General features: G+C 46.6%; 6 protein-coding genes and 1 long non-coding RNA gene across 13 annotated transcripts; 4 read left to right on the top strand and 3 right to left on the bottom strand.

Annotated features, from left to right (window-relative positions):
• Positions 1-43,796: 43,796 nt before the first annotated feature.
• LOC135373373 (zinc finger protein 883-like) lies at positions 43,797-52,005 on the bottom strand. Of its 4 annotated transcripts, none has more exons than XM_064606591.1 (3): positions 51,822-52,005; positions 50,301-50,453; positions 43,797-46,857 (listed from the first exon to the last, which is right to left on the bottom strand). In XM_064606591.1, exons 2-3 carry the CDS (start codon positions 50,449-50,451, stop codon positions 45,128-45,130), a joined length of 1,881 nt encoding a protein of 626 aa, XP_064462661.1. In that variant the 5' UTR covers positions 50,452-50,453; positions 51,822-52,005; the 3' UTR covers positions 43,797-45,127. The 4 variants fall into 4 exon arrangements, with proteins under 4 accessions (XP_064462661.1, XP_064462666.1, XP_064462664.1 ...); XM_064606596.1 differs by having other exon boundaries at positions 51,843-52,005; XM_064606594.1 differs by lacking the exon at positions 51,822-52,005 and adding an exon at positions 51,061-51,539.
• A 526-nt stretch (positions 52,006-52,531) lies between these two features.
• Positions 52,532-69,232, top strand: LOC135378819 (zinc finger protein 883-like). The gene is made up of 5 exons (XM_064611924.1): positions 52,532-52,648; positions 52,753-52,914; positions 53,153-53,485; positions 64,822-64,974; positions 67,085-69,232. The coding sequence occupies exons 2-5, from the start codon at positions 52,770-52,772 to the stop codon at positions 68,386-68,388; spliced, it is 1,935 nt and encodes a 644-aa protein (XP_064467994.1). The 5' UTR covers positions 52,532-52,648; positions 52,753-52,769; the 3' UTR covers positions 68,389-69,232.
• LOC135390975 (zinc finger protein 319-like) lies at positions 68,426-68,974 on the top strand. The gene has a single exon (XM_064621009.1). The coding sequence runs from the start codon at positions 68,426-68,428 to the stop codon at positions 68,972-68,974; it is 549 nt and encodes a 182-aa protein (XP_064477079.1).
• A 3,991-nt stretch (positions 69,233-73,223) lies between the features above and the next one.
• On the bottom strand, positions 73,224-74,768 carry LOC135373371 (uncharacterized). Its single transcript, XR_010416427.1, has 2 exons — positions 74,208-74,768; positions 73,224-74,032 (listed from the first exon to the last, which is right to left on the bottom strand). It is a non-coding gene; the product is annotated as an uncharacterized LOC135373371 (long non-coding RNA).
• A 146-nt stretch (positions 74,769-74,914) lies between these two features.
• LOC135378818 (zinc finger protein 501-like) lies at positions 74,915-93,651 on the top strand. Of its 4 annotated transcripts, none has more exons than XM_064611919.1 (5): positions 74,915-75,012; positions 76,608-76,817; positions 77,926-78,021; positions 84,180-84,329; positions 90,131-93,651. In XM_064611919.1, the coding sequence occupies exons 3-5, from the start codon at positions 77,934-77,936 to the stop codon at positions 91,303-91,305; spliced, it is 1,413 nt and encodes a 470-aa protein (XP_064467989.1). In that variant the 5' UTR covers positions 74,915-75,012; positions 76,608-76,817; positions 77,926-77,933; the 3' UTR covers positions 91,306-93,651. The 4 variants fall into 4 exon arrangements, with proteins under 4 accessions (XP_064467989.1, XP_064467991.1, XP_064467990.1 ...); XM_064611920.1 differs by lacking the exon at positions 74,915-75,012 and adding an exon at positions 75,379-75,938; XM_064611921.1 differs by lacking the exon at positions 77,926-78,021.
• A 2,813-nt stretch (positions 93,652-96,464) lies between these two features.
• Positions 96,465-100,673, top strand: LOC135390971 (zinc finger protein 888-like). Its single transcript, XM_064620994.1, has 13 exons — positions 96,465-96,560; positions 96,604-96,720; positions 97,321-97,437; positions 97,561-97,677; positions 97,801-97,917; positions 97,961-98,077; positions 98,586-98,774; positions 98,977-99,093; positions 99,164-99,253; positions 99,297-99,413; positions 99,457-99,575; positions 100,147-100,429; positions 100,473-100,673. The coding sequence occupies exons 1-13, from the start codon at positions 96,465-96,467 to the stop codon at positions 100,671-100,673; spliced, it is 1,797 nt and encodes a 598-aa protein (XP_064477064.1).
• Positions 100,674-102,766: 2,093 nt separating this feature from the next.
• LOC135390964 (uncharacterized protein K02A2.6-like) lies at positions 102,767-106,798 on the bottom strand. Its single transcript, XM_064620982.1, has one exon. The coding sequence runs from the start codon at positions 106,796-106,798 to the stop codon at positions 102,767-102,769; it is 4,032 nt and encodes a 1,343-aa protein (XP_064477052.1).
• Between the last annotated feature and the right edge of the window lie 7,543 nt (positions 106,799-114,341).

The following is a 114,341-nucleotide window of genomic DNA, read 5'->3' as shown; positions in this document are numbered from 1 at the left end:
TGGAAGTTCTTGTCTGAATGGAGAACACACATCACAACATCACTCAACACAACACGAACGATATACGGTCTGATTATGTCAACCAATTAGGCTCATTGGCATAAACGAAGACAGACAGAATCCACGGAGTAGCTTATTTTGTGACGCATACGTTTGACGGCCGACATTCATCTTCTCCTCATGTCCACTTCGTGTGGATTTGGCGGGGAACTCTAGAGTGTGGAAACTCTAGTATGTCTCCCGATTTGTTAAAATTGGGAGACATAGGTTTTTTTAAATTAACATATTGATGTTAATGAACAATACAAGCTGCACGCCATTCAATGAGGAACATAAAAGCGATTACATTCGCTGCACCGGTTGTACTGAGCGCAATGCGTCTGTTCCTACTGTTCCTCTCTCTCTCTCTTTTTTGTGCAGTACAGACAAAGCGATGTCTTACAGATATGTCGGGAAAATGGTACCCGCATTCTCTTATAACAGGACGGATTACAGAGGAGTAAGCAAAGAGGCACGTTACCTTCTGTATTCGTACCAATAAAATAAAGCACACATAAACGCTTTCCACCGTGAGCTCACTAGCCTGGCTCCGCGACCTCACACTCTCTGTACGGGGGGGTCGTTGGGTGCAGTTCCCAATTCAACCTGGATGCTAGTGTTTTCCTATTGTTGGTCACATAGGTTTTACAGTTGTTCTGTCATACTTTCTATGTCGATGAACCGTATCTCTAGCAGAAGCGGAGTTGTAAAGCCAATGAAACAACGAATGAGAAGACGACAGCTTTTATTGTCCATAAATATCACCATGAAAAAGATGCAGGGTTACTGTAAAGCTCGTGTCTCATTTTTCTTTTTACATTCAAGCACGCGTGTCTGACCACCAGTAGAAAAATACTAGCATCTAGCGAACGATATCGCTAGCGATCTAGTGCAGCGTATGATGTCGCTTTTATGTTACTCATTGAATGTCGTGCAGATTTTATTATCTACTAACAGATGAAAAAGGTCTATGCCTCATTTTTCAACAAATGGGGAGAGCGAATGGTAACACTCGGTCGGCTGTGACGTGTTTCGTCAGTTACCCCATCCGCACCCCTGTATTTTTGGGCGCGCAGGAGCCTGGGGGACCATTTTTCTGCCTACACAACCAGGCACCTTTTTTTTTTTTCATACCCCGCATTATCATACGTTTTTGTGCACCCAACGACGCAACAGTTTGTGCGGTACGTACGGCATTACCTTTAGCAGCTATCAATTCAGGCGCGGCGTCACCGAAGCAAGGTGACGATTGAAAGCGTACGAATGGCCCTCGAAAACGGAGCGGACTCACACAACAAGTTCCTATGGCTGCCGCCAGGATTTTCCGTGGCGCGGCGGACGCTTTGCACGAAGCGTATATGTATATGCTTAAGTGCTTTTCCGTTGTGCACCACTTAGAAATATTACTTCCACTAGAACCTCTTCTCTTTGTTCCGCGTCACATTCCTGGCACCTGCAAGTGCATGCCGTTTTACGAGTAACAGCAACTTTTTTCATTCATGTTTTTGTTTTTTTTTTGTTTTTTTTTTCGTTCATTCTCGTGTTTTAGATCCTTCACACCACGGATGTTGTCGAACTAGCGTAGTGCGCCAGAGTAGTACTCATTGCCCCCGAAAGCCGGCGAATCTCTTAGTTGAAAGGTCCAACTACTGCACAACGAAAATGTTGAGAGATTCGCGTACTTTCCGGGGCCACGACCGCTCAAATTGAGTGACTGTCCAGGCACACACTACAATTACATGTTGTAATTGAATGCATATTCACTTGTGCCTTTTCAACTTTCCAGAAACCTTAAGCTTCTGGGGCTCAAAGGAAAATATCGATCCATCGTGTGCTATTAAGAACATCTCAGATACTTTGTTGAATGATTCAAGATGTCCACAAGGCAGTCAAGCAAGGGACCAATCAACCATGAAGTATTATCTATTCCATGTAACTCTGTAGTTCATCTACTGCTATAATTTAATTACGTAATAGTTACGCTACATGTACATTATAATATGTGTAATGTTTGACTACAAATAAAATAAAATTTTGCACTGCAGTTCTTTGGATCTGCTGTTGCTGAGAACAGCGATCCTGCAAAGGGGCACCGGTTACATACAAGCTAACCTCTGTCCGTACAGGCCGCTCAAAGTGAAGCCACTTCAACCGGTCCCAGCTCAACAATAACATTTGCAACCAGTTCCAGTCGAGACTGCGAAAAAAATTAGGTGAGCATCATAACGAACACGAACCCCTCCCCAATACCAAATACAGCATTCGTGTTCATTTTGCGCCAGTAAGTAATTCGTAAATGACGACAATAGCAAACTGAAACTGTAAAGCTAAGAGCAGAAAACAGCACTCCATACTACGGCGGTTCGTCCGGAGGAGGAGGATTCCGTGACGTCACCCAAGACTGTCGTCTGTTTCCAAGCCTGCAGTCTTTCTTCCTTGCCGGATGATGCCAGCAGTGTATTGCTTTCAGGCCCCTCTCATTCACTGAGGCAAAGCGCTCGTGCCGTAATAATTCGTTTGAGTAAAATCTGCGCAGTTTTGGAACTAGATATTTCGTACACATGTTCCTGACATCCCAAATATTACAAATGTCACCACAACCTTTGTGGTGACTTTGTTGCAGAGTCCCACTTGAAAGGCACCCTGCATTCTTTTGGTAAAAAGGGCAGATGCAGGAGTTTGGAGAGCCGCGCAGTAATGCAGTGTTTTCGAAAGCAAGCACATGCGACAAACCATCTCAGACAGCGAGTCTTTCACTGTTGTTGCGGACAACGTTTAGGACTACCTTGTTGTACGAAGCATCTTCGCAAATTTCACACAAGCCATTGTTTGTCAGCACCTGTAGAGAGGCGTTCTCCTTTGCGAACCTGATGCTACAACCGAACAGAAGTTACCCAGGAGATGCAGTTCTCAAGAAACTTCCACATAATGAAGTCGCCACGATAATCTAACAAATACAGTCGACCCCCGTTTATCCGGACGGTGCCATTCCCGGCGGAATCGTCCGGATACCGCGGCATCCGGATAAATGAAACGACCGAATAGAAACGTCCTACAGAGCAAGGTTTAATTAAAACACAGAAATCTCGTCAATGACAGCTGTTACATAGTAGTGCAGGCACTCGATTCCTGCAAACTTTTGCTAATTGCATAGAGTTGAGCCACGCTGTTGCGCTGCTCGAAGGATGTCAGTGCGGACGCAAAGTGTCAATGTCGGAGCCTTGTTTCTCACTGGCGTCATCGGCACCGTCTTGCTGCACATCATCGGAGGCAACAGCAGCAATCGCACAGTCATCAGTCATAGCTGCACACGCGTCATCATCCTTATCAATGTCAACGTAGTCAGAAACCGCAGCATCATCTACGGCAGTCGCAGTGAGCCTCTGCATCAGGGATCGCAGCTCAGCTAGGAGAATGTCTTCATCGGCCAACGGGCCGTAAGCAGCAGGCCCTCGGGTTGGAGTTTTCCCCTCTAGAACCGGACAGTTGCTCGAGATATTTCCAAATTACTCGACTGGTCAACGTGACCCAACGCACACAAATAGAAAAGGGGGTCATCGTGCACGGTTGTCTCCCCTACGGAGGAATGTAGGTCCCTGACATGTGACGGGAATAACCCCAACACAGCGAAGAGGGTGACGAAGCGGGGTCAGCGTCTACTCTTACTCACGGTAGTCCGGATAACTGAAGCTGGATTACAAGAATTTTCGACTTTCGTTCCCTGGAATTCTTGTCCGAGTCGCTGAAGCTGAAGTCCGGATAAACGAGAACAAAATACATGGAGGAAAATCCGTTCCCGTGCCTTTTGTCCGGATACCGCGGGATCCGGATAAATGAAGTCCGGATAAACGGGGTCGACTGTAAATGCTATTGTTCCTTGCTGATTTGCTGTTATGTATGATCATCAGTAAGATTATTTCAGGAATTCCAGGTGACATCTTCCTGGCAGTATTTATGGTAGTAGTTACGGTATTTAAATGCTGTATTTCTATTTTGTATTTAAATACTCATATTGAAAAGTATTCATGCGGAGTATTTAAATACCTTTTTCAACAAAGTATTTTGTTGTTTATTTGGATACTTAAAAAATGTATTTATGCCCATCCCTGGTTAGCTGTAATGACTTCGGATCCCATTGGTCCAGCAGTTTCTGGGAACTACTGTTAAACCCTGTTTCTGCCGATTCGAATCGGATTTGAATGGGGGGTGGGTGATTTCACGCCGGACCAGGCAGGGTGGTCCGGTCGACCTCTCCAATTTTTTTCTTTCAAACATACATTAAACCCTTGTCCCTAGGAGGCATATTGGCGCTGAAAGTAGTTGAAAATAATTGGTAGTTATTTTTTAATGAATTATCATTCAGATGTGGGCACTTCCACCATTGCGTTTCCTGCGCAGTTTGACGCCACGTATCTTCATAACTATTTGACATATTCAGCTGAATTTTTTTCCACGTATGGTTGGGTAGCATTGCATCCTAAGTTCTGAAGATCCTAAGGTTTGCCTTTGAGGAGATAAACAATCGCAAAGTTGCCTCATTTGTAAAATATGGTACCTTTTGGGAACCTCACAACTCATCCCCCAGCTGCGATACCCGAAAGTAATCTACATCATTGTGTTCGCCTGGAAATGCCCTGTCTTCTCATAGCGAGTACATCGTATTGTGAATTAGTGCAACGCCCCCAACAGTCTTTTTGTGAGGGGTGTCTACGGAAAATGTGTAAATTCGACAGCGCGCATCCCATATACGCCCACTCGTGACATCGTTCATTTTACTCACAAACGTTCTTCATGATGACTCGAAACAGCATATTAAAAAAATTTTTGCTTCAGAGATGGTTGAAGTTACGTTAGTAACTCGACGCCGTTCGCAACCTAAATTCGACCATCTCTGAAGCAAAATTTTTTTTGAAAAGAGCAATCCCAAAGAATGTGTGTGTCGATTTTGTCCACCTTGAGATTCTTAAGAACAGCAGGGCCTGAGTGGAAAACTGATACATGCGTACATAACAGAAAACTAAAAAGGATTTCTGTTGCATAGTTTTCTCTCTTTATGTGGAATCAACAAAGTATTGTTTATCACCTTCTGAGGACGAGCTACAGCTGTATCCAGTGTGGCCTGGTCCTTCTGAAATGGTAGCATCATACGGCTCTGTCTTCACAACTATGACCAGATGCTCAGTTGAAGAACCGTCGTGGGGTTCTTCTTTAATGCGGCCCAACGAAGCCATCGCCACTGAAGTAAAACAAAACAGGAAAAGTAAGCTACACCGCATATCTTCAAGTAAAGTGAAAGGCAACTCTGTCCTCTTTCTCAGTCTAGTTACGTTCAATTGTAGCTGATGAATGCTCTCTACATATGGCATGCGAAAACTGCACAAAACCTTCAATGGTGTCTTGTGTTAATGCCGAAAGACGCCACACTACACTGCATATCTTGAAGTAAAGTGAAAGGCAACTCTGTCCTCTTTCTGAGTCTAGTTACGTTCAATTGTAGCTGATGAATGCTGTCTACATATGGCATGCGAAAACTGCACAAAACCTTCCATTGTGTCTTGTGTTAACCCCGAGAGACGCCACACTACACTGCATATCTACGCTACACTGCATATCTTGAAGTAAAGTGAAAGGCAACTCTGTCCTCTTTCTGAGTCTAGTTACGTTCAATTGTAGCTGATGAATGCTCTCTACATATGGCATGCGAAAACGGCACAAAACCTTCCATGGCGTCTTGTGTTAACGCCGAGAGACGCCACACTACACTGCATATCTACGCTACACTGCATATCTTCAAGTAAAGTGAAAGGCAACTCTGTCCTCTTTCTGGGTCTAGTTACGTTCAATTGTAGCTGATGAATGCTCTCTACATATGGCATGCGAAAACTGCACAAAACCTTCCATGGTGTCTTGTGTTAACGCCGAGAGACGCCACACTACACTGCATATCTACGCTACACTGCATATCTTCAAGTAAAGTGAAAGGCAACTCTGTCCTCTTTCTGGGTCTAGTTACGCTCAATTGTAGCTGATGAATGCTCTCTACATATGGCATGCGAAAACTGCACAAAACCTTCCATGGTGTCTTGTGTTAACGCCGAGAGACGCCACACTACACTGCATATCTACGCTACACTGCATATCTTCAAGTAAAGTGAAAGGCAACTCTGTCCTCTTTCTGGGTCTAGTTACGCTCAATTGTAGCTGATGAATGCTCTCTACATATGGCATGCGAAAACTGCACAAAACCTTCCATGGTGTCTTGTGTTAACGCCGAGAGACGCCACACTACACTGCATATCTACGCTACACTGCATATCTTCAAGTAAAGTGAAAGGCAACTCTGTCCTCTTTCTGGGTCTAGTTACGTTCAATTGTAGCTGATGAATGCTCTCTACATATGGCATGCGAAAACTGCACAAAACCTTCCATGGTGTCTTGTGTTAACGCCGAGAGACGCCACACTACACTGCATATCTACGCTACACTGCATATCTTCAAGTAAAGTGAAAGGCAACTCTGTCCTCTTTCTGGGTCTAGTTACGTTCAATTGTAGCTGATGAATGCTCTCTACATATGGCATGCGAAAACTGCACAAAACCTTCCATGGCGTCTTGTGTTAACGCCAAGAGACGCCACACTACACTGCATATCTTCAAGTAAAGTGAAAGGCAGCTCTGTCCTCTTTCTGAGTCTAGTTACGTTCAATTGTAGTTGATTAATGCTCTCTACATATGGCATGCGAAAACTGCACAAAACCTTCCATGGCGTCTTGTGTTAACGCCGAGAGACGCCACACTACACTGCATATCTTCAAGTAAAGTGAAAGGCAACTCTGTCCTCTTTCTGAGTCTAGTTACGTTCAATTGTAGCTGATGAATGCTCTCTACATATGGCATGCGAAAACTGCACAAAACCTTCCATGGTGTCTTGTGTTAACGCCGAGAGACGCCACACTACACTGCATATCTACGCTACACTGCATATCTTGAAGTAAAGTGAAAGGCAACTCTGTCCTCTTTCTGGGTCTAGTTACGTTCAATTGTAGCTGATGAATGCTCTCTACATATGGCATGCGAAAACTGCACAAAACCTTCCATGGTGTCTTGTGTTAACGCCGAGAGACGCCACACTACACTGCATATCTACGCTACACTGCATATCTTCAAGTAAAGTGAAAGGCAACTCTGTCCTCTTTCTGGGTCTAGTTACGTTCAATTGTAGCTGATGAATGCTCTCTACATATGGCATGCGAAAACTGCACAAAACCTTCCATGGCGTCTTGTGTTAACGCCGAGAGACGCCACACTACACTGCATATCTACGCTACACTGCATATCTTCAAGTAAAGTGAAAGGCAACTCTGTCCTCTTTCTGGGTCTAGTTACGCTCAATTGTAGCTGATGAATGCTCTCTACATATGGCATGCGAAAACTGCACAAAACCTTCCATGGCGTCTTGTGTTAACGCCGAGAGACGCCACACTACACTGCATATCTACGCTACACTGCATATCTTCAAGTAAAGTGAAAGGCAACTCTGTCCTCTTTCTGGGTCTAGTTACGTTCAATTGTAGCTGATGAATGCTCTCTACATATGGCATGCGAAAACTGCACAAAACCTTCCATGGTGTCTTGTGTTAACGCCGAGAGACGCCACACTACACTGCATATCTACGCTACACTGCATATCTTCAAGTAAAGTGAAAGGCAACTCTGTCCTCTTTCTGGGTCTAGTTACGCTCAATTGTAGCTGATGAATGCTCTCTACATATGGCATGCGAAAACTGCACAAAACCTTCCATGGTGTCTTGTGTTAACGCCGAGAGACGCCACACTACACTGCATATCTACGCTACACTGCATATCTTCAAGTAAAGTGAAAGGCAACTCTGTCCTCTTTCTGGGTCTAGTTACGCTCAATTGTAGCTGATGAATGCTCCCTACATATGGCATGCGAAAACTGCACAAAACCTTCCATGGTGTCTTGTGTTAACGCCGAGAGACGCCACACTACACTGCATATCTACGCTACACTGCATATCTTCAAGTAAAGTGAAAGGCAACTCTGTCCTCTTTCTGGGTCTAGTTACGCTCAATTGTAGCTGATGAATGCTCCCTACATATGGCATGCGAAAACTGCACAAAACCTTCCATGGTGTCTTGTGTTAACGCCGAGAGACGCCACACTACACTGCATATCTACGCTACACTGCATATCTTCAAGTAAAGTGAAAGGCAACTCTGTCCTCTTTCTGGGTCTAGTTACGTTCAATTGTAGCTGATGAATGCTCTCTACATATGGCATGCGAAAACTGCACAAAATCTTCCATGGTGTCTTGTGTTAACGCCGAGAGACGCCACACTACACTGCATATCTACGCTACACTGCATATCTTGAAGTAAAGTGAAAGGCAACTCTGTCCTCTTTCTGGGTCTAGTTACGTTCAATTGTAGCTGATGAATGCTCTCTACATATGGCATGCGAAAACTGCACAAAACCTTCCATGGCGTCTTGTGTTAACGCCGAGAGACGCCACACTACACTGCATATCTTCAAGTAAAGTGAAAGGCAACTCTGTCCTCTTTCTGAGTCTAGTTACGTTCAATTGTAGCTGATGAATGCTCTCTACATATGGCATGCGAAAACGGCACAAAACCTTCCATGGCGTCTTGTGTTAACGCCGAGAGACGCCACACTACACTGCATATCTACGCTACAGTGCATATCTTCAAGTAAAGTGAAAGGCAACTCTGTCCTCTTTCTGAGTCTAGTTACGTTCAATTGTAGTTGATTAATGCCCTCTACACATGGCATGCAAAAACAAAAAATTTACAAAAGTGGCAGCTCAGGCTTCCGCAGCTGCGCTTTCAGATGTCGCATATTATTTTCAAATGGGAAAGCGCTCAAGTCATCAAGCAGTCCATGAAATCTCGCATCTTCTGACAAGTGTAGCAAGCAATGCACGTTATATGAAATTTGGCTTGGCCCATAGATGCTTGCAAACTGCTTCACAAATTGCTCTAACAAAGACCGTGCATAGTCATTTTGAGTGACATGGAGTTCTTCCTTCATTAAGATCAAAACAGCACAGTGGAGCATGAGGAAATGATTGTAATGCTCTTGTGAAAGGATGCCGTTCAAAACTACTGGACCTATGTACAAAAGGAATGTCCTAAACTCCTCCGCCTTCCAACGGTCAATGTCATCAAGGGACCGGGGTTTCCGGCTCAACTCCCGTGGGGTATGCGGTGCCAAGCTCTCTATTTCCTGGGAGAGTAGATTACATTTCTGAGGACCTAGGCGTACAGTGAGAGGTCCAGCTAACCACAGGTGGAGCATCTTCCTCATTACCCCTAGGCACACTAAATGCATGTAATCCAGAGGCACACTCTGTTAAGATTGAAATCCCATTATGGTGCTCTGGATTACTCTGCTGACGGAAGCTGTGATCTGTCCGCGGACGTCCTGATGAAGTCGGAAAGCATACACGGTTGTTTATGAAGTCGCCTTCTGCATTGCACTTTGGGCAACCAAAATAGCCTGTGTGGCCCTTGGTAGCCAATATAAAACTTCGGGATCACAAATGAAGCTGATCACCTTGATCCTAACCACGCAATCCGAACTCCCTCTCGAAGAAGATGCTGCAGTTCTGATACAAAAGGTTTGGCATTCCCAGCATAAACACCAACCAGAAATGGTTTCTGTAGGCCACAGCTCTTTACGAGGCATTGAATTGGCCACAATTGGTTGCGAGTGCTTTTTGCGATAGGTAGCCCATCAATACTGAAACTAAGGTTTAGAACTGGAGGAATAACGGTGACACGTCTCAACTGTGACACAAGCCCCGCAGCTAGCCCTAGGTGACAGTACTGGCCAGGGGGCACGTCAGTGAGTTTGCTACACTTTAAGCTTGCCCGTGGTGTGTGCAGGAGTGTCCTTGCATACCCTGGCAAATCTGAAAGGCAGGAGTGAGTCTTAAGCAACTTCAGCAGGGCAGTTACAGTGGACTGTGGAATATTGTGGTGAACTGCAAGAGCCCGGAACCTTTCTCTAAAACTTGCTGAATCGTCATTTGTGGCATCTTCTGTACTTAAATAGCCTGCCGTAGTAGCGGGGGGAACGTTTAAGTCGTCGTGTTCGTACGTTTCTGTAATGAGGATATGTGAAGAGCTTGTAGGACCACTATCCCGTGTTCAAGTTACTGAGGTGTCACTGGTTTCTCCATCTGTTGGACTAGTAGAAACTGGTGGCAATGCATCACTGCATCCAGGTACTGCGGAGACATCGTCCTGGCTCTGTATGACAACACTGTGCTGACAAGGTGTTTTAGAAGGTGAAGGCCCACTGAGTAGCTCAAGAACCCTATTTGTGGCCCTGGTAGCACTCCGACTATCAGCTGTCGTGCGTTTCGGCATTTGTGAAAAAGTTCATATGGGAAGCACAGACGGCAATGCTTACGCTTATTACCGCCAGCCGCCACTTGTTCCAGTGAGGACCAGTGGCGTAGCCACGGGGGGGCTAGGGGGGCCTCGAGCCCCCCCTACCTGCCGTGGACCGACCCACGCCAATCGTGAAAATCCGACGGGAACATAATATATGGAGGGTGAGACCAGTGTGACGATCGTGAAAGTTCTTGCAGTTCATGACGTCTATCTAAGCAGCACTCTTGAATTGTTTTCAAACTATGAGCTTTTCAAAATACTTCCAATCTCGTGACATGCAATCGTATTGTGAATGTCCAAATCAATTATTTTCATTCCTTCTTTTTCTTTTTCATCCGTATTTTGTAGGGTGCATAAGTATGTGTGTGTTGTTGCACCCATGATCAGTTGGGGGGGGGGGGAGGCGAAGTGAGGCGAGTTTTGGTATCGAGCCCCCCCTACCTTGGAGGTCTGGCTACGCCACTGGTGAGGACCGCACCCAGAAACGCCTACAAGAGAGGTATATTTGATAAAATTACTTCCTGTTGTAGCCACACAAACCACAACAAGCGTTAGTGTGTACTGGAGATCTGAAAACGAAACAGCGCTTGCGATCATGCATATATATGTGTGTGCCTTCATATTAATGCGTCTCCATTTCACACCAATCGCGTTCAATCGCATAAAGGACCGCACCCAGAAACGCCTACAAGAGATGTATATTTGAGAATTAATTTGCTGTTGTACGTCACGTGTGTATCTCTAGGCGAAACCGCGCTTGCGTTCATAGTGCGTCTCCAATTCACACCCATTGCCTTGAATCGCGGAACGCAATATCACTGTGTTAGTTACTACGTTATTACCCAGCAGTAAACCCGCACTGATTCTACCTCATAATGACACAGTATTTCTTTCACTAGCATTCCTATATAGCGGCAGAAGATTGTTTAAAAATTAGCACTCTGAACATTAATGTGGTTACGCCATGTAAACAAACACTGCATTTGCTTTCTAAGGCTCTGTATCCGTGCGTCATGTATACGATATAGTATGGAATACTTACTTTCCCTTTGCGTCGCAGTCCAACAGCCGCGTCGCCGCGTCCACTCCCGCGCTTCACATCAAGCGCATTTCAACTGACTGAGGGTGCGTTCCAAAACAAACCCTCGAGTCGAGTAGGTCACATGACCGAGTTGTACCATGTGACCACAGAGTACGCACCCGGTCGAGTAGCTTTGGGAACGCATGGGGGACACCGACCGAGTTAATATGGAGGCCGGTGTCATCACCGCTCTCATCTCGCGCGCGTCAGGTTTATTTTACAGACACGACGATAACGACGACTGGGAATGTATTGTGAGCTGTTTACGGGAGTCACCATGCCCCGTCAGACATAGTTGCACTCTGTCTTGTCGGCCCAGTGGGCATTTGGCTTTTTCAGCACTTTGTGTATGTATAGTTACTTGTTGCAGTTACATTCAGAGATTCCTTGTCTGGTACTATTTCTTCCAAGACACTGCAGAATTATTCTTAAGCCCCTCTATTGGAGAATGAAAGGGAAAAGCAACTGACATTGTCGTGATTTATTTGTTAATTTTTTGTGGGATGGGAGTTTTCACGTGCCATTAGCTACCCCAAATGCATAAAGTGGATACATCCCGTTGCATTTCGTAGTCAAAAGAAATAAAAAAAGAGAAATGGTAACACCATGACGACAGAAGATGAAAAATACAAAAGGTGGAAGCTGCTGGTTGGAATCCTGGAACTGAGGTAGTGGTGCGGACGTGGTTTGGGTCACGGAAAGGTCAGCGGCGTCGGAGTCGAATGTGAGCTGAACGGCTGAAACAAAACATCCCAGGCAGCACAATGTACTGAAAGTCAAGTGCAATAGGGGTGGAGGGGTAGGTGGAAGGCCTTGAACAGACTCGTGAAACTAAATAAAGTTGATAAGACACATACCGTCCACCCCCATTGCACTCGACTTTCAGTACATCGTGCTGCTTGGGATGTAATCAGAGCGCGATGAAGCGGTTCTGATAGCACACGTATCGCGGAGCGCGCAAACGCCTCATGCTTCATTTAGAAGTCTGAGCTTAGGCGAAAAGACGGGAAATTCGTGACAGAGTTCTGTCGTGTTGTCTCTTCCTTCCACAGCTCAGAATTTAGCCAAGTTCCACTCAAGCATTTATCCACCAGCTAGCCTGCGCCTATGGTAGTACATATTTTATCTGAAACCTGTTCACACGAACGTACCGACAAACCATCTTACAACTGTGAAGGTAAAGGAAGAAAAGTAAGATTTCATTTAAAATCCCATTTCCAACACACGCACACAAAAGTAATGATAATAATAATGCTGGACAGTAATAGCCCTTGCTCCTAATATAGTTTTGAACGTTTCACATAGAGCTCCGCCTTTACAAGGACCACGTGACTACAAGGCAGTGAAAGAAATAAACATTGCAGGGCAGCTGTTAGTGAACATATGCTAAATAGGTAATAAAAAAGCAACGTACATGGAGACAAAATAGAAAAGCGCACCAGCGAGACTCACTTTTTCCTGAGAAATGTATCCGGCTGGCATGTCTTTGGGCGTTCGCCTGGTCCTCAAAAACCATGTCGCACAATCCGCATTGGAAGAGTGTTGCCATTTCGGTGTCCAGTTGTGTATTGATAACCCGTCGTGGAGGTCGAGGCTTTTTGACAACCACACGTTCAGCTGGTTTCGATGCCGCGCTTTCGCGGAAAACAGCAGACGACAAAAGCATGACGTCATTACTCGGGCGAACCTTCACTGACCGGCCTTCGGAGGAGAGTTGAATCGAGTTAACTCTCTCCTTACTCTACCTTGTTTTGGAACGCGGGTAGTGACGTCATCGAGTTACTCGACCCGGTTTTGGAACGGCGCTTGAGGTAGAGCGCTACTCCCGAGTTGACTCGAGTAGGTTTTGGAACGCACCCTGAACCAGAGGAGGCACAGTAAGCGGGTTTCGCCGCCGCGAAAATAGTGTCGCCGCTGGCATTTCCCGCCAAATTCCGGCTATGTACTTTCCATTGGCTCCGGTCCCCCACGTGACCTTTCTCGATCATGATTGGCTGAGGCTCATTTAACCGGTGGATTCGCCCGCGTTCGTTTCTCCGAGGCACCGACCCGTCTGACCGTTGTGTAGCTGTAGCATCTATGTATGTGTGAGCAGACGGTGATTTCGTTTCGTGGATTTCGAAGATGTTCGAGCCATGGGCGAACGCCTGAATGAAAGGTAAGCAGACAAATGCATGATGCATGTCAGTGATCAGACGTTTAATACTGTTGCCTAACTGTGTGCATGGAGGTACGCCTTGTCCCGTATCACTTTCTGCCGGTTATCAGTCATGATCTGGTTGATGATTCTGCGTGGCGTTAGTTGTTGCGTTTTGTTGCACTATTTGAATGTGTCTGATGTTTAATACACTGGTGTGCATGAGGAAAACAGCGTGCATCGCGTACGCAGGGCTCCTCGAATTTTGTCATTAGTCGACACTAGACGCGTAACGATAGCATGTCTTACAGAGCGTATTCAGCCAATTAACGTTGCCTATGCTCGGGTTTACCATATCATTAACAGGTTCCTTTTTTTTTTCATTCAGACACCGACAGCTGTTCGTGGCCCTGCGATCCGCGAGCATGTGGCCCCTGTCACCAGAAAATTCGACAGTTGTGCTGGGATGAAGCGGATGGCTTCTGCGACTCATCACGTGCTATATATGTGTATAATAATATCTACTTTCTCCAAACCGAATAGGTTCCCTTAAGAATTGTATAATATGATAGTCACGCTTTCTGTTGCTCGGCACTATTTATTCTGCAGTATTCTGTAATAATCGTGCATTCAAATGTTGCTTCTTGTTTATATGTTTACCGTGTTAATAAATTTGTACATGTGAATTCCTTCGTTTTCTGGATTTTCATTTTATGCTTCTCGATAGTATTAGCAGATGGCCTGGCCAGGCCAAGGAGATGAAACTCGCGAGTTCAGGTTCAGGTTCGCCTAATCCCTTTTACAACAGGGCAGACATCCATAAAAAGAGTCACAGGCGAGTCTCCAAGCTCTCACAAGAGGAGCGAGGAATTTGAGTCAATGCTGGTGGGTTCGTCTTGCGGAGGCGCCACTTGATGGCTCTGGCTTCGGATGGCCGTCCGCTGTGTTTGGCCGGTTTCGGTTTCGAGACGGGGTCTGCCGGCTGTCTCGTGGAGAGCCTTTGATTTTATTTTGGAGGCCTTTTCCCACTTGAGGAGGACTTTCTTCGTGTCGTTGATCTGGGGTTGGGGGCTGGGTGATGCCTCGAAGCCGAACATGATGGCGATAGGGACTGGTGTCTTGGGCACTCCGTCTTCGCGTAGGGCCGTGCAAGTTTGCAGGATGTGTTGTATGTCCTCTTCTTCTCCGGTGTTACATAGGGTACATGCTGGGTTTGCGTTTCCAAAGAGTTCGCAGAGTCGCTTTTGTGTTGGGAGGGAGCCTGTACGGGCTTGAAACAAGAGGCCACTTGCTCTGTCTCCGTTGTAGAAAGTTTCGGGTGCCGGAGTTGTCTTGTTTTCAGAGTAGATTGTCATGCTTCTTTTCTTCGCTGTTTCCGAGTGCCACCGTTCCTCTTCAGTCCGGGTTAGTTCCTTCTTGGTTGTCTTGTTCCACTCGCGTTCGTTCCTCGCTTTGTGTCTGGTGGTGTCCTTGCTATATGTGCGGTCAATTTGGCTGATTTTTTTTATCCAGTGCGTTCGGGTGCCCCTGTAACGGAGGTGTCGGAAGACTCGTGTTATTAGGGTGTCGTTTGGTCTGTGAATGAGACGTCCAAGGTGTTTGTCTTTGCCCGGGTTTCTCGGAAAGAGTAGGTAGACCAGGCCATTTCTCCTTGAATGGCGGGATTTGGCGTGGCGAATGATCCCCCGAGAATCCATCTTCCGATCTCGCGTTGTTGCCGTTCGAGCTGATCCGTTGCTTGCTTGCTGAGGCAAATGACGTCGTTCGCGTATGTGGCAGTAGGTACGGCGTAAGCTTTCCATATCAGTCTTCCCACGTCGTATGGCTGGTAGGAATGGCGTGCTATATTCCACACCTGGCCTTTTTTCATGTTTGTTTTCAGGATGAGGTTCTGTTCATGTTTCTGGAGGTATTCCTTGCAATTTTCGATCGTAATACCGAGGTACTTGTACGTGTCTGTATACTGAATATCAAATTCTTGCAGGCGCAGCGTGGGTTTGTCATCGGACGGTCCAAAGTACATGATATTTGTCTTTTCCCGGCTGAACCGCATGCCCTCATTTGTGGCATGGTGCGTGCAAATGTCCAGGAGTTTTTGCATGTCGTTTGCATTGGTAGTTAGTATCAAAATATCGTCCGCAAAGGCAAGAGCTGTAATGCACGTATCTTCAGTCGTTCCGTTTGTTTGTTGTGTGTGCATATGGATCCCTTTTCCTGACGAGTGCAGTGCCGCAAGGAGGTCGTCGATGAAGATGTTGAAGAGAGTGGGTGATAGAGGGCAACCCTGCCTCAGGCCGACTTCTTGTTGAATCGTTTTTGATGTAAAGTTCCCGATGTGATATTTGTTCGTGCAGTCCCTGTATAGTTCCTGGATAATGTCTATGATGTCTTTTGGTAATCCCATTGATCTCATCTTTGCAGTGAGCATGCTATGGGGAATAGCGTCATATGCTTTCTCCAGGTCGAGGGAGGCAAGGAACAGATCTTTGTTTTCCATTTGCGCTATTTCTATGATTTGAGTGAGTATGAATATGTTGTCGCTTGTTCGCCTATTCCTCCGAAACCCGTTTTGTACGTCGGATAGTTTTGGGTCGCATTGGTATTGTAGTCTTTCCGTCAGAATCGACGCGAACAGTTTGTACACGTTACTCTGCAGCGCAATTGGCCGATATGAGTTGAATTCCTCTTTTGGCTTGCCTTTCTCTTTGTGAATTAGCTGGATATTTGCCACTCTCCATTGCTTCGGTATGCTTTTGGTCTGTAGGATATGGTTGAAGCACATAGTCAGTGTTTCGAGTGCATTGGGTTTTAGGACCTTTAGGAGTTCATTTGGGAGATTGTCTGGTCCCGTTGCCTTTCCTAGTGCGAGGCGCTTTATGTGGCGCTCTACCTCAGGTATGGTGATTGGTGGTGTTGGGATGGTGGAGTGCGCGACACGATTATTGTCTTCGTGAGCTGCTGGACTGGCATGTGGCAGTCTTTGTTGGAGTTGTTTCTGTTGGTCGCCGAAGAAAGCCGTCATAGCGGTTACGATATCGGTGGTGCTTGACAACCTATTTCCCTCTTTGTCGTGGAAGATGTATCCGGGTTCTGTCTGTTCGCGTCCTGATAAACTCTCGAGGTATCTCCACAAGGCTACTCCGCTTCCCTTCTTTCCTTTGATTTGGGCTGCAACTTGTTTGTGGAATTGATGGACCTTCTTCGCCACGATCTGTTTTACTTTATTTTTCTGTTCCACATATCGTCGCTCTTCTACTGCGGAGTCCGTGTTTAGTTTCACTGCTCTCCGGAATTCCTTGTTTAGCTTCTTACGGTGGGTGATTTCCGTCTTCACTTCGTCGTCGAACCACGGTTGGTTAGGCTTTTTCTTTATGGTGGTATGTTTCGACGAGGTCTTCCCGATCGTCTTCGCAGCCGCGTCTTCAAGTTGTTCAATCAGTGTGTCGTAGTCACCGCACGGGGCAGTACACAGGCTCTTTTCGAGAGCGTCTGCAAATTCTTGTAGTGTTTCTTCGTTTTGGGTCTTCCAGCGTTGAATTTCCTTTTTTGGCTTTGGTTTAATTTGAATTGACGCAGTTCGGTGCTCTATTGCAATCGATAGTTTTATCAAGTTATGGTCGCTGTCACGGCTGAGTTCTCCTTCTTCGTCGATTTCAAGTGCCAACTTTGTCTGTTCACTATAGCACTTTTCATTTGCTAGCATATAGTCGATGGCGGATGTTTGGGATCCTCTTGACCATGTGACTGTACCCACGCAGAAAGGCTCCAGGTTTAGTATCGACATATTATTGTTTTCCGCGTATGTACGTAAGTCATGGGTAGATTCGCGGCCGTCTAACTCTAAGCAATGGCAGTTGAAATCCCCCATTATGAGGAGGTGGTCTTGTGTGCTGTCCATCTCATTTAGGTCCCGCTGCATACAGTCGTATATGGAGCTATTCCAGCGTCGGGCTTCATTGTCGGTTCCGGTGGCCATATAGACTACGCACATTGTTATTGTTGTTCCTCTTTCTGTTTCGAAGGAACTCCACATGTGTTCCTCACAACTCTTCGTCTTTTTATGTTTGATGGCGTGCTGTCGGTAAAGGAAGCCCACGCCACCGCCTCGCTTGGCATTCATATTTCGGTTTGTGCCGATCCAGTTCCAGTCGTCGTTTAGCAATGGGCGGTCTTGATCTCGAAGATGGGTTTCGGTTAGGCCGTACACGTGTATGTTTTCCCTGAGTCCATTTATTTGTAGTTCTTCCCATTTGATTTTGTTTGATCCTTGTATGTTGAGGCTAGCGACGGCGATCTTTTCAGTGCTGGTAGTACCTTTTTTTTCTGGCTGGGTATTTCTTCGTTGGGTCCTGCGTCGTCTACCTTTTCGCTTGCTGAAGTTGTGTTCTTCTGCAGGTAGTGCGTGTGATGATGGTGGGACGGTTGTTAGTAAAAGCGTGGTCTCTGGGGGGGCCAATCCCTGTACGGCCTCCGGAATACCGCGGGGTGGGTCCGCTTCACGAACCTGTGGTGGTTCAGGGGCTGTGTCCGGCAGGGCCACAGGTCTGGCATTGATCGCTGGTTGTTGTAGTACGGGTCTTCGCAGTGGTTGGCATTGATACATAAAAAATCCCTTATCCTTACAGACAGTTGATCTGCTACCCTGTCGCCCCCTTCAGGTGTGAAATGGATGTCGACCAGTCCGGAGCCTCTCACTCCTCGTAGAGCGTGGTAGTTATTGATGAATATCACCCTTGTCAGTTTTTGACAAGCTGATATTAGTTGCATGTTGGTTTCTCGGATTTTGTCGCGCAGCTCAGGTCCCCTATCTTTAACAAAGGGGATCGAACAGACTGCAAAAGTGGTGTGTGGCTCTTCGCTTTGTTGTGCTATGAAGTCTGTGATCTTTGTTACAACTTGGTTGGGTTGGTCTCCGTTCAGGATGTCGTTCAGACCTGCCATAATTATGACCATTCGTTCTTCATCTTGCGTTCGGGGCGTTTCTATAGCCTTGTCAATTATATCCGCGGTTTTTGCGCCTGGTATGCTGGTGACAGTTAGCCGTGTGTCTCTGTAGAAATTTCTCAGTAGCGGCCTTTTCACCCTGTTCACGTTTGAGTCGCCAAACAGCCACACCCTCTGCCTTCGTGTGCCTGGTCGCGCGGATGCGTCGTCCGCTCCTTTTTCCTCTTGACCCCTTTTCGCGTGGGGATTACGGGGCTCGTTGTCTCCGCTTGTTGGCCGGTTCTTCTCACTTGCGGCTTCCTGACCTGATTGTGCTGCTACGGAGTAGGTTTTCCGATGTCCGCCATCATGCGTCGCCTCGTTTGCGACTTCGTCGTCTGATCGAGGTTCAGTGGCGCTCTTTTCCATGTCGGGACGGGTGTTTTGGATTTCTTGCAGTGTCTCACGTAGAAGCGAAGTTCACTTGCGGACTAAAGTGAGGCGCTGCGAGCTTTTCGCGTCATCAAACGTCATGAAACGTCAGAATTTTTACGTCGAAGCGCGAGTTCTCAACCGTCACGAGCCCATTGGCTCCTGAGGCCGCTCCCCCGGTATGCGAGCGCTCATTGGTTGGTTTGAAGTTATAAACTTTCCTTGGCGCGCTCAAGCCGGCGACCGTGTCGGCGGTGCCGGAGCAACTCCAGCAACTCGCCGCAAAGTTTCGAAATGTGTTGGGAGCAGCAGGGACGCAAGCAAAGCATCTACGCCGGTACCGCTTTGGATGGTTTTTAGTGTCCTTCCCTAACATGTTGTCGATACCCACTCTGAAAAACTCGGTGCCTCATGGATACTTCTGCAAGTCAATTGAGTGGTAGATAAGTGGAAGGCAGGTGTGCTTCGCTTGCTTGGTGCGACAACGATTCAAGGAGGACGAATACTGTGTTTTTCCGCTACTCACTCGATGACAGGTAAGTCAGTTCCTATTCTATTTTGCCGCTTAGAATAACATAGCGCCGCACCTGTGGCAGGTAGAATTTTTGGTTTTCACACTTCTGATCCCTATCTTTCTTGTTCAGGTATAAGCACTCAACTCATATATCTGCTTCAGAATAACATCTGCATGGATACAGTAGAATGGATATGACACGATGACACTCAGAGTGGTTGGATCATCATCTTTCGGCGTAGCAGCTTCACAATTTCCTTTGTGATGGATTAACCAGGCACCTACACCAGGGTGTCGAACCGAAACGTTTTTCGTTCCGGTTTTCGTTTCGGTTACATCATAAACGATCCGGTACCGGTTCTGCTCCGGAGTAAAAAATTAACGGTTCATACCGGTTTTTAACCGGTTCCGCTTCTGCTGGGAATATTCATCCCCACAAAAAACAAACAAACTATGATACAAAATGTAAACCCGTTTATTCCGCATACACGGTATTTAATATCAATAGACAGCTGTGAAATTGGTAGCTCCTGGTTCCTGTAGGTTACTATCTGTTCAAATGGGCTTTCTCCTTTATTGAAGCGCATGCTATAAACGGACTTGTTTGTCGTGATGTCATACGTAAAGTACTTTCTTGCTGGGTTGGAGCGATTGCGTCCCATACGAATGTCTGTTACTACTGTCTAGCCAGCAAGCACCACGACGGAAATCGAGGAACAGGAGTACGACGCAAATCGAGGAACACCTTCATTCACAAACGCGCTCGACGGCTCCGTTTTATTTTCTTCGTGTCCTGTCCACAAAAGAGTTGCCACTTTGCACGGGCTTGCCCTCCCGTATACGTAAATGTATTCAACTTAGCTACTCTCAAACAAGTGACGCGTCGCGCGACATTACCGATAAAGAAGTCGTTATGCAGCCCCCTTGGGTCGCTGTTTAGTTGAGGAGAGTTTGGGGGATCAAATTAAAACGAACACTACGGCACATTGCTAGAGAGTCACATGTACCTCGAAGTCTGTGTGCGTGCGCGAACTATAAACCATTACAAAGGGAGCCATACAGCCATAAAGGGGGTCATACAATACCGACATACATTCCACCATAACCGTAACCCTCGTATAGTATCCATGACATGACTTCAGAGCACACGACTACTGTTTCGTTCGCCTATCCGTAGTCAAAACCGGCGAAGTTTTTTCTTGGACCGAAAACCGCTAAATATATTTTTCGGTTTCCCTCCTGAGCGAAAAAAACGTATACGGTTTCGATTCCGTTCCGGTTCGCATCAAAATAGCGTTTTTTTTCGGTTTTCGGTTCCGGTTTTCGGTTCGCTCCGACACCCTGGCCTACACAAGCAGCAATTTGGACACGTTCTCTGTCATGCCTGAGTGACACGATCTCTCTCATGTCTGTCATGGGTGAGAATTCGAGTGAGAGGGTGTGGAGAGTAGTGATGTGTCGTTCGTGGACGAACCCTTCAAACTGAACTAGTCATTCGGGTGAACTGAACGAACTAGTTCAACAACAACCAAAACATTAGTTCCTCAATTCAGTTCATTGGGCCAAGACACCCACAACGCATACGCTTTGATACGCTTCCAAGTGTGACATCTGCGCCATCTAACGAACGTTTTGAAAAGCTAACAAAGCACATGCGCGCATGAAGAAGGGCGGGAGACCACAGCGCATACGCTGTGGCCTTGAGTGGCTGTGACGCTGCGCTGAAGTGGACTGTGTGAAGGAAGAGAACTGGATGAACTAAAGAACTAAACGACGTCGCGAGTCGTTTTGAAGGACTCGCAGAGCCTGCCGTTGCCTGTCAGAACTGCTGCTCGTCCACAGCGCATGCGCTTAAGGAAGAGCGCGGGCGGTGCGGCGAGGCAGAGCTTCAAGTGGACTTAGTGAAGGTGTGAAGGAAGAGAACTGGATGAACTAAAGAACTAAACGATGCCGCGGGACGTTTTGAAGCACTCGCAGGGTCTGCCGTTGGCCGTCAGAGAAGGTGCTAGTCCACAGCGCATGCGCTTAAGAAAAAGCGCGGGGAGGGAGAGCTTCGAGTGGACTGTGTGAAGGTGTGAAAGAAGAGAACTGGATGAACTGAAGAACTAAACGATGCCGCGGGACGTTTTGAAGCACTCGCAGGGTCTGCCGTTGGCCGTCAGAGAAGGTGCTAGTGGGGATACCACCTCCGGCGGCCCCATGTATTTTCTATGGGACAAACTTTGCAGTCTCTTTCGGTAAATATTGAACCGATTTTCACGAGACTGGTCTTGTTTGATAGTATTCGGAAATGCGCTTTGTCGCTTCAGGAAAAATATTGCTTTTCTCAAGACATTTTTCTAAACGCGTTATTGAAGTACAAAAAATTACCAAAATTGGATACACAAGCTTTGACACGCTCTGATAAAAAAACTAAGAGACCTATGCGGAAATTTTCCTGGAGCGGCAAAGCAAAAATCTTTCTAGAGCATTTTAACACGGGGATCATCCACATCCGATTATCTGTTCTCTCGATATATGATAAAATGTGAAGGTTGGTAACGCGCTGCATTTTGCGCCTTCCTGTGGCGCCATATCGCGGGCTAAAGGGGTACAAAGAATCCCTCCGCCACACAGCAGCGTAAATCCAACACCCTATCCTAGATTCCCTTTCCTGAAAGGTTCCATTCCCTCTTATGAAGTCTTTGAAACAGCTCTTTATGGGAGATTAGGTAAGGAAATGACAAAAGCGTCTGCTGTTTGGGATTGTTGGAGATAGTATGTGTGTCGCAATCTCCCAGTCTGTTCCCTGCCTAGGGTTTTTCCGACCTGATCGGCAACTCTGCTAAGTACACGGTGTGCTGTTTGGCATAGCCACACAGTACTTCGTACGGCTGGGATATGCTTCGGCTCTCTTACTCGTTCTCTGAAGTGCGCGGGATTGACGTTTTTTTCTAGTTTTTTTTCTCTAGTGAACATGTGGATAGTGTATGGCGAACTTGCGAGTAGAGCACCTGAGAAGTAGTTTTTGGGGGTGGGGTGGGGTGAGAATTTTGTTAGGAGTAGCAGAACAAATCGGGAGAAGAGTTCAATTTCTCCTTGTTTTTTTTTTCTTTTTCTTGCAGACAAACAAACAAACAAAACGTTTTTTTTTTTCTCTCCAGCAAATGTCAAGAAAGGGACGCTACTCGTCAAGCAATACGCAACATAGGAAGGGTTTTGTAATGTGAATGTGCAGGATGCAGCGGGATTAGCGGCATGATAGCAGTCTTGCCCCGCGGGTGGTTTTATAGGCTTAGCGCCCTATGAGGCAATAGGAAATGTTAAAAGAGCCGCGGTTTTTCCTTTTTTCGAATTATCCACGGCAAATTAAACAAAAGCAAGGGTATGAGATGAAATTCTAGAGCATTATTCATCCTCTGATATGCGATTTGGCTCTGAGTGTTCCGCATAATTCATTTTATCAGCACTACAAACCCGGGAGTTTATCTTGGCGGACCCTGTATATGTCACAAGTCAGTATGTTCTCAATGTTTTATTTCACGTCTCTCGGCACCCCACTTCCATGGAAGTTTAGCAGGCCTTGGTAACATTTGCAGAGCAGTAGGACATTTAACATAGCTACGATTTTATGATCGGTGCCTGGAGGTTGACAATAGGGCCCCACACACTTTCATTACTTTACCCATGTGGGGAATTAGGGCAAGCGGTACGCCGTTGTTCAAGACATTATACAGTTTCAACCTCTGAATTACACGCTCTACATGGATTCTTACTTGTGCTATGACAAGTGTAGAGTTCATGTCCTCTACAGAAAGCTGACCTCCCCCAGTGTTGAATGGTGGCATCAGGAGAACAGCTCCCTGTTCCCCCATTATAGTTTTTATCGCGGGGAAACCCTTGTCGCTCATTACCAGGCAGAACATGTGTGAGAAAACCAGACTGCCTTGTTATGAGGGAATCTGAGTGCCGTCCCCCATAGGGCTCAGAAACAAACGCAATCATGCCATTGGGAATGATACCCACAAGCCACTTAATAGTGTATCCCCCCTTATAGTGAGAATAAAGGTACTAATGTTGTTCCTACGAACGCTTGTGGGACGAACGGTAGTGATTAAGCGAAAAACTTGAACCAACACGTGCGACTGTAGCCGAAGCGAATACGAGTGTACTTAGCAGAGTTGCGAGACTGGCCCACCAGGGGAGAAAAGCAGCGCTGCCGTCGCCCCCCGAAACTCCAGCCGAACATGCCTATGCAAGTTTTCCGGCAGGCAAGTCTGCAGCTATGTCGATCACTCTTGTTTGTTTTCTGTGCACAGTGGCCGCCAATTTTTCGGTGAAAGGACCATGTATCCTACTTTTATATGGTGCTGTCTTTGAAAGCATACAGGTTTTTAATTGCACTGAGCATGAAAATCGGCACTGCTTTTGTTATTAGTTGCTCCGGTGCAGGGTTTTAGGAAAAAATGCCCCCACCCCCCAAATAATCAAAATGCCACTGAAAAAATTATCAGCTGGAAGAAATGTGCACACAAAAAATGTCCCCTGAGGGACATCCAATATTGATGCGCCTGGGATTGTTCACTTTGGACGTCGGCTTTTTGCTACAGTGTGAATAAACACAGGGGGGGGGGATATGAAGATGAATTAAAGAAAAAGGGAAAAAAGGAAAGGTCAACCGAAGCGAGTAGTCGTATATTCTGTTTGAATTCCGAATCAAACATGCAATTCAACGTTCGAATTCCTAATCGCATCGATGTTTCTTCCAAACACATTTCAATAATTGATTGATTGATTATTTAAAAGAAAACCAGGGAGAAACATTTCAATAATGTCGAAGCTGCACACGTTAGACTAGAGGGCATAAAATAATGTGAGCGCTGCTCCAGCATGGAAAGCAACGGAGGACACGAAACGTCTAGGTAAATTGTAGCAAGATAAGCTAAGTTGATAAGGAAATTTAAAGATTACGTCCGTTTCATGCTGAATAATGATTTCGCATGTGGTGGATACCATGCGTACGGGTGTAGAAAAAAATGGTCGACAAAAAATGGCCCCTCAAGCAGTCTTGTGCCCGTTACTCGACAAAAGTAATTGATTACCGTTACCGTTACTTCTACGCAAAAGCTAATTGATTACCGTTACCAATTACTCGACTCCAAATGTGATTGAGTAACGAGTAGAAAAGTAATGCGTTACTCCGGTCGTTACTCTACATTCACGCAAATTATACCCGTCCTTGTGTGCCTCAAGAAAAAAAAAGAAAAAGAAGAAAAGAAAGAAAAGAAAAAGCTGTTGAACAGCGGAACAGCTGAAGAACAGCAAAAAACGCAAACGCGTGGAAGAGGTAGATCTGTACCGTGTCTTCCCATTTCGCCTATTCCCATTTTGCCTAATGCTTCTTAGCAGATTATCTCGCCATCCCTTAGCAGGTTCACCGACCTCGAACTGAGGGGGTCCCATTTGGCCTAATGTATGCTGCAGACAGTCCCACTTCGTCTACTAATCCGTGTTACGTAAGAAAGAAGGTGGTCCTCTGGCATGCTGCCAAAAGTCAATTTCGGATCTTCATATAACTTTACATGCAACCTTGTTGGTTTCACTGAAGCATGAGGTCTGTATTTATAATTCATATTACACTAGGGTTTCTTCCCTCATCTGTTGGTTCACAAATATAGACTGTGCAAGAGTGAAAACATAGTTTTTATTTACATTTTTTTAAATTAAAATGGCAGCTTTGTTTTCTGTACTTCAAAATTCTTCCAAATTTGCAGCTCTACTCAATATGCATTAGATGTCCCACGGCATCGAGGTACGATATCATGTCCCGTTCGCCATTCTGAATTATTGACTGCTCAATGACATTCTTAAGTAGCATCACAACTTTTTATTAATTCCAACGCCCTACGCCGGCTTTTTCAACTGACCCTAAGTGATTTGGGAGAAATTCACAGCACACCCTGGAGGAGACTAGAATTTGTACGACACCGACCAGAAAAGAAATTCCTGTGGGAAAATATTTCCGTGTATAACTCCCACCGTTAGATAATGCGCAGGCCCTCTTCAGAGCACCTTTTTACCGAATAACGCGCCCGTTATACACCGGAAAATACGGTAGTTAGGTTGAACGTGGGTTAAGGCGTCTCGCTCGGTGGTGTCGTGCCAACTGGGAGGCGGTGGGTTCGAATCCTACCATCGGTTGTGCTGTCTGAGGTTTTCCCTGGGTTTTCCGAAGACACTCGAGACGAATACCGGCACAGTTCCCCCTGAAGTCTGCCCAAGACGCATATCAACCCCCTATCCCCCCACTGCTTCCTGCTGTCCTCTCTCCATCTGTCCTCATCTGTACGTCGCTCATAGCCACCTCTCCTCTCCACATAGCCACATCTCGCTCATAGCCACCTCGCCGTCGCTCATAGCTTCGCGGCGCTAACACGAAAGTAAAAAAAAAAAAGAGTTAAATTAAACACGACTATAGTGACACCAGTTTCCATATTTAACATCGCTTAGGTGACGCTGAACATGGCTCGAAGCCTTGTTTCATTCGTCATGCTGTCCATCAGGAGTCACTATGTAAAATGTTTGTAAAATGTTTTTGTTATATTTGTACATTATATTTACACCTTATATTTGCAAATGTAAAGGGTCTGTTTCGGACGACGTAAGGTAGTTGTCCGACGAGCACATTCATTTCTTGCACACGTGATCATCGGGTCGGAGCGTGTAAGTAACGCCCACTTGCCGACAGTTCCGTTTTGCCTAATGAGATTGCACGGCAGTCCCATTTCGCCTAACGGCTGTTACCCCTCCCGCCTCTTTAATCCGATAATCCGGGTTAGGCAAAATGGGAATAGGCGAAATGGGATGTAACCATCTGTACGGCTACTGTATTTATGGCCCCGGAAGCCATTGACCCGATTGTGGGAGAACATTGCGTGGAACTTCCCCATGACTCACTAAACCCCAAAAGCTTCATGTACCACACCTCTGGTGTAGGAAGGGATTTGGGAGAGCGACCCTGAGATTCCAGAACGTTATTACAATGACCTCCGCTTGCTAGTAGAACTAGAGTCACTAAAAAAGAAGAACGGCCCAACTAAGGCTGAATGAACGTCGAATGAACGTTTCATCAAACGCAGATTCACCGAAACCGAAAATCGAAAAAGTCATTATTTTTCGTTGTACCATGGCGAAATTATCTTCGTAGCACCCGCAGATTTCTGGTAGCTTACGCGCACATATCGCTATCCCATTTCAGATCTTTCCCTACCAATGAAAAAGGTGCCCAGAAAATGTAGAGGTTGCTCCCAGCTTGGGGTCTTTTTTTTTTTTTTTTTTCAATATGTGTCCTACTGGTATGCGTGATTGTTCCGCACTGTTCTATTCCGCTGTGCTGTTCGTGAATGACAAAGATATGAAAATAACCAGTGGTCTCCCCTCTTCAGCTGAAAAACCAACCAAACAAACAAAAAAAAAGAAGAAAAATTTCGCATATTCGTTTCGAATACAGCTATTTACAATTCGTTTCGCATGTAGTGCCCCTGCGAATTAACTTCTATCGGAATGAAGTTCACCAGGGCGCCGACAATCGCTCATCGGACAAGAGCTCACCCAACGATATCGCTCACATATTTACCGACTGCGGCTCTTTTACTGCCATGGCCTTTTCTTTTTCTTCTGTGGGTTCAAATGTCCCCGGACAAAATGTCCCCGGACGAAACGTCCCTGGACAAAATGTCCCCGGACAAAATGTCCCCAGCTGCCGTCACTCAGCCGTCTGCCAGTCCTCAACTGCATTCTTGTTCGGCGGATTAAAAAATCAAATTATTCAGATTTTTTTCATTTAAATATGATGAATATTGATTAAATCACTGAGTTGATTTTTGTCTTCTAAGACAGAGCTTCACCTCATGGCTTCCGTGTGCCACCTCGTAGTAGCGAAATCACTTTTTGAGCACATACAAAGAAGGGCGTCTAGACTTCTAACAGTGCGGCTAACAGTTACTAGCTAATGCAAATGGAGATCTATTTGAAAACTATATATTATGAATTACACCGAATAGTAATAGGAAAAAGAAATAACTGGAAAAGTTCTACGCTCGTAGAATGACCACCCGCCATGTGTAACCAAATTGATTGCCAGTGTGCCAGAGAGCCACTGAAGGGGTCACGTGACGCTGTTTGTGCTAAAAGTCACTGAAGTATAATATATTTCAGGCTGTGGTTCATTTCCAGGCTCAGTCTCATCTTCCCCAGCGTCTCCAGTTTTATGTTACTATTCGAATTCAAACATAACATAAGGGAGGTGATTTAAATCTTGATTAATATTCATGACTTAAATCGCGATTAAAATCGGTGATTTAAATCAATCAACCCTGCACATGGTAGCATGAAAAACATTGGTCACATTTGAGGTACCAACGGCTGTGCAACCGGACGGCATCTGGGGACATTTCGTCCGGGGACCATTTCGTCCGGGGACATTTCGTCCGGGGACGTTTTGTCCGGATCCCGAGACTCGTAAACATCAAGCATAGACATGAAAGAACTAAGATGTGGGTTCGAGTCCTACAGCTGGCTAACCTCTTCAGTGACTTTCTCCTTTCATCGTTAATCAAGCATAGGTTCGCTTGCGTGTGTGTTTTGCAGATTGGAGAAATTCTATATGGTAATGTAATCAATCAATCAATCAATGCACCACATTTTTTCTGTGAATACACAGCACTTGGCTTTACGAAAGCCTAGCTTCTATCTGCGAAATGTTTTGCAACTCCCAGCCAAAGAAACATCAGCAGGTCAATATAATTTTAAAGAAATAAGCGCGGCGAACGAAACGTAACACTTCGACTTTGCGTGCTGGTGTGGGATGACGCCGAAATAAATCATGTAAAAATAAAACGTTCAAAAATAAATCTCTTAAATATCAAATTTGCAAAATAAACTCTTCAATATAAATCCCGAGAAAATCCACGCTGTCGAAATGAACTCCGAAAAATAAACTTTGAAGAATAAACGCTTCGAAATAAATCTTTGAACATCCATCGACCCTGATTGGTGGACAGCCGACGGCTCTACGTCCGCCGCGGAAAATAGTACCCTCCTCGCGCTTGGGGCTAGCCAGGGCCAGTGATGGGCAGTACTTGAAGTACCAAGTACTCAAGTAGTACTTTAAGTACATTTCTGTGTACTTGTACTTTACATTAAGTACATTTGGAATTGGGTACTTTGTACTGTACTTCAAGTACTTTTTTCCGAGTACTTTCCCATCAAGTACTCAAGTACCCAAACTTGGACTGCAGACAAAAAATCACAAAAGAGTATAAAAAATGCACCCTACTAAAAGCGCTATAATGACAGCAAGAAGACGAAAACACACAGATAGGGCTATCTCTGAGTTTTCGTCTTCTTGTCGTCATTTTTGCGCTTTTAGTGGGATGCAGTACCAAGAGTCCCACTCTGACATTTTACCACAAATGATTTTTCTGCTTTCAAAGAGCATATTTCTTGAAGCAAATCTATTGTTGAAAGGCTTGAAATGTTGAAAAAGTATCAACGCTTCCATGATTATGTAAAACGAATGGAATAGACACTGTAACCAGCAGCACAATGACTTGGTCCATTGTCATTTCAGTTCTCCCAGTGGAGGGTTCTATGCTTTTTTATATTGTTTCCTTCATTGGCAATTAATTATCATTTTATATCACTTGATATGTGTGATTGCGTTACATGATGAACATTCTAAAAGACACACATGCTTTCATTTTTACGTTTTACGTTTTTTAATTGGTCACATGCATTACATTACTGCAGATCACAGTCGTATAAAAATGAAGGCTTACATTGTGCTTCATCCTTTTTTACTTTCCTCATATTCTTTTTTTTAACATGTTGTACTTCAAAAAGCATCAAGGAATGCCCAGAAATATATAATCTATATTTGCTTGTATTTTTCCCTTGAAATTTCCTAGCCTGTTATAGCAGAAGATTAGTACCGGAACACCACGCTAGGCGGGTGATCTTGGATCAGTCAGGACATAATACTATTTTGCATAATCACAGCACAGCTGACTGATTACCTCTCTAGACGTTACTGCAAATTATGACATCTGATGAAGTTCATATTCACGGGTTAGCACTTAACCTAGGACTTTATGGCTTCAGAGCATTTGTCAAGAATACTCGCTAAAGTTTTGACAAAAAGGCAAGACACAGATACTGAACAGTGAAATGCAAAGTGATACAAATTAAATTGGCAATGTACTTGATGAGTACTTTTCTTGCAGACAAACAAACAAACAAAACGTTTTTTTTTTTCTCTCCAGCAAATGTCAAGAAAGGGACGCTACTCGTCAAGCAATACGCAACATAGGAAGGGTTTTGTAATGTGAATGTGCAGGATGCAGCGGGATTAGCGGCATGATAGCAGTCTTGCCCCGCGGGTGGTTTTATAGGCTTAGCGCCCTATGAGGCAATAGGAAATGTTAAAAGAGCCGCGGTTTTTCCTTTTTTCGAATTATCCACGGCAAATTAAACAAAAGCAAGGGTATGAGATGAAATTCTAGAGCATTATTCATCCTCTGATATGCGATTTGGCTCTGAGTGTTCCGCATAATTCATTTTATCAGCACTACAAACCCGGGAGTTTATCTTGGCGGACCCTGTATATGTCACAAGTCAGTATGTTCTCAATGTTTTATTTCACGTCTCTCGGCACCCCACTTCCATGGAAGTTTAGCAGGCCTTGGTAACATTTGCAGAGCAGTAGGACATTTAACATAGCTACGATTTTATGATCGGTGCCTGGAGGTTGACAATAGGGCCCCACACACTTTCATTACTTTACCCATGTGGGGAATTAGGGCAAGCGGTACGCCGTTGTTCAAGACATTATACAGTTTCAACCTCTGAATTACACGCTCTACATGGATTCTTACTTGTGCTATGACAAGTGTAGAGTTCATGTCCTCTACAGAAAGCTGACCTCCCCCAGTGTTGAATGGTGGCATCAGGAGAACAGCTCCCTGTTCCCCCATTATAGTTTTTATCGCGGGGAAACCCTTGTCGCTCATTACCAGGCAGAACATGTGTGAGAAAACCAGACTGCCTTGTTATGAGGGAATCTGAGTGCCGTCCCCCATAGGGCTCAGAAACAAACGCAATCATGCCATTGGGAATGATACCCACAAGCCACTTAATAGTGTATCCCCCCTTATAGTGAGAATAAAGGTACTAATGTTGTTCCTACGAACGCTTGTGGGACGAACGGTAGTGATTAAGCGAAAAACTTGAACCAACACGTGCGACTGTAGCCGAAGCGAATACGAGTGTACTTAGCAGAGTTGCGAGACTGGCCCACCAGGGGAGAAAAGCAGCGCTGCCGTCGCCCCCCGAAACTCCAGCCGAACATGCCTATGCAAGTTTTCCGGCAGGCAAGTCTGCAGCTATGTCGATCACTCTTGTTTGTTTTCTGTGCACAGTGGCCGCCAATTTTTCGGTGAAAGGACCATGTATCCTACTTTTATATGGTGCTGTCTTTGAAAGCATACAGGTTTTTAATTGCACTGAGCATGAAAATCGGCACTGCTTTTGTTATTAGTTGCTCCGGTGCAGGGTTTTAGGAAAAAATGCCCCCACCCCCCAAATAATCAAAATGCCACTGAAAAAATTATCAGCTGGAAGAAATGTGCACACAAAAAATGTCCCCTGAGGGACATCCAATATTGATGCGCCTGGGATTGTTCACTTTGGACGTCGGCTTTTTGCTACAGTGTGAATAAACACAGGGGGGGGGGGGGATATGAAGATGAATTAAAGAAAAAGGGAAAAAAGGAAAGGTCAACCGAAGCGAGTAGTCGTATATTCTGTTTGAATTCCGAATCAAACATGCAATTCAACGTTCGAATTCCTAATCGCATCGATGTTTCTTCCAAACACATTTCAATAATTGATTGATTGATTATTTAAAAGAAAACCAGGGAGAAACATTTCAATAATGTCGAAGCTGCACACGTTAGACTAGAGGGCATAAAATAATGTGAGCGCTGCTCCAGCATGGAAAGCAACGGAGGACACGAAACGTCTAGGTAAATTGTAGCAAGATAAGCTAAGTTGATAAGGAAATTTAAAGATTACGTCCGTTTCATGCTGAATAATGATTTCGCATGTGGTGGATACCATGCGTACGGGTGTAGAAAAAAATGGTCGACAAAAAATGGCCCCTCAAGCAGTCTTGTGCCCGTTACTCGACAAAAGTAATTGATTACCGTTACCGTTACTTCTACGCAAAAGCTAATTGATTACCGTTACCAATTACTCGACTCCAAATGTGATTGAGTAACGAGTAGAAAAGTAATGCGTTACTCCGGTCGTTACTCTACATTCACGCAAATTATACCCGTCCTTGTGTGCCTCAAGAAAAAAAAAAGAAAAAGAAGAAAAGAAAGAAAAGAAAAAGCTGTTGAACAGCGGAACAGCTGAAGAACAGCAAAAAACGCAAACGCGTGGAAGAGGTAGATCTGTACCGTGTCTTCCCATTTCGCCTATTCCCATTTTGCCTAATGCTTCTTAGCAGATTATCTCGCCATCCCTTAGCAGGTTCACCGACCTCGAACTGAGGGGGTCCCATTTGGCCTAATGTATGCTGCAGACAGTCCCACTTCGTCTACTAATCCGTGTTACGTAAGAAAGAAGGTGGTCCTCTGGCATGCTGCCAAAAGTCAATTTCGGATCTTCATATAACTTTACATGCAACCTTGTTGGTTTCACTGAAGCATGAGGTCTGTATTTATAATTCATATTACACTAGGGTTTCTTCCCTCATCTGTTGGTTCACAAATATAGACTGTGCAAGAGTGAAAACATAGTTTTTATTTACATTTTTTTAAATTAAAATGGCAGCTTTGTTTTCTGTACTTCAAAATTCTTCCAAATTTGCAGCTCTACTCAATATGCATTAGATGTCCCACGGCATCGAGGTACGATATCATGTCCCGTTCGCCATTCTGAATTATTGACTGCTCAATGACATTCTTAAGTAGCATCACAACTTTTTATTAATTCCAACGCCCTACGCCGGCTTTTTCAACTGACCCTAAGTGATTTGGGAGAAATTCACAGCACACCCTGGAGGAGACTAGAATTTGTACGACACCGACCAGAAAAGAAATTCCTGTGGGAAAATATTTCCGTGTATAACTCCCACCGTTAGATAATGCGCAGGCCCTCTTCAGAGCACCTTTTTACCGAATAACGCGCCCGTTATACACCGGAAAATACGGTAGTTAGGTTGAACGTGGGTTAAGGCGTCTCGCTCGGTGGTGTCGTGCCAACTGGGAGGCGGTGGGTTCGAATCCTACCATCGGTTGTGCTGTCTGAGGTTTTCCCTGGGTTTTCCGAAGACACTCGAGACGAATACCGGCACAGTTCCCCCTGAAGTCTGCCCAAGACGCATATCAACCCCCTATCCCCCCACTGCTTCCTGCTGTCCTCTCTCCATCTGTCCTCATCTGTACGTCGCTCATAGCCACCTCTCCTCTCCACATAGCCACATCTCGCTCATAGCCACCTCGCCGTCGCTCATAGCTTCGCGGCGCTAACACGAAAGTAAAAAAAAAAAAGAGTTAAATTAAACACGACTATAGTGACACCAGTTTCCATATTTAACATCGCTTAGGTGACGCTGAACATGGCTCGAAGCCTTGTTTCATTCGTCATGCTGTCCATCAGGAGTCACTATGTAAAATGTTTGTAAAATGTTTTTGTTATATTTGTACATTATATTTACACCTTATATTTGCAAATGTAAAGGGTCTGTTTCGGACGACGTAAGGTAGTTGTCCGACGAGCACATTCATTTCTTGCACACGTGATCATCGGGTCGGAGCGTGTAAGTAACGCCCACTTGCCGACAGTTCCGTTTTGCCTAATGAGATTGCACGGCAGTCCCATTTCGCCTAACGGCTGTTACCCCTCCCGCCTCTTTAATCCGATAATCCGGGTTAGGCAAAATGGGAATAGGCGAAATGGGATGTAACCATCTGTACGGCTACTGTATTTATGGCCCCGGAAGCCATTGACCCGATTGTGGGAGAACATTGCGTGGAACTTCCCCATGACTCACTAAACCCCAAAAGCTTCATGTACCACACCTCTGGTGTAGGAAGGGATTTGGGAGAGCGACCCTGAGATTCCAGAACGTTATTACAATGACCTCCGCTTGCTAGTAGAACTAGAGTCACTAAAAAAGAAGAACGGCCCAACTAAGGCTGAATGAACGTCGAATGAACGTTTCATCAAACGCAGATTCACCGAAACCGAAAATCGAAAAAGTCATTATTTTTCGTTGTACCATGGCGAAATTATCTTCGTAGCACCCGCAGATTACTGGTAGCTTACGCGCACATATCGCTATCCCATTTCAGATCTTTCCCTACCAATGAAAAAGGTGCCCAGAAAATGTAGAGGTTGCTCCCAGCTTGGGGTCTTTTTTTTTTTTTTTTTTCAATATGTGTCCTACTGGTATGCGTGATTGTTCCGCACTGTTCTATTCCGCTGTGCTGTTCGTGAATGACAAAGATATGAAAATAACCAGTGGTCTCCCCTCTTCAGCTGAAAAACCAACCAAACAAACAAAAAAAAAGAAGAAAAATTTCGCATATTCGTTTCGAATACAGCTATTTACAATTCGTTTCGCATGTAGTGCCCCTGCGAATTAACTTCTATCGGAATGAAGTTCACCAGGGCGCCGACAATCGCTCATCGGACAAGAGCTCACCCAACGATATCGCTCACATATTTACCGACTGCGGCTCTTTTACTGCCATGGCCTTTTCTTTTTCTTCTGTGGGTTCAAATGTCCCCGGACAAAATGTCCCCGGACGAAACGTCCCTGGACAAAATGTCCCCGGACAAAATGTCCCCAGCTGCCGTCACTCAGCCGTCTGCCAGTCCTCAACTGCATTCTTGTTCGGCGGATTAAAAAATCAAATTATTCAGATTTTTTTCATTTAAATATGATGAATATTGATTAAATCACTGAGTTGATTTTTGTCTTCTAAGACAGAGCTTCACCTCATGGCTTCCGTGTGCCACCTCGTAGTAGCGAAATCACTTTTTGAGCACATACAAAGAAGGGCGTCTAGACTTCTAACAGTGCGGCTAACAGTTACTAGCTAATGCAAATGGAGATCTATTTGAAAACTATATATTATGAATTACACCGAATAGTAATAGGAAAAAGAAATAACTGGAAAAGTTCTACGCTCGTAGAATGACCACCCGCCATGTGTAACCAAATTGATTGCCAGTGTGCCAGAGAGCCACTGAAGGGGTCACGTGACGCTGTTTGTGCTAAAAGTCACTGAAGTATAATATATTTCAGGCTGTGGTTCATTTCCAGGCTCAGTCTCATCTTCCCCAGCGTCTCCAGTTTTATGTTACTATTCGAATTCAAACATAACATAAGGGAGGTGATTTAAATCTTGATTAATATTCATGACTTAAATCGCGATTAAAATCGGTGATTTAAATCAATCAACCCTGCACATGGTAGCATGAAAAACATTGGTCACATTTGAGGTACCAACGGCTGTGCAACCGGACGGCATCTGGGGACATTTCGTCCGGGGACCATTTCGTCCGGGGACATTTCGTCCGGGGACGTTTTGTCCGGATCCCGAGACTCGTAAACATCAAGCATAGACATGAAAGAACTAAGATGTGGGTTCGAGTCCTACAGCTGGCTAACCTCTTCAGTGACTTTCTCCTTTCATCGTTAATCAAGCATAGGTTCGCTTGCGTGTGTGTTTTGCAGATTGGAGAAATTCTATATGGTAATGTAATCAATCAATCAATCAATGCACCACATTTTTTCTGTGAATACACAGCACTTGGCTTTACGAAAGCCTAGCTTCTATCTGCGAAATGTTTTGCAACTCCCAGCCAAAGAAACATCAGCAGGTCAATATAATTTTAAAGAAATAAGCGCGGCGAACGAAACGTAACACTTCGACTTTGCGTGCTGGTGTGGGATGACGCCGAAATAAATCATGTAAAAATAAAACGTTCAAAAATAAATCTCTTAAATATCAAATTTGCAAAATAAACTCTTCAATATAAATCCCGAGAAAATCCACGCTGTCGAAATGAACTCCGAAAAATAAACTTTGAAGAATAAACGCTTCGAAATAAATCTTTGAACATCCATCGACCCTGATTGGTGGACAGCCGACGGCTCTACGTCCGCCGCGGAAAATAGTACCCTCCTCGCGCTTGGGGCTAGCCAGGGCCAGTGATGGGCAGTACTTGAAGTACCAAGTACTCAAGTAGTACTTTAAGTACATTTCTGTGTACTTGTACTTTACATTAAGTACATTTGGAATTGGGTACTTTGTACTGTACTTCAAGTACTTTTTTCCGAGTACTTTCCCATCAAGTACTCAAGTACCCAAACTTGGACTGCAGACAAAAAATCACAAAAGAGTATAAAAAATGCACCCTACTAAAAGCGCTATAATGACAGCAAGAAGACGAAAACACACAGATAGGGCTATCTCTGAGTTTTCGTCTTCTTGTCGTCATTTTTGCGCTTTTAGTGGGATGCAGTACCAAGAGTCCCACTCTGACATTTTACCACAAATGATTTTTCTGGTTTCAAAGAGCATATTTCTTGAAGCAAATCTATTGTTGAAAGGCTTGAAATGTTGAAAAAGTATCAACGCTTCCATGATTATGTAAAACGAATGGAATAGACACTGTAACCAGCAGCACAATGACTTGGTCCATTGTCATTTCAGTTCTCCCAGTGGAGGGTTCTATGCTTTTTTATATTGTTTCCTTCATTGGCAATTAATTATCATTTTATATCACTTGATATGTGTGATTGCGTTACATGATGAACATTCTAAAAGACACACATGCTTTCATTTTTACGTTTTACGTTTTTTAATTGGTCACATGCATTACATTACTGCAGATCACAGTCGTATAAAAATGAAGGCTTACATTGTGCTTCATCCTTTTTTACTTTCCTCATATTCTTTTTTTTAACATGTTGTACTTCAAAAAGCATCAAGGAATGCCCAGAAATATATAATCTATATTTGCTTGTATTTTTCCCTTGAAATTTCCTAGCCTGTTATAGCAGAAGATTAGTACCGGAACACCACGCTAGGCGGGTGATCTTGGATCAGTCAGGACATAATACTATTTTGCATAATCACAGCACAGCTGACTGATTACCTCTCTAGACGTTACTGCAAATTATGACATCTGATGAAGTTCATATTCACGGGTTAGCACTTAACCTAGGACTTTATGGCTTCAGAGCATTTGTCAAGAATACTCGCTAAAGTTTTGACAAAAAGGCAAGACACAGATACTGAACAGTGAAATGCAAAGTGATACAAATTAAATTGGCAATGTACTTGATGAGTACTTGAAGTACTTTGCCTAGTACTTTGTACTTTACTTGAAGTACATTTGGAATTGGGTACTTTGTACTGTACTTGAAGTACTGATGATGCCAGGTACTTGGTACTTTACTTTAAGTATAATTTTGAGGTACTTTGCCCATCACTGGCCAGGGCTATAACTGTGAACGAGGATTTCGGTACACCGGAAGTAGTTGTCTGTCTGTATGTGATCCGTGACAAGTTTTGTCAACTTAGTAGGGGGGCGGGGGGCTGATATCATTCGGAATGACGGATGCCCGGGAGCGTATTATTCGGTGAAGTTCTGTTTTAGCAGTGCAAGTAACGCGCGACATCGGTGTAATATAGACTTACATAGTCTAATATAGAGCCGACTATCAGGAGAGTTTTGCCATTCTTTGGTATGTTTTCTGATTTTGCGTTTCTCTTTTTCGTGTGCGTGCGCGTTTTCTTGGCCTTTCTTCTACCAGCGCGAATGACCGTCGCCGCGCAATCCGTCCACAGCGCTCAGCTGGCTCAAGGATCAAGAGCATACCTGGGTAAATTACTTCTAAAATGTAATTAAATTACATTACTCCAGTTAGGATTTAATTAAATTACATTACTCCAGTTAGAATTTAATTAAATGACATTACTCATTACTGCAATTGAAACGTAATAAAATTACATTACAATTACTACGAAAAAGTAATGACATTACAGAGTCATTACTTTACCATTATTGGCATACATGTTCCCGAGTTTGTGGAAGGCACAAGGGACACACAAGTTGACGAAACTTGCCTTCCCCGAAATTCGAGGGAAAAAATGTATGCTTACAATGTATCAACAGTTAGCATGTACACTTCTATTTGTCTCTTCTACACTACATGTCATGCTAGTGTGCCACGTATGAGGTATCGTTCCACAATGTAGAGACGAAGGAGACACAATGTATCACGACAACAGGAAGATTGTCAGGAGGATGGGGCCCGCAAACAATGATTCTCCAGGGCTACAAACCGTTGACCTAACAACGTTTGTTTGTGAGTGCCCTGCCTAAGGCAACTGGCTCGTAGAAGGGAATTGACGTTCCACGTGCCGATTCAGTGCGTCGATCACCGTTCATAGTGCCGTTGGAATTCTTTTCACTTGCCAGTCCCCCAACTCTCTTTCTGCCAAGTGCCAACACAGAACACACACTCGATTCTTTTGTAAAAAGTAATGAGTATAATGTCATTAAAATTACAGCCCAAATGTAATTAAATTACATTACAAATTACCAGAAAAAGTAATTCATTACTGTAATTTCATTACAGTAATGCTATTACTACCCGGGTATGATCAAGTGTGCGTGTCCTGTATTCATACGCGCATCGTCGTCATCACTTTTAAGTTGGATATTTCGAAATCCTAAGTTGTTATGTAATTGATAGCAATACAAACATGAGTAAGAAACATCATAGTAGCATGTTTCGCCGAAAAGAACATCGTGTCGCCCACACGGCTATCACTGCTATGGTACGGAGCATTACCTTCCTAAGCCTAACCGTGATTTATTTTAACAACGTTTATTTTGAGGACGTGTATTTTTAAACGGTTTATTTCAGAAAATGGATTTCGAAGGGTGGAATTTTAAGCGTGGATTTTTTAATGTTTTATTTTAAAAGATTTATTTCGGCGTACAGCCGCTGGTGTCGAAGAACTCAGACATGGAAAGCTTAGGAAAGCTAAGATAACATCAACCCGAGAAGTCAGGAGATGCTGTCCACAAAGAGACAATGAAGAAGAATTCGCCTTGGTCGGACCTGTCTTTTTTCCTTTAGCTCAGTTGACCTTGGCAAGCCACACAAGACGGGAGATCCCTGCACCTCAATAGTCAAGGAGGTCACACGTGTTTATGGAACTACACAATCCCGCGGAGGAGAAACTCGTAACAGGGGTATTCATTAGAGCTTTCACCTTGATGAGACCCGGATGTTTCTGTGGCGCCATCTGCATGCGACAAAGTCGTGAATCGGAGATGGCTCCTCGGTGATATCCCCTCTTAAGAAAAAGCGCGGGGAGGGAGAGCTTCGAGTGGACTGTGTGAAGGTGTGAAGGAAGAGAACTGGATGAACTAAAGAACTAAACGATGCCGCAGGTCGTTTGGAAGTACTCGCAGCGCCTGTCAGAACTGTTACTCGTCCACGGGGGAGGGAGAGCCAGCGGAGCGGCTTTGAACGCCGTATGGATTGAAGTACTGTGGGCAAGTGAACTATATGAACGGCGAACGCTGAACAAGAGTAAATCATTTAGAACTGATTGCGCTTAGATCGCTCTGAGCTCCTTCTCGCAATTGTGGACTGCTAGTGGCGCCGTTATGTTCTGACTTCTGGCTGACTGCTTGTGTGACTGGCACACCCTGGAGCGGGCACGCTATTTTTGCGGCAATACACTGCAAGCTTCCCAATTTTTCCTCCACGACGCTACGTTGTACTTTTCTTCAAGCTCTCTCATGCATTTGAGTGAAATGAGTTGAAACTGCGGTTACTCTATCACACTTCTGTGTTCTCAAATTCGCAGCAAGCAGACGTAAGTGATCAGAAATACACGATTGTAACATTGAACGACGACGGCACCTTGCATATTGATCTGTGCATTACTTTTCTCGTTAAAAATATACGTAGAAAATTAAAGCAAAATAAAAAAGCGACCTAAAAGATTACGTTTGCTATGTTGATGTTCTCGAACCTTTGGAAAACTGAATTGCAAGATCATTTTGTTGTATCTCTCTTGGTCGAGACACTTTAAAGTTTGGGACTATATTACTTGATTGTGTTTAATTGCGAACAGGTGAACGAAAGAACTATTCTTTTAGGCAGTTCAGTGGAGTGAACTGAACTAAATGAATTAGTTCACAAAAATGAACTGACTTGCCCATCACTAGTGGAGAGGGCACGCAGCGCATATGCGCAGTTCGATCAGCCAGGGCGCGCTTTTTGGCGCCGTTTTTCGGCTACTTTGTCGTGATTCGTTACGGATGATCACGTGGTCAAGGGGGCGGTGGTTTTCGTGGCGAAACTGTGGAAGCTACAGCTGCACTCCACTGGACTGAACTGCGTCTTGACTTGGCCAGACTTGGCTTCGTCGCCGAACAGGTGGAACAGGCAACCGCCGTTCGTCTTCCGGCTCGAAAAGTGTCATGTGACTACCGCTACCGCCAGTGCGAACCCCACTTGCCTCTCGACGTTTCCTTCCCCACAGGAGTGAAAGGCCTGACCGCGGCCAGGCGCCCACAGCTCCCCATAGAGCCCATAGTTTGAGATAATTCAGGCAACACTGGACATACGACCAATGAAAATGCGTCGTGATGCCTAGCAGCCAACCAATCAGCAACCTCTCAGTTTGGCTCGGCTTTCGGCCGGCCCTGGCTGCCATCGACTTCTACTGGTTTTCATACCTGGCGCCCGTTATTCCAAAATAACTAAGACATTTTTGATAGGCGAAATACATATTTATTGATGCAACGTATAAACTCAAATGCTTGACTCATATATTCACCGTGCGTACAGGACGTTTCGTTCCTTGAATAGACAGCAACCAAACCAATTAAGTTCGAACTTGCAAAGCATACATCTACTTCTGGACGCGAGCGAAGTCCACGAGTGCGTGCGTTTCACAGATGAGCATCTTCTTCTCATTCTGGCGATGCACCGTAGGTCACACAGTCACGGGAAATACTTTTGTCGTTACGAACACTCTCTTCTTAGTCACTGTATTTGAAAATGCGACAGCGCTCGAAAGTGTTCCTCAGGCGTCAGCTCACCAAGCATTCCAGTTCCGACCCGGCAAGAATGTCCTTAGGTTGACACTTTATCGGAGATCAGTACATGGCCAGAATCACTATAGCTCACGAACAAACCCGCGCGTACACTTCCTCTTTGGACGTTGTGGTCAACCGACATCGGCGAGCCGCGGAGACGCAGCGACCTTACTTGGAGCTGCCCGCCTGGCCGACTGCCCAGACCTAGACTGCCCGCGAAAAGTGAGCCAGTGAGCTGTCAGATATTTCGAAACTTTATCAACCAATCCCGGAGCGCGCATCCTCCTTTGGGCAATGGGCATCCGTCATGGTGCCTGACGATGTAATACCACGTGACTGTGACGGTGCCGGCTGTGCTGTCTGGGGTTTTTCCTGGGTTTTCCTCAGACGCTTTCAGACATATGTCGGCACAGTTCCCTTAGAAGTCGGCCCAGGACGCACATTCCCCCAGGGCGTCAGTCGTGACGTTGCCCACCTACGTGAGGCCGACAACGGCAAGCCCTTTCGCCACCCACCACCACGACTGTGACGTAATTTTATTTTTCTACTGCCGCAGTTGCGGGGAGCTGTAGAGGCCTGCCGCGGCGTTCTCGGTGCATTTTTTTGGACATATCTTTGTGGATGCCACCGGAAATGCCATCTTCGGCAATCTTCGAACATTCTTTGGATATATCTTTGCGGGCCTTCACATGGAATGCCGGCTTCGGCAATCTCTGGATATTGTTTGGACATATAAATTTTGTCGTGGTTGTCTGGGTACTTGTCATAGTGATCGAAAGAAGTGACAGGGCGCTGACAAGCTGGTGCATGATGAGAGAGGCGGTACCCGAGACGGGGAGGAAGAGGGACGAGTCTTGTTGTGTCGTCCCTCTTCCTCCCCGTCTCGGGTACCGCCTCTCTTGTCATAGTGCCTCCAGTGACGGAGCACCCTTTTCATTATGCTTCAAAGTTAATAGTAAAGACTGCGGTTGTATTTTTCCATATTTGTGTTGTGCTTGCAAGCAAAACCTGCTGCTGCTCCCATTGCTGGAGATCGGAAAGTTTGTGTCTGTAACAACTTTGATTACACCATCATAATGAGCCGGATGGTGACGATGTCGTTGGATACAGCTAAGTGTGACTATATGTTTAAAAGTAATAAAATTGCGATTTATGACACATATTTCAAAGAGTGATCTCCCAGTTATAACTGAACTTATACGAATTTTCACACGCGCAACAAAAGTCAGCTTGCGCAACTTGGACCGTCTGCTAGGATGCCACACATGGTTAGGGCATGTGTCGTCTTCTGCCGACGCAGCATGCCATTGACTTCGAGCACTTACTTCGTTTTCTACGTCAAAGCTCAATGGTTATAATGGTTGTAACGTTGACTCCAGATACAGAGCCGGTGGCAACGAATAAAGCATGAGGAATGCACGCACCACGTGAAACGACATGATACGAGGCAGCTCTGATACGCGATTTCAAACATTATGTACTTACTATCTGTTACCATGCGTGTATTCCAGTATTCGCCGTTGTTGAATTTTTATACAGAATGCAAACTGGAACTGGTGTGTAATTTAAATGCTGGACGTCGGTTGGCACTTTCTGAGCAAGCAGACGACGCGCGCGTATGCGTATCTTGCGTCAAAATGCACAAAAGTTGTCGCAGCAGCCGCTGGACATTATCTTGCGGCACATTAGGCGCGCGTATAGTTCCATATCGGAACGTACCACTGGATTTTAGAAGTTAGTAAAGCCGTTTGAAATATAAAATGAAACAAGGTCACATTCCAAATTTAAAAAAATATAAAATTGCGTTGTTTCGAACACTTAATTCTGGAGGCGCCGTCTTGTGAAACGTAGATATTAATTGGATTATTACATCAGGGTAGGATCACGACCTACTAGATTATAACGACCATGTCAGGCGCACCCCTTCAGTTCTATGCGCCGCATTTTTGGAAGGTAGCGGTGGCGCTTCTGATTGTCCCAGTTATTGCTTCCTCAACTTCTACAATACTTTGTACTTCAGCTTACCTTAGTATTTCTGTACAAGCGGTGGATGTTCCACAGATGTTTCATTCTGAGGTTGATTATCATCATCATTCTACGCGTTCTATCGCTGTCGTCTGCTACGGTAGTCGTACACACGCTTCTGCGCGTTCAGAATTCAAATTTCCATCGTCCAGTCGTGTTGTGCCGATCAGTAGCGCCCCTGGCGGATCGTGCGGACAGGCTCCTCATAGGGTTTTCTTATTGTGACATGGTCGTTATAATCTAGTAGGTCGTGGGTAGGATACGCGGCCGTCCGGAAGTCTGCCATACAACGGCATGCTCATCCCAGCTGTAGCGGTGCTGGCATCGCCTGAATATCGCGCAGCATCGTTAAGCTGTCCTTGGTCGTGCCACGAGCGGCGACGATGTTGCGATTTTCAGGCAATGCCAGCAACGCGAAAAATCCCTTCACAGCGCCGCATTTGGAGGCTAGCGGTGGCGCTACTCATCGACACGGTCATACCTTCAATCTCTACAGTACTTTGTACTATTTGCATTGTCCAATCATGACGTACATCTCGCGGGCGGATGAGTAGCGCCCCTAGCGGATCGTGCGGACGGGCGCCGTTGAGGACGGGGACGACAGTGACAATGGACTCTTAAAGGAGGAATGCACTTGATAGACCTCTCCCTGTTTGTAAACAATTGACATCATAGTGTTCAACAACGCCACCAATTTGGTAGACTCGAACTAGGCTGGAAGCTAGGGGGTAAACAAGGTTGTGCCCAAAAGCCACGGTCTTGAGGGGATTACAATGGTCCCTGAAATGGACGCGGCCTACGGTCCTACTTTCCTTACAATAGGAGGCAGCGAACAAGAGCCCATTCGTGGAACCCAGCCCTCCCCTTCAGATTTGTTTGGGTATTCGGTCTGTCTACCAAAAGTCACGATGATGTTTCTCGGGTAGAGGTCTATTGCTTAGTTTGGCGTTTGCCTGTTGATAGTTCAGCAGTCGATCCAAGGGGTTGGAACTCCAGGGGCAATGCGAAGACTGACCCACTCTCGACAGCGTTTATTTGACAATTAAAGAAACAGGAATTTCACCTGCGAGTCCAGGGACTGATACACAAACTTATGAGTTCAATGACCCTGTCTTCCCCAAACCATAGGGAGCCATCGGGAGTGTCGGGTAAATCCTTGGAGAGGTGTCATTTTTTTCTTCCTTGTTGGTCTGCAGTTGGAGTTGTCCCGTCCGTATTGTGAAGCGGTCACAACCCATACATACCTGTATGTCTGAACCCAACCTGTTAAGGTTTTTTTGGTATGACAGTCTGCTCTGCAACCATACCATCAATCACTGCAACTAGTGGGATGTTTCAGTCCAATCCCGTAATGAGCATCGGATCAAATACAACATAGTTTCACATGAGGTCACAATCACGAACACCTCTGTCTGTCCATGAACGTGAGTTTTGAACAACTGACGGGAATGAGATGCAGTGCGACACAGTGGGATCTGTGACGCCTTTCCTCGCCATGCGCTACCATGAGCTGCTCACGGTCTCCGAGTCGAGGACGTGCAACAGAACAGAGTCGACACACTTGTAGCTGCCTTCCTCTCTAATGTATGTATCAGCTGGTGATGCCACAGGTGTGCTCTCTCTGGTTGAACGCTGCAGGACAGACATCGCACTGGTGCGGCTTCTCTCACGTATGTGTCTGCTTGTGATGTCGTAGGTGCACACTCTGACTGAACTTTGCACGGCAGAGATCAGACTCGTATGGCTTCTTGCCTGTGTGTGTGTGTGCTGGTAACGTGGAAGGTCTGTGCTTACAACGTAAACGTTTGATTTCAAGGTCTGTACTGTGGCAGAACTCTGCAGGGCAGAAACTGCACTTGTATGGCTTCTAACCCATGTGTGTCTGCCTGTGATGGCACAGGTGTGCCCTCTGGCTGAGCTCCGAAGTAGTACAGTGATTGCACTTGCACGGCTTCTCACTTGTGTGTGTCTGCTTGTGGCACCGCAGGTTTGCAATGTGCCTGCAGACAAAGGTCGCACATGTAAGGCTTCTCACCCGTGTGTGTCTGCTTATACCGTCGCAAGCTTGTGGTGCGGCTGAGTTCTGCAGGACACATATCACACTTCTCGTCTGCGTGCATCTGCATGTGGCACCGCAGGTCTCTGCTGCGGCTGAATTTCGCATGACAGGTGTCACACTTGTACGGCTTCTCTTACATGTGTGTCAGCTTGTGACGCCGCAGGTTTGGGAAGCGGAACTCTGCAGAACAGAGGTTGCACTTGTATGGCTTCTTGCCGGGGAGTGCAAGATTGCGATGCCGAAGGTTTGGGCAGCGAAACTCTGCAGAACAGAGATTGCACTTCTATGGCTTCTTGCCTGTGTGTGTCAACTCGTGACGCCGCAGGTTTGTGCTCTGGCTGAACTCTGCAGGACAGAGGTTGCACTTGTATGGCTTCTCACCCGTGTGTGTCTGCTTGTGGCGCCATAGGTTTGCGCTGTGGCTGAACTCTGCAGGACAGACATTGCACTTGTACGGTTTTTCACCCGTGTGCATGTGAGTGTGAGCCTGAAGGTCTGTGCTACGCCTGAACTCTGCAGGACAGAGATTGCACTTGTGTGGCTTCTCACCTGTATGTGTCAGCATATGACGCCGCAGGTCTGTGTTACGGCTGAATTTTGCATGACAGGTGTCACACTTGTGTGGCTTCTTGCCCGTGTGCGTCTGCTTGTGATTCCGCAGGTGCATGCTCTGAACGAATTCTGCAGGACACAGATTGCACTTGTATGACTTTTCGCCTGTGTGTTTGTGTATGTGACGCTGAAGGTCTGTGCTCCGGCTGAATTCTGCAGGACAGAGATTGCACTTGTACGGCTTCTCACCTGTGTGCGTCTGTTTGTGGCGCCATAGGTTTGTACTCTGGCTGAACTCTGCAGGACAGAGGTTGCACTTGCACGGCTTCTCACCCGTGTGTGTCTGCTTGTGGCGCCATAGGTTTGTGCTGTGACTGAACTCTGCAGGACAGACATCGCACTTGTACAGCTTCTCGCCCTTGTGCTTCTGCTTGTGATACCGCAGGTTTGAGCTGCGGCTGAACTCTGCAGAACATATATCGCACCTGTATGGCTTTTCACCTGTGTGCATGTGTGTGTGAGCCTGAAGGTCTGTGCTCCGGCTGAACTCTGCAGGACAGCGACTGCACTTGTGCGGCTTCTCACCTGTGTGTGTCAGCATGTGACGCCGCAGGTCCGTGCTGCGGCTGAATTTTGCATGACAGGTGTCACACTTGTATGGCTTCTCGCCCGTGTGCGTCTGCTTGTGATGCCGCAGATGCATGCGCTGAATGAACTCCGCAGGACAAAGATCGCACTGGTATGGCTTTTTGCCCGTGTGTGTGTGCGTGTGACGCTGAAGGTCTGTGCTCCGGCTGAACTCTGCTGGACAGAGATTGCACTTGTATGGCTTCTCGCCCGTGTGTGTCAGCTTGTGTCGCTGCAGATTTGTGATATGGCTGAACTTTGCATGACAGGCGTCACACTTGTACGGCTTCTCACCCGTGTGCGTTTGCTTGTGGCACCGCAGGTTTGTGCTGCGGCTAAACTCTGCAGGACAGAGGTCACACTTGAAGGGCTTCTCTCCCGTGTGTGTCTGCTTGTGACGCCGCATGTTCGAGCTGCTGCTGAACTCTGCGGAACAGAGATCACACTTGTGTGACTTCATTCCTGTGGCTTGTGTTGGTTTGTGTCGGCATGTGTCGCAGGTGAATCTGTTCACTTTGTTCGTTCTGAGGTGAACTTCCAAGTGGTCTATGTCAATGCATGTAGCTGAACAAACACTGCACTTGTACATCCTGTCCTTCTCGTGGTCAGTGATTGATGATTCACTTGGCTGTTGGGTCTCTTTCTGGTCTGGAGCATAGTCTCCGGGCCTGAAATCAGTGGGTCGAACATCCACAGTGACTGGGACAGTGTTGTCGAACGGACACTGAGCTGTTGTTTTGATGCTGAACTGTGCATTTGAAGAGTTGAAAGCTGAATCACAAATGTCTTTGGGCTCATCCTTGATATGAAGTAGACCAGTGCTTGCTACTGCTTCTGAAATTGTAAAAATTGAAAAGTGAGAGCACGGACAAGTTGGTAGTACAACAGCAAAATTGTGTTCTTTACTCACATAATTAACACACATTTTTACATAAAAATAGAGTGCATTAATTACTGAAGTTTAAAACTCAACACCACCAGCTATTTTGCTCTGACACACATGGTACTGATGTGTTCACTACCGTTGCAATGGCTAGCGGATGGTGGATGGAATAGACAGTGTATATGAATGGTGTTATAGATCTAGTTCACACGTGCCTCTGTCACAGTCTCGCGAGTCGTTCCAAGATGGAAAGGCGAGGACTAATTTATGCGCAGAGATCATACCAATTCTCTTCTAGAAGGGGATACACTGACACTGACATGTTTTGGCATCTTTGTCGATGGTGCGAGGCTGCAAAGGTACATTGAGTGGGCTGAGAGGAAGTCCGTGCATTTATGGTTATGGCATTAGCCGCAGCATGGTTGCGCATTCAGGCACAGTCAGGCATTCATTGCAGGCACCACGGCACGGTTAGGAATCAGGTTACGTTCGGTTAGGTTAGGCTAGGTCATCAGAGGTTATTTGAATAATTAGGTTAGGTCACTAGGTTATTTAAATAATTAGCCTAGGTCACTAGGTTGGATTAAAAACAATTAAAAACCCCCAGTGCTGGGTAGGACGAGGACAGAGGATAAAAGGACAAGGACCAGCACTGATCTTCTGTCCTCGTCCTACCCAGCACTGGGGGTTTTTAATTGTTTTTAATCCAATATGAACCAACCAGCCCAAACTCTTGCTCTGTCACTAGTTTATTAGGCATTAGGCACAGTTACGCATTCATTGTAGGCATCATTCATCAGACATTTAGGCACAGAGCATGGTTAGGCGTTTATGTTCGGGGCATTCCTCTGATGAACAGAACAAGGAGCACTATTCTGACCCCAATGGTACTTCCACCTTAGCTGCTCAAAATTTCCAGAAACACGAGAGTTCCAAGCAGACACGAAGACTGTCCTCTCGTAGTCTTTACCGTAGATAAGAGTCCCATTCACTGTGACGAGGTGATTGATTTCATTTCGGTGAAGTTGACACGCGTTCCTCGTCATGCAGAGCATCATTTTTTTTGGCTGACCAGGTGATGTGACTCGTAAACAAATACTACAAGAATGTATTGGAGCACGCATATTTTTTCCTCGTGGCCAGAGTGATGAGGATTACAAATTTTCCAATTCGATATTGGAATGACTATTTTGCAGATACTCATATTTGGAAATGTCAGTGCCTGCACAGCTGTACTGTATGTATGTCTAATTTTTAACCATCCTGCAGGAAGTATTCCTTGGCCCATTCCTTCTGCTTAACAGACATATACATGCAATTTCATCGCTATTCAATGTCATGCATTGCACCTTTCCTCAACTTGATCTGAACCACTTTGTCAGGTATTATGTAGTGTTCTAACGAAGTAACCAGATACACACTATACATAGGGAGTGACTTTTTCGGGTTGAACCCGATTTCTCCCCGAATTCCAGTCACTATGAAATCCTCAAGTGACGTTTCCACTAAAGATGAACAAGTGTCGCCACGTGTAACATATGTAAGAATGGGTCACTTAAGTTCCCAGCAATACACCCATGTGTGTCAACACTGTCTATGCCTTCAGGGATTACTGCCAGAAGGTCACGATCCCACAAAAAAAAAAGAAAGAAAGAGAGATTAGGAAAGAGGAGAAACAAGAACACCCAATAACACCTGAAGGCACAATTATCGCCCGATTTCTCCCTGAATTACAGATTTAAAAATAGCGCCCGATGTTTACCCCCCGAATCTGAGAAAGGGATTTAACCCGAAAAAGTCACTCCCTAACTATACGGTATACAATCCACACAACTTACAGGGCTCGTCAAGGTGAAGTACCGGGTTTGTAATGAAGATAAAATGAATAAAACGTGCATTTGGAAGCTGAGCTATACACTGAAACACATATTGTGTGCTAAAACTTTATAAGACAATTACAACTTCGTTCAGCTCTTTGTCAAAAAACTGTGTAAATTACAAATCACTAAATGCCCACACGAGTTCACTACATGTAGTTAAACTACCCAATTGTAGTTAAAAAGTAGTTATCAACTACTTGCAGAAATGTAGTGGCAACTACTAGTTAAACTACTATTTCGACTAGTTAACTACAGTAGTTAGGATACTGAAGGCGCCAACTACTTCCGATTTTGCCGCAAGCTTTACGGCACGATTGTGCTTCCAACTTTTACCTTGAGCTACTTGTTTGATGAGAACGGAGGTGCAGAGCAATTGTGCCGTGCATCTGTGCTAAGTCTTCACTTTTAATGCTTGTCTAGTGAAGCCTCATTTGCATGAATTTGCATTGAAACCGCATAGAATGGCAACGTGATCGATCATCGTGGCTAAACGAAAATATGTTACGGTCCACAGTGGCGCAATCGGCACCCACCACAATATATGTGCGTGGCGCATTGATCTGTGATGAAGGAGCCTGAGTGTAAATCTCGCACATGTAACACGGTCCGTCGTATGTTGTATGTGGATAGCAGAAGCTTTCACTTCATAGAAAATATTTCCGCAGCAAGCTCCTCCGTCAGCGCATAATATACAAGAGACAGGCAGTGGATTTTACGACAGTATGTGAATTAAGCGACGTAGGCACAAGACTATATTTTAAATATCATTATCACTGCTTGTGATTCATATTTAGGTGTCCAAGAACACTACAAGGGATTGGTGTTGATGGACAACGTTAAGTAGTTATAGATGTAGTTAAAATACATTGAAGTAGTCAAAGAAGTAGTTTTAACTATTCCCTTGAAAAGTAGTTGAACTACTAGTTAAACTACTCCATCGCAACTACTCCAGGGTCGGCATGGTGTACAGCAAAGGAGGTCAGTTCTAGTGTTCTGCCGAGATCAGACTGTGCCCTTGTTGCGTGTTTTTCATGAATCGGGGGTCAGTGGCCTTCCGGGAGACAGGAATCACCGTCACAGCTTTCATTAAAGCTGCTTGGGGGAAGGCATCAGGAATATGAGTCTACTCGAATGTGGATGCGCCCCTATTACGCATTGTTCGTGCACCGGCAGGGCGGTGCTGTTCCAGAGACACTGTCGGTCATTTGGTTAAAATCGGCGTATGGGGAAAATAGTCGTGAGATAAGCCGTACCAGTGGATAAGCCAAAGAGCATCCGTGACAAGAAAAATCGCGCATAAGCCGCAGCTAATATGCCTGAAATTACGGTACATGTATTTATTCTGATCGCACATTCAGTTCAACTGCGTTTTTTGTCCGGACACCACATTTAAGGAGAAGACAGCACCTACTGGAAATGTGATGCATTCCTAACAAAAATTAAAAATAAATAAATAAAAACACTTTCCGCTGCATGGTTTTCTTGTGTGGTATCAACGGACTACTTTGTATCACCTTCTGAGGATGTGTCATTGCTGTGCCCAACATGGTCCTGCCCTTCGGGAATTGTAGCATCGTATCGCTCCGTCTTCACTACCACGAGCAGGTGTTCACTTGAAGAGCAGTCTTGGGGTTCTTCTTTAATCTGTGCCATCAAAGGCGTCATCGCTGAAGTGAAACAAAATGGAAGAAGTAAGCCACGCTGCAAACACTGAAGTAGAGTGAAATGTCAGCTTTCTTATCTCTATGTGTCTTATCATGTCAACTCATCACTACACATGGCGTACAAAGACTCCACAAATCCTTCCATGGTGTCTTGAGTCATTACATGACATGAAATAGACAGATGTACGAGAGTGTGCCACCTACGAGCAGATGCTTCTATAGATTTTTTAAAATGCGCAAATAGACATAATCGGGCTTGCATGTTATTACAGCATGTAATCATACTCAAGGTTAATTATCTAGACTACGACGTCGACAGAAATTACTCCTTTCTGTAGCCGAAGCTTTGTGTTTCTTAATATGTTTTTGAGCCTGAGGTCTTCCACTACGTCATGCTCATTGAAGTACCGCTCAAGGTGATCGTCCAATGGATTGCAATGATGTCCAATGTCCAATGATCCTTTTCGGACAATCCTCGAGTATACAGTGGATCCCTACATTGTCATAGTGTCTCCCTTGGCGGAGCACCTTTTTGCTTCAAAGTGAATAGTAAAAGACTGCGGCGGTGCTTTAATAAGATTGCTTGCAAGCAAAACCTGGTGCTGCTTACATTGCTGAAGGTACGAAGGCTTCGTGATCCTCCAAATTTAAGTTTGTGTTTGTGCCGAACTTTATTTTTTTGTTTGTAGCCGGATAGTAGCGATGCCGTTGAATGACGTGATGGCGCTAAAAACGTGACGATATGATTAAAAGTAATAAAACTGCAATTTGTGAGACATATTTGAAGCGTTCTTTTTCAGTTATCACTGCACTTATGTGAATTTTTCACATGCGCGACAGAAAATGTGCGGCGACACAGCTTGCATCGTCTGCTGCTGTGTGTGCCATTATCTTCCAGTATTTACTTAGTTCTCTGCGTCAAAGTTCAATGGTTAATTATAACGTTGACTCGAAGATACGGTGGCGGTGGTAATGACTAAAACATTAGCCGTGCACACCACTCTTGAAAGGACATGATCCGCTAAGAGGCACTTCTGGCACTTCTGATCTTGTGATGTGATTTCAAGCATTGTGTGCATTTACAATTCGTTACCGACGTGACATGTATTCGAGTATTCGCCGTTATATCGTTATATCGACGAATTTAGATTTTGAACAGGAACTTGATGTAATTTAAATGCTGCAGGTTGGCTGGCACTTTCTGTGCTAGCAGACGACGCATATTTCAGTTGCAGCTGCGTGAACTGCAGCATGAACATAAGTTGAATTATATAGGTTAAACTGTCAAACTATAGATTCTTCAAATCGCGTGCTAAAAATCTTGATGTTATTGCTCGTAGCCATATATTATCACATTTTATCACACTTTACCAGTTTACAGTAACGCCTCACGATGCTCAGGATCTAGCGTCTTGTCAAACGAAGTGTATCCTGCGAGCCACCCAGCGTAGCGGTCGGGCGACCTATCTACCTATCCTCCATGTATCCACCCACGACCTACTCTATACTAGAGACCTGGACAGCTGGCGATCCCCTATGGGAGAGACGGGTCACGGGTTAGTTATGTTAGTGACCGCTGCAAGCGCCACATAGCATTATTGGGGAGATAGAATCACCCTTGCCACCGCCTTTAGTCTGCTACGCATGGATACACAGGCTGTTGCTAAGCACGCGCTATTATCTCTCTTATAGTGCTTCGTCGTTGTCAACACAGCCTACCATACATCGCCGCGGTTTCGACAAGTCACGTGGTAACGAATAGTGCGAGCTAGCGCCAAATCCCATAGCCAAGCGGCGATTGCCAGAACTACTACCCCGGTGCTGGGAGCATTGCGGCTGTCCAGGTCTCTAGTATAGTAGTAGGTCATGTATCCACCCATAGAGTTAATATCACCAGTGTTGAACAAGAGAATCCAGAAGATGTGGGTTCGATCCCTACAGCTGGCTAACCTTTTCAGTGACTTTCATCTTTCACCAGTGTGCTATCACCGACCCACCAGTGCTATCACCGATTCCCTAGTGCCAGTGGATCCCGCCAGGGAGACCTGCCTCGCCTCGACACGGCGCCACCTGAACTTGAACTTGCACGCGCGAATTGGTGCGAAAACACTTTCGCTTGAGTCGTGGTGGCCGTTCATCGTTCATCTGTCTTTTGCTCCAGAAAACTGGCGAGTTAGATGTCCCTCGACAAATATCAGGTAAGCAGACGCTAACTATGTTGTCAATAATAGCTCACAATTCTGTTTAAACCCAACTTTACGGTACCTCAATTTTTCCATAAGCCGATCTGTTACTCATGCAGGTTTCCAACCGAAAATAATGGCCACAAATTCGGCTGACAAAGCGTATAAGTGCAACAAGTGTCCGTCAAGTTTCTCTCAGCTGCGCCCACTGAGACAGCACCATGTTGATAAACACAACTTTGAAGTCAATTACGAAACTCATGAGTTCAATTGCGAAGCCGGTGAGTCCACCTTTCCTTTTCCTTTTTTTCCGCCAATAAATTCCCCCCCCCCCCTCCGGTGAATACGTCTCCTATTACATAATAATGCACCAATGACATCCAGCTTTTTCCCTTTTATGACTGCGAGTTATCATTCTTATTTGTGAGTGTTTTCACTCCATTAGGATACTGGATTTGCAATTAAAAAATTTAGTAAAATATAATGCTGAAAGGAGTTGTGCATATGTTCCGATTTCAGATTTCAAGGCATGGAAAGAGGGGTTAGAGAAGGCATCCAATAGCCATTTTATTAAACGGACGGGGGCAAAGAGAAGTCAAGATGGCAGCTTCAGGCACTATTACATCTGCAACCGATCAGGCAGTTTTAGTGCTCGGACGACAACCAGTGACAGGAAAAGAGCAATAAAGTCGCAAGGATCCGTGAAGTGTGGGCGAACGTGCCTTGCAGAGATGTCTGCAACATTCCACAACGGCAAAGTTTCCGTCGTTTTTCAATCCTCCCACTATGGACATGAGCTTGAGCTTTGTCATAACCTATTGACGAAAAAAACAGAGAGAGATGCAATTGCTGGTAAGCAGAATTTTCGAAGATGATTATTATGGCCCGGTTTCACCAACGCTGATTACCATTTAAACCAAGATCAGCAGTTCCTTAACTCGAATTTAAGGCTTAACTCTGGTTCGCTAGAGGGAGTTATTGTCACTGAAACATTCACTACGTCATCAACTAGTTTGCATAGAAGAAATGGGTAGTTAACTACAAGTTTTAACAACGCTTGATCTCGGTTTAAAGTTAACCGGCGCTAAAAGGACGCTCTTTCACTCCCATGTCCACCAATGAATTACATCCTTTTGCGCTTCGCCGCGACCAGCCGGGACAAAAATACGTAAACCGAAATAAATTAATTACTGCAACAAATGACCCGCTTTGGTGGAAGATTTTTCTCTAAAAGGTGTCCACTGAAGGTCCCAGAAGGGGTAGTACTAGGGTTGCCACCTTTCGGAGTGAAAAATACCGGCTGAGGGAGAGGAGGTGGAATAGAGGGAAAGGAGGAAAGGCTCGTGGGAAAGGGAAAGTGGGTGAGGAACGTTCTAGCTGGCTCGACACAACCACCAACAGCTTTGCACAACCACTGTTCTTGTACCCTCCGAACACAAGACGTAATGAATAACAATGATAATAATAATAACAATAACAATGAATAATAATAATAATGAATAACTAAGAAAACGACTGGTGACTGCGAAGTTTGGTCTGTGCTCCAGATTTATTCAAGCTGTAGTGGAATGTTGAAGGAAAAACCCCGTAAAAGCCCTTATGAAAGGTCTTGAGCCACAAATACCGGCAAAAGGCTGCCGGTATCACCTTCCTACCGGCAACCGGCAGAGGAAGCAAATAACCGGCCGTGCCGGTATAATACCGGCCTGGTGGCAACCCTAGGTAGTACCCATTTTAATGCCGACGGCGCCCTGCTTTAGAAGTTAGCTTTTTTTCACGAAACTCATTTGAATTTTTATTTAAATAATGAGCGCCTCCCGCTCATTCACGCGGTGCGCATCTTGTAGACGGTATTGGACAGATACTTGTAAAGAAGAAAGTGCACCGGTTCGCGAATTTATTTAGCCCGGGGATTTAACTGAAACACCCGGTATATTTATGTATGTGTTATAGTGTGCCAAGGATTTCAAAGTGCAATTGTAACTGGGGCAGTTTCATTATAAATCAATCAAAGCTCAGAATTCGTATTTTAAGCTGAGCAAAGAAATGAAACTGGTGGAGACGGGAGAAGAAATTTTAAAAAAATCACCTTACACGAGACCAGTGCAAGTGATATAGTTTCTTGACGGGGAGGAAGAAACCTTCAAAAGCATGCAGAGTTAATAAGGGCGGCATGTTGGTGTCTGAGAACGAAGAGCATGCAGAAACATGTGAGAAGCACAACATACACGTCCCGTCTTGCATGTTTGCACAAGCTACGTCAGCAGTTACATATATATCATCACCGCCAGTCTTGTGTTGTCCTCTTCGGATTGTGTATTTCCCAAACTCAAGGAAATGTTACTTCTTTCTACAGTACACCGGCTCACTTGCACCATTCTAATTGCTCACCGCTCTTCGTTTACAGCACACACCAGAACCTCTTGCATGCTTTATTTTATTATTATTATTTTTTTAAATTTCGGGTTAGCACCATGACATGACTGTGAGCAGCGTACAGATGTGGACACACGGTGAGAGGAAGGAGTGGGGGGGGGGGGGGGTTAGTATGTGTCCTGGTCCGACTTCAGGGGTACTATTCCGACGTTCGCCTGGAAAATGTTCGGGAAAACCCATGGAAGGCTTCATACTGAACAAAATCCAGAAGCATGACATATTCCCTTCTTCAATGCAACAGCGCATGCACAGGGTTTCGATGCAGAAAAATACAGTTCTCACGAGCCAGACATTGATGACTGAACAATGGTGATACCAGATAGGGTGAAGTAACCTTTGTGCAGTGGAGCAGCTTTAATCAGACTTATCGTGCTGCTAAACGAGCACAATTTTTAAAACAATGTCGTAGATTACCAGCATAATAGGATTTATTACTTTAGTCGCAACATTTTTTTTCCTATTACAACGCTCAGTTGCACTGCTGCCACAGATACGTGAGGTAGGAAGAACATGTTTTTCGAGTGGAAGTCGAAGTTCGTTCCTGCACCATAGAAAAATTTAAGGTGCATACACCATTTGTATGCCTGTGTAGAAAAGGGGCCTGATCTGAATGTCTATCCCACTGACATACATGCATTTCCCATTTTTACCCTCCTGTAGAGGGTCAACAAATTCCAATATGGCCCTAAATTTTCTCTGGCAGGTACATACACACATACTGCTATGTGGATGTCATTGCAACAAAAATACTAAAAAGAGATAATTTGGCTTATCCCCTTATTGCATACAGAGGCTCAATTAATGAGCCATATCAATCACGTGTCACCACCCCTTTAACTTGCCTCTGCTTCCAGCATTTTGTACTTGATGCTACTTTCCCCTGCTACATTTCATCCAATCAGCTCATACACTTGATGATTAAATGACAACTTGAGGAAGCCACTGATTAAAAAGAAAAAAAAAATGTAGAAGCCCAAAAAGAAAAACTACTGCAGTTCACAGATACCATATGTATTGCTATACTATAATTTTCCAGAATTTGGTCGTTACTGGGGGAATAACTTGATTGAGACAAGAAAAAGCATTCAGGCTCAAAGAGAGTTGACCACTCCTATAAAAGAAACGAAGGGGAGAAAAGCAATGAAGAAGGGGAGAGTCGAAGACAGAGGACATACACAACGGGAACATGAGGGCAACGTTTCCCAGAACATGTGACATTTTCCTGTGTCCCAGGAATCGGACACATACAAATTAACGCAGCTGCGAACACGAGGGCTCTGTGAATGGGCAGACACTTGACCAAGTGGAGCATGTTCCTTTTTTATAATGTAACAGCTTAAGATGGCGGTTTGTCCCACGATTGCTCATATGTTGTTTTTGCAGTAGTCAGTGGTTCAGAACTCCAAGGGATAAGTCTAGCAGCTTGTGTATTGGAGGGTTTTGGAAGCATTCCATCAGGGAAGTGCCGGCGTGTATGGGGCATAAGCCATGAGTTAGTACAGCTAAAGTCAATGATGCAAGTTTGTCCAGTTAAGGAAAAGGAATCAGCAGAGATGCGCTGCAGCTACTTCTTAGTAGTTTAACTATAACTACTAACTACTGCGTCAAACTGTAGTTTAACTAGTGTAACTACAACACAGCAACACTAGTTAAAACTACTTTGCAACTACTAGGATTTAGTTGTTTAACTACACTTGTAACCATGGGCATTCCCAGGATTTTTTCCAAGGGTGGCAAGAGTGCAATCCCCCACCCCCTACCACATCTTTTTCTGGAAGCGGACGTCGCACAGTGTGTGGGTGTTCAGATGTTCCTGTCATGACATCTGAGAATACTCATTATGATCTATGACTAAAGAGTGCACTATTTTCACAAGCTACCTTAGAGTTCATGGGAGTGGGGGGGGGGGGGCACAGCCCACCCTTGTTGACCTCTCGGTATGCCCATGTTTGTAGCTACTCTGATATTTTCCTTGCGTCGTTACATCTAGGATGGCTTAGGCATAGAAATAGCATGTGTATGAATGGGGAGCAAGAAAAGAGTGAGCGCCCACACTCGGAACAACCATAGCACAGCATGCGCCCATCCATACAATACTGATGTATAGTCATGTCATGCAATGATACAGTCATGGCCTCCCATCTGATGATGGAGGTGCGTAAGCTTTTTGAATGTGCTTTATTGTGTGTCGATCGTTCCATACCCTGATCACCACAAAAGACATACCTTCTGCTCGTATGTCGTAGCATTTCTGCATGCAGACTTGACAACGAAAATGTCTCTATTCTGCGTATAACCAGTGGAACTCAACCTATTTGACCAACGGTCAGACGGCTGACTGTCCTGTTGCAAGACGTCGGATACTGTCTTGACTCCCTGTCGAAACCCCTTCTCGCATAACGCGCTCTTGCGCCAGGCGAAGCATGCCTCTCCGTGCACCTGCGTATAGAGCATTGCTGTGTGTCATGAAATTCTCTCCCTGAATGACAATGCTGAATCAGCTTCTGCTGCCTGCGTTAGACACACAGTGCAGATATTTTGTGAACGTGTGTGATGCGCAAGATGAAAAACTTCTCAGAGTTATCGCTAATATAAGCACAAAGAAAGAAGGCCGTCAAGCACACGCAAGGCTAAGTGAAAAAATGCGAAGTAGTAAAACACGCGGATAGCGATATCGCGTATAACGATATCCCTCGTACAACGATGGTTTATGATTGACTGATGATGCTACTTGCGATGGTTTATGATTTTACCGTCAAAATATACATTGTTTCTGTGGGGAAACGACCCGCGTACAGCGATGGAGACCGTGGTTCGAGTACTCGTATAACGATGTTGGACGCTGTCCCGTGCGCGTAAGCTCGCGGCGATTTTCGCCGCGATAAGATACAGTACAATCTCGATGATACGCATCTCATGGGGTAGCGGAAAAAATCGTATCATCCGAAATTCTTATCAAAAGAATTAAACCAAAATAAAAATTGAGGCAAGAAAATAGACAGCAACTGTTCATTTTTCAATACTGTCAGTGAAAGAGGTCGTAAGGTGGTGAGGTGGTAACGGTTTTGTGTCTCCGTATTTGGCCAATTCTGCTCAAATTCGCGAGATGATTCAAAAGGCCCAGCACGTGCTTTCCACCCGCGAGTCGCGCGACAGTGTTCTAAAGCGAGCTTCTCCTAAAGCACGCAGGCTTTAGGTGAAGCCGACTTGCGGAACGGTGACGTGTAGTGTTGCCAGAAGTTGTCCGTTCCCTGCACGAGTTCTGGTCGCTGTTTTCCCAATCCAGTGCGTTGTCACACAGCTTCGCGGTTTTTTTAGCATCTGTTTCTTTTTCTTTTGCCACACACGGGGTGGCGCGCGCGACTTTTCGGGGACGCGCTATTTAGGTCAACCCTCGTTTAATTATGTACCCCGTATAACGATGGAATTCTCGATTACCGTCAATATCGTTATACGCGGGTTTCACTGTAGTTGTAGTAGCCCACTGTAATCTAACTACTGTAGTTAACTACAAAAAAATGTCTAACTAGTAGTTGTAACTACCATGGAAGTAGTTTCTTAATATTTAGCTGCCATGCAGTAGTATATAACTAGTAGTTAACTACTGTACCTGAAGGAATGTCTTGTTCAGTTTCACCTGTGCATAGGGTCGTGTTCTGTGTCGAACAGACCTGGTATCGATATCGGATTCGTCGGGAACCTACCACCTTACCAGAAATTTTGAATATTGAGCTACTCCCCAAATCCACAGTCTTCCTGCCCTGCCAGATAAGAACTTTTGTTGCGGTTAACTGTTGTATGGTGTAAAGTAGTGCCTGTGTGGCCGTTTTAAGAGTGAATTTCTTGGTTTTTCTAATAATTTTTATCTTAAAAAATACACCATACAGGTGGCTTTTCTGTGCATTTTAAATTGATGCGTTACGAAGAGGGCGCGCCACATCTGCTAACAAATTCAAATATTGCCTGTGTGGCCATCTCAAGAGTTGTTTTGAGTGTTACCTGCGTGGCTGGTTTGAGTGTTAACTCGCCCAGTGTAGCACTTGTATGTGCTTAATTTTCACGAATGTAACGTGTGGTGCATCTAGTTCTTCAATATTGTTTTGGGGAACAACATTTTGGGGAAGAAATGGGCTGCAAAAGCTCTTGGAACTCTGAGCAGTGTTTCCTAGCTGTCGGTGTTATGTTGGAGTTGCACAAGCGGCTCTGATCCCATGGAACACAAAATAACGAAAACACACACATGTGGACACGAAGACTCGAAACAGCAATTACATTTATATATACCACACCTGTTTGGGGAACATAAGGAATGCATATTGTCGAGAGCCAAGGTCGGGCATTCCTTTGGTAGGCGTCACCATTTGAAAGTTGGCTTCACCTAACACTTTCGTGTATTGCCGGCAAGCCCACTTCAAGGAACGCTGAGCGTTGAAATTTTTGTTTCCTCGCTGTTTAGCGTGATTTTTCTGATTTTTTTCTCCATTTTTGGTACTAACCAAGTTGATGATGTCTTGGGTTAGTTTACTGAAGTTAGGTTAGATTAACTGGGCCATGGCAGCTTGGTTTTGCCCCCAAATCCGCTTCGATAATGAAATCGGGAGGGCGAGGCAAGCTGCAATAGCCGCACTAATCTAACCTAACTGATCACTAAACAAAGCCTATGACGTCTTAGGTTAGCTTAGTGAAGTTAGGTTAGATTAACAGGGCCATGGCAGCTTGCTTTATCCCACAAAGTTGCTTTGGTAATGAGGTTGGGAGGGAGATTTAAGCTGCCACAGCCTCACTGATCTAACCTAACTGATCACTAAACAAAGCCTATGATGTCTTAGGTTAGTTTAGTGAAGTTAGGTTAGATTAATTGGGCCATGGCAGCTTGCTTTTGCCCCCAAATCCGCTTCGATAATGAAGTCGGGAGGGCGAGGCAAGCTGCAATAGCCGCACTAATCTAACCTAACTGATCACTAAACAAAGCCTATGATGTCTTAGGTTAGTTTAGTGAAGTTAGGTTAGATTAACAGGGCCATGGCAGCTTGCTTTATCCCACAAAGTTGCTTTGGTAATGAGGTTGGGAGGGAGATTTAAGCTGCCACAGCCTCACTGATCTAAGCTAATTTATTACTAAACAATGTGTCTGATGTGAGGTTGAAGTTGGGTTTCCTGCAACACAACCCAAACAACACAGACTGTCCCCAGGACGTCCTCACAGTGTCATCGTGTCCTCGTCCTTCGATGTGTATTCCCAGAATGTCCTAAGGATGACACTCGCGGATTGTCCGTGAAGAGTCATTCAGGTACATCCTATGCCAGTCCAGGCAGGTAGCTCTCGGGATGAGAAATACCACCTTGTTCAATTTACCTGCTAAGACTCTGCATATATTGAGTGACACATTTGTTTTGCTTTCTGGGCCGATCCCAGGGGCTGAATGACAATCGTCAGAAGAGAGGGCGGTCCTACGTAGAATTTCTTTCCCTCCAAAAATGTGTCTGTCTATGATACCTGGAGCATTTACCGCGGAAAAGACGGAAAAGCGCAATTCTGTAGCACTGCTTTTGACTTTTGAAGGTCCTACCCGTGTCTCAAACCAAAAGGAGTAAGAAACATAGACTTCGCATTGCTTGAGAGTTGACACTTCAAGCAATTCGTCGCTTGGGTATTGTGGGTTTGCTAAATTTAATTGAACTTCGATAGCTCACCCTTCGTTTTGTGTCGGAGGCGAGCAGTACTCTCGAACCTACGGAGGATCGCATAATAAGTAATAAATAGTGTCTGATTTTTCGTTGGAAGGGAATTCCAGTACCTTTCGAAGTGGGTTTCTCGGCCTTTGTACTCCGGGCGAGACTTCTTTTTTTTTTTTTTCGCCTTCTAGATTTCTGTCCTTTTAAATCGCCGCGCTCATTTCCATCATGCAAAGTACTACACTTCATGTGACCGTTTGTCAATATGAATTGACAGTAATCAATCACTGTAACAGAAGTTGCAAAGACTGCGTGTGGTTTCTGACAAAAACAAATAAGGTAACGATGCTATATGTCCCTCCTGTGTCATCACACTTTCCTACATCGGTCCTTGATGACCTCCTAGCGGAAACCAAAAGAATACCGTAAGGACATGTGTGAGTCCGATTTTAATTAACACATGAGGGATACCCTGAGTACCGATTTCGCCCTCCGGCGGACGTCCTGTCTGTCCCTGTATGATAACCGTCGGATATCCCAGGGACGACAGTGTGCTTAAATGAATCTAAAAGTTCCGCAAAATTTACAAACATACAATTCAACAACAATAAACGTTCGTTGAAGTGGGCTTGCCCGCAGTACACAGAAGTATTGGGCGAAGCCAACTTTCAAATGGTGACGCCTACCAAAGGAATGCCAGAGGTCGTCTATCAGAGATTGAATACATACAAAATTGAATACAAAGGGCCCGGACTAACACGCAATACACTAGCCAGCGCAGCAAGCCTGTAATAGCATACCGGTTCAGGTTCAGGTTCGCTTCATCCGCTGGTCCGTGCACACCACTGCAGACGCCGACAAACGACAACAAACAGCACAAAAACCATAGCGCCGCTGCAGCCGCGTCGTCTGATCGCCTGACTCGTCTGAGTCGCTCTGAGTCGCCACTACTGGCGCATGCGCAGTGCATCAGATTTTCCTCTCCCGAAGGCATAGCCCGAAGGCCAAGTTACAGATGGGGTGTTCATGTAAACGAGATTTCTGTGTTGCATCATCTTCGTATACTGTATTTCCAACAAAAATATCGGCAAAGTATCGCGTTACTTTTTTAGTTATGGTGGCGGTACGCAGTTACCTAAAAAAAAAAGGTATCCATATCGGTACTTCTATACTTTTTACACAAGTAACCAGTATCCGTATCGCGACACCGGAAACGCTAAAAAATGAAAAATAAAATATAAAAGAATCACGATTTCGGAAACAGAGAGTAGCAGGGTTACACGACCGCCTCATCAGCGTGCACGCTATTTCCAAGTGCTTATCCATTTGTCCTTTGTCTCCCTAAAGTGAGCACTTGGCCACTAAAAACGTTAGTACCGACAACAGCAGTAAGCTATTAGCCACGCATGTCCTGATAAGCGCTGTCTTATGTGAGATATAAAACGGAAGCGTTGTACCGGTTTCATTTTTGGCCCGGCCGAACCGGAACAAAATCAAAGCAACGCGCGAACCCGAACCGAACCCGTATTTTTTTTCTTTTTTTGCGGTTCGACACCCTGCAGAAAACATCAACTAAGAAGTTAATTATTGAATTTATGCTAATTAGTGGTCCAGTAGTTTCATACGCTGTCCTACAGGATGTCTTCCTGGGCGTATAACACACCTATAAAAAAAAAACGAAATTCACGTTGCACTTTTTGCCTTTTTTATACAAAAACTGCAACGAAAAAAAAGGACATGGTGGAGAACGCTCTGGGACAAGGACGACAGAGGAGGAAGCGTTCAACTAGCAACTGATTTATTTGGGCGAACAACTCTATAGGCAGGAAGGTAAAAAAAAAAAAAACACTTGGATATATACGGGGTGTTTCAGTTAAATACCCGGGCTAAATAATTCGCAAACGGGTGCACCAATCGACGATTTTTTTTGTTTACAAGTATCTGCCCGACCCGATACCACCCATGTACCACGTGCAAGCTGCGCACCGTGTGAATGTAAAAAGAAAAAAACAAAAAACAAAAACAACAACTTCTAAAGCAGGGCGCTGTCGGCACTAAAATGGACACTACCCCCTTTGGGACCTTCAGTGGACACCTTTTACAGAAAAATCTGCCATGGAAGCGTGTCATTTGTTGCAGTAATTAATTGGTTTCGGTTTACATACCTTTGTCGCGGCTGGTCGCAGTGAAGCGCAAACCCTTATCTACTAATGAATTATGTCCTACACCAATGAATTAAGTCCTTTTATGGTTCACCGCGACCCGTTCAGGCAGATGAATGAATCAGTCAGTGGAGTTTTTTATGTTTTTGTCGCGCGTCCCGTGTCAACTTTCACGAGACAACTTTCACCGCGAGAGGGCGACAGCATCGTTAGACGGGGGAAGTCGCCAAGTGATATGCGAGGGAGAACAAGTGTTTTTGCCTGTGCGGACGATTGTGCTTTGCCAATATCAACAGTCTTCCTAAAATTATTGTCGCATTCTGTGTAAATGCCAGCATGCCGCAGACGTGCTGCGTTCCGGCATGTCGCTCGGGTTACGATAAATCCGGCGACAAATTCTCCTTTTTCTCGTTGCCGACCGACCCGAGTGAACGGGAGAAGTGGAAGCTCGCCATGCCTCACAAAGAAGGTTATCGTTCCAACTTGGACTCGAAATGGGCGCGTGTCTGTGAAAAACACTTCGACCCATCTGACATAATCAGAGCGGACGAGTTTCTCGTGAATCGCGACACAGCAGCGAACAAAGAGACGGTGGCAATGCCTCGCGACAGACCGAAGCTACGCCCGGGAGCGGTACCCCGGATTTTTGAAGTGTACCCACAGTCCGCAAAGTTCAACTGCCGTGGACAGAAGAGTCGCTATGTGGCCAAGCAAGCAACGAAAAGAAAACGCACATGCGATTTTACCACGAACGGTGCGTCTTGGCCCCTCACCGCAACAAACATAGGCAGCGAAGAACCTGGCGTGCCGTGTGCTGACTGTAGCCCCTTAGTAGCGCACGAAGGTATGTAGCCAGATGTGAAAACAAGCAGTTGTCAGTGTCATAACTACCGCACTGCAAACTTAGGAGGCTTGCCGTGTTGTTGGAGTGTTTGGTGTTGTGTTCGTGCGAATTGGCTCTGAATTGTATGAGCTGATGCCGCCGCCCTGCCGCCGGAACGGAAACTAACAAAGATGCTTAAGTTGGTCGCACGTAGGGGGCGCCACGGACTGAGGACAAGAAACAACGGAGATTGGCAAATTACCCGAGGCAGGCTAATAATATGGACATTGGACGACACGAACACGTAAGCTACCAACGACAAGCAATTAATGAACTCAGGGGAAAGGGGCTGGCGCACAAGCGGGTGTGTGTGTGCGCGCGAGAGAGAAGTGTCCGTTTTCGATAATGCGGCGAAGCCAACTTTCAAGCGGTGACTGCTACCAAAGGAATGTGCCCAAGTTTCCGATCAACCCTGGAATTAAAGACGAGCTAGCCTTGCAATTTAGTGTAAAAAAGAACAAAATCTTAGATGTAGTGGCAGTTTGAATGCACGGTGTGAAGAACAACATGATTCAGCACTAATCAGCAGTTGTATAGTAATATGTACAAGCACACATGACTACAGTCTTCGGTACAAAAATATGTTTTGTGAATATTTTATTGTGTGAATGCTTTGTGGAATAGTCCTGAGGAACATGTCACAGTAAGAAGTCTGTAAATTATACCATATGCAAAGTTTTGTTGAGACTGCAATCAAATGAAAGTATAGCCTCAGAAAGAGGACTGAGCTGTACCTGAAGCTTTGCAGTGTGGCTAACCCCTCCCATTAAAATTGGCGACACTTGAACGGTGACTGGCAAACCACACAGCTATCCCTATATCTGCTCACCCCTCTTCCCATCTTCTCTCCGCCACTCGTTGATAATACCTCCACCTCACGAAAAATAAGTCTTTGGTTTGTCAGTTCAGCGCATCCGTTGTCTGTGTCGCCATCCACTGTTGTTGTTTTTTTATCGATTTTAATGTCACACCAAACAGTCCAATTTTTAATCCTTTCCAATTTTGACCTCTCCCATCTTGCTTTACTTCAGCGATGATGCCCGCAATGGAACTCATTAAACGAGAACCGCAAGACTGCTCTTCGAGTGAACATCTGCTCATCGTAGTGAAGACGGAGCCCTACAATTCTACAATTTCTAAAGGGCAGGATGACGTTGGCTACAGCGATGACACATCCTCGGAAGGTGATACAAAATACTCTATTCATTTCACGCACATAGACAAAGAAATTATGCGACAGAAATGCTTTTTAGTTTTCTGTTAGCCATGTGTACCAGCACACGCTGAAGTCTTCGTAAGAATCGCGAAGTAGGCAAAATCAAGACACAGATTTATTCTGTATACAGATAGGGACTTTTTTGGGGGTTTAACCCAGTAAAATCCATTTTTACCCACGATTTGCATCGTTGTCTGTTTGGGTAAGCTTGCAAATCCCTGAAAACTAATTTGGCAAAGTGCTAGTTCTGCCACCAATATGATCATTTGAGATAGTGCTCATTTTTTTTTTCAATTTTCTAGCAGAAAGTCTGCTTCTCCACTCAACATCGGCAGATTTCCCCCCGGTTTTATGGCTCCCGAAATAACACCTGAGTTTTACCTCCCTCCCTCAGAGTTTAAAAAAAAAAAAAATTAAATAAAATTGAAAACACAATACCCCGTGTATCATCTATCTAGTCAGTTATTCAAAGCCCAAGTATCTGAAAAAGTCTATGAAAGGTGCAATGCGTGACATTGAACAGTGACAAAACTGCATGCACGTCTGCTATGCACGAAGAATACCCCATGGAATACTTTCTAAAGCACATGTTAAAAAAAATAGATCAATGTACATTACAGGTGTGTAAATGCCAAAGGCTCCAAATGCAGATAATCTGCAAAATTCTCGAGGACAGAGGTACCACATGACATCTTCTTAGGAGCTGCTCTTCCAGGAAAAGCTCTGACGCATATGTTACGCACTGGTAGATAATGCGCCTTTTCGAGACACTTTTTACAATGTAAAACGTGGACTGTAGATATACTGTAGAGTATGGTAATTTAAATGCGAGCCAGCACACTGTGCACTGGCACATGATAATAGCAGACGACACTGACTGTCGTCATTTCACTACATATTATATTACGTATATTCGCAGCATATTATCACGTTTCACACTTGTTTTCATCTGACAACATACCAACCACTCAGGGCCATTAAACCAGCACCACTGTGGTGAGCGAATAAACTGAATTCCGCACAAGGCTGTCCGTGGGAAGCTCCTGAAGCTTTCTAGGTATGGTGTAATACATTTAGGCCTAGGCAATCCTGATTGGCTTGTATGTCAAAGGAGCACTGTGACTGGCCTTCACGACGGAGCATGTTGCGAATCACTGGCGCAAGTGACGCATTACACGCTTGCTGGAGCATCAGCAAGTTGAAGGTCTCAGTCCAAGTCTCTAGCCGCATTCGCTGCGATCCCATTCGTTGCCACCAAAGATGGCTCTGTTTTCATGGCGTTTTTCTTCGAAATGGTAGTGCTGCATGAACTAATTCTGCTTGCATTACACCAATAGAAACACTGACTTTCATTTGAGAGTAAGTTGTTTTTGCATTTTAGTACCCCTTTAAAGTAGCACAGGAGTCATTTTTAACACCCAGTTTTCTTCCTATAAAACTGTTAAGTTTGCCAGTAAGATGCACCATACGAAGTAATTTACACCACAGAGTCATAATTATCGCAGAAACTGAATTTAAAATATGCCGCAAAAAGCGACCGTGCGCAACGGTGTTGAAGAGCAGTACCAGCCTGTGATCTTCCTGGAACCTCGCGCTGACGCTATCAGGAGAACGCTCGCTGATTGGCCTAGAGAAATGTTGTCTGCTACTCGGCTGTTCAGGGTTCTGATAAAGCCTTTCTCCTTGCTCGGTAATGCTTCGGCCGCTCCTTCTATCCCCAATTCTCCGGGAGAACTGGCAAAACAAGTTTACGGCGGCAAAGGGACAATACGCTGACCCCCACTGACCGGCGAACCAGGACGAGTCTCCTTATGCCGTCATCGGTGACGTGCCATCATACCTCCTCATCCTCGTTATAGCTGGAGTGTCGAGTTAAGGGTGAAGGTGCGGAGCTATGTTTATGTGAGCTTTTTTCTGGGAAACAAATTGCACACATCAAAACCTTTCGCACTATTCGGTATAATGACACACACACTTTCATCAGATGTCTTAATCTGAAATTTTTTTGGATGGCCCTGTGTACTCCTTTAATGTGCCAGCCTGTCCGTTCTCTCACTGTTCCATTTTTACAATTTCAGAAGGTCCAGCAAGCACCGGTATACTTCGTATTAAGGACGAGCCCCAAGACATCTGTGACATCAACGCAACAACAGCTCAGCTTCCATTCGACGATGCAGTCCCAGTGACTGTGGACGGTCGACCGACGGATTCCAAGCCGGGAGACCATACTCCAGACCAGAAGAACGAAACCCAAGCAACAAGGGAATCATCAGCCTCTGACCATGAGATGGACAAGATGTACAAGTGCAACGTTTGTTTGGCTACATGCATTGACATAGGCCCCTTGGAAGTTCGCCTCAGCGCTAACAAAGTGAACACGTTCACCTGCGACACATGCCGGCACAAACAGACACACACAGGCGTGAAGCTGCATAGATGCGATATCTGTTCTGCAGAGTTCTGCCGCAGCGCAAACCTACGGCGTCACAGGCGGATACACACAGGCGAGAAGCCATACAAATGTGATCTCTGTCCCGCAAAATTTAGCCGCAGCACGAGCTTGCAGGGCCACAAGCTGACACATACGGGCGAGAAGCCATACAAGTGCAGTGTTTGTCCTGCCGAGTTCAGCCAGAGCAAAAACCTGCGGCGACACCAGGTGATACACACGGGCGAAAAACCGTACAAATGCGTCCTCTGTTCTGCAGAGTTCAGTAGCAGGACAGTCCTTCAGCGTCACAAACACACACACACGGGCGAAAAACCATACAAGTGTGATCTCTGTCCTGCAAAGTTCAGTCAGGGCATGCACCTGCAGCGTCACAAGCAGATACATATGAACGAGAAGCCATACAAGTGCGATTTCTGTGGTGCAGAGTTCAGCCGCAGCATGGACCTGCAGCGTCACATGATGACGCACACAGGCAGGAAGCTGCACAAGTGCAATCTCTGTCCTGCAGAGTTCAACCGCAGCACAGACTTTCAGCGTCACATACTCAAACACACGGGTGAAAAGCCATACAAGTGCGATCTCTGTGCTGCAGAGTTCACCCGCCCTTCAAGCCTGCGGTACCACAAGCAGACACACACGGAGGAGAAGCCGTACAAGTGCGACCTCTGTCCTGCAGAGTTCTACCACAGCACGAGCTTGCGGAGCCACAAGTATACGCACACGGGCGAGAAGCCATACAAGTGCAACCTTTGTCCTGCAGAGTTCAGCCACAGCACAACCTTGTGGTGCCACAAGCGGACACACACACGCGAGAAGCCGTACAAGTGCGACCTCTGCCCTTCAGAGTTCAGTCACAGCAGGACCTTGTGTTGGCACGTCAAGCAGACACACGAGAGAGAAACCGTACAAGTGTGGCACTCCTCATGCTAAATTCAGACGCAGCACAGACCTGCTGTGCTACTTGCAGATGCGCACAGGTAAGAAGCCCCACAAGTGCCCTGCAGAGTTCGGCCTCATCACGAAACTGCAGTGCCACAAGCAGATGCACAGGGAGGGGGGAGTAGCAATACAAGTGCAGTCTCTGTCCTTTCAAGTTCAGCCTGAGGACACATCTGTAGTGTCAGAAGCAGTGTCACCAGCTGACATACATGGGAAAGAAGCCATACAAGTGCAGTTTCTGTCCTGCATAGTTCTGCAGCAGCACGGACCTTCCACATTACAAGCACACGCACACACTGGCAAGAAGCCATGCAAGTCTGATCTCTGTCCTGCAAAGTTCAGTCGGAGTGTGCACCTGTGTCATCACAAGCTGACACATACGTGGGAGATGGAGGCCGTACAAGTGTCTCCTCTGTTCTGTTGCAGGTCCTCGATCCGGGAACCAGAAGAATCTCATGGTGACGTATGGAGAGAAAAGACTTTACAGATGCCACTGTGCCCCACTGCGTTTAATTCCTGTCGGTTTTTTAAAACTTGCAATCATGGACAAGCTGAGGCGTTCGTGACTGTGACCTGATCAGACCGGACCTGTCTGACGTGTGTCAGACCGAAAACTTTATTGTTTTCAGTTCAGACATATATATGGGTTCTAACTGGTTCACAATATGGACAGAACAACTCAAACCACAGACCAAAAGGAGGGAAAAAAATAAGAATCCACCTCACCAGAAGCTCAAGGTCATTAAACTCATAACCTTGTGTTCGTGTAACAGCCCCTGGAATCAGAGATGAAATTCTTGTTTCGTTAGTTGTCAAATAAATGCTGTTGAGAGTAGGTCAGTCTTCGTGTCACTCCTCGCTATCAAGAGCTCTGTGTGATCTAGAATGTGACTAGTGAGGTATTGAAAGACACCTCGATCGCAAAATTCGACAAGACTCCATCAGGAATTCTAATGGTCCATCAGATTATTTTGATGGACCATCAAGCCAGCTTGACAGCCCATTAGAAACTGCTAATGGTACGATGGGACTGTTACCGGTCCGACAAATGCTGTCGCACAGTCAGTCAGGTTGGGTTAATGGCCCCACAAAAAAGGCCTGACAGTACAACAGCGCCTCTGGCGGTCTGATTGAGGGTATCTAACAGTCCATCATGTTGGCTTAGTCCAATCCAATCCTAGTCTTTAATCCAATGGTCCGTTAGCGAGGCTTGACGGTTCAACAGATGACGCCTCATAGTAGGTCAGGAGCATGGGAGGGCATTTCATTGCCACTTCACTCACCCTCACCTCACCTCACCTCAATTGATATGTGCGACCCTTCCTTCACCCTCACCACGCTGCCCTCAGCGGGGGGACGTCTGGAATTTTCTAAACTTTTGACGAGGTGGGCTGCATACATTTCCGTCATTTACATTGCAACACACAATGGTCCCAGGGACCCAGACTTCTCAAGAAAAGACGATAATCTTGATAAACCTGGTGCCATTTATGGATTTTACAAGGACTTTCACGCCAGTATATACCTTTATTGGTGTACTCATTCGGTGTGTCTTGGGAGATTTCTAGCTTCCTTTCTGCACAAATAATTATTGCTACTGGCATGTCCGTTTGATCTTGCTAGCTAAAGATAACACCTTACATGGGTAATCCTGCGGTGGTGGCAAAAATTTAATTGAATTCATGGACGCTGGGGTGAATGACCGGATGCGGGGCTCGCAGAGGAGTCAGGTATAGTGGAATTGGGCAACCCTGACAGCTATTTTTAGGATACGATATACAGGGCAATCGTGAGGTGAGTTTGCGCCCAGTGGAGGGTAAACGTGAAGTATTTTTAAGATTGAGCACGTGTGGAGCTAGTGGACTTCACTGCATAGCACCAGCCACTATGCGTTTATTTGATAACTCTGTGTAATAAGCGCCGAAATATAATTTTTCCATTGGAGCATCGAAGTGAGCTGTCAGTGAGAAAACTAGGGGTGTGCGAGTACCAAATTCTAGACTGCGAATAGTTTTCGAATATTTAAAATTCACTGCGAATAGTTTTCGAATATCTAAAGTTCACTGCGAATCGAGTACAAATAGTTGGAATCAGGATTTCGAATACTTTCGAGTAATAAGAACTAACACGTCACACATTTCTTATTTATTTTCTTCCCACAAATGTACATTTTGGAGACTCTCAAACACACTGAAATAGTTGAACCTTCACTTGGTTTTAAATTCAGGCAGTCTTGGCGCACTGAGGTACACTTAACACAACACTTCTTAGTCCAGTCTAAGCACACTGGAATACTCTGTTCAGTTGTTGTTCAACAGTTCACAGGTTGTCGTGCAGAAATGTCAGCTGCCTGACATGCTCAGGGAGTAAGGCAGCTCTGCATGGTGTAGCAACATTTCCTGCTGCTGAGAATGCCCGTTCACTGGAAGCTGACGTTGCTGGAATGGCGAGGTACTTGCGTGCTAGCCTGGATGTAGATTGGAAATTTATCCAGTGGTACGTTCCAGTCTTTCACCATGTCGCGGAGAACCGATGATATTTGCGTCGCAGTATGCCTTCCCGAAAAACTACGCGTGTCCAAGTTGTACCGCTTCACTTGAAAGCTGTGATCGACGAAGTGGCACGTTAGGCTTATGAAGCTGGCGTTCGAGCGTGACGTCCACATGTCGGACGTGAATGACATGGACTCAACACCATTTTGTAAGGCGGTTTCGAGTTCTGCTTGAACTTCTCACCTTCTGTCGTGAAAGAGTTTCGGTACTAGCGTCCGGGATAGCGTCGTTCTTGAAGGAAGGCAGTAGTCTGGTACCGCTTCGGCCAGAAGTTCTCGAAACCCGCGATCCTCGACCACCCGGTACGGTTGGTAGTCTAGGGCTATCATGCGTGCCACTTTGACATCCAATGCTTCTTTACGAGCACGTGGCAGCTGTCTCTTTGTGGCGAACTTGTCGATTCTTTGCTGTTCCGCCTTCTTAGCCTCATGTTTCTTCTTAAACTCAGCATAAAGTAGGTGATGTCGCTTCAGATGATTCACGATGCTGGTTGTGGACTCCGATGGTGTCTGGATGCGCGCAGAGCACCGAAACTGCCGATTCTCTTTGGAAGTAGTCCCACACGGCGCTTCTGTTTGTTCGCTTCGCTGCCGCGTTATCCTGCACAACTTCACAATCGTGTCCATCATCCTGCAGTTTTTCAGTTGTACACACAGCCGAACTTGCCATGCCCTGCGCGACTCGTGACTGCGTCTCAACGGTTTCATCAGTTGCACGTGGTTTCGCTTTGGGAGAGGACTGGCGAGGAGCGCGAGGAGGAAGCTCACGCGCGGTGACGTCACCAACGTCACCACGCAGCGCTACCAGCCTAGCAGCACGCGCGGGTGTCTTCGCGTGCATCTCTGCCGGTCGGCAGATACTCGAAAAATATTCGAAAATTGCGAATAGCGAATATCCTTTGCGAATATCAACCGAATATAGCGTATTACTCGATTCGTATTCGAAAATTCGAGTACTCGCACACCCCTAGAGAAAACCAATCTTAAGCTTCACTGCATAGAATCACTATGGGTTTCCTTTGCCATTCTGCTCGACAAACATTGAGATCATTTTCATGTTGAAGTGCAAAGCACACTGTTGTAGACAAAAACGATCCTAAGCTTCACTGCAATGCACCTCTGTACAGGGTTTTTTTGATCATCCTAATCAACATTCAAATCGTTTTTATCGAAAACGAGCTTCCCTGCACATTAACAACAACTATAGAGGATTTCTCGATCGCTGCTTCCTGCTCAGTTTGGTGAGAGTACATTTTTTATTTCGAACGTGTGTGGAGCTGCTGGGCTGCACTGCATAGCATGACTATGGGTTTTTTTAGCGCTCCACTTGATAAACATTGGAATGTTTTTGTCGTTGTTGGGATGGAAGTCCACTATCTGTGACAAAATTTGCTATTACACCAAGAACACTTACATGCTTATGCTTTTACACTGCTAAGAACATACCTCACAGCTATGGTGGTGAAGTGGAGAGTTGTTTGTGCAAAAAGTGACACCTCCATAGGTTCATGTTTGTCCCCTGTACTAGTTGATATATATTTAGGTCAATGTGATGTCCCGATTCGGAATCTGATGACCTCCAAATGGAGATCAAAAGTGTTTCACTATGTGGATGACTTTTAGCTTCTCCTTGAATCCAGTTAAAGTTTACCTCACTTTGACACTCAGGTGCAGCTCTTGTGCACCAGGCCTTAGGTTCATATATGAATTACCGGTGGAGGGTGTTTTCTAATTCTTCAATTAGAACATTGAGTGTGGGGCAGGATCGTGTTTGTTGGGCTTTCCACACTAGATCTAAAAGGACGGTGTTGCCGTACGATTTGGCACGTTCTGGGATTGTTAAGAGAGTCCGTGTGACCTCAGCCTCTCCATCTGGTCACCTTGTATTGCATTGCAAAAAGATTGGCTGTTTGCCATCCTCTGACAAGACTTCTACTGAAGCTTGTTTCTGATTGCAGCATGACCTGCATGATGCTGCAATCAGAGGCAAGCTTTATAGCAGGTGACATGCACTTTATATATAAAGTGCATGTCACCTGCTATCAGCCTGATTCAAGAGGAAGTTCTTCATAGAGCTACCTTAGACTGGTCTGGGGAACCTGCTGCTCTTGTAGTTAAGTGTGTGTGTAAAATTCTAAAGTTTAGTCATGAGTTCACAATTCGGTCTCTCTGTGTGTCTCTTTTGTCTCTGTTTCTTGCTGCATATTTTGAAATTGTCATGTACTGACTCTCAGTCACTCTTACACCCCATGCCGAAAGAAACAAAAATGACGACTTCCAGTCGCACGCTTTTATCGTCGATTTCAGTGCACCGCGATGTCGAGCGCGTACTTTACAGCAGCGATATCCGGTGAAGCTGAAACCACATGGTGCCGTTGACTCCCAGATCCGTACGACACACGAAACTTGCATCTGTTCAGTGACACCAACTTCTCATACGCCTCAGTGTCCCGGCCGGAACTCCACGACAGTGTTGTCAACGCGCCGGGCAAGTTTACGCCCGAGAAGCTGGAACCTTACAAAGAAACGTCACTACGTATCAGCCAGACAAATTGTATACAGCCTGTGGCTAGCATGACGTGACGTTGTTGCCTGGCAGGAGGAGGACACTACGTATCGCACGTGGATTGTGGCCAAAGACTCTGTGATCTCTGGGCACTGTACGTGCATTGTGCTTATCACCCGAAACAGTGTGGCAGATAACACGTTGTCCAAGTAGCCCCTGCCTTAAGGCTCCACACTCATCTCTCAACTTTTGAACCTTCTGCTGGAGCTCGTCAATATTATCGCCAGTGAGTTCGGTCTGAACAAATACGTTCCTGGTTCCTGCACTGGGTACACACTCCATCTGAAACGGTGGCTCAGGTTCAGACACATCCTTTGGAGAACTTGCTGGTGCTTCTGAGCTGGCTTGTGTAGTTGCGGTAGTCTGCTCGGATGTAGGTGTCAGCAAGCCGTCGTTCTTGAGTGCGGCTCTGATCGCCGCGTGGTTGTACCTCTTCAGCGGGTGCACCTTCTGCAGCTTGGTGTATACAAACACGGATGGTGCCCAGTCAGGGTGTGCAGGATCCCGTGATGGTTGTTCTGTTTCGAAGGAGGAAAAGGCAAACTCAACTAGCGGTCATTTCCGAGAGAGAAAAAGTGCTAAGAACGTCTGCTTGTGGCTCAGTCCTTTTAGAAATGCCGAGCACTATATGAACATGCATTCTGCGCACGTACAACAGACATCCCATACGCTCATAAACGAAATTTTACCTACTTGTTACGAAATGCTGGCTGCACACGCGACTTGAGGCTGTCGGCTCCCAGTCCCTGCGCTTCAAAGCATTTTTCCATGCCTCACGTTGTGAAGGATCAGCGGGGAAGCGGTAGAACTTGACTTTTGAAAGTTTATTTGTACCACTTCGGAGCGTACACCCAACAGCAGAGCATGCTCCCATTCTGAGAGAGATTCTCAGCGATGACAAGGCCTCCTAAAAGGTATCGTGTCCAAATCCAGACAGAAAACAGCGCGATGTAAACAGACCACTGACAACACAAACACGGGAGACGACCGGAAGTACAGAATGCGCCGCGCCTCTCGCTAAAACCCTTGAGCTTTGATGCTTTGACGTAGACAACGAAGTAAGTGCTGGAAGCACACTGTGCCAATTAGCAGATGATACATCCATGATGGATACATCATAGGTGATAGGTTTAGTCGTTTAGGTTTGTCTATTCCTGTTATATCATAGCAGACGACGTAAGCTTTGCCGCCACAGGCCGTCACACTTTTTCTGTTGCGCATGTGAAAATGCACATAACTTCAGTTCTTACTGGATAGAGATCTATTTCAAATGTGTGTCTTAAATCACAATTTTATTACTTTTAAACATATCGTCACAGTCACATTTTACATTTAGCGCTATCCAACGACATCGTCACCATCCGGCTAGAGTAAAAAAAACAAAACAAAGAAAATAAAAACGGAGTTCGGCGCAAACACAACCCACACAAGCTTTCAGCGGTTTCAGTCAACGTTGCTTTCAGTTGCAGGATCAGGAAGCTTTAAAATCTCCAGCAATGTAAGAAGCACCAGGTTTTGCTTGCAAGCACCCTTACAGCACCCTTACTATTCACTTTGAAGAATTACAAAAGGGCTGCTCCGTCACTATGCAAATATGTTGGGATCCACGATTTTGATAGTATTCGATTTTGTCGTGTCGTATTTCTATACTCCAGGGTTGTCCAAGAAGACAAACAACTGGAGGAGCATCTTGAGCGGAACTTCAATAAGGAAGACGTAGTGGGAGTCATCATAGGCTCGAAAACATACAAACTTCAAACGAAAGAAAAACAAAGCTTCGTCTTCGTCTACAGGGAGTAAATTCCGTCTACACAGGGTCTAGATAATTCATCTTGTGTAGGATATTGCATGCTGTAACGTAATAACGTACTGCTGTAACGCATGCTGCTGTAATAACGCATGCTGCTGTAATAACGTGCATGACACAAGGCGGATTGTGCCTGTTTTGCACATTAAAAAAAAAAAAAAATACAATCAGGTCGGGGACCAGCAGCATGACAGAGTGTGCAGAAGCATCCGTTCGCAGGTGCTAGCCAAATTCGTGCTGAGCTCGGGGTTTTCTGGCGTATGACTTTCCAAACAATAGTGGGCACAGTTCTTTTGAAGTCGGCCCAGGACTCACAGTAGCCCCACCCCCGTCCTCCACTTGTTCCTGCTGCCCTTCTAGAGCATGCCACGGGCTGCATTCTTAGGCCCAGGCCTGGCCTGAGCCGAACCTTTCTTTGATTCGCTGGCCCAGGTCCGGCCCGACGGCTCCATACCAGCCCAATCCCCAGGAATTTTTAGGTTTTCCAGCCCAGTGTAGTGGGCTGTAAAAGGGGACCGTGGCTAACAAACAGTGGAGTAACATAGGCTGCTGCCCGACCTAGGCCTGGCCCCTCCCCATCGTGGTCTAACCTGAGCCTGGGTCAGGCTCGGGTTTTGGTAAGCCAGTGCAGCGCTCTAGTCCTCTCTCCACCTGTCCCCGTCTCTTGTTTGAGGTCTCTTGAAATATCTTGGCAAGTCACTTTGTCGATGGGTGACGCCATTTGATGTTGTACATTGCTAGTGCGCATTGTTGCTTTTCTCAGAACTGGTAAAATCACGAGAGGTAAATCCACCCTCGCAGCACCAAATGAGTCGGATAAACTACAGGTCCGTAGCATGGAGCAATATGGAAACGTCTCATTTGAGACTTGTGTTTGTGTCCTTTTTATTAGTTTACATTCTATTTTTATTTTTAGTATTTATTATTATTATTTATTTATTATTTTATTTATTTATATCATTATTATTTATAATTTTATATCAAAGACTAGTGGAAATTAAATAAAAAAGGATGTACATAAATGCGAGTCTCAATTGAAACTTGTGTTTGTGTGCGTCTTTTTTTCTCCTAATCTCAAGTTTTCGTTGTGGATACCTGACCTCTTTCTACATTTTTATCGTTAAGAATAGTGAGTTGCCATTTTAATCAGTAAGTGTTCTAATAGCGAGTTGCTATTTTAATCAGAAAGCGTGCAACATTTTCACGTTCTCTGAGCACACGGCAGTTGTTTGTGTAATGACCTTCTGTTCCCGGACCTGATTGTCCCCTTTTTTTTATCATTTCAGGTACAAGGGTGGCGACTGGTTTACTCCACATTAGTGTAGGCCCAAGAGATGCTTTCGCAAAGTCCCAGCCCTTGGGATTCACAGCCCAGAGAAATGCAGCTGCCTCAACAGTCCACTGGCTAACTCACAAGAGTAGAGCAAGCATCTTGTGGCAGGACAGGTGTAGAAAGAGGACTGTAGCAAAGTCTGCATCAAGAGTCGACACTTGTGGTAAAACGTTTTTAAAACTAGGTACTCGTATGGTGAATGTTTTATGCAACGTTACCGGGAAAATGTGTCATAGTGAGATATCAGTCAACTAGAGTCACTAAATAAGCTACGCTTCAGAGTATCGACACTGAGTTCCAAGATCGAGGATGCGCCATCTTGTTTCCGCACCACGCTACCCATGCGCATGCGCAGTTTAGTGCACGGTGCCATCTATCGTGTGCGGGTGAAATGTTCGTTGCGTTTGCAAGCGGCTCATCAACGTTGAGGGCCTTAAGCTCACCTTGACATCCTTGGGACGCTCTGGCTGAAAATAGTCAACCCTCGATTTATGAACACCCTCGGTTCCCCGAAAAATCGTTCATAAATCGAGGGATTGATAAATTGAAATTTCCTTTAAGTGAGTACTATCGAGCAAATGGAACAGTATTTCGGAGTTGGTATTGTGTTTATAATGCAGTATATTGTGTAATTTTGCTTTGGACCATGCCTTCTGCTATATCAATCTCACAAAGCACAGATGTTAGCGCATTCACACTCTGTTTATTATGCAATACTAAATAGTTTAATTTTGCTTTGGACGATGCCTTCCGCTGCGTCAATCTTGGAAAGAGGAGATGTCAGCACATTCGCGCTCAACTGGTCTCGGATTTCCTCTGGGGTTTTTAACCTACGTTTATTAATCTCCGGGTGACAGCGGACACCTTATTCATGAATTGAGGTCAGGAACACTTCTGCAAAAACCCGTTTGTTGTTCGAATTTCGAGGGGTTAAGAACCGAGGGTGCAATACCTGGAAAACGTTTTGTCTGTTCACGCGTCATTCATGAGACCACGAATAATCCCTTTGAAGGTTTCTGTTGACCTCGGAACGATCCGTTCATAAATTGAGGGCACAAACGCTGGGCAACTCCTAGTTGGTTCCCAGAAATTCAATTCATTATTTGAATATCGAGGCTCATAAAACGAGGGAAAAATGCATGTAAAAAGTTTAGTTCCTCGTGCTAGTGTTCATAAAACGAGGGAATTCATAAATCGAAGGTTCATAAATCGAGGGTTGTCTGTACGTGGATTATCGCACAACAATCATGCACCCTTTCTCTATCCCACAGGGAGCATTATGTTAGCCGTCTTTGATCCTCAACTAGGGATGGTACCGGTGTGGTGCGGAAACAAGATGGCGCTCCTGCTCTCCCTTGGACCTCAGTGTCAGTACTCTGAAGCGAATCTTATTCAGTGACTCTACAGTCAACTACATATGCAGATGGTGAATGTTTCACGGATGGAGGTGAGGACAGGTGCAGGTGTACCCGTACTTACCAGTGGGTACTCAAGCGGGTTTGTGATTTGTGGGTAGGAATTCAGTGTCACACCAGGTTGCTGGTAAAATGTTGGTATACCTGCGACACGTCCCACAGTGTGGGTAAGCACACGTTACCTTGCATCCACTACACTGACCTTCTGCGACCCATACTCGTTAATTTTGGCATTTTCCCTAGTTTCCGCCCATAAAAATACCCGAAAAACAACTTTGCCCAGGCCAGGCCCACTCATGTCAATCAAAGGAAGCCTGGGCCTCAACCTAAAAATGCAGCCCATGCAGTGCTCTTAGTCTGGATTATGCAGCCATCTTGACATTTTCGATAGGATCACCAACTTCCTGATACAACAGGGGTCGACTGTGCTGAGTTGGTGAATGTTTTGTGGAGTAATGTTGAGGAACATGTTACATTAAGACTTCAGTAAACTTAATACTGAAGCCGTGAGAATCTTACTTAATGTTCCTGAGGAACACGTAAGAACCCTGTAAGCTACGTGCTCGGATGGTGAACACGTGGTGGAATGTTCGAGAGGGACATGTCAAGGCAAGATGTCGGTGAACTGTGTACCCGGACGATAACCGTTCTACACTCTGAAAGCAGAGCTTCACCGCGTTGCACGCTCCTAGCCAACTGTCATCCCGAGTGGCATATCTTTCTTTCTCCTGACTTGCCGAAAATTTAGAGGAAACACCGTTCTTGTGGCATTACATGGTGTGACTTTTTCGGGTTAAATGACTTTCTCAGATTCTGGGCGGTAAAAATCGGGCGCTATTTTTAAATCTGTAATCCGGGGAGAAATCGGGCGATAATTGTGCCTTGGGGTGTTATCGGGAGTTTTTGTTTCTCCTCTTCTCTATTAAGTCCTTTCCTAATCTCTCTTTTTTCTTTTTGCGGAATCGTGACCTTCCAGCGGTAATCCCCGAAGGCATGGACAGAGTTGACACTCATGGGTGTATTGCTGGAAACGTAGGTGACCCGAATTGGTCGGAGGTCAGTTCGGGGGGGGGGGGGGGAATAACCGGGCGGAATTGGGTTTAACTTGAAAAAGTCACTCCCTATTTATAATTAGGGCCTGACTTTTTAGGGTTAAACCCGTATCCGCCCGATATTTACCCCCCGAACGAAATCTGTAAAATTCGGGTTTAACCCGAATCTACCCGGAAACATCCGGGTCGCGTGGTACACTCATAAGCGTGCATTAAAATAAAGTTTGATAACATTGCTAAACATTAGTTCCATGTTAAGACAAATTTTTATTAAACAAAAAAAAAAATCACCCGAATACACCCGAATTCCTGACGACAGAATATGCCGTAACAGGATTTAACCCGAATACACCCGAATTTTCAAATGAAAAATATCACCCGATATTTACCCCCCGAATTTGGCCATAAATAAAACCCGAAAAAGTCAGGCCCTATTTATAATTGCCACAAAAATGGCGTACGTCCCGGTTTTCGTCAAATGAAAGGAGAGAACGTTGTCATTCAGCATGATGGTTGGCTAGTATGATGGTTGGTATGCGATGAAGCAATGTCTTTAGAGTGTATGGAATCAGTCAGAACCTGTCGTATGGAACTTCCATAACTTACGAACCATAACTTCCATAACTACTATCCCGAGACTTGGGGGACAAAAAAAAAACGACAACACAACACACGGTCTCACTTTTGAGCAGTGATGGCCACTAACTACTTCTACAGTAGTTTAACTATAACTACTAACTACTTTGCGATGGAGCAGTTTAATTAGTAGTTCAACTACTTTTCAGGGGAGCAGTTAAAACTACTTCTTTAACTACTGCAATGTAGTTTAACTACATCTATAACTACTTAACGTTGTCCGCCAACACCAATCCCTTGTAGTGTTCTTGGACACCTAAATATGAATCACAAGCAATGATAAACTTTGGCTCAAGCCATTGCTACGATCGTCAAATACAAAGCTTGCGGCGGGATTGTTTCTGTGCCTACGCAATAAACTAAGTTGCAGAATTATTTCACAGCAAATGAGGCTTCACTAGACAAGCATTAAAGGTGAAGATTTTTTTACACATGCATGACACAATTGCTCTGCACCTCCGTCCTCATCATACAAGTACCTCAAGGTAAAAGTCGGAAGCACAATCGTGCCGTAAAGCTTGCGGCAAAATCAGAAGTAGTTGGCGCCTTCAGTAACCTAACTACTGCAGTGAACTACTTAAAATAGTAGTTTAACTAGTAGTTGCCACTACATTTCTGCAAGTAGTTGCTAACTACTGTTTAACTACAGTCAGGTAGTTTAACTACAGTGGACTCTCGTTAAGCCGAACCCGCTTAAGCCGAATTTCCGTATATGCGGAACAAAACGGAAGTATTTGGTTGATTCCCCATAGACACCCATGTAAAAAAAATTCGCTTAAGACGAACCGCTTCAGTCTGCCGCTTCGGTTAGCGCGAACCCTAGGCCGCGTCAGCTCCGAAAAGCTTCTGCATTCCGCCCGGCGTCAGCGCTGTTCTAAGCGCACTCACCCCTTTGACCCCCGGATGAGGAGCGGGAGAGAGTAAGGAAAGCACAATTGGTGGATTCTCCATGCAGCTCGAGGGGCGCCGGCCAATCACAGCACGACATCCCGAATGCTCCGACCACGACTTTCTCTGCTTTCTCTTCTCGCCGTCCATGTTGACAAGCGAACCTGTTGCACGTGCGTCTCTCTTTGCGTGGGGCATCGACGTTTTCTTCGCCATGCTAGCGCAGCAATGTCGAAACGGGCGTGCCAGTCGATTCCTCTTGAAACGAAGGTGGCAATACTGTCGGAGGTGAATTCTGGTAAGCTCTCGAAGACAGAGATTGCGAAAAAGTTTGGCATTCCCAAGAGCACGCTTTCGGGAATTGTGAAAGACAAAACTCGGATATTGGAGTCTTTCAACAACGGAGGCTTCGGACCGAAGCGAAAAAGGATGCGGACAGCTGCACACAGGGACCTAGAAGACGTCCTCGTCACGTGGATCCAGCGTGCACGCAGTGCAAATTTGCCTGTCAACGGACCTGTACTACGTGCCAAAGCTGAGGAAATCGCCACGCGTTTGGACATCGAGTTCTCGTGCAGCGATGGATGGATGGACCGCTTCCGAAAGCGTCACGGTCTGGTTTTCCGTTCCGTTGTTGGGGAAGCTGCAGCCGTCGACGAACCTGTTTGCCAGGACTGGCGGTCTTCTAGGTTGCGACAGTTGCTTGAAGAGTACGACCCCGCAGACGTGTACAACGCGGACGAAACCGCGTTGTACTATCAACTGCTTCCTGACAAGACGCTGACTTTTGTCGGAGATACGTGCACAGGAGGTAAGCACAGCAAGGTGCGCATTACAGTGCTTGTTGGTGCGAACATGAGTGGGACTGACAAACTGAAGTTGTTGGTGATAGGCAAGGCCAAGTCGCCACGCTGCTTTAAACACGTGAAGACACTGCCTGTGGACTATACGGCGAATTCCAAGTCATGGATGACTCAGGCACTGTTTGAGCAGTGGTTGCGGGGCATGGATCGTCGCTTTGTGCGAGAGAAGAGGAAAGTTCTTTTTCTTGTCGACAATTGCCCGGGCCATGGTGATGTCGCTGGACTCTCGGCCATCCGGCTCGAGTTTTTGCCGCCAAACACGACAGCAAAGCTTCAGCCGATGGATCAGGGCGTAATTAGCAGCCTGAAGCGACATTATCGGCGATCGCTCCTCCAACGCATGCTGTTGTGCATGGAGACTGAGAAAGACTATCAAGTCAACCTGCTAAGTGCGCTCCATCTTCTGGCACGTGCCTGGGATATGGTGACAGAAACCACCATTGCGAACTCATTCCGTCATGCAGGGTTTCTTGAGCACGGCATGCCTGCGCAGAATCTTGTTGAAGACTCTGAAGGAATGCAAGAGGACAGCGGAATGCTTTCTAACCTCCGCTATGCAGGTGTCTCTGTGGACATCGAATCCAACATCACTCTGGACGAAGATGTTGCTACCTGCAGGCAGGACACTATGGATGCCATCATTGAAGAGGTGCTACACACTGATGAACCCTCAAACACTGAAGTTGATGAGGATGAAGACCGTGATGTTGAAGTTGCACCAGTGACTTGCGATGCAGCTGAGAGTGCTCTCAGTGTGCTGCTCCAGTTTTTCCAGGAGCGTGAGGGGTCTGAGCGATATTTGAGCCAGATTGGACAGATGTCATCTTTTGTCACTGGACAACATCTTGCTAGACAGAGGCAGCGAAAACTTACGGAATGGTTTAGCTAGCCAACAACTGATGGACAAAAACATCTCAGTCTTTTTAAGGTTGTGCCATTGAAATAAATCGCTGGTTTTCTCTTGTCTGTTAATGTAAGTCTTTTGATATTAACTATTAGCAATTTAAGCATTATAGGCATGATATATTGGACACTTCTCTTAAGCCGAACTTCTGATAAGCCGAACAGATTTCTCAGGTCCCCTCAAGTTCGTGTAAAGGGGAGTTCACTGTACATGTAGTTAACTACTGGCCATCACTGCTTTTGAGACCTTGTCTGTGTTGTCATTTATTTTTTGTCCCCCGGTCTCGGGTTTTTAAGTTATGGGTCTATATCACTAGCTCGCTTGCTACCTCTCTATCCTATCGAATGGAACTTGTCGTACAGTGCTGGACAAAAGTTACGGAACACTCTGCGGTGCATTCCTTCCTCGGAGTGACATGCTAGCGGCGAATGGCACAGTACGGATTTACAGACATACGCTTGGTAACCCAGTCGCGTGTTTGCAAGTCCGTACGGTCATATTCGCCTCTAGCTTGTCACTATGAGGAAGGAATGCGCTGGAGCGTGTTTCATAAACTTTTGTTCAGCACTGTACATCTGGGTAATTCGTGTCGTGTAACGACGGAAGACACAGTGAAAGGTTTTGTGGAGTTTTTTTGGGCATCATGTAGAGATGACTTAGGGATGACTCAGATATAATATGGTAAAATGTACAGGGTGTTTCACCAAAAGCGATAAAAAATTCTAACTGGCTACGTACTCGCCGGAGGATTGTGGGACTTTCGGCAATTACCTTCTGGAAGCTTTGGCTGTCATTTTGGAAGGCCTTCGACAATTTTTAATTGAGGGAACTTTATTTGTTAACTTCGAAAATTGAGAAGCGAACCTCACTTTTTTTTTATTACAGTAATAAATCCTCCTAAGTAAGCTAAATGTGACTACCCGCTATGCTACCCTAAAGTTTATGGTACATTTGCCACTATTAAGGAAGGCTTTAGACAATTTTTTAATTGCAGGAAATTTATTTGTGTCAATTGAACTTTGAAAATTGCCAATAGAACCTCACTTTTTTCACAGAAATACGAAGTTCTCCGCGGATAACCACAGACTCAACAAAAACTAGGCATAGTATAGTAACAGAAATAGTTTGAAAAAAAAAAAGTAAAAGTGCTGCGTTAGCCCCACCTGCCTTGATTGCAAAAAAGCATGCGCAGAAGGTGTGGTGGGAGGAGGAAGTGTTCCCGCTTCTTGTTTTACCTTTCCTTCCCCCTTTTTGACTTTGATGCTGGTGACGACCGTCCAATCACAAAGCAAACAAAACGACCGTCGTACCACAAAGAAAACAAAATAAATGAAGGCGGTGACACTTCCTCCTCTAGCCACACATTCTGCGTGCGCTGTTTTGCGACAGTAAAGCAGGCGGGGCTAAAGCAGCACTTTCGCTCATTTTTTTCGACCATTTCTGTTGCTGTACCATGCATAGTTCTTGTTGTGTCTCTGGGTATTCGTGGAGGACTTCATATTTGTTTTTTTAAGACGTAAGGTAGGCTTTGATTGAAAAAAATAAATGGTCCTCAATTAAAAATTGACTAAAGCCTTCCTAAATGGCGTCAAAAGTTTGCAGAGGGTTATTGCCAAAAGTCCCACAATCCTCTGGTGAGTACGTCGCCTTTTAGGTTATTTTATCACTTTAGGTTAAACACCCTGTATGTACAGGTAATAAAGCTGACTTTCACTCTACTTGAAGCTTTTCTGTTTGGCTTACTGCTTCCATTTTGTTTCACTTCAGTGATGACGCCTGCAATGGCACAGATTAAAGAACCCCAGGACTGCTCTTCGAGTAAACATCTGGTCGTAGTGGTGAAGACTGAGCCCTACAATGCTACAATTTCAGAAGGGTGGGACGAAGTTGAACACAGCCATGACTCTTCTTCAGAAGGTGATATAAAATAGTCAGTTGATCCCTGGCAAGAAAACTATGCAACAGTTATGCTTTCTAGTTCTTTGTAGTGCATGTGCCAGTTCTCTTGATAAAATATGTGTTCTGCTTAAAACTATCAAAGTATAGCAAAAATCAACACTCAGATTATTTATCCTTGGGGGGCTTGTGGCAGAGTTAAACCCTGTAAAACCCCCGATCTTGCCTCTGATTTGCATCATCGTTGCTGTAGGTAATGCCCACAAATCCTCGAAAACTAAATTGGATGGGTCGACTCCCCAGTTCTAATCGCCCCATCTAAAGACAAGGTTTAAACCCACACTTGCTGCCCGAAAACTGCTAGACCATGGGGGGATCAGAAGTCATCACAACTACAGTCACCGTCCGATTTTTCGGACTCTGCAGGAATCGCGCAAAAGTCAGAATAATCGAGCAGTCCGCAAAAAAACGAATTTTGCTTCACAATAAACTTTACTAAGCACTAGTGGGCTGGAAAAATTTGTTGATGCTTTCCTAATGCGCTTCCAGCTCCGCCTGATAGCATCAGCTTCTATTTCCCGAAACGACATTTCGTCACTGCACGCTGACAGAGGCACCGCCGTCAACAAGTCGGCTTCGCTTAACGCATGCATGCTTTAGGTGAAGCTAGCTTTACAGCACTGTCGCGTGACTTGCAGGTGGAAAGCGCGTACTGGGCCTTTTGAATCAAGCGGTTGGAAGACGCAAAAGCGCTATGACAGACCTCTTCTACTCAGAGGAATAGAAAATGAACAATTATTGCCCATTTTTTTGCTTCAATGTTTTAGTTGGTTCATTTCTTTTGATACGAATTTCGGATGATACCAATATTTTCTGTCAACCAAGAAAGAGAAATTCGCTGTTTGGGCAAACAGAGTTCAAAATCAACAGAAAGAGTAGGGCCGGTTGGTACAACTCCATTTTTAGCAACAAGAATGAGGACACACGGTTAGACACTGAAGAGGAAAGAACGGTCGCAACTTTTAACCACTTTTACTGGAATGAACCGAATATGGAACCAAATACAAGCCTCTCATCCGTACCTTCCCTCTCTTCTTCCAAAAACATGGGATCAAGGTTGTGCCCAGTGTCAGGAACAAGCTGAGCTCATTACCGGGATGGGTCGCGGCAGAGGGTGCCAGTCCGACTTGCTGGGTAAAACGTAGGAACAGATTCGTGGAGTGTTGCACGGGTGTAGTGTGCTCCATACCAACGTCCTGCGGTCGAGAGTACGTAGGAGAAACCTCCAGGTGTTTGAATGACCGGATCCGAGAGCATCGAAACAAAGTGGACAAAAAAAGATGAAGAGGGATCTCGGCTTGCAGGCCACGTCATTTATTGTCGGTGTCAACCCCAGTACAACCTTAAACTAAAGTCTTATACAGATCTAAAGACGCTCATGTGCGGCATGTGTTAGTGGGTGTATCCTGTTTGAAACTTTTAAAAATAATCTTTCAAAAATAAACGCGTAAGTACCCACTGTTAAAAATTTATCTCCCAGAATATACGCTTAAAAATCAACGCACAAAAATAATTGCCGAAATATTCCCGTTTAAATAAAAACGCTAGGGAATCCACGGTTAAGAATATATCGTTAAAAATAAATCGTTTCAGAATCCCCCCAAATCCACCCTACAGTTGCTAGAGCCATGTGGTATGGTCCAAATCAAGGTGAACTGCAAGCAAAGAGCTTAAACTAACCTCACAGGACCAAACTATCCTAAACTATCCCAAACTAACCTAACCTAACATAACCTTATCTAACCCGGCGCAAATTGCGATCAGTCCGCCTCCGTGCTAGATGGTGAGGGGATTTTGAAACTGTTTATTTTTAATGGTGGATTATGAAACGGTAATCTCAAAGCGGGGATAGTAAGCAGTTTATTTTAGGAGATATATTTTTAACCGTGTATTTTTTAAGCGGATTATTCTTGAATGTTTTATTCTTAAGCGTCTATTCTAAATGGTGGATTTCGGGGACCCCCCGTGTTAGAGACAAAAATGATATTGCAACTTAAAGATAAGTGCGTCAGTGCAGCGACGGCGACCCTGACAGAGAAACAACGACATCTTATCAACTCCGGACGGGTGTTCTGAAGGGTGGTATCGTCTATGATTGGTTGTTGAAGCAGCGTGCGGTGCTCAGGTATGGAAGAAGAGGGGGAGGGTACGGATGAGAAGCTTGTATTTGGTTCCATATTCGGTTCATTCCAGTAAAAAGTGGTTGAAAGTTGTGACCATTCTTTCCTCTTCAGTGTCTAACTGTGTGTCCTCATTCTTGTCGCTAAAAGTGGAGAGTCCGAAATATCGAGCGACGGGGCTGCGCGGCGTCCAAAAGTTTGGACATTCATATACATCAACTCTGTGGGAGCCGCGTCCGTTCCGCAAGCGAGTCCGAATAGTCGAGTATGTCCGAAAAATCGGGTTAAAAAAATTGGTCGGCGACGACTGTATAACAGAGAATTTTGGCAGCTGTGTTGGAACTGTTACAGTTCTATCTCTCACACTTTTCTGAGACTATACGAATGCATATATGCAGTAGCTTTCATTATTGTGTGGTTTGCACTGGGCGCCATATGCATTTTTCTTTTGTTTTTATGTTATCCCCCTCAGTGTAAAGCCTCTGTTAGCACCTTTGAGGTATCTGTCAAATAAAAGGCATTAAATAAATGTGCTCATACAACAACATACATAAACTTTATTTTTAACAATGAAAACATGGCTAGGAAGCAAGCGAGCTGGTGAAGATGATGCATAATGTAAAAACCCCGATACTAGGGAACACGAAGGGACAGACACAACATGAAGTCTCAAACACAGCTTATTTTTAAGATGATGAATGAGGAGTTTCGTCGCCAGGGGCCGCTTCGGTTCGTAAGCTAAACACCGAGACCCTGTGTCCACAGATGGTGTCATGTGTATCATGCCGATTAAGCCAAAGGTTTATACCTGTTTCAATCAGGTTCAGTTCAGCCTGATTACATCCAAATTATTGAAGCAAAATGTAATATATCCGATATTTATCCCCATATTGTTGCTTAAAAATATACTCCGAAAAAGTTGAGCTCTCTTTATACAACGATACATTGTTGTGACTTTTGCAGCATTAACACAAACATAAGTCTGCAACTTAAATTTCGGAGTCCGGATGAACAATTAGGGCTGAGCGACACGCAATAAGCACTCATTCTCTTCTCATCAACGATCGTCCTCCACATAACCTATAAGTAGTCATTTTCGCGAAATTCGTGAGCGCTCGAAGTGATCGAGTGATCGAAGAGCGTTCGAAGCTCGATTCGTGAACGAGTGAATTCAAAGGAGCAATGAGGTGACATTTAACATTGCTCGAGATTCTGCCTCATCTGTCAAGCTATCCACCAGGAGTCACCATGCCAAATATTTTCGCTCTGTGGTGCGTTATAGCTGTGTAATCAAAATGCAAAAATCTCGTTAGTTTGGCCCCTGTTAATTCGGAATTTCGGATAATTCGGCTCCTCCAGTTGGTCCCATCAAAACTACCATGTATTTCTATGTCAGGAAACTCCCATTAATTCGCCAAAAATTTCAGCGGGCTCCGCATAATTCGGATTTCGGGCCGGACAGTCTGCTGTCACCAACGTGAAAAAGAGTGGCACATTAAACTCCTATTGAGATCCCAGCAGAAAATCGGCTGTCGCAAACGCGAAAATGAGCGGCGTAAGCTCTCATCGAGCGAGGTCATCACCCGATCTCCTTCTCTCTCCCTCTCCCTCTCTTATTGCACGCGTGCCACGTGCTGCCCTTCCTCGCAGCTCCTCGTGGTATTCGCACCTCAATGGGAACGTTCGGACTGCACATGGCATTGCTTGCTCACGCGAAAAGAGGAAAATACGAGGCGAAAGACCTTGAGACGAAAGTCGAAATCCTCAGATCCCCGAAGGCCGGGCTCTCTCGGTAATGCGGAGTAATTAATTAAGTAATTAATGCAGAGCAGCGGCTAAGTAATGTGGAAGTTCGGAATTAAGCGGAGCATACTGGGGTCTTGCATCGAAAACGAGGTGCAGATCCTCCAAGCTTATGAAACTGAAAAGTTTCAGTGAAAGAGGAAGACGTTCTGCACTGCTGCTCATCCGCGAGTTGAGGACGCACGTCTTAATTGGATAACCAACGCTCGTGATGCAAAACTACCGCTCAGTGGACCTCTGATATGTGCCCAAGCCGAAAAGTTGGCCCTAGCCACCCTCGAGGACTCTTCTACGGCGGCCCCGATGGTGCCTGTGCTGAGGAACTGCTTGCAGGCGTCCGAAAACTCATTATTTTCTTGCAAACATCCGCGAAACAGGCAACTATTGACCAATTTTTTTCATAAATAAACCTGTGTGAGCGCAGCACATTTTAGAAAAACAATAAAGATCAGCGTTGTTTGGCGTAAATTCGTTATTTTGGAAACTTTGGTAATTTGGATTTTTTTGCGGTCCCTTCAAATCCGAATAAACGAGATTTTACTGTATAACAGTCAGAGGAAGCAGCTGCGGACGACAGACGCTATGCTCACGGGACGTAGAAACGGCTCTGTGCCTTTTTCTTCTTCATTTTTTCTTCTCAGTTCGTGTGCCCCTTATACATGCTTGAGCTGTGTTGCCATACGCCACTGGTCATGTGAGGGAGGTAGCATTCGTCGCAATGTACTTTCTTCCTGCGATGCATTGGAGTTGGAGTTACGAAAGAAAAATGTGGAGATTGAGGCTCCTACAAAACACAGGAGCTGGCTGCTACAAAACACTTAAAAACAAAAATCAGTAAGTCTAAAAATTAGAGGCGATGCATTCTTTTTCACAAAGAGAATGATTTTTAAAAGGTGTGCGGAACGGAGCCCTTGCGCTTGCTCTGTAGGTCACCTACGCTCATCGTACTTTTGCAGGAACTCATTTTATTCGTTGCAGTAAACTCTGCACTGAAAAAACAAAAAAATTGGGGGGTTAGCTCAGTACTTCTTTGAAGTTCCGCGGAATATTTGAACCAATGACAGCAAAATGCGGAAACAAAATATGTAAGGAGTTTGACACAGGATACCGAGGCAATTTATATATGTGGTTTATTCCGCTATTACGGTGCATTGCCTCATAAAGTGTTGAGTTTTTCTCCGCTGCAACTGGAGACAGTGGTCCAGCCGTGACGAAACCCCTTGTGCGGATGTCGGCATCCTGTGATTCCAGAGCCTGGATCATCCGGCAAGCACGTATGGGTTTAAAGTGCCACTCCGGACTCAGGTGGGGTGGGCGGGAGGAAACAGCGTTTATTTTATTTAGTCCACGAAAAGAAAGTACCTCAAAATTCGGGTACAGCTTAACCGGTGCTAGCCTAAAGACAACAACAGAGATTGTGCAGCCGCTCCTGGTGAGCAGATTTGAGAACGACAGTGTCATTGACTGACACTGTGAACAAGTGTGTGAACTGTGTGTGTGTGTGTGCCAAGTGAACAAACTTTTGACCATCAGTGAATGCCTCCATTCAGTTCATTTGAGTTATTTGTTCAGTCTGAATGAACCATCCTCTAACAACGCATGACTACTGCAGTGCAGCTGACCGCATGTTCCCAGCAATCGCAATGATAGTGAACACCTGAGCACCAGACGCGTCAAAATAAAACTGCAGATGATGTTGAGTTTTAAACTGGAGTAATTAATGCACTGTGTTTTCATGTAAAAATGTGTGTGAATTATGTGAGCAGATATGCCACTTTTGTTAGTGTACTGAAGACTCGTCTGTGTTCTCACTGTTCGATCAATTTTTTACAATTTCAGAAGCAGCAGCAAGTACTGGCATACTTCATATTAAGGATGAACCCAGAGACATTTATGATCCAGCATCATCATGTTGCAACTCTTCAAATACCGAGTTCAACTTCAGCACGACTACAGTTGAGCCTTCATCTCACAATGCAGTCCCAGACACTGTGGATGTTCGACCCACAGATTCCAAGCCCCGCGACTGTGCCCCAGGCCAGAGCAAGACCCAAGAACCAGGGGAATCCTCAATCTCTGACCACGAGAAGAACAGGACGTACAAGTGTAGTGTTTGTTCAGCTACGTGCATTGACGTGGGCCACTTGGAAGTTCGCCTCAGCGCTGACAAGGCGAACGTGCTAACCTGCAACATATGTCAACAGAAACGGACGCAGACAGGCGTGAGGTTGTACAGGTGCGATCTGTGTCCTGCACAGTTCAGCTACAGCGCAAACCTGCGGCGTCACATGCGGACACACCCGGAAGAGAGGCCGTACAAGTGTGATCTCTGTCCTGCAGAATTCAAACGCAGCATATACTTGCAGAACCACAGGCAGATACACACGGGCGAGAAGCCGTACAAGTGCAGCCTCTGTCCTGCAGAGTTCAGCTACAGCAGGAACATGCGACGTCACAGGCAGAAACACACGGGAGAGAAGCCTTACAAGTGTGATCTCTGCCCTGCAGACTTTAACCGCAGCATATACTTGCAGAACCACAAGCAGAAACACGTAGGCGAGAAGCCGTACAAGTGCAACCTCTGTCCTGCAGAGTTCAGCTACAGCACAAACCTGCAGAGCCACAAGAAGACACACACGGGTGAGAAGCCACACGAGTGTGGCACCTGTCACGCAAAATTCAGCCGCAGCAGAGACCTGCAGCGGCACATGCTGACACATACGGGCGAGAAGCCACACAAGTGCGATCTGTGCCCTGCAAAGTTCAGTCTCAGCGCAAACCTGCAGAGCCACAAGCAGACGCACACGGGTGAGAAGCCATACAAGTGCAGTCTCTGTTCTGCACAGTTCACCAAGAAGTGGAGTCTGCGCCGCCACGGTGTGTTACATGCCAGCGAGGATTGTTACCAGAAGCAAGAAACGATTTCTACCCGAAATCCATCAGAAATGAAAACATACTCAAAACTATTTTCGTTACCACTACCAGCAAAAGAAACAGAATTGAAAGGACAGTAACAGGAATCGTAACGGAAACCTTATTTTTGGCCCTACTTATTCCGTCCTGATTGGGCAACCTCACTTTTTTTCTTACATTTCTCGCCCACAGCATGTTATCGCCCAATACAACTAGATGCATGATGAGTGCTGGTGGCAGTGATGCTGGTGCAAGCGTTGCAGAGGCCAGTTCACACTACCATGCGTACAGTCAAAGTCCTTTACAACGCAGTCCAAGGGGCCACGGAAAATATTTGTTGTAAAGGTGACTTCGTTAAAAAAGACAGTGGAGCGATATTGCAGTTCAAACTGACTGCAATAGTCACGTTGCAATAGTATGAGGGTAGGCTCAGGGAGAAACCTATCACGCACGTGTGAAAACGTCTGCCGCTCCAGCGGTGAGCAAAGTCCAAACGCAGAGTCGTGGGCCCTATTTTGGCATCAGTTTCCGCTGTGACAACATATTTCTCGGAACGAGTTTGAATACGAACCGTGCGTAGGGTTGCCACCAGGCTGGTATTATACCGGCACGGCCGGTTATTTGCGCGCTCTGCCGGTAGGAAGGTGATACCGACAGCCTTTTGCCGGTATTTCTGGCTCAAGACCTTTCATAAGGGCTTTTACGGGGTTTTCCCTTCAACATTCCACTACAGCTTGAATAAATCTGGAGCACAGACCCAACTCTGCAGTCACCAGTCATTTTCTTAGTTATTCATTATTATGATTATTCGTTGTTATTATTATTATCATTATTATTCACAACGTCTTGTGTTCAGAGGGGACAAGAGCAGTGGTTGTGCAAAGCTGTTGGTGGTTGTGTCGAGCCAGCTAGAACGTTCCTCACCCATTTTCCCTTTCCTACGACCCTTTCCTCCTTTCCCTCTATTCCACCACCTCTCCCTCAGCCGGTATTTTTCACTCCGAAAGGTGGCAACCCTAAGGGTGCGGAGGTTACGCTTCGCGGAGCCGATGACCGGTGTCGTATTAGCGCAGACTCTGGAAGAAACCTATCACGCATCGTGTGAAAACGACCAAAGTCAAGTCCGACCACAGAGTCGTAGGCCCCCTTTAAGTTTCGCATCAGTTTCGACTATGACAACAAATTTCTGGGAATGAGTTTGAATACGAGCCGCGCGGAGGTTTGTTTACGGCACTCTTCGTGGAGCCGATGACCGGTGTCGCCACCGTCGCGGGCAGTGCGGTTCTTATTTCTGAATGCACAGCACCGTAGAGCCCGGTCATGAACTGAGACGCCTCTTGACACATGCAAGCTTATTTACTCATTTATTTCTTCAGACTAAAAAAACTTCGTTACCTTTTTTTTTTTAACAAGTGTGTTCAAAGCACCACACTTTCAGTTTACCAACGTGTCAGTCACAATACCAAAAAAAAGACAGCAGTCCCTTTCTTTTGTGCGTTCAGCCCCTAGTGAGTCAGTGGCACGGGGTCTCTGGAGGGACATGACCTCCGTGTCCTCCGACAGCGTTGCTTCCGATTAGAGTCGCTAAATAGGGGCCATTTAGTGACTCTACCTCCGATAATGCCATCACAACACCTGCGGAAACCGGAAACAACAGGCGTGTGACTCAGGTGACGAGGGGGGAAAACAGCAGTCCCTGTCTTTTGTGCGTTCAGCCCCTAGTGAGTCAGTGGCCACAGGGTCTCCTGAGGGACATGACCTCCGTGTCCTCCGGCAGCGTTGCTTCCGATTAGAGTCACTAGATAGGGGCTATTTAGTGACTCTACCTCCGATAATGCCATCACAAAACCCGCGGAAACCGGAAACAACGGGCGCGTGACTTAGGTGGCGAGGGGGTAAACGACGCTGCGCGACATGCTGGCCCATTGCCACGTGTCGGGAGCATTTTCTTTTGAAACTTCGTTGTATGGGTCGTGCGCTTCGGCAATCGGACCGCAGAATTACTTCCTTATTTCGGTAGTTTCGTTGTAAAGGATTTCGTTATAAAGGTTCTAATTATACATTGCACCCTATGGAGCGCTGACCGGACCATAAAAAACGTTCGTTAAAACGGTCTTTTCGTTAAAAAGGCATTAGTTATAAAGGCGTTAGTTATAAAGTACTTTGACTGTACTTGAGTTTCAATTCTAAGTCAACCCATGTCAAGCCGTATAGTTGTGACTCTCTGCATCTAGAATGCTTGTTTGTAGTGTTGGACGTAGTGTCTAACCTCTCAATCAAGTGTCAGTGCTCAAGGAAGGTCGTCATCTCCCTTCATACTTTTTCATACTTGCAGTATAACACGGGAAGTATAGCTGGGAATACTGTGTTTCATGTGCTAAGATAAAACTCACCATAGCTAGACAACGGAAACACAGCCCAAAACAGAAATTGCTAAGAAATGATAACAAACAAAATATCTACTTCAGGAGCAGAAACGGGAACATTTTTATTTTCGTTAACAATCCTTGCATACACGTTGGCGAGAAGCCATGCAAGTGCAGTCTCTGTCCTTTGGAATTCAGCAGGGGGATACACCTGTGGTGTCACAGTGTGAAGCATGGGTGAAAAGCCATGCAACTGCAGTGTCTGTCCTTTGTAATTCAGCAGGAGGGCGCACCTGTGGCATCACATGGGTGAGAAGCCATGCAGGTGCAGTATCTGTCCTTTGGAATTCAGTGGGAGGGCGCACCTGTGACATCACATGGGTGAGAAGCCATACAGGTGCAGTATCTGTCCTTTGGAATTGAGCGGGAGGGCGCACCTGTGGCGTCACAGGGTGACACATGGGTGAGAAGCCATGCAAGTGCAGTCTCTGTCATTTGGAATTCAGCGGGAGGGCGCACCTGCAGTGTCACAGGGTGACACATGGGTGAGAAGCCATGCAGGTGAGGTCTCTGTCCTTTGGAATTCAGCAGGAGAGCACACCTGTGACGTCACAGGGTGACATATGGGTGAGAAGCCATGCAAGTGCGGTCTCTGTCCTTTGGAATTCAGCGTGAGGGCGCACCTGTGGCATCACAGTGACATGGGTGAGAGGCCATGCAAGTGCAGTCCCTGTCCTTTGGAATTCAGCAGGAGGGCACACCTGTGGCATCACAGGGTGACACATGGAAGCCATGCAAGTGCAGTCTCTGTCCTTTGGATTTCAGCGGGAGGGCGCACCTGTGGCATCAGTGTGACATGGGTGAGAAGCCATGCAAGTGCAGTCTCAGTCCTTTGGAATTCAGCGGGAGGGCGCACCTGTGGTATCACAGTGTGACATGGGTGAAAAGCCATGCAAGTGCAGTCTCTGTCCTTTGGAATTCAGCGGGAGGGCGCACCTGTGGCATCACAGTGTGACATGGGTGAGAAGCCATGCAAGTGCAGTCTCTGTCCTTTGGAATTCTGCGGGAGGGCGCACCTGTGGCGTCACAGTGTGACACAGGGGTGAGAAGCCCTGCAAGTGCAGTCTCTGTCCTTTGGAATTCAGCGGGAGGGCGCACCTGTGGTGGCACAGGGTGGCACATGCAGTCTCTGACCTTTGGAATTCAGCAGGGGGTTACACCTGTGGTGTCACAGTGTGACACATGGGTGAAAAGCCATGCAAGCGCAGTCTCTGTCCTTTGGAATTCAGCAGGAGGGCGCACTAGAGTCACTGTACCCGGGGGAAGAGTATCGCATTCGCTTTCCCCGTGCCGCCGCCTTCCTCATTCGCCGAGGCGCGTCACGTGGTGCGTTTTCCTCCTCTTTGCTTCCAACCTCCCGCTGGGTCTACGGGGAACGCAATAGCTGGGACGCATGTGCGCGTATGTTCGTGTGCCGCTCTTGGTTTTTGGTACGTGAAATGGATCTCAGACAGCTGAGGAACTACGAACAACCATGTCTGGATGTTGTGCTGCAACGGGACAGAGTGAGGCAAAGCATTTTTCTGCATTCCGACGGGCAAAAGTGACGAGACGCGTAGGTCGGCACAGAACCTGCCGGAAGAACTTCGCGCCTACGAATAACATACGTTTGAGCGAGGTAAATTTCGTGGCGGGTTTATTTTTCATTGCAGAACCTTTGCACACAGTATTGAATAACAGTTCAACTGTGCGAAGAACAGCCGAGCGTATCAAAGTAGTGCTTGTTGCCTGCGGTGCTAACAAAACGCCACTACCAGGACCACTTCACACGCGACGACTTCGAGGACAAGGATCGAGATTCGAAAGAAGTTGAAGTGGACGGCAGTCCCAAGCAGTTTTGCATACCGGACACCTACGAGGCTGAGGAAGGCTGCTATCCCCCGTTCTTCGCACGCAGAGTTCTCCGAGGAGTCAGCAAAAGACTTGCACACTGAAGTTGATGACAACATAGTGTAAGATCAAGGTGCAGTGGAGGATGGTAATGCGTCGAAATATATGTAGATATGCACTATGAAAATTATTGAAACTTATGAAAACTATTCTTAAATACTGATCAAGGGGCAGTGGAGGATGGTAATGCATCGAAATATATGTAGATATGCACTATGAGAACTATTGAAACTTATGAAAACTATTCCTAAATATTGAGCTGTAATTGTGAGTGAATCAACTTTGCAGAGGAAGACAACACCGTCACAAATTTCTGTGACCAGAGCATCGAGGAATATATGCGCAGGAAAAGCCTGCAGACAAGTCATGTGATGGTCCCCTCGACGAGGTCGCAGTCTTAAAAGAAACAAGCAAAGGCTGAGACGGAATGTAGTGACTTGAAGCTCACGGTCTACTCCTCATGGAAGATCAACTGCTTGCGTTGGAGCGGGGGATTGGAAGAACAACCCACAGCACTTTACATGCGCGTGAAAAAACGTTGGCATTGACATAGTCATTGAACGTGTGAAATAGAAATTTAATTGCGAAGAGATGAGAATAAAACTGGTGGAGGTTATTTATGTCAACCTGAAGCTGCACACACGAGCACTATAGTTTTATGTCCACAAAACAAGTGAACTAAAAGAAAAAAAACCTGATCTAACGAGCGTAAACGGGACTCGACGATGCCTTTTAGAGGCGAACACGCGCCAACATAATTCGTCTGTTAGCTACAGAACACAACAAACGATACTGTAGTGACGCTTGTGCCCTGTTTCATTAAGTATTAGCCGATTCCCACCACAGGAAGTCACAAAATTTTTGGTGCACAGCCGCGAAATCAACGCGATGTAACACTGACTACAGCTATCCTAACATGCGATCCGCGGCGGCTTGGAAGCAATATGGCTGCCGGAGCGGCCGGAGCAGACGACGCGGAGCGGTTGCGGTACTCTTCCCCCGGTACAGTGACTCTAGGGCGCACCTGTGGCATCACATGGGTGAGAAGCCATGCAGGTGCAGTATCTGTCCTTTGGAATTCAGCGGGAGGGCGCACCTGTGGCATCACAGTGTGACATGGGTGAGAAGCCATGCAAGTGCAGTCTCTGTCCTTTGGAATTCAGCGGGAGGGCGCACCTGTGGCATCACAATGTGACATGGGTGAGAAGCCATGCAAGTGCAGTCTCTGTCCTTTGGAATTCAGTGGGAGGGCGCACCTGTGACATCACATGGGTGAGAAGCCATGCAGGTGCAGTATCTGTCCTGTGGAATTGAGCGGGAGGGCGCACCTGTGGCGTCACAGGGTGACACATGGGTGAGAAGCCATGCAAGTGCAGTCTCTGTCATTTGGAATTCAGCGGGAGGGCGCACCTGTAGTGTCACAGGGTGACACATGGGTGAGAAGCCATGCAGGTGCAGTCTCTGTCCTTTGGAATTCAGCAGGAGAGCACACCTGTGACGTCACAGGGTGACATATGGGTGAGAAGCCATGCAAGTGCGGTCTCTGTCCTTTGGAATTCAGCGTGAGGGCGCACCTGTGGCATCACAGTGTGACATGGGTGAGAAGGCATGCAAGTGCAGTCCCTGTCCTTTGGAATTCAGCAGGAGGGCACACCTGTGGCATCACAGGGTGACACATGGAAGCCATGCAAGTGCAGTCTCTGTCCTTTGGAATTCAGCAGGGGGATACACCTGTGGCGTCACAGTGTGACACATGGGTGAGAAGCCATGCAAGTGCGGTCTCTGTCCTTTGGAATTCAGCGGGAGGGCGCACCTGTGGCATCACAGTGTGACATGGGTGAGAAGCCATGCAAGTGCAGTCTCTGTCCTTTGGAATTCAGCGGGAGGGCGCACCTGTGGCATCACAGTGTGACATGGGTGAGAAGCCATGCAAGTGCAGTATCTGTCCTTTGGAATTCCGCGGGAGGGCGCACCGGTGGCATCACAGTGTGACATGGGTGAGAAGCCATGCAAGTGCTGTCTCTGTCCTTTGGAATTCAGCGGGAGGGCGCACCGGTGGCATCACAGTGTGACATGGGTGAGAAGCCATGCAAGTGCAGTCTCTGTCCTTTGGAATTCAGCGGGAGGGCGCACCTGTGGCATCACAGTGTGACATGGGTGAGAAGCCATGCAAGTGCAGTCTCTGTCCTTTGGAATTCAGCGGTAGGGCGCACCTGTGGCATCACAGTGTGACATGGGTGAGAAGCCATGCAAGTGCAGTCTCTGTCCTTTGGAATTCAGCGGGAGGGCGCACCTGTGGCATCACAGTGTGACATGGGTGAGAAGCCATGCAAGTGCAGTCTCTGTCCTTTGGAATTCAGCGGGAGGGCGCAGCTGTGGCGTCACAGTGTGACATGGGTGAGAAGCCATGCAAGTGCAGTCTCTGTCCTTTGGAATTCAGCGGGAGGGTGCACCTGTGGCATCACAGTGTGACATGGGTGAGAAGCCATGCAAGTGCAGTCTCTGTCCTTTGGAATTCAGCGGGAGGGCGCACCTGTGGCATCACAGTGTGACATGGGTGAGAAGCCATGCAAGTGCAGTCTCTGTCCTTTGGAATTCAGCGGGAGGGCGCACCTGTGGCGTCACAGTGTGACACAGGGGTGAGAAGCCATGCAAGTGCAGTCTCTGTCCTTTGGAATTCAGCGGGAGAGCACACCTGTGACGTCACAGGGTGACATATGGGTGAGAAGCCATGCAAGTGCGGTCTCTGTCCTTTGGAATTCAGCGGGAGGGTGCACCTGTGGCATCACAGTGTGACATGGGTGCGAAGCCATGCAAGTGCAGTCTCTGTCCTTTGGAATTCAGCGGGAGGGCACACCTGTGGCATCAGAGGGTGACACATGGAGGCCATGCAGGTGCAGTCTCTGTCCTTTGGAATTCAGCGGGAGGGCGCACCTGTGGTGTCACAGGGTGGCACATGCAGTCTCTGACCTTTGGAATTCAGCAGGGGGATACACCTGTGGTGTCACAGTGTGACACATGGGTGAAAAGCCATGCAAGCGCAGTCTCTGTCCTTTGGAATTCAGCAGGAGGGCGCACCTGTGGCATCACATGGGTGGGAAGCCATGCAGGTGCAGTATCTGTCCTTTGGAATTCAGCGGGAGGGCGCACCTGTGGCATCACAGTGTGACATGGGTGAGAAGCCATGCAAGTGCAGTCTCTGTCCTTTAGAATTCAGCGGGAGGGCGCACCTGTGGCATCACAGTGTGACATGGGTGAGAAGCCATGCAAGTGCAGTCTCTGTCCTTTGGAATTCAGCAGGAGGGCACATCCGTGGGGTCACAGGGTGACACATGGAAGCCGTGCAAGTGCAGTCTCTGTCCTTTGGAATTCAGCAGGAGGGCACATCTGTGGCATTACAGGGTGGCACATGGGTGAGAAGCCATGCAAGTGCAGTCTCTGTCCTTTGGAATTCAGCGGGAGGGCGCACCTGTGGCATCACAGTGTGACATGGGTGAGAAGCCATGCAAGTGCAGTCTCTGTCCTTTGGAATTCAGCGGGAGGGCGCACCTGTGGCATCACAGTGTGACATGGGTGAGAAGCCATGCAAGTGCAGTCTCTGTCCTTTGGAATTCAGCGGTAGGGCGCACCTGTGGCATCACAGTGTGACATGGGTGAGAAGCCATGCAAGTGCAGTCTCTGTCCTTTGGAATTCAGCGGGAGGGTGCACCTGTGGCATCACAGTGTGACATGGGTGAGAAGCCATGCAAGTGCAGTCTCTGTCCTTTGGAATTCAGCGGGAGGGCGCACCTGTGGCGTCACAGTGTGACATGGGTGAGAAGCCATGCAAGTGCAGCCTCTGTCCTTTGGAATTCAGCGGGAGGGTGCACCTGTGGCATCACAGTGTGACATGGGTGAGAAGCCATGCAAGTGCAGTCTCTGTCCTTTGGAATTCAGCGGGAGGGCGCACCTGTGGCATCACAGTGTGACATGGGTGAGAAGCCATGCAAGTGCAGTCTCTGTCCTTTGGAATTCAGCGGGAGGGCGCACCTGTGGCGTCACAGTGTGACACAGGGGTGAGAAGCCATGCAAGTGCAGTCTCTGTCCTTTGGAATTCAGCGGGAGAGCACACCTGTGACGTCACAGGGTGACATATGGGTGAGAAGCCATGCAAGTGCGGTCTCTGTCCTTTGGAATTCAGCGGGAGGGTGCACCTGTGGCATCACAGTGTGACATGGGTGCGAAGCCATGCAAGTGCAGTCTCTGTCCTTTGGAATTCAGCGGGAGGGCACACCTGTGGCATCAGAGGGTGACACATGGAGGCCATGCAGGTGCAGTCTCTGTCCTTTGGAATTCAGCGGGAGGGCGCACCTGTGGTGTCACAGGGTGGCACATGCAGTCTCTGACCTTTGGAATTCAGCAGGGGGATACACCTGTGGTGTCACAGTGTGACACATGGGTGAAAAGCCATGCAAGCGCAGTCTCTGTCCGTTGGAATTCAGCAGGAGGGCGCACCTGTGGCATCACATGGGTGGGAAGCCATGCAGGTGCAGTATCTGTCCTTTGGAATTCAGCGGGAGGGCGCACCTGTGGCATCACAGTGTGACATGGGTGAGAAGCCATGCAAGTGCAGTCTCTGTCCTTTAGAATTCAGCGGGAGGGCGCACCTGTGGCATCACAGTGTGACATGGGTGAGAAGCCATGCAAGTGCAGTCTCTGTCCTTTGGAATTCAGCAGGAGGGCACATCCGTGGGGTCACAGGGTGACACGTGGAAGCCGTGCAAGTGCAGTCTCTGTCCTTTGGAATTCAGCAGGAGGGCACATCTGTGGCATTACAGGGTGGCACATGGGTGAGAAGCCATGCAAGTGCAGTCTCTGTCCTTTGGAATTCAGCGGGAGGGCGCACCTGTGGCATCACAGTGTGACATGGGTGAGAAGCTATGCAAGTGCAGTCTCTGTCCTTTGGAATTCAGCGGGAGGGCGCACCTGTGGCATCACAGTGTGACATGGGTGAGAAGCCATGCAAGTGCAGTCTCTGTCCTTTGGAATTCAGCGGGAGGGCGCACCTGTGGCATCAGTGTGACATGGGTGAGAAGCCATGCAAGTGCAGTCTCTGTCCTTTGGAATTCAGCGGGAGGGCGCACCTGTGGCGTCACAGTGTGACACAGGGGTGAGAAGCCATGCAAGTGCAGTCTCTGTCCTTTGGAATTCAGCGGGAGAGCACACCTGTGACGTCACAGGGTGACATATGGGTGAGAAGCCATGCAAGTGCGGTCTCTGTCCTTTGGAATTCAGCGGGAGGGCGCACCTGTGGCATCACAGTGTGACATGGGTGCGAAGCCATGCAAGTGCAGTCTCTGTCCTTTGGAATTCAGCGGGAGGGCACACCTGTGGCATCACAGGGTGACAGATGGAAGCCATGCAGGTGCGGTCTCTGTCCTTTGGAATTCAGCGGGAGGGCGCACCTGTGGTGTCACAGTGTGACACATGGTTGAAAAGCCATGCAAGTGCAGTCTCTGTCCTTTGGAATTCAGCGGGATGGCGCACCTGTGGCGTCACAGGGTGACACATGGGTGAGAAGCCATGCAAGTGCGGGCTCTGTCCTTTGGAATTCAGCGCGAGGGTGCACCTGTGGCATTACAGGGTGGCACATGGGTGAGAAGCCATGCAAGTGCAGTCTCTGTCCTTTGGAATTCAGCAGGAGGGCACATCTGTGGGGTCACAGGGTGACACATGGAAGCCATGCAAGTGCAGTCTCTGTCCTTTGGAATTCAGCAGGAGGGCACACCTGTGGCATTACAGGGTGGCATATGGGTGAGAAGCCATGCAAGTGCAGTCTCTTTCCTTTGAAATTCAGCAGGGGATGCACCTGTGGTGTCACAGCGTGACACATGGGTGAAAAGCCATGCAAGTGCAATCTCTGTCCTTTGGAATTCAGCAGGAGGGCACATCCGTGGGGTCACAGGGTGACACATGGAAGCCATGCAAGTGCAGTCTGTCCTTTGGAATTCAGCGGGAGGGCGCACCTGTGGCGTCACAGTGTGACACAGGGGTGAGAAGCCATGCAAGTGCAGTCTCTGTCCTTTGGAATTCAGCAGGAGAGCACACCTGTGACGTCACAGGGTGACATATGGGTGAGAAGCCATGCAAGTGCAGTCTCTGTCCTTTGGAATTCAGCGGGAGGGCACACCTGTGGCATCAGAGGGTGACACATGGAGGCCATGCAGGTGCAGTCTCTGTCCTTTGGAATTCAGCGGGAGGGCGCACCTGTGGTGTCACAGGGTGGCACATGCAGTCTCTGACCTTTGGAATTCAGCAGGGGGATACACCTGTGGTGTCACAGTGTGACACATGGGTGAAAAGCCATGCAAGCGCAGTCTCTGTCCTTTGGAATTCAGCAGGAGGGCGCACCTGTGGCATCACATGGGTGGGAAGCCATGCAGGTGCAGTATCTGTCCTTTGGAATTCAGCGGGAGGGCGCACCTGTGGCATCACAGTGTGACATGGGTGAGAAGCCATGCAAGTGCAGTCTCTGTCCTTTAGAATTCAGCGGGAGGGCGCACCTGTGGCATCACAGTGTGACATGGGTGAGAAGCCATGCAAGTGCAGTCTCTGTCCTTTGGAATTCAGCAGGAGGGCACATCCGTGGGGTCACAGGGTGACACATGGAAGCCGTGCAAGTGCAGTCTCTGTCCTTTGGAATTCAGCAGGAGGGCACATCTGTGGCATTACAGGGTGGCACATGGGTGAGAAGCCATGCAAGTGCAGTCTCTGTCCTTTGGAATTCAGCGGGAGGGCGCACCTGTGGCATCACAGTGTGACATGGGTGAGAAGCTATGCAAGTGCAGTCTCTGTCCTTTGGAATTCAGCGGGAGGGCGCACCTGTGGCATCACAGTGTGACATGGGTGAGAAGCCATGCAAGTGCAGTCTCTGTCCTTTGGAATTCAGCGGGAGGGCGCACCTGTGGCATCACAGTGTGACATGGGTGAGAAGCCATGCAAGTGCAGTCTCTGTCCTTTGGAATTCAGCGGGAGGGCGCACCTGTGGCGTCACAGTGTGACACAGGGGTGAGAAGCCATGCAAGTGCAGTCTCTGTCCTGTGATAACTAGTAGAGACATTGAGTAGCAACAGCAACGTTTATTCCAAGGTGGAACCGCGACTGGAATGCAGCGCGGACCGGCCAACAGGCACACAAACAACAACCCTCAGCGCGAGCCAAAATCAACCTTAGCTTCGTCACCTGAAGCTCTATCACACTTCCCCCTTTAAGCAACACCGTATCTGTCTGGTTCACGACGACTACGTAACGGGTAGCGACGACTGCCCGTGACGGCGCTCGGACGCTCCGTCGAAGCGCGACTGACGTTGTGATCTGCTTCTGTCGATAAGATATGAGGGCGGTCGGAATGAGAAAACTGCGAGAAGGTCCCGCTTGACGTCCCTTCCACTTCCGGAAACGGCAAGGGAAACTCTTCATTAGGGTCGTCAATCGCTGCAGGGCGACATCGTACATCGGAAGCGGGAATGTTCTTCGAACCTCTCCAGGACTCCACAGTTTCTCTCCGTTTCAGATGATCTTTATGGACTCTGTGAACTTTCCCAGAGGCATCTCTCACCGTAAAGATGACGGAGCCCTGCTTGCTCACAATCGTCCCTGTCTTCCAGTGTCCCTTCTTGGAGTTGTCCAACATCCAGACTCCTTGGTCGACAGAGAACTGTCTGTCCTGAGTTCGTCTGTCATAATTTCGCTTTTGACGCTCCCGTGCCAGACTATCTCTTCCAGAACACGTCACCACAGATGGACGGACGAGATCAAGTAGAGAACGATAGTGTCTGTTATTCAACAGCTCACAAGGAGGGCGGCCTGTGGTGACATGCGGGGTCACTCGGTATTTAAAAAGAAAGTCACGAAGTTTGTCCTTGTCACCTCCCTCTTCGAACCGACGTAGAGCAGTCTTGAAAGTTCTCACAAAATTCTCCGCCAGACCATTTGACTGCGGATGGTATGGCGGAGTGAGGACGTGGTGTATTCCTCGTTGTTTCAAGAAATCCTCGAAGACCTGACTTGTGAATGGCGGTCCATTGTCTGTGACGAGAACTTCCGGTAGACCGTTTTGGACAAAAATATCTTGAAAAGCACTGATCGTTTTCAGAGCATTGGTACCAGTCATCTGGATGATGTCGGGCCATTTGCTGAAGGCATCAATAACAATCAAATAGTGCTTCCCATGAAGCTCTGCGAAATCCGCGTGAAGACGATGCCACGCCTTGTCAGGTTGCTCCCACTGATGTAAGGGAACAGGGATCTCCTGCGCAGCCACTGCCGAGCACTGCTCGCAGTTCCTGACCCTCGATTCAATGTCCTTATCTAGACCAGGCCACCAAATATACGAACGAGCAAGCATCTTCATTTTCGATTGGCCGATATGGCAGTCATGCAGAATATCCAGAAGTTTGTGCCTCAACTTGGTTGGCACAACTGTGCGCATTCCCCAAAGTATGCAGCCCTTGTGCATCGTTAGCTCCGTCTGCCGCTGGTAAAACGGGGATAGATCCGGTGCAACATGACCTGGCCATCCACGTGAAACATATTTCGCTACCTTTGTTAGCATGGGCTCCTCAAGTGTGGCATCGGCAATGTCCTTAGCCGTCACTGGAAGGGTTGACATGTGGTAATCTTGGACCGCAAAAATTTCGTCCGTTCCAACGCTGAAAACACCCTCTTCTGCGGCCTTGTCAAATTCATGGTCCGGTCCTTCTGGAAGCCGGGAGAGACCGTCTGCGTTCGCAATTTTCGACGATCCCTTGAACTGGATGTCGAAACTGTAGGACATTAGGATGAGTGCCCAACGCTGTAACCGGCTTGCTGTCGTTACAGGGATACCTCTTGATGGCCCAAAAATTACCGTAAGGGGCTTGTGGTCGGTGTACAATACGAATTTCCGGCCCCACAGGTACTGGTGGAATTTCTTAACGCCGAAAATGATGGCCAAGGCCTCTCGTTCAATTTGGGCATACTTTGTCTCTGCAACTGTGAGTGTCTTTGACGCATGCGCGATTGGTCTATCTACCCCGTGGAGCCGGTGGTAGATAACTGCTCCGAGACCTTTTGAAGAGGCGTCGACTGCCAAGAAAATTTCCTTAGTGGGATCGTAGTGTGTTAACACCTTCGCTGAAGCTAGCATGCTCTTGATGCTCTCAAAGGCTTCGACGCACGCAGAAGTCCAACACCACGACGCTCCCTTCTTGAGTAAATCATTTAAAGGTGAACACACATCCGCCAGGCCCTCCAAGTATTTGCCATAGTGCTGAACCATGCCTAAGAAGGAACGTAGTTCTGATACTTGATTGGGCGGTGGCATGTTAAGGATCGCTGACACCTTCTTCGGAGAGGGCCGAAATCCGTCGGCATCCACGATGTGACCGAGATACTCCACTTGGGTTTGCAGGAAAGTACATTTCTCCCGCTTCAGAGTGAATCCGAATTCTTGCAGTCTTGCTAGGACCTTAGACAGATTGCTGAGATGTTCTTCGTCGTTACGGCCCGTGACAATAATGTCGTCGAGATAGCAAGCCACAGACGGTAGTCCTGAGATAACTTGCTCCATCGTGCGCTGGAAAACAGCAGGTGCCGAGGCTATCCCGAAAGGCATACGATTGAATTGGAAGAGACCCTTGTGTGTATTTATAACCAGCATTTTTTTTGCTTCTTCGTCGAGTTCCATTTGAAGGTATGCCTCTGAGAGATCGAGCTTCGTGAATTTCTCACCGCCGTTGAGAACCGCCAGGAGCTCTTCCGGCCTTGGAATGGGATATTGTGCAATGGCCAGCTGCGGGTTAACCGTGACACTAAAGTCTCCGCAGACACGGACGGCCCCGTTTGGTTTGGGCACAACCACGATTGGTGTCGCCCAATCTGATACCTCCACCGGTTGCAACACTCCATTCTTCACCTGACGTTGTAAATCGGTCTCTACTGCCTGTCTTGTGGCAAAAGGTATAGGGCGTGGTTTGAAGAACTTCGGTTGTGCCCCCTCACGTACATGAAGATGGACCAGCAACTTGGTGCACCTTCCGAGGCCAGGGCGGAAGAGCGCTGAAAATTTTCCCAAAATTTCGTTTAGTGACTCCTTGGCAATACCGACGCTCCCCACAAACAGCCTGTTGAGGTCGATATCCAGTCGCCTAATCCACTCTCTTCCAAGTAAATTCGTGTGTTCCATTCGTGTGAACAACACCTGCAACCTTTGCGTTCGGTTTCCGAACGAAACATCCAATTCCGTTTGTCCACGAAGTGGAATTTCGCCCTTATTCAAACCGCGTAGTCGATACGGCGAAGACTCTAGCTTCGGCTTCCCAAGCTTTATAAACGTGCGGTCATCCAGCAACGTGGCCCGTGACCCAGTATCCACTTGCAGTGTGATATCCTTCCCCAAAAGGTTACAAGTCAGATATCGTCCGTCCTGTTCATCTGCCAGCAACACGTCCGTAACTAGCTTGACTCTGCTCGAGTGCTTGGGCTTGTGTCTCCCGGTGGACATCGATGCACGTCCATTCTGACACATCTTAGCTATATGACCAGCCTTCCCGCAAGAGTGGCATTCTTCTTTCTTGAATCTACATGCATCGGGTCCGTGGTTGGTATTCCCACAGCGGAAACACCTGCGACGGACGGTCTCTGGTCCCGCAATCTTGTGGACAGGAACTTCGGAATGAAGCTGGCGTGACTCTGCTTCTGCCGCCAACGAACTCTCCGCCAAACGAATGGCTGACTCCAACGTCAACTCTTTTTCCAGGACAAGTCTTGCTCGCACCCTCGGATCCCGTAAGCCAACGATGAAGGCTGTCAACAACGAGCAAGCCCGGGTGTCCCCCTCGCCTTCATATTCGCAGCGGCCAACAATGGCTGAGAGTCTCTCCACAAAGTCCTTTACCGACTCGTTTTCCTCCTGTCGAGACGAGAAAAGCTTGAAACGCTCAAATTCTTTGAACCGCTTCGGTGTGTAATGTTCCGACAGCTTTGCCATGATGTCACTGGAAGAAACTTCCATAACGTCCTTGGGTTGCAGTAGATTGTACAGGCGCTTGAAAACTTCCGGGCTCAACGAAGAAATGAGGAGATCTCTTTTGTCGGCGTCGTCGGTAACTCTCCCTACCCGAATAGCAGCGAGGAACCTCACTTGAAACATGTTCCATTCTTCCTTCGAAGGATCGAACGTTCCCGGACCACGAAAGCCGCGAAGTCCCTGAGGTACTCCACTTGTCGAGCTGGATGACTCTTCGTCCGCTACTAGCATCGTAGAAGGTCAGACTCGTCGCCAGTTGTGATAACTAGTAGAGACATTGAGTAGCAACAGCAACGTTTATTCCAAGGTGGAACCGCGACTGGAATGCAGCGCGGACCGGCCAACAAGCACAAACAACAACCCTCAGCGCGAGCCAAAATCAACCTTAGCTTCGTCACCTGAAGCTCTATCACATGTCCTTTGGAATTCAGCGGGAGAGCACACCTGTGACGTCACAGGGTGACATATGGGTGAGAAGCCATGCAAGTGCGGTCTCTGTCCTTTGGAATTCAGCGGGAGGGCGCACCTGTGGCATCACAGTGTGACATGGGTGCGAAGCCATGCAAGTGCAGTCTCTGTCCTTTGGAATTCAGCGGGAGGGCACACCTGTGGCATCACAGGGTGACACATGGAAGCCATGCAGGTGCGGTCTCTGTCCTTTGGAATTCAGCGGGAGGGCGCACCTGTGGTGTCACAGTGTGACACATGGTTGAAAAGCCATGCAAGTGCAGTCTCTGTCCTTTGGAATTCAGCGGGAGGGCGCACCTGTGGCGTCACAGGGTGACACATGGGTGAGAAGCCATGCAAGTGCGGGCTCTGTCCTTTGGAATTCAGCGCGAGGGTGCACCTGTGGCATTACAGGGTGGCACATGGGTGAGAAGCCATGCAAGTGCAGTCTCTGTCCTTTGGAATTCAGCAGGAGGGCACATCTGTGGGGTCACAGGGTGACACATGGAAGCCATGCAAGTGCAGTCTCTGTCCTTTGGAATTCAGCAGGAGGGCACACCTGTGGCATTACAGGGTGGCACATGGGTGAGAAGCCATGCAAGTGCAGTCTCTTTCCTTTGAAATTCAGCAGGGGATGCACCTGTGGTGTCACAGTGTGACACATGGGTGAAAAGCCATGCAAGTGCAATCTCTGTCCTTTGGAATTCAGCAGGAGGGCACATCCGTGGGGTCACAGGGTGACACATGGAAGCCATGCAAGTGCAGTCTGTCCTTTGGAATTCAGCGGGAGGGCGCACCTGTGACGTCACAGTGTGACACAGGGGTGAGAAGCCATGCAAGTGCAGTGTCTGTCTTTTGGAATTCAGCAGGAGAGCACACCTGTGACGTCACAGGGTGACATATGGGTGAGAAGCCATGCAAGTGCGGTCTCTGTCTTTTAGAATTCAGCGGGAGGGCGCACCTGTGGCATCACAGTGTGACATGGGTGCGAAGCCATGCAAGTGCAGTCTCTGTCCAATGGAATTCAGCAGGAGGGCACACCTGTGGCATCACAGGGTGACACATGGAAGCCATGCAGGTGCAGTCTCTGTCCTTTGGAATTCAGCGGGAGGGCGCACCTGTGGTTTCACAGGGTGGCACGTGCAGTCTCTCACCTTTGGAATTCAGCAGGGGGATACACCTGTGGTGTCACAGTGTGACACATGGGTGAAAAGCCATGCAAGTGCAGTCTCTGTCCTTTGGAATTCAGCAGGAGGGCACATCCGTGGGGTCACAGGGTGACACATGGAAGCCGTGCAAGTGCAGTCTCTGTCCTTTGGAATTCAGCAGGAGGGCACACCTGTGGCATTACAGGGTGGCACATGGGTGAGAAGCCATGCAAGTGCAGTCTCTGTCCTTTGGAATTCAGCAGGGGGATGCACATGTGGTGTCACAGTGTCACACATGGGTGAAAAGCCATGCAAGTGCAGTCTCTGTCCTTTGGAATTCAGCAGGGGGATGCACCTGTGGTGTCACAGTGTGACAGATGGGTGAAAAGCCATGCAAGTGCAGTCTCTGTCCTTTGGAATTCAGCAGGAGGGCGCCCCTGTGGCATCACATGGGTGAGAAGCCATGCAGGTGCAGTATCTGTCCTTTGGAATTCAGCGGGAGGACGCACCTGTGGCGTCACAGGGTCACACATGGGTGAGAGGCCATGCAAGTGCAGTCTCTGTCATTTGGAATTCAGTGGGAGGGCGCACCTGTGGTGTCACAGGGTGACACACGGGTGAGAAGCCATGCAGGTGCAGTCTCTGTCCTTTGGAATTCAGCAGGAGGGCACACCTGTGACGTCACAGGGTGACATATGGGTGAGAAGCCATGCAAGTGCGGGCTCTGTCCTTTGGAATTCAGCGGGAGGGCGCACCTGTGGCATTACAGGGTGGCACATGGGTGAGAAGCCATGCAAGTGCAGTCTCTGTCCTTTGAAATTCAGCGGGAGGGCGCACCTGTGGCGTCAGTGTGACACATGGGTGAAAAGCCATGCAAGTGCAGTCTCTGTCCTTTGGAATTCAGCAGGAGGGCACATCCGTGGGGTCACAGGGTGACACATGGAAGCCGTGCAAGTGCAGTCTCTGTCCTTTGGAATTCAGCAGGAGGGCACACCTGTGGCATTACAGGGTGGCACATGGGTGAGAATCCATGCAAGTGCAGTCTCTTTCCTTTGGAATTCAGCAGGGGGATGCACCTGTGGTGTCACAGTGTGACACATGGGTGAAAAGCCATGCAAGTGCAGTCTCTGTCCTTTGGAATTCAGCGGGAGGGCGCACCTGTGGCGTCACAGTGTGACACAGGGGTGAGAAGCCATGCAAGTGCAGTCTCTGTCCTTTGGAATTCAGCAGGAGGGCACACCTGTGGTGTCACAGGGTGGCACATGTGTGAGAAGGTGGAGACATGTGTGGAGGGTTCAGTGAGACCGTGCACCTGTGGCTTCATAAGCTGATACGTACGGGTGAGAAGCCCTACAAGTGCGATATATCTCCTGCAGCGTTCAATCGGAGAACGCATCTGTGGCGTCATAAGCTCCACATACGTGAGAGAGGCAGGCCATACAAGTGTCATCTCTGTTCTATTGCATATCTTCGACCCGGAAACCGTAAGAAGCCCATCGAGGAAAAGCCTTACAGGTCCTAATCATAGTACAGATACCACTATTAAAGTAGCACAGAAGGCATTTTTAACACCCTGTTCTCTTGCTGTTTGCCTGTGAACTGTAAATAAACTGGCCTGTAAAATGAACATGAGAAGTAATTTACCCCACAGAGTCATAATTATTGCAGAAATTAAATTTATAGTACGCCGCAAAAAGCGACCATGCGCAACAGTGGTGGACAGCCGTACCAGCCTGTGACCTTGCGCTGACGCTGTCCGCAAACGCTGATTGGTTCAGAGTATCGTCAGCTGTTCAGCACACTGAAGTAGCATTGCCCACAGGGAAGCCCCCGCGGGGCAATGAAATCCTCAATGCAACAGTCAAGCTGCATGCATCAAAGCCTTTTGTGCTGTTCGGCAAATCGACACACACGCTTTCATCAGATGTCTTAAATTGAAAATGTTTTGGATGACCTGCTGTACTCCTTTAAAAGCTAGTGAAAGCGTTTGAAACTAAATATCCTTATGAGCGAAATAGGCTAAAACAATAAAAAAATGTGAGGATTATAAAACTCTGCTGTCTAGAAGGGGGGGGGGGGATATCTTCCTATGCATCGTGGAATACCATGTAAAACATTTCTGCTGATGCAGACGAGAGGGCTATTTTGTAAAAGATGTTATACATCATACTATAGTAGGTTAGGATACATGAGTGAGGCAGCTCAGGGTAGGTTCATCTAGTTTCTCCATGTTGTCATCAGACTGTGCCACTGAAGTGCTGTTGCCTGCAAACATAGTGGACCATTTTGAACTACGACGGCAATACCACTTATAACTGAGGAGCGCAAACAGACGACGACACAGAATAGACACGGATGGGTGCTAACTTTGAGCTGAACATTTATTAGGGATATTGGAAATAACCACATTCACGAAGTAAAACCGGTTCCTTCTCCGATAATGCTATTGACAGGGTGCTGACACACGTAGGGCACAGTCTGCTGATTTCTTCAGCACCAGCGGGTTAAGGTGTCCTGCCGATGACGTGCTGAAGAGGGAGGTGGTAGGTTTGAATCCTACCACCGGCTGTGCTGCATGAGGTCTTCCCTGGACTTTCCCGAACAGCTTCCAGACGAATGTCGGCACAGTTCCCCCTGAAGTCGGCCCAGGACGCATACTGACCCCCCTCTTGTCCCCCCACACTCCTTCCTGCTGTCCTCTCTCCATCTGTATGCCACTCGTAGCCAGAGCTACTTCGCTGCGTTAACATGGAACAAAAAAAGAAAATATTGCTTTAGTCTTGACCATTTCTCTCGTGTGTGTGTGTCACAATGCCTCCCTAATCAGGCAGCATAGGTTTGTGTCTGCATGTGCTAGAGTGATGAGCAAGTCATCCCCCTCCCCCCCTTTTGTTGTTAACATTGTTTTGATACTCACGTAATCTGTCATTGATACGATCTCCCTGTCTATCCTATATAAATCTTACCACACGTAAGAGGAATTTTATAGATTATGTTATCTTCGTACACTACTTACACCAGGGGTGCCGAAGTGGCGGCCAGTGTGGCAGTTGTGAGCAACGAAAAACAACAACAAAAGAAGGAGTGTGTGAAGGCGGGGTAGTTGGTGTACATTCATCGTGATAAAGCAGCACAAAGACGCGGACAAAGAAGGAAGACAGGACGACTGCTAACTCTCAACTGGCAGATTTTACTAAACAAAGCATGTTTATACACAAAAGAAAGGTTGGTGCCTGCTCTTAGTCACATGACACCATCGGGTTACACCGCAACGTGTTTCCGAGATAACTTATCTCCGCGGGGGAGAGGCTCAGTGATGTATGCGTAAGCGCTCCGTCACTGAGCCTCTCCCCCGCGGAGATAAGTTATCTCGGAAACACGTTGCGGTGTAACCCGATGGTGTCATGTGACTAAGAGCAGGCACCAACCTTTCTTTTGTGTATAAACATGCTTTGTTTAGTAAAATCTGCCAGTTGAGAGTTAGCAGTCGTCCTGTCTTCCTTCTTTGTCCGCGTCTTTGTGCTGCTTTATCACGATGAACAAAAGAATTGGGCCAAAACTTCATGAAAGGTCTTGGTGTTATCATTGGGCTCTGTACTTGTGCAGTATACCTTGCGTTAATTAGTGATAGAAAACTATTGCCACAGACCAGGAACAGCCGATGACTCTGTAAGAGCTTGCGGCATAGAGCCTTGAATTATTAATCTCTAACTAGCAGCCGAGCGGGGCCACAGTTGGCACGTGGTAATAGCAAAGGTGACAGAGGTGACACAAAGACAGCCACGGAATGTCGGACTTTCAACCTTTAATCATAATCAACCTTTAAAGGAGTACAGAGGGCCATCAAAAAAATTTGCAGATTAAGACGTCTGATGAAAGTGTGCGTGTCATTTTACCGAGTAGCGTGAAAGGTTTTGATGTGCACAGTTTGTTTCCCAGCAAAAAAAAAAAAAAAAACTTGCATAATCGTGGCTCCGCGCGTTCACCCTTAACTCGCCACTCGGGGTATAACGAGGAGGAGAAGATGCCACGTCACCGATGACGTTACAAGGAGAACGCGTTCTGGTTCGCCGGTTAGTGGGGACCAGCGCCTTGTCCCTTTGCCACCATAAACCAGTTTTGCCAGTTCTCCCGGAGAATAGGGGATAGGTGGTGGTGGTGGTGATGTTGAAAGGGCTTGCCGTTGTCGAATAGGGGATAGAAAGAGGGGCCGAATCATGACTGAGCCAATAGCAATGCTTTTTCAGAACCCCGAACAGCCGAGTAGCAGACGACATTTCTCTGAACCAATGAGCAAGTGTGATCCTTGTAGCGTCAGCGCGAGGTTGCAGGCAGATCACATGCTGGTACTGCGCTCCACCGCCGTTGTGCACGGTCGCTTTTTGCAGCATACTTTAAATTCAATTTCTGCGATAATTTTGACTCTGTGGTATGAAGTATTTCGCATGGTGCATCTTATTGACCTACTTAACAGTTTTAGAGGAATAAAACAGGCTGTTATGATCAAAGGTTGAAAGTTCGATGTTCCCTGTCCATTTCTGTGTCGCTTCCGTCGTCTTCGCTGATGAGTCCCTAAATCTGTCCCTGCGTCATATTTTTACCTGATTAATATCACTAGTATGTTCCTGCGGAAATTGCTTATCAAACCCTACATTGCTGATTTTTAATATTTGATATTGCTTTTCGCTGGGAGACAACTGTTTCAACGTACGTGTGCAAGTAGGCATTTTCTGTGATGAACCTGAATAAGTGAAAGTTATGCTCACAACTAACAAGCGAACACCTCAACGCAGTCCTTAAGATAGGAAGTGCGCAATCACATTCACAATTGTTAAAAAGATGTGCAAAGTCTTCTCATGATGCTGCAAATAAAAATAAAAAGGATTGAGCAACACTATAGTAACCCAAATATATACGTTTTAGGTGGTCTTAAGCCATGTTGTGTCATCTATATCAGAAACCTGCTGCATCAACTCAGCGCAGTTGCACGCGGCCCGCGTAGTTCCTCCATAGCTCAATACGGCCCGCGGACCATTGCAGCGCTATGTGCTTATTAAATAGCATGTGCAATGTTGATGCATGGAAAGGCGTAATCAACTCTGTGTGTGTGGCATGTAATGTGTTAGCAGTGGTTAAGGCTCACCAGACAAAAGCTCACCAGCAACTGCTTTATTTAGTACATTCTTGGGCACGAATAAAAATTATTAGGCCAGGTCAATCAAAGTCTCATTCTTTGAGTTGGCTGAGGAGGAAAGTGGACTTTTGGCACCTGTCGATACTGACCAAGGTCAGGTCAGGACAGCATTTTATGTATTTCACACGTTGGGGGAGTGGGTCAGTTCGTGTAGAATATGCATCTGTCGAGGAGACTGACCAAACCTCCGCCACCAGGATCTTGTCGTGCGCCTGCAAGCCGTTGGAAGTTGCAACGGATTTTGAGGATTTTTATGACCATGAAAATAAATGTTCCATTTAAAATTTACGTGTGTACTTCGTTTGAATACGGTGCAGTGAGCTTTTGTCCGGGAGGCATTCCCTGTATAAAGTTTGGGAGTAGTGTTGCCCGCCTATACAACTGATTGGGCTTGGTCAGAAAGTAGGCTAGGAATGAGCAGCACTCTGAGACACTTCAGGCAGTTGGTCTGTCAAACTCGCCATAAGAGGGAAGGTGCATAAGCAAAAGGTAAACGTCATGGACCGTCTGGACTTGTTCAGATGTGTCTCGTGCGTTCTCCAAGAGTTTCGCTAGCGGCCGAGTTTTTGTCTCATGTCGGGTGGCAGTTTAAACTGCAACTTTCTCCAATGGATCCCAGAAGTTCTGCAACTCAAGGTATATTGTACACTGCCTGTTTCTTCTTGTTCCTTTTCGTTCTGTTTTCAACTATGTCGGATATGTAGGCAGCCAGCATTGTACGAGATCGAGTCTTTCATTTACAGTGCCCTGACACCACACTATATTTTCACAGTGACATATGTGTACTCATTTGAAATGTGGCAATCATCGAAAAAGCCTGAAAAAAGCGGCTGAATTCGAACCACACATCTCGATTATTGGTCGAGCGCCTTTACACATTTGTACTCGTAGTCCCAGGATTTTAGTCTCCGGTTGAGGTTTCCCTGGGGGGGGGGGGGGGGGGGTTCTAGGTGGTGGTGGGTAAATCCCTGCATGCACTGCTGCT

The sequence above is a fragment of the Ornithodoros turicata genome, chromosome 1, assembly GCF_037126465.1.
Source record: "Ornithodoros turicata isolate Travis chromosome 1, ASM3712646v1, whole genome shotgun sequence".
Lineage (NCBI taxonomy): Eukaryota > Metazoa > Arthropoda > Arachnida > Ixodida > Argasidae > Ornithodoros > Ornithodoros turicata.
The sequence above is the reverse complement of the archived record's forward strand: the minus strand, read 5'-3'. Positions and strand labels throughout refer to the sequence as shown.

Bases quoted from the DNA above. Each gene is read 5' to 3' on its own strand.
- LOC135373373 (XM_064606591.1), bottom strand. From the start codon at position 50,451: ATGACGCCTTTGATGGCACAGATTAAAGAAGAACCCCAAGACTGCTCT. The intron at 46,858-50,300 runs GTGATACAAAGT...TTACAATTTCAG, and splicing joins CAATGACACATCCTCAGAAG to AAGCAGTAGCAAGCACTGGT.
- LOC135378819 (XM_064611924.1), top strand. From the start codon at position 52,770: ATGGCCACAAATTCGGCTGACAAAGCGTATAAGTGCAACAAGTGTCCG. The intron at 52,915-53,152 runs GTGAGTCCACCT...TTCCGATTTCAG, and splicing joins TGAGTTCAATTGCGAAGCCG to ATTTCAAGGCATGGAAAGAG. The intron at 53,486-64,821 runs GTAAGCAGAATT...GCTTTACTTCAG, and splicing joins AGAGAGAGATGCAATTGCTG to CGATGATGCCCGCAATGGAA.
- LOC135390975 (XM_064621009.1), top strand. From the start codon at position 68,426: ATGCGCACAGGTAAGAAGCCCCACAAGTGCCCTGCAGAGTTCGGCCTC.
- LOC135378818 (XM_064611919.1), top strand. From the start codon at position 77,934: ATGTTAGCCGTCTTTGATCCTCAACTAGGGATGGTACCGGTGTGGTGC. The intron at 78,022-84,179 runs GTCAGTACTCTG...GTTTCACTTCAG, and splicing joins GCTCTCCCTTGGACCTCAGT to TGATGACGCCTGCAATGGCA. The intron at 84,330-90,130 runs GTGATATAAAAT...TTACAATTTCAG, and splicing joins CCATGACTCTTCTTCAGAAG to AAGCAGCAGCAAGTACTGGC.
- LOC135390971 (XM_064620994.1), top strand. From the start codon at position 96,465: ATGGCTGCCGGAGCGGCCGGAGCAGACGACGCGGAGCGGTTGCGGTAC. The intron at 97,678-97,800 runs GTGAGAAGCCAT...TTTGGAATTCAG, and splicing joins GGCATCACAGTGTGACATGG to CGGGAGGGCGCACCTGTGGC. The intron at 100,430-100,472 runs GTGAGAAGCTAT...TTTGGAATTCAG, and splicing joins GGCATCACAGTGTGACATGG to CGGGAGGGCGCACCTGTGGC.
- LOC135390964 (XM_064620982.1), bottom strand. From the start codon at position 106,798: ATGCTAGTAGCGGACGAAGAGTCATCCAGCTCGACAAGTGGAGTACCT.